Source organism: Muntiacus reevesi, chromosome 6, assembly GCF_963930625.1.
Source record: "Muntiacus reevesi chromosome 6, mMunRee1.1, whole genome shotgun sequence".
Taxonomy (NCBI): domain Eukaryota; kingdom Metazoa; phylum Chordata; class Mammalia; order Artiodactyla; family Cervidae; genus Muntiacus; species Muntiacus reevesi.
This window is the reverse complement of record NC_089254.1, coordinates 5,058,023-5,196,327: the sequence shown is the minus strand read 5'-3', so window position 1 is coordinate 5,196,327 and position 138,305 is coordinate 5,058,023. Positions and strand designations below refer to the sequence as shown.

At 45.4% G+C, this 138,305-nt stretch overlaps 2 protein-coding genes and 1 long non-coding RNA gene across 5 annotated transcripts; 1 reads left to right on the top strand and 2 right to left on the bottom strand.

Moving 5' to 3' along the window:
- Window positions 1–29,418: 29,418 nt before the first annotated feature.
- Window positions 29,419–34,393, bottom strand: FIGNL1 (fidgetin like 1). 3 transcript variants are annotated; one of them, XM_065938879.1, is made up of 3 exons: window positions 34,346–34,393; window positions 32,389–32,483; window positions 29,419–31,751 (listed from the first exon to the last, which is right to left on the bottom strand). In XM_065938879.1, the coding sequence occupies exon 3, from the start codon at window positions 31,739–31,741 to the stop codon at window positions 29,711–29,713; it is 2,031 nt and encodes a 676-aa protein (XP_065794951.1). In that variant the 5' UTR covers window positions 31,742–31,751; window positions 32,389–32,483; window positions 34,346–34,393; the 3' UTR covers window positions 29,419–29,710. The 3 variants fall into 3 exon arrangements, with proteins under 3 accessions (XP_065794951.1, XP_065794950.1, XP_065794952.1); XM_065938878.1 differs by having other exon boundaries at window positions 34,235–34,371; XM_065938880.1 differs by lacking the exons at window positions 32,389–32,483; window positions 34,346–34,393 and adding an exon at window positions 34,235–34,339.
- A 3,590-nt stretch (window positions 34,394–37,983) lies between these two features.
- LOC136170667 (uncharacterized) lies at window positions 37,984–39,230 on the top strand. Its single transcript, XR_010663662.1, has 3 exons — window positions 37,984–38,004; window positions 38,547–38,742; window positions 39,192–39,230. It is a non-coding gene; the product is annotated as an uncharacterized lncRNA (long non-coding RNA).
- A 5,491-nt stretch (window positions 39,231–44,721) lies between these two features.
- Window positions 44,722–134,101, bottom strand: DDC (dopa decarboxylase). Its single transcript, XM_065939068.1, has 15 exons — window positions 133,964–134,101; window positions 114,528–114,755; window positions 112,436–112,549; window positions 109,609–109,728; window positions 101,767–101,901; window positions 98,721–98,864; window positions 88,825–88,891; window positions 82,258–82,352; window positions 77,336–77,403; window positions 61,219–61,295; window positions 56,016–56,035; window positions 53,869–53,967; window positions 51,244–51,345; window positions 47,673–47,880; window positions 44,722–45,275 (listed from the first exon to the last, which is right to left on the bottom strand). Exons 2-15 carry the CDS (start codon window positions 114,726–114,728, stop codon window positions 45,262–45,264), a joined length of 1,464 nt encoding a protein of 487 aa, XP_065795140.1. The 5' UTR covers window positions 114,729–114,755; window positions 133,964–134,101; the 3' UTR covers window positions 44,722–45,261.
- Between the last annotated feature and the right edge of the window lie 4,204 nt (window positions 134,102–138,305).

The following is a 138,305-nucleotide window of genomic DNA, read 5'->3' as shown; positions in this document are numbered from 1 at the left end:
TTTATGTTTTTGATGCTTGCATTCAGTTCACAGTCTCTAGTTTTAAACAGTATTTACATCTATTATTTTTTATAGCTGAGTAGTATGTACCACATGGACTTGAGCTTGGGCAAACTTGGGGAGATGGTGAGGGCCGGGGAAGCCGGGTGTGCTGCAGTCCACTCTGCAAAGAGTCAGACATGACTTGGGGACTGAACAACACCACATCTTCTTTATCCATTCCTGTGAACTTTTAGATTGTTTCCATGTCTTGGCCATTGCGAATAGTGCTGCAGTGAATACTAGGGTGCGTGTATCTTTTCAAAGGATGATTTTCTTCAGATATATGCCCAGGAGTGGGGTTGCTGAATGATATTGTAGATCTATATTTAGTTTTTAAAGGAACTTCCATATTGCTCATCAAAAAGAGGAAAATAATGCCATTTGCAGCTACATGGATGGACCTGGAGATTATCATACTAAGGGAAGTAAGTCAGACAGAGAAAGACAAATATATCATTCACATGTGGACTCTATTAAAAATGATACATGCATGTGTGTATGCTCAGTCTTAAGCAACTCTTTGAAACCTCATGGACTGTAGCCTGCCAGGTTCCTCTGTGCATGGGATTCTCCAGGAAAGAATCCTGGAGTAGTTTGCCATTTCCTTATCCAGGGATATTCTTAACCCAGGGATGAAACGCATGTCTCCCATGTTTCTTTGCATTGGCGGGTAGGTTGTTTACCGCAGAGCTACCTGGGAAGCCTGAAAAGTGATAACAGATGAACTTATTTACAAAACAGACTCGCAGATCTCAAAATTAAATTTATGGTTCAGTTGCTTAGCCGTGTCTGACTCTTTGCAACCCCATGGACTGCAGCACGCCAGGCCTCCCTATCCCATCGCCAACTCCAAGAGTTTACTCAAACTCATGTCCATTGAGTTGGTGATGCCATCCAACCATCTCATCCTTTGTTGTCCCCTTCTCCCACCTTCAATCTTTCCCAGCATCAGGGCCTTTTCCAATGAGTTAGTTCTTTGCATCAGGTGGTCAAAGTATTGGGGTTTCAGTTTCAGCATCAGTCCTTCCAGCGAATATTTAGGACCAGTCTCCTTTAGGATGAACTGGTTGGATCTCCTTGCAGTCCAAGGGACTCTCTAGAATCTTCTCCAACACAACTGTTCAAAAGCATCAATTCTTCGATGCTCAGCTTTACTTATGGTCCAACTCTCACATCCACACATGACTACTGGAGAAACCATAGCCTTGACTAGCCGGACCTGTATGGTTACCGAAGGGGAAGCATGGGGAGAGGTGATAAGTTAGGAGACTGGGATTAACATAGACATACTACCACATGTAAAACAGATCAGCAGAGGTTCACTGTGCAGCACAGGGAGCTCTGCCCAGCACTTCAGTAACCCACGTGGGAGAGGAGCCCAGGGCAGCGTGGGTCCCCGCGTGCACACAGGCAGGCTGCTCTGGAGCACGCCCGGGACTGGCACGGCAGTGCATGTCAGCTGTAGCAAAAAAGTTAAGTGATGCAGTTTCAGAAAAAAGCAGTTACATCTGGATCTTCTCCAGTGTGGCCATGTATTTTTCTTATGCAGGCCATCTAGACCCAGGAATAATGTACTCTTGTCCTTGTACAGTGATGTTTCTGCTAAACCTCTGTAATGAAGGGCGTCATTTGAAAGGGAGGACCAAGTGAGCTTGCCGATCCAGAAACGCTTTGTTCCATCCGCTGGCTGAGAACTGTCCTGGAGCAAGGGTAGGAAGAATGAGCATGATGAGGCGAGGTGTGCTGAAAGAAGCCAAGGCACAAGCAGAGAAGAGGGGCTTTGTTCTATTCAGGAATCTCAGAATACAGAGAGCCTAGCCTGACCAACTTTGCCTTCTTCAAGGCTTCCTTCAGGCTCAACACCAGCATTCTTTCTGACTTGCTAGCCCCACCATGTTTCTTGCTCTGAACTGATAGAAAGCCTTTGGGAAGAGAGGCTTCAGAAAGTAGAAACCTCATAATAAGTTCTAACGGAGAACTTGATGAAGGGGAGAGCAAACTGGGGAGGTGGCTGAAATGGCAGCAGTTTCATATTCTTTCATGCCTCCTAAGCCTCTGAATGTGCTCTGTAATTTGTAGTGCTAATAAGTATGACCACTTCACATGTAAGAGCAAAGTACATAGGACAGCCACCCTGTGTTAAATGTTGATTTTCTAAGGGAGACTTGGAGATAAAGGTTACTTGCAATTTAGGTTTCCTTCAGAGAGACATTTTAAAAGTTTTGGTCACATGGCAGAAATGATAGGTAGAGAGTTTGCCTTTGGGGTTATATTTCTTAAGTCTGTCTGATTCAATGCATATTGTAATTTGTGCCTGTGAGAAAGTTAGAGAATGTCTGATTTGCATTAGGAGAGTGAAGGTTACTCAAAAAATCCAGTCATTGGAGAATTTGTTTCCAGTCAAAGGAAACTGTGTCACATACATGATGAGGCCCTATTAGGACAATGGTAGCAATCATTCATTTAATAAATAGGCACTCATTGATCACCTTGGCGAAGGAAATGGCAACCCACTCCAGTATTCTTCCCTGTAGAATCCCATGGCCTGAGAAGCCTGGTGGGCTACAGTCCATGGGGTTGCAGAGAGTTGGACATGACTGAGTGTCTGTCACTTCACTTCACTGATCACCTGCTTTGTGTCCACCAGCAGTCTAGACTGGATAGTACAAGGTAGATAAGATTTAGGCTTTTGAGTATGGTCACAGAAAGACCACAGTGTGTGCTGAGAAACTGGACTTAGTCCAGAGAGGCTGCGAGGATAACCAGAATTGAATTGAGACTGGAAAAGTAGAAAGACAGCTGGGTGGGACTGCAAGTTGTTCTCGTGTACTGCACTGAGGGGTTTGCGCTTGATGAGTTACAGTCAGGTGGAAAGCAGGAAATGACGTAGTCATGTCTGTTGCATTGATCCCGTGTTAGAGGATGCTGTGCCACTGGTTACTTCAAGTTAATATAGGCTTCTGGTTCAAGGGGAAATTAGGTTGGATTTGAACTGATGAGCTAATATTTTGATTTGGGCCATTCTTGCACATGTATTTCAGTCCTAACTCAATGTCGTAGTGGTATCTCAGACTTTTAGGAAGTTATTTAATAAATGCTTAAGAAACAACCAACTACCTTTCTGAACATAGAGGGAAAAGGCTACTTAAAATGCTTCAGTGGTCCTTGTAAGATCTAATGAGAAATACAGAGCAGAGGACAGATTTGTGAAGGTTGTAGGTGATCAGAAGACAAAAGTGACAGATGGAAGTAGAGGTGCCATCACTTGGGGACTTCTGTCACTTGGTAGTAGAGGTGGAGATGACATCATATCATTAGTTTCGTGAGCTTAAAAAATACAAAAATCCTTAGCGAGGGTTGATGGCCAACTAATACATGAAATAGGACATGAGATACTAGTAGTACGGGAGAGAAGAGGCTGTAAACAAAGATAACTTAGACCAATTCACCTAGGTGTGCTGTTGAAATCTGTCCTTCTATCTCAGCATATGACTTCTATTTTATAGAAAAAACAGTGCCATCAGGTGGGAACTTCTTCATCTTAACTGATGACAGCTCCATTCTTGTGTATGCATCCATTCCCTTTCTCCTCCTCGCCTGTTTGGAAAAAGGGTTTTCCTTCCTGAGGTCGGTCCTTCCTACCCCACTCCTCCCCGTGCTTGGAGCCCAGACCCCCTGGTACTCTTCCCACCTTCTGATTCCCCTCTCCTCTGACCTCATCCCCAGTGGCTTTCAAACACACTCCTGCTTTGATCTCTTCCTCTTGACCCTCCTGCCTCTAGTCATTTTCATATCATTCTCTTCCACATCCCAGCCAAACCCTTGAGTTGTTTTTACTTTCTTATATGCTGATTGGCTATTTGTATATCTTCTTTGGAGAAATGTCTATTCAGATCCTTTGCTATTTTTTAATTGGTTTATTTGTCTTTTAACTGTTGAGTTGTAAGAGTTTTTTATATTCTGGATGTTAGACCCTTGTTAGATACATGATTTGCAAATATTTTCTCCCATTCACTGGGTTGTCTTCTCACTTTGTAAATAATGTGTTTTAACACACAAATTTTAATTTTGATTGAGTTCAGTTTACCTGTTATCTTGCTGCTTTTTGTGTCAATCACTGCCTAATTCAAGGGCACACAGATTTTCACCTGTTTTCTTCTTAAAGTTTGATTGCTTTAGCTCTTCTATTTGTCTTTTAATCTATCTTGAGTTAAATTTTTGTGTATAGTGTGAGGTTGGTATCTAAATTCATTCTCTTCCATGTGGATAATTTCTAGATAATAATATCAATTGCTGGATGTTTAGTAAATCTACAGTGTAAAATGAAACTCTCTGGGAAATGAAATGTGGCAGTTATTACATGCCACTTTGAGTCTGAAGTCGTTTGCTGTCAGAGCAAAAGCTCCGATATTCACAGGCGTTCTCAGTCATTTTCTCTTGTGTGGGGCAGCATTTGTTTATCCAAGAACAAATATATAAATGGCAAACTGAGCACTAATATTGCCTAATAGCATTTGTTAGAGCTCAAGTTATATGATTTAGAATGCCATCATGAAGTTCAGATCTGAACTTCGTCCATTTGAAGTTCACACTTTCAAAGTAACAAGCCGAGTGCTCTGTGTAGTCATATGGCTGGTCAGTACCAAGGCCAAGGTGTCAGGCTGAGTCCTGCCCCCACATTCTTTCTGTGATTGTTATGTAACTGTGAGTCTAAGGTGTTATCTTAGGTAGTCTCAAGAAGTAAAAGAAACAGATGGTTTTTCACTAGGTGGCTGTGAAATTATAGTTTGGTAAGAAATCTCTTATCTGACACTGTTATAACAGATGTTTGGGTGATTAATTAAGAAAGTCAATTTTTATAAGTACTCTTATGGAATGGTGCATGCTGTCCTTAACATATGTGTATATTTGTTCCACGTTGATGTGGCTCGAAACTCTTTTCTCTGAAAATCTGTCTGTGAATTCGATTTTGTTGTTGTTGTTGTTGTACTTTAAGTTGAATGAGAACCCCAAGGCATTTGCAGAGAATCTGGTATAGAATCCTTCAAGATTTGTATGATCCTCCTTCCCACAGCACTACCTGGTTCATGGTCATCTCATACATTTAATATAATTCAGCAAAAATTGTCTTATCAGTTTCTCAGTATCAGGTCTTTGCAAAGCATCTGCTGTAGTTTTCATGAAAACAGTTATCACTGTGTACTTATATTTTGTTGGTTTATACAATGTTTAATAAAATTATGTAATTTTGGTTATAAGTATAAGTGGCCTTACCAAGTTTGGGAATCACCGTACCTGATACTTGATAACTAAACAGCTCAGTTAGTACCGAAGTCATAAGTAGACAGCAATTTGCTGTCTGTATGCCTGTGTGCCTTCCACGGGCATCAGAATGTCATAAAGGGAAACAGGGCATAATGATTCTGTGAACAATGCTTGGAAGTTGGTTTTGAAAGATTTTGAACATCTGTTCAGTTGAATACTCAACATCCATATAAAATGTCAATACCAATTTATATGTATTATGAAAAGACATTGAAGCTATATGTAAAAGGAGAAAAATAGCTTAGAAAAGATCTATTAAGATTCTTTGTGTGTGTGTGTGTGTCTGTGCACATGTGTGTGAACATAGAAAAAGGTCAAGGGTTTCATTCAAGGAGGATCCTACAATACTTACCTCCTCCCATGGACACAGGAAATCAGTAGCTACTCATGGAATAGTTTCCTCCTCTGAGCAACTCCTGCACATCTGGCAAACAACCCACATCAAAGTGGATAGGAGAGGCTGAGACATGGTCTCACCATCCAGCCCACTCCCATCATGGTGACCCACAATTGGAAGGAAGCTACCATCCCCAGCTGCTCCCTGAGAAATGAAGGGTCTGAACCCTAAACATGGCACCCCTCCTTTAAAGACTTGCACCTGGGAGATGAGCCCCCAAACATCTACCTTTGAAAGTCAGTGGAACTGGCATCTGCAAGACCCACCAGGCTCATGATGTGAGAAACAGCTTTTGAAGGGCAGCATGAACTTGGTCATCCTCCTGGGGCCTGGCCCAGGGACAGCGGCTGAAATGGGCCCAGACTTTCTGTGAAAGAGGCTTGTTTATCTTAAAGCATCAGCCTGAGGGGCCGGCCTCTCATTTAACACTCTCTGGGGGCTTGGAGGCTGGCAGGAGCCGTCTTGGCCCTCTCTGCCTCATTCCAGCTGGGCAGTATCTCCTAGAAAGGAACTCGGGTGCTTGTCTGGTGCCCCGATGTTTGCAGTTGCTGCCCAGAGACAGCTCTAGGTCACCTGGCTTTGGTGGCCGGTGAGGCTTGCACCTGTAGGTCCCCAGTGTTCACTGCAGTCTTACTTGGAATAGTCAAGACATGGAAGCAGGCTTAGTACCCATCGATAGATGAGTAGATAAAGAAACCATGATGCACACACACCACACACACACACACACACAGGGGAACATTATTCAGCCATGAAAAGGAACTAAATCTGGACTCCCCTGGTAGTACTGAAAAGGAAGAGTTAAAATTTGACATGACCTCCTGCTCGTTCTGCCTGTGTAACTCAGCTTGTTCCTTGCAAAGTCTGGATCGGGTAGGTCACGCAGTCTCAGAAAGTGGGGATTTAAGATAAGAAGAACTGGAGCTTATCTCACCACCCTTGTCCTGCTCTTTGCAATTCCCCAGCCCCTGTAAACCTGCTTAATCATGCCTTTCCATATAAAGGTCAGGCATTCACCTCCCCATCTTGACTGCTGTTCCCATGCACACGAAACTGCTTCGTTTAAACCAGCCTATTAGCAGCTAGTGTTACCCACTACAGTCTGTCTATGAAAACTCTGTAACCCCTCTGTTTGGGGCTCAGAGCTTAGAGTGTTAACTGCTCTGGGCCCGCTGGCGTAGTAAACGTGAGTTCTCCAGCTCTCCCAGTGTGGTGCTTGGTTTCTCGAGTACTGGCTTCTACAACAGTACAGTGGCTCAGAATCTGCTTGCCAATTCAGGGGGCACAGATTTGATCCCTGGTCCGGGCAGATTCAACATGCCACAGAGCAGATAAGCCTCTGGGCCACAGCTACTGTGCCTGTGCTCTAGAGTCCATTGCCCTCAACAAGAGAAACCAGCACAGTGAGAAGTCTGCAAACCGCAACACAGAGTAGCCCCTGCTCGCCACAACTAGAGAAAGCCCGCATGCAGCACTGCAGATGCGGCACAACCAAGAATAATAAATCAAAATATTTTCAAAAAAGAAAAATCTTGCCATTTGTGGCAACGTGGATGGACCTTGAGGGCATTAATGCTGCGTGACATCAGTTAGAGAAAGATGATCACGATCTCACTTTTATGTAAAATCTATAAAACAAAACAAAAATTAACTCAAAGGTACTGAGAACAGATTGGTGGTTGCCAGAGCAGGGGGTGGGGAATGGACGAAATGGGCGAAGGGGTCAACTGGTACAGACTTATAGTTAATCAGTTAAATAAGTCATGGGGATGTGATGTATAGCATGGTGACTATAGTTAATAATACTGTACTGTATATTTGAAAGTTTCAGAGAGTAAATCTTAAAATTTATCATAGCAAGAAAAGGAAATTTGTAACTGTGTGATGGATGTTACCTCATCCATCCTCACAATGAAAATATTTGGGAAAAAAATACCAGAAAATTTCAAAACACAAAATTTGAATTTGCTGCGACAAATAGTTGGCAACTCTTTACATAGTATTTTCAATGATCTATATAACATTTATATTTTATTAGGTATTATATAATCTAGAGATGATTTAAAGTGTATATAAATACTGTGCCATTTTATTGTAGAGACTAGGACATACCTAGATTTTGGTGTCTTTGGGGGTCCTGAAAACAGGCCCCCATGGATGCTGAGGGATGGCTTTATTTATAGGTTGAAATTGTCACAGTGCTTGCTTGGCTGCGTGACTTGTGGTTTTGTTCTGTTGTCTCTGAAAAACAACTCAGTATCTTATTAGAAACAGCAAAGTACCAGTTTGGGGCTGGTGCTGTGGTTACTTTGTGAAAGTTGTCACCTCCCATTTTTTCTCAGCTCATATAGTTCTCTGCTGTCCTTATAAAAATTTTCTTAACACTTACCAATCCTGTCCTTTACAACAGGCCAACATCAAGGGCTTGGCTGAGTAAAGCTTGACACATTCATTCAGTGGAAGACAATGCAACCCTGCAGACTCTGTGGGAATGGAGAGGTCCACTTATAGTGTGCTGTTAAGTTGCAATGCTAACTGTGTCTGCAGCATAATTCTAACTACATAAAAATTTATTATACTGTGTGTGTCATGGAGAGAATGTCCGAAACACTCTGGGTTGTGGAATTGTGTGTTCTGTTTCCCTTCTCATTCTGTACTTTTCCACTTTTCTTCAGTGAGCATATAATAATTAAATGTGTTATATTTATTAAATGTTTCCAAAAATTAAGATTGCTCTAATGGGAAGAAGTAAGAGAATCTATGACAGGAATTCCAGTTGGGAATTTATCACTGGGACTCATGAAGAAAACTTTTATTCTAGTCTCAAGATGATACTTTCAAAGATAAATTTTTTGAGTTGGAATTGTTTCTTTTAAAAAGACATTAAGTACTGTGTATCCAAATACTAATCAGAAAGTTTCAATTAATACTTGAAGAAAAAAATACAGAAAAAAGGGGGGGGAAAGGAAGGGAAAATGGAAGGGAAAAATACAGAAAAAAAATGTTTTAATATGTATTGAGCATGCTTCTGATTATCCTTATGAAAAATAAAACAGAAAACAATAAGGAGAGATAAGAAAAATAAATATTCTTAAATCCTAGTACCTAGAATTTTGTATTCTTGAGTTTTATGCTTGAAAGAGCCAATCTCAGTTGTTTAGTTTTTTGACCCTGAACCTATACATACTTTTACAGTTTCCTTAGAAAACGTGTTGGGCTTTTTTCCCATGCAAAATTCAGCTTTATCTGTCTAATATGTTTTCTTCTGTTTCAAGCTGATAACTAAACTTGGAGAAGCTCATTTATCTTAAGCAGATAACACTTTATCAAATCTAATTAGGAAATTTGTTTCTTTGTTTTAAAAAATGTCATATTTTCTCTAGGACAGGATAAGTGTGTACTAAGTTTTATGTAAATTAGCAAATTTAAAACAATACAGGAAATACTTTACTGAATTTCCCATTTCTTTGGGTAAATATCTATGAGTTGATTCATGAACTTGGGTAGAATTTTGGGAGAGTCTGAAGCTGCCAGTGTTTGTTCTCACTTCACTAAGAAAGGTCCCCTTCTTAATCTGTCTGTTGTGTTGGCTTCAAGAAAGACAAGCTTTGCCAACTACTTAATCACATTGCTCAATAAGCTAAGAGTCACCGAATTGGAAGGTATTGCAGCCTTTTGCATTGGGCTCATCACCACTGCCTTTTTGTCTGGTAGTGATGAAAGGCAGGTCTGTCTGTCCAGCTCACTAACCTATTTTTTGCTGAATGAAACTACCTTGATCAAAGAGAATTTCTGATCGGTTCAGCAGTGAGCAGTGGTAATGTTTGGCACACAAAACCTGCACAATAGATCGTGGAATGGAGTTGAAAGAGTCAAAAAGAGCCTTTGAAATTAACTATACAGTGGGATTAAGTCTTTCCAAAATAGTAAAATGGCTTAGGAAAAACATTTGTTTTCATTTCTGTGTACAATTGTAGACTGGATATTGTGTGCATTTTCCATTCTAATTTAGGCCAGTTGAGAAGAATAAATAATGAACTACTGACACATTTATTTTGCATCTACTAAGCTTATCCATTAAAATAGATTTATCTGCATCATTTCCCTTAAATTGCAATCATGCCCTAGTTTTGTGGCAATTTTCTATATTTTGTGAAATTATGTCTCCAGAAGCTTATCATATATTCCAGGTTGCAGTGTCCCACAGAGTCAGAAGCACATGTATGCCCATGCTATTTGTTCCAAATGTGAGGGTCCGACATTGTCTACACCCCAAACTCTGAAAAAATAGAAGTTATCCACTTCTGCAGTCACTGATGTAGTCATGCATGTATGTTGCTTGCTCAAAGATTCCTTTGTAAAATGAGTTTCTGAACAATTCAGTTCCTTAAAATGCAGATGAAATCTGTATTTGTCTCACAGCTACTTTTAAAAGCAATTTTGATAGTCTTGCTCAATTTGGAGTTGGATGAATGACTATTTGCTACAGATTCTGATTCTGAGAGGTTTACTTGTAATGCAATCTGATGTATGTGCAAAACTTCCACCTTGGTCTTTAAGGATTTATTTTCTGTTTGGCCATCATCTTTTCAGTGTCATTTTCCATATGAAATAGAATAATGTTTTCTGAAAGGAATTTATATTAGGGGCTTTCCATTCTCACCCCTTGCCACTTCCTTACTTACTAACAAACTTAATGGCTCCTCTAATCTGAAAAAATAAAGCCACGTTCAATACCTTAAAAATACTATTTGAGATTTTAAAAATTAGAAAAAGAATACATTGTTGCTGTCAGATATGGAAACTGCCTGCCTCCTCCAATTCCCATTCCAGAGAGGTAAGCAGTCTTAATTGTCATTGACTGACCTTCAGGACCTTTTTTGCATCCCTTTACTTACCCAGAGACACATGAATTATCACGCAACTGGCTCCTTTCAGCAGAGCGTGGTGCTCTCGCCTCATCAGTGTATATACAGATCTACTCGATTCTTAAAAATCACTGCTAAAACCCCTTGGAATGGACTTAACCATTCTCCACTGATGGATTTGGGGTTATTTTCTCATACATTAGAGTGCTTCCATGAGCTCATTTTCATAGTATGGAGGCCTGGAAGTGGAGTCATTTGGGGGCAGATGTGATCAAACTGCCTTCCAGAAAGGCTAGACTTATATATATTCTCCCCCAGAAAAGTTTGCAATGACCTCTTCTCCAAATCTTTACCAGAACTTGACAATATGGATCTTTTCCAATTTTGCTGGTGCTTTCATCATTTTTAATTGTCAATTTTTGATGCTTTTGGCTCCATGTATAAAGGCTCATGAATGGTGTCAGAGGTAGGAAGATTTTTATCAACAAACAGTATTTTTTCTCATGGAGTTTGTCACTTTTGAGCCCGACTCCCCTCTGGTTGGGATTAAGGGGCTGCTTCCATTGGTGTCTGCATGCTGCTTCTGCATCTCTCTCCAAACCTTTATTGCCAGAGTTCCTGTTTCATTTCTAAAAGTATCATTGAACTTTGCCTTTTTACCTAACCTGTGAGGCTTTGTGTATTAATCAAGGAATTCTTCACATGCACTGTGAACCTGAAGTGTTTAGTCTTTTTTTCTGGCATCTTATTTTAAATTTTCTATCCTTTTTTCCTCCCTTATTCCTTTTTAAAGTCTTTTTCTTTTTTCTTTGGATTGATCAGGTTTTCCTTGCTTTATTTTTTTTCTCTGAGGCTTGGAGATTTTATATCTCATTTCTGACCTATGTCCTTTATCTATATTACTAACATTTTCACTTACATTTTAGACAGATATATTTAAAGTACATAAATATATATGTACAACCATACACATGTATTTATTAGTTTTGTTTTTAACCTTGATTTAAATGGAATATGCATATATTTAAAATGCATGTTAATCATATATTACATAGTCAGATGTTTAATCAATGCTGATTAACAATTTGTCATTTATTCTAAAGGAGTGACAATGTGAAACATAACATCAATATTCAAAGGGTAACCTACCCCAAGTACTAAACAGAACATGACAACGTGATACAATAATTTAAAATGCAATATTAAATATACACTACTTTGTGAGTTCCAAACTTCAGTATCAACCATTTTAGAGACGCCTTTTAAATCATTTATTATTTATTTACTTTGGCTTCTCCAGTTGTGGTGAGCAAGAGCCGCTCTCTGAGTGGGGTGCTTAAGCGTCCTCGTTCAGTTGTGGCGAGCAGGCGCTGCTCTCTGGGTGTGGTGCATGAGCATCCTCGTTGCAGAGCACTCAGTGTTTGCAGCGTGCAGGCTTAGTTGCCTAGAGGCATGTGGAATCTACCTGTACCAGAGACTGCACCCATGTCCTCTGCATTGTTAGCTGAATCCTTAACTCCTGGACCAGCAGGGAAGTCCTAGAGACACTTCTGAATTAAAATTTATGTCCGTAAAGGCACTGTTATTTTTAAGCATTTCTATTTTTATATAATGTCTTTGTTTCTTTTATATTAAGTATTTCTAAATTACTTACAGATAAAATTTTTCCTCTGACAGTAATCTCTATCCTATAATTTACACCACTTGATTTTGGATAACAGAAGGAGCCTGGGCTGCAGCAAAATGCCTGCCGATGAAGCCTGAGAGAGTTTAAAGGTCACTGTCAAATGTGGAGCAACACTGAGGTGACACGATGAGAAGCTGTTTGCACAGAAGCCAGCACTGGATGAAGTTCACCAGTTCCCAAAGCCGTATTCTTAACGATAGCTTTAATGGTTTTTAATGGTAGGAAACAGAAATTGTTTCCTACATCAAAAGGCTGACTACATATATAGAACACAGAGCTTTAAAAGAATTGCTTACAGTGGTTACGAGTATGGGGCTGACGACACAGCATCTGGACCGACCCTGTCCAGCATGGCAGCCCGCTACTCACATGCGACTGTGGAATAAATATTCATCAGATTTCAGTGGGGCCAGTGGCTGAGCTTCTGATTCGATTTATTATTATTATTTTTTGCACTATGTTAATCTTTTTTTCTTCTATTGAAGTACAGTGGATTTATTAGGCTGGTATAAAATTAATTGTGGTTTTAGACCATGAATTTTAAATCATTGTAACTAGGCTTAAACACATCCTTATTAATCAAAATAGGAACCATTATAATCAACACATTTTTGCCAATGAGAAATAAGTTTATTTCTGTTGCATAAAAATCCATGCTTCAGGATTCAACAAACTCTTGGAAAGCATTTCCTGCCGCTTGCTGGAAGTGTTTTCCCTGCAAAAAAAAATCGTTGAGATGCTTGAAGAAGTGGTAGTTGGTTGGTGAAAAGTCAGGTGAATAATGGCAGATGACCCAAAACTTTGTAGCCCAATTCGTTCGATTTTTTAAACATTGGTTGTATAACCTACAGTCAGGTGTCGTCGTGGAAAAGAATTGGGCCCATTCTGTTGACCAGTGTCAGCTGTAGGCATTGCAGTTTTCAGTGCATCTCATTGATTTGCTAAGCATAATTCTCAGATGTAATAGTTTCAACAAGATTCAGAAAGCTGCAGTGAATCAGATGGGCGGCAGACCACCAAACAGTGACCATGACTTTTTTGGTGCAAGTTTGGCTTTGAGAAATGGTTTGGAGCTTCTCGTCCAACCACTGAGCTGGTCATCACTGGTTTTCATATAAAATTCACTTTTTGTCACACATCACAATCAGATCAAGAAATAGTTCATTGTTGTTGTGTAGAATAAGTTAAGATGACACTTCAAAATGATGATTTTTAAAAATTTTCGGTCAGCTCATGACGCACCCACTTGTCAAGCTTTATCACCTTTCCAATTTGCTTCAGATGACAAATGACTGTAGAATGGTTGACATTGAGTTCTTTGGCAACTTCTCATGCAGTTATAAGAGGATAAGCTTTCATGATGGCTCTCACTTGGTCATTGTCAACTTCCGATGGCAGGCCGCTCTGCTCCTCATCTTCAAGGCTCCCATCTCCTTTGCATAACTTCTGGAACCACCACTGCCCTGTACATTCATGAGCAGTTCCTGGGTCAGATGTGTTGCTGATGCTGCGAGTTGTCTCCACTACTTACGACCCATTTTGAACTCAAATGAAAAAATGGCTCAAATTTGCTTTTTTTCTAATATCATTTCTACAGTCTAATATAAAATAACAGCAGGTAATAAGTCAGTAGGAAAAAAATGAAGTGTAAAATGCACATTAAAATGATATATAACATAACCATATTTAAGAACGTATTCCAAAATCAAGTAGCCAAGTTCAACAATGTAAAACTGCAATTACTTTAACACCAACAAAATGCAATGTTGTGTTAGCTTCAGATGTACAGTATAGTGACTGTTTTATATATATATAGATATATATATAATTTTCTTGAAACACCAATACTTCAACATATACAGATATGTGTATATAACTGAATGTATATATAAAGTATATATTATTTTCTAGAGTTTATTTGCTTTTAGATTATTACAAAATATTGAGTACTGTTCTCTCTGCTATACAGTAGGTCCTTGTCATTTATCTATTTTACTTATAGTAGTGCATTAAAGTCAATCCCAGAAGCCAAATTTATCCCTCATCCTTCTTTCTCTTTGGTAACCGTAAGCTTTTCTAAGTCTCTGATTCTGTTTCTCTTTTGTAAATAAGTTAATTTGTGTCATCAGCTTAGATTCCACATATAAGTGGTATTATATTTTTCTGACTTCTTTGGGTACATCCATATTGCTGCAAATGGCATTACTCCTCTCTTTTATGGCTAAGCGATAGTCCAAGTCTACTGTATATATATACCATATCTTTCTTATCCCTCCATCAGCGGACATTCAGGTTGTTTCCATGTCCTCGCTATTGTGACGAGTGCTGCAGTGAACACTGGTGTGCATGAGTGTGTTCAAGTTAAGTTTTTATTTTTTTCTGGATATATGCTCAGAAGTGGGATTGCTGGATATATTAGCTATATTTTAAATTTTTTAAAAGAACCTTAATACTGTTCTCCACAGTGGCTGCATCAATTTACATTCCCAGCAGTGTAGGAGGGCTCCTTTTCCTCCACTCTCTCTAGCATTGTTTATTGGTAGACTTTAAAAAAAAAATCTAATTGGAGGCTAATTACTTTACAATATTGTGGTGGTTTTTTACCATATATTCACATGAATCAGCCATGGGTGTATATGTGTTCCCCATCCTGAACCTCCCTCCCACCTCCCTCCCCATCCCATCCCTCAGGGTCATCCCAGTGCACCAGCCCTGAGAATCCTGTCTCATGCATTGCACCTGGACTATTTCCATATGATAATATACATGTTTCAATGCTATTCTCTCAAATCATCCCACCCTCACCTTCTCCCACAGAGTCCAAAAGTCTGTTCTTTACATCTCTGTCTATTTTCCTGTCTCATATACAGGGTTATCATTACCATCTTTCTAAATTCCATATATTATTTTGGTGTTTTTCTTTCTGACTTACTTCTCTCTGTATAATAGCCTCCAGTTTCATCCACTTCATTAGAACTGATTCAAATGCATTCTTTTTAATAGCTGAGTAATATTCCATTGTGTATATGTACCACAGCTTTCTGATCCATTTGTCTGCCAATGGACATCTAGGTTGCTTCCATGTCCCGGCTATTATAAACAGTGCTACAATGAACATTGGGGTAAACGTGTCTCTTTCAATTCTGGTTTCCTCAGTGTGTATGCCCAAGAGTGGGATTGCTGGGTCATATGGCAGTTCTATTTCCAGGTTTTTGAGGAATCTTCACACTGTTCTCCATAGTGGCTGTACTTTTGCATTCCCACCAACAGTGTAAGAGGGTTTCTTTTTCTCTGCACCCTCTCTAGCATTTATTGTTTGTAGTCTTTTTGATAGCAGTCATTCTGACCAGCATGAGATGGTACCTCACTGTGGTTTTGATTTGCATTTCTCTGATAATGAGTGATGTTGAGCATCTTTTCATGTGTTTGTTAGCCATCTGTATGTTTTCTTTGGAGAAATGTCTGTTTAGTCCTTTGGCCCATTTTTTGATTGGGTCATTTATTTTTCTGGAATTGAGCTTCAGGAGTTGTTTGTATATTTTTGAGATTAATTCTTTGTCAGTTGCTTCATTTGCTATATTTTCTTCTATTCTGAAGGCTGTCTTTTCACCTTGCTTATAGTTTCCTTCACTGTGAAAAAGCTTTTAAGTTTAGTTAGGTCCCATTTGTTTATTCTTACTTTTATTTCCATTACTCTGGGAGGTGGGTCACAGAGGACCTAGCTATGATTTACATCAGAGAGTGTTTTGCCTATGTTTTCCTCTAGGAGTTTCATAGTTTCTGGTCTTACATTTACATATTTAATCCATTTTGAATCTATTTTTGTGTGTGGTGTTAGGAAGTGTTCTAGTTTCATTCTTTTACAAGTGGTTGACCAGTTTTCCCAGCACCACTTGGTAAAGAGATTGTCTTTTTTCCATTGTATATCCTTGCCTCCTTTGTCAAAGATAAGGTGTCCATAGGTTCGTGGATTCATCTCTGGGCTTTCTATTTGCTTCCATTGATCTATATTTCTGTCTTTGTGCCAGTACCATATTCTCTTGATGACTGTGGCTTTGTAGTAGAGTCTGAAGTCAGGCAGGGTGATTCCTCCAGTTCCATTCTTCTTTTTCAAGATTGCTTTGGCTATTCGAGGTTTTTTGTATTTCCATACAAATTGTGAAATTATTTGTTCTAATTCTCTGAAAAATACCATTGGTAGCTTGATTGCTTTGGGTAGTATACTCATTTTCACTATATTGATTCTTCTGATTCATGAACATGGTATATTTCTCCATCTATTTGTGTCATCTTTGATTTCTTTCATCAGTGTTTTATAGTTTTCTTTGTATAGGTCTTTTGTTTCTTTAGATAGATTTATTCCTAAGTATTTTATTCTTTTCGTTGCAATGGTGAATGGAATTGTTTCCTTAATTTCTCTTTCTATTTTCTCATTGTTAGTGTATAGGAATGTAAGGGATTTCTGTGTATTAATTTTATATCCTGCAACTTTACTATATTCTTTGATTAGCTCTAGTAATTTTCTGGTGGTGTCTTTAGGATTTTCTATGTAGAGGATCATGTCATCTGCAAACAGTGTGAGCCTTTATTTCAAAGTCTATTTTATCTGATATAAGTATTGCTACTCCTGCTTTCTTTTGGTCTCCATTTGCATGAAATATCTTTTTCCAGTCCTTCACTTTCAGTCTGTATGTGTCCCTAGGTTTGAGGTGGGTCTCTTGCAGACAGCATATATAGGGTTCTTGTTTTTGTATCCCTTCAGCCAGTCTTTTCTCCTTCAACCCATTTACATTTAAGGTGAGGTAATTAGTAAGTATGATCCCATTGCCATTTACTTTGTTGTTTTGGGTTCAAGTTTACACACGTTTTCTGTGTTTCCTGTCTAAACAAAATCCTTTAGCCTTTGTTGAAGAGCTGGTTTGGTGGTGCTAAATTCTCTGAGTTTTTGCTTGTCTGTAAAGCTTTTGATTTCTCCTTCATATTTGAATGAGATCCTTGCTGGGTATTGTAATCTGGGTTGTAGATTTTTCTCTTTCATCATTTTGAGTATGCCCTGCCATTCCCTTCTGGCCTGAAGAGTTTCTATTGGAAGATCAGTTGTTATCCTTATGGGAATCCCATTGTGTGTTATTTGTTGTTTTCGTCCCTTGCTGCTTTTAAAATTTGTTCTTTGTGTTTGATCTTCGTTAATTTGATTAATATGTGTCTTGAGATGTTTCACTTTGGGTTTATCCTGTTTGGGACTCTGGGTTTCTAGGACTTGGGTGGCTATTTCCTTCCTAATATTAGAGAAGTTTTCAACTATTGTCTCCTCAAGTATTTTCTCATGATCTTTCTTTTTGTCTTCTTCTTCTGGGACTCCTATGATTTGAATGTCAGGGTGTTTAACATTGCCCCAGAGGTCTCTGAGGTTGTCCTCATTTTTAAAAATTATTTTTTCTTTTTTCCTCTCTGCTTCATTTATTTCCACCATTCTATCTTCCACTTCACCTATCCTATCTTCTGCCTCAGTTATTCTACTGTTGGTTCCCTCCAGAGTGCTTTTGATCTCAGCTATTGCATTATTCATTATTGATTGACTCTTTTTTATTTCTTCTAGGTCCTTGTTAAACTTTTCTTGCATCCTCTCAATCCTTGTCTCCAGACTATTTATCTGTAACTCCATTTTGTTTTCAAGATTTTGGATCATTTTTACTATCATTTTTCTGAATTCTTTTTCAGGTAGACTCCCTATCTCCTCCTCTTTTGTTTGGTTAGGTGGGCTTTTATCATTCCTTTACCTGCTGAATATTTCTCTGCCTTTTCATCTTGTTTAGATTGCTGTGTTTGGGGTGGCCTTCTGTATGCTGGAAGTTTGTGGTCCCTCTTTATTGTGGAGGTTCCTCCCTGTGGGTGGAGTTGGACGAGTGGCTTGTCAAGGTTTCCTGATTAGGGAAGCTTGCGTTGGTGTTCTGGTGGGTAGAGCTGGATCTCTTCTCTCTGGAGTGCAATGAAATGCCCAGTAGTGAGTTTTGAGGTGTCTGTGGGTTTGCTGTGACTTTTGGCTGCCTGTATTTTAATGCTCAGGGCTATGTTCCTGCATTGCTGGAGAAGTTGCATCGTATGTCTTGCTCTGAAACTTGTTGGCTCTAGGGTGGAACTTGGTTCAGTGTAGGTACAGAAGCTTTTGGATGAGCTTTTGTCGATTAATGTTACCTGGAGTCAGGAGTTTTCTGGTGTTCTCAAGTTTTGGATTTAAGCCTCCTGCCTCTGGCTTTCAGTCTTATTCTTACAGTAGCCTCAAGACTTCTCCATCCATACAGCACCAATGATAAAACCTCTAGGTTAATGGTGAAAAGATTCTTCACAGTTAGGGACACCCAAAGAGGTTCACAGAGTTACATGGAGAAGAGAAGAGGGAGGAGGGAGATAGAGGTGACCAGGAGGAGAAGAGGAGGAATCAAAAGGGGAGAGAGCAATCTAGCCAGTAATCAATTCCCTATGTGCTCTCCACAGTCTGGAACACTCAGAGAGGTTCACAGAGTTACATAGAGAAGAGGAGAGGGAGGAAGGAGATATAGGTGACCAGGAGGAGAGGAGGGGGAGTCAAAAGAAGAAAGAGCAATCTAGCCAGTGATCAGTTCCCTAAGTGTTCTCCACAGCCTGGAACACCCAAAGAGATTCACAAGGTTAAGTAGAGAAGAGAAGGGGGAGGGAGGAGATAGAGGTGACCTGGGAGAGAAAAAGCAGAGTCAAAAAAGGAGAGAGCAATCAAGCCAGTAACCACACTCCTAAGTAAAAATGGGTACTGAAGATTGGATTCTTAAAGGTACAAAATTGATAACAAATACCAAAAAGCAAAGATTAAAAATCTAGAGTAGAGGTTAGACTCTCAAAAATACAATATTTAAAAAAATCACAAAAATTATAAAAATATATATATACTAAATTTGCTTTAATAATAGGGTCTTTTTTTTTTGCAAGATACTAGTAGGTTTTAAAATGAAAATTAAAGGAGTAAAAGAACTTAAAAATAAAACTTTTTAAAATAAAAAATGATAACAGTAAAATATATCTAGGAATTTCTCTGGAGCTGTTGAGGGCAGTGTGGGGTCAGTTCAGTTTCTTTTTTCTTTTTTAATTTTTTATTTTTTATTTTTCAGTGGGTTTTGTCATACATTGACATGAATCAGCTATAGAGTTACACGTATTCTCCATCCCGGTCCCCCATCCCACCTCCCTCTCCACCCGATTCCTCTGGGTCTTCCCAGCCCACCAGGCCCGAGCACTTGACTCATGCATCCCACCTGGGCTGGTGGTCTGTTTCATCACAGATAATATACATGCTGTTCTTTCGAAACATCCCACCCTCACCTTCTCCCCCAGGGTTCAAAAGTCTGTTCTGTACTTCTGCGTCTCTTCTTCTGCCCTGCATATAGGGCCATCGTTACCATCTTTCTAAATTCCGTATATATGTGTTAGTATACTGTACTGGTCTTTATCTTTCTGGTTTACTTCACTCTGTATAATGGGCTCCAGTTTCATCCATCTCATTAGAACTGATTCAAATAAATTCTTTTTAACGGCTGAGTAATATTCCATGGTGTATATGTACCACAGCTTCCTTATCCATTCATCTGCTGATGGGCATCTAGGTTGCTTCCATCTCCTGGCTATTATAAACAGTGCTGCGATGAACATTGGGGTGCACGTGTCTCTTTCAGATCTGGATTCCTCGGTGTGTATGCCCAGAAGTGGTATTGCTGGGTCATATGGCAGTTCTATTTCCAGTTTTTAAAGAAATCCCCACACTGTTTTCCATAGTGGCTGTACTAGTTTGCATTCCCACCAACAGTGTAAGAGGGTTCCCTTTTCTCCACACCCTCTCCAGCATTTATTGCTTGTAGACTTTTGGATAGCAGCCATCCTGACTGGCGTGTAATGGTACCTCATTGTGGTTTTGATTTGCATTTCTCTGATAATAAGTGATGTTGAGCATCTTTTCATGTGTTTGTTAGCCATCTGTATGTCTTCTTTGGAGAAATGGCTGTTTAGTTCTTTGGCCCATTTTTTGTTTGGGTCATTTATTTTTCTGGAATTGAGCTTCAGGAGTTGCTTGTATATTTTTGAGATTAATCCTTTGTCTGTTTCCTCATTTGCTATTATTTTCTCCCAATCTGAGGGCTGTCTTTTCACCTTATTTATAGTTTCCTTTGTTGTGCAAAAGCTTTTAATTTTCATTAGGTCCCATTTGTTTATTTTTGCTTTTATTTCCAATATTCTGGGAGGTGGGTCATAGAAGATGTTGCTGTGATTTATGTCGGAGAGTATTTTGCCTATGTTCTCTTCTAGGAGTTTTATAGTTTCTGGTCTTACATTTAGATCTTTAATCCATTTTGAGTTTATTTTTGTGTATGGTGTTAGAAAGTGTTCTAGTTTCATTCTTTTACAAGTGGTTGACCAGTTTTCCCAGCACCACTTGTTAAAGAGATTGTCTTTTTTCCATTGTATATCCTTGCCTCCTTTGTCAAAGATAAGGTGTCCATAGGTTCGTGGATTTATCTCTGGGCTTTCTATTCTGTTCCATTGATTTATATTTCTCTCTTTGTGCCAGTACCATACTGTCTTGATGACTGTGGCTTTGTAGTAGAGTCTGAAGTCAGGCAGGGTGATTCCTCCAGTTCCATTCTTCTTTCTCAAGATTACTTTGGCTATTCGAGGTTTTTTGTATTTCCATACAAATTGTGAAATTATTTGTTCTAGTTCTGTGAAAAGTACCGTTGGTAACTTGATAGGGATTGCATTGAATCTATAGATTGCTTTGGGTAGAATAGCCATTTTGACAATATTGATTCTTCCAATCCATGAACACGGTATGTTTCTCCATCTGTTTGTGTCCTCTTTGATTTCTTTCATCAATGTTTTATAGTTTTCTGTGTATAGGTCTTTTGTTTCTTTAGGTAGATATACTCCTAAGTATTTTATTCTTTTTGTTGCAATGGTGAATGGTATTGTTTCCTTAATTTCTCTTTCTGTTTTTTCATTGTTAGTATATAGGAATGCAAGGGATTTCTGTGTGTTAATTTTATATCCTGCAACTTTACTATATTCATTGATTAGCTCTAGTAATTTTCTGGAAGAGTCTTTAGGGTTTTCTATGTAGAGGATCATGTCATCTGCAAACAGCGAGAGTTTCACTTCTTCTTTTCCTATCTGGATTCCTTTTACGTCTTTTTCTGCTCTGATTGCTGTGGCCAAAACTTCCAACACTATGTTGAATAGTAGTGGTGAGAGTGGGCATCCTTGTCTTGTTCCTGATTTCAGAGGAAATGCTTTCAATTTTTCACCATTGAGGGTGATGCTTGCTGTGGATTTGTCATATATAGCTTTTATTATGTTGAGGTATGTTTCTTCTATTCCTGCTTTCTGGAGAGTTTTAATCATAAATGAGTGCTGAATTTTGTCAAAGGCTTTCTCTGCATCTATTGAGATAATCACATGGTTTTTATCTTCCAATTTGTTAATGTGGTGTATTACATTGATTGATTTGCAGATATTAAAGAATCCTTGCATTCCTGGGATAAAGCCCACTTGGTCATGGTGTATGATTTTTTTAATATGTTGTTGGATTCTGTTTGCTAGAATTTTGTTAAGGAGTTTTGCATCTATGTTCATCAGTGATATTGGCCTGTAGTTTTCTTTTTTTGTGGCATCTTTGTCTGGTTTTGGAATTAGGGTGATGGTGGCCTCATAGAATGAGTTTGGAAGTTTACCTTCATCTGCAATTTTCTGGAAGAGTTTGAGTAAGATAGGTGTTAGCTCTTCTCTAAATTTTTGGTAGAATTCAGCTGTGAAGCCATCTGGTCCTGGGCTTTTATTTGCTGGAAGATTTTTGATTACAGTTTCGATTTCCTTGCTAGCTATGGTTCTGTTAACATCTTCTATTTCTTCCCGGTTCAGTTTTGGAAAGTTATACTTTTCTAAGAATTTGTCCATTTCATCCAAGTTGTCCATTTTATTCGCATAGAGCTGCTGGTAGTAGTCTCTTATGATCCTTTGGATTTCAGTGTTGTCTGTTGTGATCTCACCCTTTTCATTTCTTATTTTGCTAATTTGGTTCTTCTCTCTTTGTTTCTTAATGAGTCTTTCTAATGGTTTGTCAATTTTGTTTATTTTTTCAAAAAACCAGCTTTTAGCTTTGTTGATTTTTGCTATGGTCTCTTTAGTTTCTTTTGCATTTATTTCTGCCCTAATTTTTAAGATTTCTTTCCTTCTGCTAACCCTGGGGTTCTTCATTTCTTCCTTCTCTAATTGCTTTAGGTGTAGAGTTAGGTTATTTATTTGGCTTTTTTCTTGTTTCTTGATGTAAGCCTGTAATGCTATGAACCTTCCCCTTAGCACTGCTTTTACAGTGTCCCATAGGTTTTGGGTTGTTGTGTTTTCATTTTCATTCGTTTCTATACATATTTTGATTTCTTTTTTGATTTCTTCTATGATTTGTTGGTTATTCAGAAGCGTGTTATTTAGCCTCCATATGTTGGAATTTTTAACAATTTTTTTCCTGTAATTGAGATCTAATCTTACTGCACTGTGGTCAGAAAAGATGACTGGAATGATTTCAATTTTTTTGAATTTTCCAAGACTAGATTTATGGCCCAGGATGTGATCTATTCTGGAGAAGGTTCCGTGTGCACTTGAGAAAAAGGTGAAGTTGATTGTTTTGGGGTGAAATGTCCTATAGGTATCAATTAGGTCTAGCTGGTCCATTGTATCATTTAAGGTTTGTGTTTCCTTATTGATTTTCTGTTTAGTTGATCTATCCATAGTTGTGAGTGGGGTATTAAAGTCTCCCACTATTATTGTGTTACTATTAATTTCCTCTTTCATACTCGTTAGCGTTTGCCGTACATATTGCGGTGCTCCTATGTTGGGTGCATATATATTTATAATTGTTATATCTTCTTCTTGGATTGATCCTTTGATCATTATGTAGTGTCCTTCTTTGTCTCTTTTCACATCCTTTATTTGAAAGTCTATTTTATCTGATATGAGTATTGCGACTCCTGGTTTCTTTTGGTCTCCGTTTGCGTGAAATATTTTTTTCCAGCCCTTCACTTTTAGTCTGTATGTGTCTCTGGTTTTGAGGTTGGTCTCTTGTAGACAGCATATATAGGGGTCTTGTTTTTGTATCCATTCAGCCAATCTTTGTCTTTCGGTTGGGGCATTCAACCCATTTACATTTAAGGTAATTATTGATAGATGTGGACCCGTTGCCATTTACTTTGTTGTTTTGGGTTCACGTTTATACAACCTTTCTGCATTTCCTGTTTAGAGAAGATCCTTTAGCCTTTGTTGAAGAGCTGGTTTGGTGGTGCTGAATTCTCTCAGCTTTTGCTTGTCTGTAAAGCTTTTGAATTCTCCTTCGTATCTGAATGAGAATCTTGCTGGGTACAGTAATCTAGGTTGTAGGTTATTCTCTTTCATTACTTTCAGTATGTCCTGCCATTTCAGTTCAGTTTCAGATAGTTCCTTGTTCCAGCTTATACTTCTTCTCAAGGTCTGTAGGCCCCTTCCAATGTAGTCAATGCTAACTTTAGGGTTTTAATCTGTTGCACCTGTCACTTCCAAAGCGGTTCCCTCTTGTTTGTTTATTTTGGCTTCCTCTGTTTGCAAGTTTCTTCAGGGTCTAATTTCCACCCTGACACAAGGGGGTGAAGGTGGTCACTTATTTAGGTTCACTTGTTCAGTTGTGCTGCGGGGAGGGAAGAACACTGTAAGTAAATATCACTGGCGTGTGTGGGGAGTGCGCGCAATGTCTGGGCTACACTGGATTTGCCCCAGCTCACACCAAATTCCAGGTTGCTCTGCAGGGGAACTGACTAAAGCGGGCCCTGGGTTTCGTGCACTTCCCAGGTCTAAGCCGCTCAGGTTCAGGTTCATGGGTACTCCACAAAGGCACAGACTCGGTTGGGCCTGTGTTTTGTGCCCTTCCCAGGTCTGAGCACCTCTGGCGACCAGGTGCTTGATGAGCGCACTGTCCCAGGTGGGCGTTGCATCTTATCACTTCCCTGGTCCCAGCCGGTCAGTTTCCTGGGTGTGCAGTGGGAGCGCCGTCTCATATGTGCCCTGTGTCTCCTCTGGGGAGCTGATCTCTGACTGCAGCCCTCCTGGTGGATATCAACCGTCCAGGATCCCAGGAAGACTTTCTTAGCAACTGGGAGTCTGCTCACAGTTTGGTGGAGGATGCCATCTCTGGGGCCGAGATTGCCCCTTGCCTTCCGGCTCTGGCTGTCGCCTGCCTGCCTCCCTGCCTCCAGCGGGGGATGGGCTGGTCTGCTGCAGGCTAGCTCTTCTCTGGTATTCGCTCAGTCGTTTGTTCTGTGAGTGGGCCCAGCAGTGCCTTACATTACAGCTTTTCACGGGGAAAGTTCTCTCTCTCGCTTTTCCCCCTCTCTGGCTGTCCCACGGTTTCTGTTGCTATCCCACATTAGCTCCCTCAGATTTTCCTCAGGGCATTTAGGCCAGGTCCTTACCCTAAGCAATGCAACCCATGCCTCCCTGTTCAGCCCCCGCTTGCTGGTGGCAGACACGAGCATCTGTCTGGGCTACTTCTCCGCTGGGAGTTGCTGTTAGGCACATAATCTGTAGATTTTATTTTATTCCTCCCAGTTATGTTGCCGTCTGAGACTCCAAAACTCCCCACAGACCCGCCAGTGAGAGGGTTTCCTGGTGTTTGGAAACTTCTCCTTCACGACTCCCTCCCTGGGACAGGTCTCTGTCCCTAACTCTTTTGTCTCTCTTTTATCTTTTATATTTTGTCCTACCACCTTTCGAAGAGAATGGACTGCCTGCTATTTTTATGCTCTTTTAAAAGCTTTATTTCTCCAACTTTTAATTTTTGCCCTTGAGATATATCTTTTATTATAATTTGGGTATTAAATCTCTTGTCCTAATTTTTTGTTGTATCTTTTAAGATCTTTAAGCATTTCACCATATTTCTTACTATCTATGTCCCTTTCCATTCAACATAACAACACTATAACATTGGATTTCTGTAGAAAATTTGAGCTAGGGAGTCACTTGGCAGTTGTTTCTACGTTATACTAGAAGCATTCTTTCTCTCAGCTTTTTGTGATTTGCAGTATGTTTCTGAGGCATTTGGGTAGGAAGTTTCCTGAAACTTAGACTTGAAATTTCTTTGTATCTCTACATTATGAATATTCTCTTGATTGAATATGGTAATGTTGGGTTGAATTCTTTGCTTCCAAGTGTTTTGTGTGTCACTGTCCTGATCCATTATTTTTGAGAAGTAAACATTGCCTGTATTTTTTAATATCATTGAAAGATACATTTCCTTTGTAGAAATACACACATTTTGCCAACAGATATAACTCACTTGTATATCAATGCTTAAAAATATTGGTAGGTAGAATATCTGCATTTTTAGTATCAGGGATTTTTAAATGTTTTTCTTATTCATCTGATTATGGTTGCTTGATGTGTATTCTTTGGGAAATTCTATTCCAACTTACTGTCTTTTCCATCCTTTTGAAATTCTAATTCATTTTCTCACTTCCAAAATACTTATCCAGTCTACCTCCATGTCAATCTGTTGATAAGGTGGAGTACTTGTAAAGGGCATGGACTTGAACCAGAGGGACATGTTGTTAGACTCTGAGTCTGTCATTGACTGGTTGGGACTATAGCCCCCCAACGGTTCAGTCTTGGTTGTGAAATGAGAGTAGTCTATACCTATCTTGTTGGAGAATGAGAATCCTGTGGTATAATACAGGCTTACAAAGCCCGATTGCTCAATAATTGTGTTTCCTCCTCTTTCTGGCTTGATTCTGCCTTCATTGCTTTGACAGATCATTTTCTTTTCAACTGTTTCATGTGGTTGTTCATTCTAGCTTATTCTTAATTCTACCTTAATCGAGTTTGGTATTGCACAAAACCAGATATATGGATCAATGGAACAGAATAGAGAGCCCAGAAATAAACCCACACACCTATGGTCAATTAATCTGTGTCAAAGGAGACAAGAATATACAATGGACAAAAGAAAAGCCTCTTCAGCAAGTGGTGCTGGGAAGGTTGGACAGTCACATATAAATCAATGAAGTGAGAACACACTCTCACATCATACACAGAAATAAAATGGCTTTAAGACAAATGTAAGACATGACACCATAAAACTAGAAGAGAACATAGGCAAACATTCTCTAACATAAATCTTGTCAGTGTTTTCTTAGTTCAGTCTCCCAAATAGAAATAAAAATAAATAGGACCCAAGCAAACTTAGAAGCTTTTGCATAGCAGAGGAAACCATAAAAGAAAAGGACAACCTATAAAATGGGAGAAAATATGTGCAAATGAATCAATCAACAAGGAATTAAATTTCAAAATATACAAACAGTTTATACAGCTCAATTAAAAAAAAAAAACCTTGGAAGATCTAAATAAGCATTTCTCTAAAGACATACAGATTGCTGACAGGCACATGAAAAATGCTCACCATCACTAATTATTAGAGAAATGCAAATGAAAACTAAAATAAGGCATCACCTCACACTGAACAGAATGTCCATCATCAAAAAGTCTACCAATAGGGGCAGTCCTAAGATGGCAGAGGAGTAGGACAGGGAGACCACTTTCTCCCCCACAAATTAATTGAAAGATCATTTGAATGCTGAGCAAATACCACAAAACAACCTGAATGCTGGTGGAGGACACCAGGCACCCAGAGAGGCAGTTTTATTTATATTTACTTTACAATATTGTATTGGTTTTGCCATACATTGACATGAATCCACCATGGGTCTTTTTGAATGAATGGATGCAAAAGAATGCTAACAAAAGCTGCATATCTGTTCAGCTGGTACAGGTAAACAGGCACCTTGATTCAGTGCATGTGGGAATTTTACACAGGGTGTCACTGTTTCAGAGGGCAATTTATAATAGAGCACATGCCAGAAGCCTGAAAAATCCTTAATCCAAGAATTTTACTCAAGAAATGTATACAATTTTTAAAAGATCACTAAAGCATTTAATGGGCGGCAGCTGCAACGGTACACAAGCGCGGCTGAGAGGAGCTACCCCGCATCAGAGGTAAGGAAAAGCCGTGAAGAGAGACCCCACGTCCAAGGTAAGAGAAACCCAAGTAAGATGGTAGGTGTTGCGAGAGGGCATCAGAGGGCAGACACACTAAAACCACAATCACAGAAAACTAGCCAATCTGATCACAGGACCACAGCCTTGTCTAACTCAATGAAACTAGGCCATGCCGTGTGGGGCCACCCAGGACGGACGGGTCTGACAGAATGTGGGCCACTGGAGAAGGGAATGGCAAACCACTTCAGTATTCTTGCCTTGAGAACCTCATGAACAGTATGAAAAGGCAAAAAGACAGGATACTGAAAGATGAACTCCCCAGCTCGGTAGGTGCCCAATATGCTACTGGAGATCAGTGGAGAAATAACTCCAGAAAGAACGAAGGGATGGAGCCAAAGCAAAAACAACAACCAGTTGTGAATGGGACTGGTGATGGAAGCAGGGTTCAATGCTGTAAAGAGCAATATTGCATAGGAACCTGGTATGTTAGGTCGATGAATCAAGGCAAACTGGAAGTGGTCAAACAGGAGATGACAAGAGTGAACATCAACATTCTAAGAATCAGCGAGCTAAGATGGACTGGAGTGGGTGAATTTAACTCAGATGACCATTATATATACTACTTTGGGCAGGAATCCCTTAGAAGAAATGGAGTAGCCATCATAGTCAACAGAAGATTCCGAAATACAGTACTTGGATGCAATCTCAAAAATGACAGAATGATCTGTTCGTTTCCAAGGCAAACCATCCAATATCACAGTAATCCAAGTCTATGCCCTGACCAGTAAAGCTGACAAAGCTGAACAGTTCTATGAAGACCTACAAGACCTTCTAGAACTAACATCCCCAAAAATGTTCTTTTCTTTATAGTGGACTGGAATGCAAAAGTAGGAAGTCAAGAAACACCTGGAGTAACAGGCAAATTTTGGCCTAGATCTGATAGACAGACTGCCTGATGAACTATGGATGGAGGTTCATGACATTGTACATGAGACAGCAATCAAGACCATCCCCAAGAAAAAGAAATGCAAAAAAAGCAAAATAGCTGTCTGAGGAGGCCTTACAAATAGCTGTGAAAAGAAGGGAAGTGAAAAGCAAAGGAAAAAAGGAAAGATATACCCATTTGAATGCAGAGTTCCAAAGAATAGCAAGGAGAGATAAGAAAGCCTTCCTCAGGGATCAATGCAAAGAAATAGAGGAAAACAGTAGAATGGGAAAGACTAAAGATCTCTTCCTGTTTACAATAAACAAAGGTGAACCTAATGACCTGATTTAAAAGTCCTCCAACAGAGGGCTAACTAAATTATACACCACCCATACAACAGGATCCCAGACACTAAGGGAAGATGTCATAGATGTCAATGTGGAAGATGATGACTCATATACTTTAAAGAAAAAAGCAAACTACAAATAAGAACACAGAGCAGAACCCTGCTCCTATATAAAACATCTGGAAGAAGCAACACAAATGTTAACAGTATGTTCCTCAAAATGGCAAGATAACAGTGATTTTTATTTTCTTTTGTTCACCTCTATTTTGTAATGTTTCTATGCAGAATATGTATTATTTAGAAAATGAAATAGTGTATCTGAAAAACTTAAAAACATTTTTGAATGAGACCAACCCTACAGGCTATAAAGTAGTATCAAATAAAATATTAATTGTAAATATCACCTACCCCCTGGAAAAACCCATTCTTCCCCTTTCTCTTCTGTGGATGCCTCTGATACTACATTCACCTATTTCTGAACATGTTCAGTCTTGATAAAGGAAGGAAACCATTAAGAGGTTATAAGCCACACAAACTAAAAACTGGCATTTTTACTATAGCTTTGGTTGAGATCACTAAACAACAGCAAACAACACTCAGTTTCTAATATAAACCACTATACTAGCCAACACTAAGCATGATGTGATCCGCACAAGAAACTTTCTTCAATAAAACATGCATGTAAGTCAGATACATCCTCATGCACAAATCACAATTTTTTTAAAGTTTCTGTTTGAGCTTACTATTCATCACAACATACATCCTGAAAAGACCTCTTAGCAACAAAACAAAAAAAGTGCATTCCTATCTTGTATGTATAGGCTTAAATATCAGGAAACAACTGGAATGAAAATTGAGCTTATATTAATATAGTCTAAGTCAATCAATTGTAAAAGTTAACATACTGTTATTCTATTTTATTTTGAGGTACAGATTCAGAATATACATTTCACAAGCAATTCATTAATTTCCTTGCTATAATAAAAAGTGGAAAGACAAGACTACAAAGATGCCATCCTAAGTGTCCCATTTATCTTCCACAACCAAAAGTCCTATTCCAGTTTTCATAAAGCTCTAAATCTTCCGGAGACACACTAGGTCGCACAGTTTTGAAAGCATTTTCAAAGTCACTGTAAGTTATTGGGCGAACTTGATCAGGCGTTATGGTGGCAATGTCAGCAGCCTGCAAACTGCGAATAGGACCCAGAGATGCCTCCCGGCACAGCTGAGTCATGTCTGCCCCGGAGAACCCGTCAGAATGCTGCATCACCAGCGCGAGCTCCTCCTCACTGAGGCAGCACTGCTCCTTGGACATCAGATTAACTACTATCTGTTTCCTGGCTGAAGCTTCTGGGAGGGGAATATACAGCCTTTTCACCAGCCTTCTCCGGGCAGCCTCGTCAATTTCTTGTGGCCGGTTGGTCGCTCCCACCACTAGAATACGGTCTTCAGAAGATGTGGCTGCCCCATCTAACTGAACTAGAAATTCAGTTTTTATCCTTCTAGAAGATTCATGCTCACCATCTCCACGTTGAGATAACAGGGAATCAATCTCATCAATAAATATCACAGCTGGTTGCTGACATCTTGCTACTGCAAACAATGCACGGACCATTTTCTCCCCCTCACCCACCCACTTGGAAGTCAAGGAGGAAGCAGAGATACTGAAAAACGTTGCCCCAGCCTGACTAGCAATGCACTTGCCAATCAGAGTCTTACCAGTGCCAGGAGGACCAAAGAGCAGAATGCCTTTAGGGGGTCCTCGAAGGCCAGTGAAGATGTCTGGCCGCAACATGGGCCACACAACGATCTCCTTTATCGTGGCCTTGGCAAATTCCACACCTGCAATATCGTCCCAATTTACTGGAGGTCCCTGATCCATAATCTCATTCATAATAAGTTCAATCATTCTGGGCTCCAAGTTCTTCAGACGTTCGTCCATGGGATGTGCTGGGTCTGCAGCACCTGCACCCTGAGGCTTATACTGCATCCCCCCACCCGGATCTCCCCCATCTTGCTTAGGTACAGGAGGAACAAACTTTCCAAATATCCCTCGAGATCTACCAGCCCCCAGAGACTTTTTCACTCCGCCATATGAAGACCCTGATGCACGCTGGGGCTGGTGGTACTTTTTCTGCTGATCTACCCATAACTGTTCCTTTGCAGTTTTAAAGGCAGGCAGGCTGCTCTCCCCTCTTTGGCCGTTATCTTCTGTTTTACTACAAGCCTTATTCAGTGCTGGGGTGGAAAGTGCATCGATGGTGCCGGCACCATAAAAAGCTTTTCTGTCCCGTGCATTTTCACAGAAGGAAGGAAAACAAGGCTGATTAGATGAGAGCACATTTGGTCCTATGTTGCCTTTGAGAAAGCTGTTATTTTCCTTTTTGACATTCCCAAACAATGGTTTGGCATGGAACTTTGCAGGGGCCGACTCACCAAAAGGCGCTGAGGCTACAGGACACGTCTTAGTGGTGTCAGTGACTAGAGGCGACTGGGCACTCTGAGGGCACTTCAAAGGACCACCCTCCGGAAACTCTTGAGTCCTGTCAGCACCATGGGCTGAGTCAGTCAACAGGTCACTCTCTCCAGAACCACCACAAATGCTAAATGCAGGAAGGTCGGAGACAGTGGCCTCTTTGTGGATGACCAATGATGCATCAGCAGGTGCCAACAGAGAGTCTTTGGATTTCTTGCCAGCACGCATCATCTCCTGCACATTGCTCAGTTTGAACACATTATTTATTGACAATCCAGACTTCCATCTGTCACTGTCAGTTTGCTGAGATCTTGCAAGAGTTAAAATGCTTTCTGCATAGTTATTCAAGCCAGTTTCAACATTGTCAGAATCGATAACTGCAGAATATTTCTCTGCGTATTTCCTGAACAGTGTAGCAGCACAGACCTGGGAGATATCAGAGTTTGCCCATGCATACTGAATGCGGAGTATCTGTGCCCGGTAGGCATCTGCCTTCTGTCCTGGTGTACATGTGCCAGATGTAAGTGCAAAGTAATTCTTCTGCCAGTCACTTAGGTGCACAGACCTGGAGCTGGAGGCCTGCATTTTAGAGGCTCTACAACAAAGGTGAAAAAAATTCAGTTTAGACGGAAGCAAAGACATAACACTTTAAACATACTTTTAAAATCTTTGCCCATCTTAAGGAAGGCACACTGGACTTTTTATTTATAAAGTAAATTTATAAGGAAAGGCTGTTTATAGTGGAAACATCCACTTAATCATAGCTTTCAAACACCAAAGATATAAAAGATTAAAGAGTTAATAATGCTCTGTTATGGCATCACCAACTCAATGGACATGAGTTTTGAGTAAACTCCAGGAGTTGGTGATGGACAAGGAGGCCTGATGTGCTGCGATTCATGGGGTCACAGAGTCGGACACGACTGAGCAACTGAACTGAACTGAACTGATGGCTTAAACTGTTTTAGTTATATAACAATTTTCCCTGTGAATAGGAAAAACATTCACCAGGTTTAGAGGGTGGTGTTAGTGACCAAAGGTGTCTGGGCATTCTGAGGGCACTTCAAAGGACCACCCTCTGGAAAGTCTTGGGTCCTGTCAGGGCCCTGGGCCTAGTCAGTTAATAGGTCACTCTCCCCAGAACCACCACAAACATTAAATGCAGGAAGATCAAAGATAGTGGCGGCAACATGGAAAACAATGGAACTAGAGACAAGTAAAGCAAAACAAACCAAGTCAAGCAGAAGGGTATAAATCTGGTCTCTAAGGACAATCAGAGGAACAATGTCATGTTGGCTTTTTCCTATTGCTGGGCCTTCAGTTTTATCTGTAAAATGAGAGAAATCATTGTGAGAATCAAGTCAAATAATGAATATGAAAATACCTGAAAATTACTATTAGCCTCTTTAATGCACAAATGCAGATACTGAGGCTGAGAGTTCAGAAACTTAAGCTGAGGTCACACAGCCAGTGAGCAATGGTGCCAGAATTTACACATGAGCAGTTTCACTGCAGTTCATATGCACTTTACCATGAACAAAATGCCCTTCACAGTGCCACCAAAGGTCACAGATAACAAACACACAATTATTTGTTAACAAATATTTGTTAACACAAATTATTTTGTTAACACACACAAATTATTTGTTAATCAAATAATTATTGATAACAAACGCACAATTATCACATACTAAACGTTTAACAAACGCACAATTATCACATACTAAACGTTTCCAAGAATTTGAAACAGGTAGATGAGCACTTAAAACAGGATGCCCCAGAATCTCTCACAATTTCCCAGTTTCACAGGATGCTTTAAAAAGTGAAGCTGTTGTGATGAAACATGAGAACGAGTGGGTAGTAAAGTGCTTTATTTTAGATCTTTTTCCCCTCATGTTAGTCTTATATGCCGCCTTACATTAAATTAAAATTATTTTTACGGAACTGTCGATGAATGTATAGATGAATGTTGGTGGATGTGTAGAATTTACCTGACTATCCACAAGAAAAATGTGTAAGAAAATGTTGAAGCTCCCTAAGGGTACTGCAGTAAAGTAAAAACCAAGAACTTTATGTATTTTAAATTTTACCTTTGAAATTACCTGTAACTATAGCTTAATAATCAGCAGGTTATTTTGGTGCAAGAGCCATGCTTAATATAGCTTTCTCCCATGAACCCTAACAAAGAATCAGTCATATTGCAAGTAGCTGTTCATAAACCTCTGTAATATTTTTGAAAAAAATAAACACTCAGAGAGATCCTAATTTGCTTACAGCTATAAAGTCAAAACTAAAACTGACATCTCGTGACAATTTATCCCTCTTTCCACTATTCCATTTTACCCTATTTTAATCCCATTAATCAATACCAGAAATGAGAAATTGCAAGAGAGGTGACTTGGAAGTCACTTACAACCCACTTTCTTGTTACCATGAACATCCTATTCCTCTCCCACAGCGTCATACCATCCTATCGTCTGCAATCCTGGGATTCTTCCAAAGGCTCAGCGTTCTAATCACTGCCCCCAATACCCTGCTCTTTCCTTTCCATCCTTTCCGATTTCTTTAACATTCACCTCTCAAGTCTTCCTTTTTCCTTTCAACACAATCATTCACCCAAGGACTACGGACACACAAACCAAAGATGGCTTGGCCAGCGCCCCTCAGCTGCACAGCCTGGCCCGGGGCACCACTTCCTAGATCTCTACAACGGTTACTCGGCAGTGATGTATGAGCTGCAGTCCCATCTTCTGGGGTTTTCCCTGCGTGTTGTAGGACGCGGCGTTGGTGCAGACAGTAGGTGTTTCCCACCTCATCGACCCTCCCCCTGCACCGGAGGAGCGCCCCTAGGGACAGGTTACCGCGCTGACCCGGCTGCGGAGGGCGGAGCCTGCGGCGCTCACAGGGAGGGACCGCCCACTGCCCGCTGGCCCTGACCTCAGGTGCAGGCCCACCCTTCTGGCTCCAAGCCTCGCCCCGCCTCTCCCCGCGGAGCCTCCGGAGAGCGCCGCACGCCCGGCCCCCGGGACACCGCCTCCCCAGAGGCCGGCTCCGGACCCGCCGCTGCCGGAGCCTTACCAGCCGCGACACCACACTCCCGGGTTGGCCTGCTCGCACGTGAAGCCACTCGCTCTTCAGCCTTCCCGGCCCCGCGCCCCACCGCGGCCTTAGCCTCCCAAGCCCGCCGACCTGAGGCTTCCGAAAAGCGCGCGGGCTTGTGCGCCTGCGTACTGCTACCGGTTCAGCCCCCAACGTGCGTGCGTGCATCCCGGCGTGCGTGTGTCTGTGAGACCTTAGCGCGGGCGGGGAAGCGCTGTAGGCTTCCGGGGGCGGGGTCTGAGCTTCCAGCCCCGCCCCCACCCCGCCCCCGTGTCTCGGTCTCCAAGCTCTGGCCGGCTCTCCTGGTGAGTTGGTTTGGTTGTTTTCTCTTGGGAAGGGGCCTCCCTCTCACACACTTTTAGACTCAATCTGGGAGTTAGAATCCACATCTCAGATCCCCCCGTCACTCAGCCAGCGTCTCTTTTTGTTCCTTGAGCCCTGGAGGACTTGCTCCTGGAAGACTGGGAAGCATGCCCTTCTTCCCAAGGAGTGTCCTGGCGCAGGAAAAGGAATGGAATACCCCTCACAGCCACCTCTGCGTATTAGGTTGGTGCAAAAGTAATTATGGTTTCAGACCTTGAATTTTAAATCATTATAACTAGGTTCAAACATATCGTGATTAATCAAAATAGGAACCATTACAGTCAACACGTTCTTGCCAACAAGAAATAAGTTTGTTTATTCCCGTAGCATAAAAATCTATACTTCGGGTTTCAACAGACTCTTGGAAAGCATTTCTGTGTCTTGCTGCTTGTGGAAGCATTGCCCCTGCAAAAAGTTGTTGAGATGCTTGAAGAAGTGGTATTTGGTCTGGGAGAAGTCAGGTGAATATGGTTGATGAGGCAAAACTTCATAGACCAACTTGTTTAACTTTTGAAGTGTTGGTTGTGGTAGGGCATTGTTGTGGTGAAGAATTGGGGCCTTTCTGTTGACCAATGCTGGCTGCAGTTTTGTAGTTTTGGGTGTATCTCACTGATTCGCTGAGCATATTTCTCGGAGATGTGATATTTTCGCTGGGATTCAAGAAGCTGTAGTGGATCAGATGGTCAGCAGACCACAAAACAGTGACCATGACCCCTTTTTTGGTGCAAGTTTGGCTTTTGGAAGTGCTATGGAGCTTTTTCTAGTTCCAACCACTGAACTGGTTGTCCTTATAAAGTCCAGTTTTCATCGCACATCACAATCTGATTGAGAAATGGTCCATTGTTTGTTGAATAGACTAAGAGAAGATGACATTTCAAAACGACGATTTTTTTTTTTTATTTGCGGTCAGCTCATGAGGTACCCACTTACCAAACTTTTCCACCTTTCCAACTTGCTTCAGATGCCAAATGACCATAGGATGGTCAACATTGAGTTCTTGGGCACCTCCTCATATAGTTGTACGAAGATCAACTTTGATGATGCTCGCAGTTTGTCATTGTCAGCCTCTGATCAGCTTTTATGGTGGCTCTCAGTTGGTCATTGTCAACTTCTGACGGCATGCCACTACGTTCCTCATCTTCAAGGCTCTCGTCTCCTTTGCAAAACTTCTTGAACCACCACTGCATTGTACATTTGTTAGCAGTTCCTGGACCAAATGCATTGTCGATGTTGCAAGTTGTCTCTGCTGCTTTATGGACCATTTTGAACTCAAGAAAATCACTCGAATTTGTTTTTTGTCTAGCATCATTTCCATAGTCTAAAATACATATAAAGTAAACAGCAAGTAATAATTCATTTGCCAAAAACATGAAGCAAGAAATGAGCATTAAAATGATATATAACATAACCACATTTAAGAATGTATTCCAGTATCAAATGGCAAAGTTCAACGAAGCAAAAATTACACTTTTGCACCAGCTTAATAGTTCATGCCATGAGTCGCCTGGGAAGTGTGGAGTCTGATGACGTGACCTGAGGGGGTCACAAAGGACCATCTTCCCACCTTCTCATCCTGCCATCATCCTACCCGGGTTTATCACCTCAGTGTCCCAAGGGCATGCCTATAACCCAGGAACCTGCTCACGTATTCTGGTTTAAAGCAAGAAGGGGCCAGACTGGGGAAGAACCTGCCCTCCTGAGTATTTCTCTCAGAGAGAAAAGAGAAGACACTCCTTGGAAAGCCACAGTGACGCCTCCTCTCCTGCCTCCCTGGTCCTGTGGGTACTGCTTCCCCAGAAAGTGAGCGCCTGGCACCAGGGATGGAGAAAATGACTGTCCAGTTCTTGGAGCAACTAACAGCACATGACATTGAAATGCAAGACCTAAAGAAGTGTGAGATGGAACACTTCTTTTAGGACATTTCTTTAAAAATTTTTTAAAGTGGGCATAAAATAAAAGGGCATGATTGGACAATACCTTTTAAAAATAAACAAGGGAAAAGGGTAGCTCACAATTCATCTCTTGGATTAGGTAGTAACAAAAGGACTTTTTATCCTAATTCTTCATAATATACTAAATAATTTACTAATTATTATAATTACCCAGAATGAAATGAAAATGAAAAATGTTACCTCAAGACCAGTTTACCAGCTTTGTATACTAGCTGTTTTTCTCTTGTATATTTAGAAATCATATCAATACTATGTATTTGGATAATAGCAATTTTCAGTGATTTTCATCACCAGAGTTTTACTGATAGCATTTTGTAGAATTTATATTATATAAACCACCATCTTAGCCTCCTAAGAGTATTGTTCATGTGCGTGAGTATGTGCTAAGTCACTTCAGTTGTATCTGATCTTTGCAACATTATGGATTGTAGCCTGCCAGGCTCCTCTGTCTATGGGATTTCCGAGGCAAGAATACTGGAGTGGATTGCCATGCCCTCCTCCAGGGGATCTTCCAGGCCCAGGATTGAACTTGCGTTTCTTGCATCTCCTGCATTGGCAGGTGAGTTCTTTACCACTGGTGCCACCTGGGAAGCCCATTGTTCACATATTAAAATTTCGCCAAGTGACACTAGCATCGCCACTTTACTTTTGCACATTTGACAGAAAAGCATTTCCCAATCCAGCAGTTTTTTCTTCCTGCATAGTTGGCAAAACTCTAACTCAATTCCATGCCCTGTCTGAATTTCAACCTCCCCCTTATCTATAAAACAAGAATAAGCATCTCTAACCCAAGATACTATTGTAAGAGCTATGGTTAATAGGAGCTCTAATACTTAAATTATCAAAGCAGAAGCTGTCATGTTGCAGACATTCAGCAATTGTGATGCTGTGTTATATTTAATGCTACTACTAGTGTTATTAATGATATTTGGGGGATTCAAGCCCTAATCTATAGCAAGACCTTTTCTGTTACAAATGGGGTATTTTAGAATACCATCCTAATACTTTAGCATAATTTATAAGAATGTAGTGCTTGAGCTAGGCAGGTCTTCCACTTTCCTTCTGAGACCATATGCTATTTTTTGTTGTTGTTGTTGTTGTTTGCTGCTTAGTAAAAAATTTTAGACCCAGAAGGGAAGAAGTTTTCTCTTACAGCGAACAGAATGCAAGTTCTTGGTGCGAGGGATTCTGGGAGCTGGCCTCTCATTTCCATATTCATGAATATTATAAACATGATCTCCAACAAATGCCAATGCACACTTCAGTAATCTCATTTGTTTTTAAGCAGAGGGAAAATATGGCCTCAAATAATGTGCATCTTCGTCTGCCAGAAGAGTCACTTTAATGTTAAAAGTGGTGTGTTTGTAGGTCCAGGGAAATGGATGCGGTGGAAGGGATATGGAAGCAAATGGAACAAGAGTCAATTCCTTTTGGGTGAGATTCCTGATTGTGGCTGGACCCTGACCAATTTCCCACCTTTCACCTCCTTAACTCGGCATTAAGGAAGAAGGCAGAGGGAAAATCAGGGATGGAGGGGATGGGTCCCTGCCCCTGTCAGAGGAGTAAAGGCTGTGTGGACCTGGGGTGAATGAGATGTGCAATTTCAGTAACAGGTTTGCCCTAGCTCACTGGATGAACCGGGAAGGCTCTGACAGGCTCCCTGGCATCAGCATCATGAATGGAGCTGGTGAGTAGGGAGATGGGCCGCCCCTGAAATGAGTAGACAGAGCAGGAAAGGAATGACCCACTTCTATTGTTTTTCTCCTGAATCTACTGCCAACATGAGTTCATACCTCTGGCACTTCCAGTTTAATACCATATGTTGTGAGTTGAATTGTATCCCCCCCACCCCAAAAAAAACATACATCCAGTATCTGTGAATGTCACCTTATTTGGAAATAAGGTCTTTGCAGATGCAATTGAGTTAACCTGAGGTCATACAGGATTGAGATCCAATGTAACCGATGCTTCTATAGAGAAGAAGAGAGACAGAGAGACGACAACCACCTGAAGATGGGGCAGAAGTAGGAGGTGTGAAGCCGCAAGCCTGAGAACACCTGGACTGCCAGGGGCTGGGATGGACAAGGAAGGATCCTCCCCGGAGGCTTTGGAGGGAGCATGGCCTGGCTGACCTCTCCACCTCTGGATCCTGGCCTCCAGAACTCCGAGAGAGTAAATTTCTTCTCTTTTAAGCAGCCCTAGGAAGCTAACACACGGTATTCCTATGCCAGAGGGGCTGGTGCTAAGTGGTGGAGGCAGAGTTCAGATCCTGGCTCCAGTACTCATGATCTACCTCCAAGGACTGTGGGGGTAAATGGAGCTGACCTCTGAAGGGCGTCGAGGCCAGAGCTGACCCCCAGAGCACAGTGCCCAAGTGCTAGGCGTGGTTATGGGCAAGTCCTTTGCTGGACGTGGGTTGCACAGATTAGAGCTTCTCACAGAAAAAATAACCCATGCTGTTGGTGGTGTTTCTACTTTGTAATTTAGCCGGATTCTCTTATTTTCATAGACTGTTGGAATCTGAGACACAGAAGGGAGATTAAAGGCCATGTACTGTAGTTTTCAGTCTCTTGGAGGTGTTTCCCCGACCTTTTCTCAGCTGTTGATTTTCCTGTCTCCAGCCAGCACCCACCGAGGTGGAGAATTTACTGCCCTGTGACAGATCATATTCTATTTGCTGGTAAGTCGACTTTTCACATTGAAAATAACTCTCCCTCTGTGTCTCTTGCTCTTTGAGGCACAAAGACTCTTCATGTCAGAGTGAGGGTAACATTTGAAGACAGTTACCAAGTAAGGCCTCTCTGTGTCTTTCCCAATAAAATACTCTTCCATTTTAACACTCCTCATGTGACTTGGCTCCTCTCTAATGCCTGGGGATGTCGCTGAAACTTGTCCTCTATTCAACCGTGCTGAATAGAAATGTGGAGACAGAGTTTTGGGTGAAGCAGAAAAGAATAGCTTAATTGTTTTGCCAGGCAGAGGGGGCCATGGGAGGCTAATGCCCTTAAAATTACGTGTCCTGCCCTGGACGGGGTGGTGAGGAGTTGCATAGTGTTCAAGCACAGGGCATGAGCCACGTGTGGACGTTCTTCTGGTGGGCTGGTGGGCTGGTGGTGAGGTGGTTAGGGGCCAGCGTCATCAGCCTTCTGGCTCCCTCTGGTCCGGGTTCCATGTGCTTCTGAGCAGCACACAGTTAATTCTCTCACCTGCTGGGGGTCTCAGCCTCTGCAGAAGAGCTCAAAGGACATGACTCAGAGTATTAGCTATAGTCCTTGAGGAGGAACCGAAGTCCTTGACTTTGTTTATTGGCTAACCTATTATCATTTTGTCTTGCTTGACTGTTTTCCTTTCTATATGTTCTCACTTCTCTGAATAAATTTATTCTTAGACTAAAGTTTTTCTACAGACAAAAGGCCGGCCGAAGACGTGTGTGGGGGTCTACTCTGGGAAGGCCTCATAGCGTCCTGCTCGGTTACAGAGATATCACCATCTCTTACCAATGGCAGGGTCTGGATTTGACTTCAACATTCTGGACATTTTTGGAGTCTTCTGTATATGGAATGTGTATGTATAGTCTTCTGCATATGTCATGGGTCTTCTCTATATGAACCCATTGCTCTTCTTCTTCCTCCTTTCTTCTTTCCTCAACCATGCATTTTGCATCTCTACCTGTGGAATCACACTCAACTTTCTCCAAAATGATAGTTCCAAATTTATCCAATTCATACAAGCATCTTACTCTCACAAACTTTCTTATTTTTTCTACTACTTATGACAAGTGTAGGTGATGGCAGGTGACACATGAATACTGAAGAAATAAGGATCGATTTCAAACACAGTTTAAAAAAAAGCAAAACATGTTCTTATATATTTGGAGATTTCCATGATTGATAAAAGCAATGAAACAATCCTTAGATCAGAAAGCCATTAGGCAAGCTCCATTCCTTTCCTCAAATGCAGGCCTTCTGAATAAAAGACCAGCAGTGTTTGTTGCTAACCTGGACTCTCAGGTTAAGGGGCATAGGTGTGAAGTCAATGGATGGTTGGAACCTGCTTCTTCTGGGGTCTTCCTCCTTCTGTTTCCCTTGGGATAATCAGCCAAGAGAAAGCAAACTCTCCTTTGTTTTCAATTTATTATTTTTTAATTTAATTTTTATCTTCTATTGAAGCAACTCACTCCGGCATTCATGCTTAGAAAATTCCATGGACAGAGGAGCCTGACAAGCTACTGTCCAAAGGGCCGCGAAGAGTCAGAGGCAACAGCACGAGCACACAGCCAGTTGATTTACAACGTTGTGTTAGTTCCAGATAACAACAAAGTGATTCTGATGTATATATTCTTTTCCAGGTTCTTTTCCCATATAGATTATTACGGTCCTCTGTTTTAACGGGCTTCCCAAATGTCACAGTGCTAAAGAATCTACCTGCAATGCGGGAGACCTGGGTTTGATCCCTGGTTTGGGAAGGTCCCATGGAGAAACGAATGGCTTCCCACTCTAGTGTTCTTGCCTGGAGAATTCCATGGACAGAGCAGCCTGGTGGGCTACAGTCCATGGGGTCGCAAAGAGTCAGACACAAATGAGCTACTGAGCACACACACACAGGCTGTATAATAGGCCTTATGTTTGTCTCTTTTATAAATGGTAGTGTGTATATTTTAATCCCAAACTCCCAGTTTATCCCTCTCCCTTCCTTTCCCATTTGTTAACCATAAGTTTGTTTTCTGTGTCTGAATCTGTTTCTGTTTGTAAATAAGTTCATCTGTATCATCTTTTTGAATTCCACATGTAAGTGATATCCTATGACACCTGTCTTTCTCTTTCTGACTTACTTCACTTAGTATGATCACTTTTAGGTCCATTTATGTTGTTGCAAATGTCATTATTTCATTCTTTTATACAGCTAAATAATATTCTTGCTTCTTTTTTTAAAATCTTGGCTTTTCTACAAATTCCTCCTGCATCAGGCATGGAGTCAGCACGAATGAGATTCTCTGTTGTCAGGAAATTTGGTTGCTTTCTGCATTTTAGGGAGGAGGTATATTATTCCAGAAGGTATCTTAGGTCTGATAGAATAAGAGTTATGTGTTAGGTCTACATTTCTGCATTTTAGGGAGGAGGTATATGATTCCAGAAGGTATTTTACGTCTGATATAATAAGAGTTATGTATTAGGTCTACGTTTCTGCATTTTAGGGAGTAGGTATATGATTCCAGAAGGTATCTTAGATCTGATATAATAAGAGTTATGTATTAGGTCTACGTCCCTGGCTCCTGACAGTGCTCCTAAATCCTCTGGATTCCGTGGGTGACAGGAATCTCTTTTGTTCTAGGGAGGCTCCTCTTGGCAGGTGCATAGACAGAGTAAAGATGGAGGGGGTCACCATAGTGAGAGGGTGGGAACATTCAGCACCACCCCATCCCCACCTCCAGTGGGGGAGGGGGACCGGAGACTTGGGTTAATCACAATGGCCAGTGATTTAATCCACCAGTGATGTCCTGGAATCTCCATGAAAACCCCTAATCAATAGGGTTTGGAGCACTTTCAGATTGGTGATGGCATCACTGACTCGATGGGCATGAGTTTGAGTAAACTCAGGGAGTCAGAGATGGACAGGGAAGCCTGGCGTGCTGCAGTCCGTGGGGTCGCAAGGAGTCGGACACGACTGAGCAGCTGAACTGACTAGCTGACTGAGCACATCAGGCTGCTTGGAGAGCCAAGCCCTTGAGGGAGTGGGGGTGGGGGTGGAAGCCCCCTATGTCTCTCTTCTATCTGGTTGTTCCTGAGTTGTATCCTTCATGTTAAACTTGTGGATGCAAATAAAGTAACTTCCTGAGTTCTGTAAACTGTTCTGGCCAACAGTGAATCTTGACATGAGAGTGATGGGAACCCCAATATATAGCAGGTCAGGCAGGAGGACAGGGGGCCCAGGGCTGGTAGTGAGGTGAGGGTGTTTGCGGGACTGAGCCCTTAACATGTGGGGTTGGATGCTAACTCCAGGCAGGGGCTGTCAGACAGGTGGAAAACACTCCATGTTTTTGGTGCCAGGAGGAAAACACTTTCTTCATTTGTGGTCAGCAGTGTCATAAGAAAAAACAGATTTCTTGGCATCAAGATGTTAGGTGTGTCCAGATGGATCTGGGATTTTCCCAGCGCTAACTGGAGGTGCCTGTTGTCGGGAGATGCTGGCTGGTCCCAGGGCCAGCGGTGATCTGTGCACTGCATCCTGACACTGGGTTGGTTGTGAAGATGCTGCACAGATGGGTTAGGCTGCACAGTGCAGACCTTCAGAAACTTCCCCACACTGGGCTGTTTGGGGATTGTCTGGCTAGGGTCAGGGTCCAGGACTCTACCCTGGGAGGCGAAGATGGGCTCTTCCCAGAAGGGACTGAAAGCTCCTCACTGCCAGTTATCCTGAGAAATGGCTTATTTGGGGAAGAGACAGCTCACTTGGAACTGAATGGCTAAGAGTGTGAGTGGTCTGTGTTCCAGACCTCATGCAGAAAAGTCACTGGACCACTTTCTCATCTGTAAAACAGGAATAATAGTGGATAACTTTAAGTAATAAATAAGTTAATATTAAAATATTTGCAACATAGAGAACATGCCATGAGGATGTGTATTAAATAAACTGGGAGGAAGTGTGTCCTTCTGTCCTTAGGCTGGGTAATTTGGGGTTTGATCACTGAGCTATGGAGATGCCTAGAGAGGTCAGGTGGGGGGAACTGCCACGAGTTAGCTAGAAATGAGCCAGAAGTGGGCAAGCTGCAGTCTGTCATGGGTCTACACTCCAGCTGAGATCTGAGATTCCCCGATACAGAGATCCCCGGTCAGTGGGGACCTCTTCCTTCATCCACCAGCTTCCTGCTCCCTCTCTGTCGATGTCACCCAGCAGCATCTCTGCTGTCACCTGCTGCCCTGCCTCCTGCCTCAAACACAAATCTGATTCATCTTTCCAGAGCGCATTTGTGGATCGGCTGGGTGGAACTGCTCCCAAAGGCTGAGGGCTGCGGCTGCATGGGTGACTCAGGCCCCGCGTAGGGGGCGCTGCAGCAATCTTAACTCCAGAGCACACTCAGGGGCAGAAAACCTCACTGTACAAGGCAGGCACCTCGGCCTCCACACTGTGATCTGAGCGCAGATCACCACCCTCTGCAGCTCCTAATGTGGTGGCAACAGTGGGTCCCAGTGGCCCATCCCCATGCTGTGATGGAGGCCAGGTCTGTCTACTGATGGGCAGAGAAGAAATGACCTGACCAAATGAGATAGGGACCACATGGCATCTGACGTACTTCCAGATTTCAAAAAAACAGAGAATTCAATTACATGCATGTAGATCACAGACATCTTTAAAATTCAGATAGCCCTAATAATAATTCAAAGTCCCATTCTGAGAGTGTTTTTGACAATTCTATAGCCTCCAAAGAATAAAAACTAGTCTTGGAATTAAAATATATGTGTTTCTAAGAACAAAAATAGTTTCAAATAAAGATCAGTTATTTGGACAAAAACTGCATCTTCCTGATACTTGTGTATAAAGAGAATCTTCAGGTGTCTATTGGTCATGATACCACAGGGCAGGTGGACTAATCAGATGAGGAGACCAAGGCCCCAGAAGTCTTTCTCCCCACACCAGCAGAATTTCATCTCTGGCTGTGTCTTGATTCTAAACTTACTGATATTTCTTTAGAAGTTGAACTCATTTCCAAATAAAACTCACATGTTGCTCTTACATCTAGAAGTGACTGACACATACTGCATGCCTATGTGCTCAGTTCCTGTAGTCACGCCCGACTCTTTGAGACCCTGTGGACTGTAGCCTGCCAGGCTCCTCTGTCCATGGGATTCTCCAGGCAAGAATACTGGAGTGGGTTGCCATGCCCTCCTCCAGGGGATCTTTCCGACCCAGGGGATCAAACCTGCGTCTCCTGCATCTCCTGCATTGGCAGGCAGGTTCTTTACCACCAACACCACCAGGGAAGCCCATCAGATATATACTAGGCACTCCCTAAATGCTTGTTGACGAAATGAATGTCGTTTAAAAATACCCAGGAATGTCATATCTTTAGCTGTTTTGAAAGGATAAGTCCACGTTATACCAATCGATTTTCTATGGTATAGAACAGGATGCTCACCAGACACAATACTCATAACACTTCACATTGTTTATTGAGCATTAAGCCACATGACAGAACAATTTAAATACCACAGGAATAAATCCCATAATCATAGATAGCCCTGGACGATATTTCAATAAGGCTTTACCCCCACTGACAACTTCAAAGGCATAGAAACATATGATTTTTTAATCAACAGAAGTCACAGCCAAATAATGAATAAAAGCTATATTCACTGAGATTAACTTGTAGCAAATAATATTTCTTCATTGATGAGTGGCTGAAAAGGTACAATCATGGGATTCTTTCTGGGTAACTCTGGGGAAAGATTGAAGGTGGGAGGAATAGGGGATGACAGAGGATGAGATGGTTGGATGGCATCACCAGCTTGATGGACATGAGTTTGAGTAAACTCTGGGAGCTGGTGATGGACAGTGAAGCCTGGCATGCTGCAGTCCATGGGGTCACAAAGAGCCCTGAACTGAACTGGAGAAGAAGCACGTGCCACATACAGGCTGGGTTCTGAGGAGCTGGGTTGATACATAGTTTCCTCTCATTCCAGTCTTCAGATAATTTCAATTTTTGATCTCTACAGGGGAAAAAAAAGAACAGGAACATATGGCTATATTTTAAAAATGTGAAAGTCAGAATTTTGTATACTCCTCGGAACACAGAGAAGGAATATACTTTTCCATCTGTGAAATAGAAAAGAGTTTAAACTGGAAGAAATGAGCTTTTATTGCCAATCTGGCTTCTCTATGATTGTTGTTGTTTTGTTGCAAAGTTATGTCTGACTCTTTTGCAACCCCGTGAACTGTAGCCCACCAGGTTTCTCTGTCCATTGGATTTCCCAGGCAAGAATACTGGAGTGGGTTGCCATTTCCTTCTCCAAGGGATCTTCCCAACCCAGAGATGGAACCCATGTCTCCTGTGTCTCCCGCACTGACAGGCAGATTTTTTTACCACTGAGTCACCTGGGAAGCCCCTTCTCTATGATACATGTTATTAATGTCAACTAGAATCTTGGCCCCATTTCCTACCTTATGTAAAATAGGGATAGTTCCTTCTTTCCTACAGAACTGTGATCATTGCATTTGTTGTAATTTACATAAGCACAAGGGGCTTCCTCCGTGACTCAGTGGTAAAGAATCTGCCTGCCAATGCAGGAGACAGGGGGTTGATCCTTGGGTTGGGAAGATCCCCTGGAGGAGGGCATGGGAACCCACTCCAGCATTCTTGCCTGGAGAATCCCCATGGACAGAGGAGCCTGGCCGCTACAGTCCATGAGGTCACAAACAGACACGACTGAAATGACGTAGCACGCACACATGCATAATTACTCCAGAGTAATTGTTACTTCTATCAGAGACCTGCCTCTGTTTCAGATGAGTTTTCTGAGCTACAGTCTCCTGTGTTGTTCCAGGCATAGGGGAGTAAGACATGATAAGATACACAAACATAGAGTCGCAGAAATGTTCCTCTAGAGTGTTTGCCTGTGTGGTTTTGTTTTGAATTTATCTTACTCCCCCCACATACACACACACCCCCATCACACACAGAGATGCTTATTGTGGAGCAGTGGAATGATCTGGAATTATAGGCCTCTTCCCATCACCTTCCCAAGATGCTCAAGTCTAACTGGGGTGTTGCTCCCTGAAGGGTGATCCCTCAGCTTATGAGCAGCAGACCTTTAGGAAAGGGGTTTGCCAAGCCAGGAAAAGGACCTGATATTTCAGGACACACCCTGAAAGAGGCGTGTCTCTGACCTCATGGCCCAGAAGCCTGGATGGACCTCTCACGTAAATTCAATGCAATATTTAACTTCCGATTTTTTGAGGACTACACAGCAGTCCCCAACCTTTTCAGCACTGGGGGCTGGTTTTGTCAAGGATGATTTTTCCATGAACCATTTGTGGGGGGATGGTTTCAGAATGATTCAACTGTGTTTCATTTATTGTCCACCTTATTTGTATAATTATTAGCTCCACCTCAGATCATCAGGCATTAGATCCTAGAGGTTGAGGACCACTGCACTATAGTATTAATATCTCAGGTACTCATAGTTAAAATTAAGAGCCCAGAAGATCAAGTTGTATGCACTCAGAAAACTAATTCCGTCACACATTTAGGTTCTGCATCCCCCGTGGGTGATGACAGATGGGCACAAAGCAGAAAAAGAAAGAAAGAAAAGTTGGAATGAGGATGCAATGGCTGGAGTATGAACAACCATTTTGGGCCATGAGACAGGTGTTCTATGTTGATGCTAAAAATAGCAGGGAAGCAAGAAGGAAGGATCCTGGGATCCTGATGATTCTTAAAGCCCCACTGTTGCCCCTTGATTGCCTTTATTTAAACTCTTTCTAGAGAGATATAAATGTCTTGTTTAATATAAAAAAGAAAGAAAAGCTGAAGCTCCTACCACCCACCTCCCCCAAGTGGGGCAAAAGGAAGAAGAAAGAAATCAAGGTGGTGGAAAATCAATGGAATGACATTCATAAAATAACCTAATGCGAAGGCTCTGAAGACCCTTGCAGTTCAACAGACATCATTCCAACTTGTTGTCAATGCTGTGTTTGTGAGATGCTTTTCTTACAAGTCACCTGCCCACTGTCTTCAGGGTTTCTATAACTGATGCACAATAGTTTAATATTTTCTTTCTCTAAATCAACATGAACGTGGTCCTTCCTGACAGCAAATCAGCCGTCATGTCAAATTCCTTTTTGAGTGTTTTCACTCATTTTCATTTATCTACCATTTGCCAGCTTATAAGTTGCTATAAGAGTAAGCTGGGGGTAACACTGGAGAAAGCTGAGGGGGTATTACAGAGATGTATGACTGATAGTGTCAAATAAAAGAGTGCAAAGTAGAAATCTATGGAAGTTTCTAAAGACTCCCTATGTGGTATGTTCCTGCTTCTCCGGACCAGACAGGGCTGGCTCTCTCCCTCTTTTAGGGTGGAGGGACTTCTCCCCACAGGGTGGCTTACCTGCCGTTCCCTCCCCCGGTGCTCTTAACACCTTGGCCGCCATCTCCTGGATGTGCTCCCAGGCCTCCTGCACGTGGGCCAACTCCACCGTGCGTGAGCAGATGGCAAATCGCAGCACGAACTGGTCTCTCAGGGAGCAAGGAACCAAGTGGATTCTTTTGGCACTGTTTATGCTTTCCAGAAGAGCTTCGTTCAGTTGGTTGGAACCCTGCAGGTTGAGAAAGGCAGCACTCAGATCTTTGGAGGCTCAGACATGTATCATGACGCGAGGTAGGTGCTGGGTGATGCAGCCCCTGGTCAGCGGGAGAACCGCCTCACCACAGGCCTTTCATTTGCAGTCATAAAAAATTCAACTAAGTAATGGTTACGTGGGCCTGAACGAGGGTTGCCTCCCTTGTACAACAATTTGCTCATGTTCCAGTGTGCTGTCGAAAGATGAACCTTGTGTGACCCAGGTTTACAAAGAAAAAATGAAGGTTCTGAGATGTGTTACCTCTAAGTTGATGAGCTTAAACAGCAGAACTGTTTAATGGCACCAGTGAATGGAAACATACAGGAGAAATCTCACAATACAGTAAGTCTCCTGCATAGGAGCCTTGAAGTTGTGAAATTTCAAAGGTGAGAGTGCGTTCACACGTGCAGTCACGTCAGCGTGTCCGGCGGGTCGTGTGCCTGCATCCTCTGCAAGCGTGCTCTTGGGTCATTTACTGCACAGTCGTGGGTAGAGTGCAGCGGGTGAGTGAAGTGAAAGCCGCTCACTCGTGTCCGACTCTCTGCGACCCCGTGGACTCTACAGCCCAGGGAATTCTCCAGGCCAGAGTACTGGAGTGGGTAGCCGTTCCCTTCTCCAGGGGATCAGAGTGCAGTAGGGAGGTATCTTTATTTCGTGCCCAGGAAGTCTGGAAGCGAGCATAAAAGCAGTGATGCTATGCCTGGTCCTACTGTGCTATTCGAGGTACTGTACTATACGATCAAAAATGCTTCTCTATTTTTGTTTATTTTTTAATGTAATATTTGTGTGAAAAGTATTACAAACCTATTATAGTACTCTATACCGATTGTGTTAGTTGGGTACCTAGGCTAATTTCACTAAACCTGCAAACAGACTAAACTTAACTAATGCCTCCTTGGAATGGAACGCCTTCCTATGTAGGCAATTGCTGTGTAGAAAATGGAGCGTAATAGGCAGCTTCTGGCTAGACTCTTGGAAAACTGTCCTCGAACTGTGGACCAGAGGCCCATCAGTAGCCCTCCTCTGGAGGGGCGCAGCCCGCCAGCCTTGGATGGGAAGGCCGGGGGCCCCACACCGAGAGGCCCAGGTGGAGGGCATGCGTCACACAGACTGCTCAGGCCGGTTACCCTTCTCGTCCTCGCCCGCCTCTGTCTTGGTTCTGTCCTCAGGCAGGGACTCCACCCCCACACGCCTCATGCTTGATGCAGAAGGGCCTGGACGCGGGGCCAGTGTCCTGGGTCGCATGACCCACAGTAGACTGTACTGTTCTCACTCCGTCTTGAGAGCAGGGAGGACAGAGGGAAGAGAGATGAGCTGGTCGGCCGGAGGCAGGACCCGGGCCTCACGTCTGTGCAGAGTCTGCAGGTCGCCGACTGGCGTGAGGCTCTGACCAGTGGCCCATGGACAGTGTATGGGCCCAAGGCCACCTAGAAACTGCTGCTGCATCAGATCCAGTTAGAGCAGGTTCTGCTCCAGGATGAGGGTGAGGAGGTGGAAATGATGGTTTGAAAGGATGGAACTTCACCAGGAAGACTTAATGGAAGAGCAAATGCCTGAAAGTGCCATAGGCAGGAAATAAAAGCAAAGCCACTCAGGAAAGCTTTGCTCACCGTTTTCAAATGGATCAGACAAGATATGTTTTCTACTAAACAGAGGCAAAGACAGAAAACAGCCTGAGGTGTAACAACGGTAGCAACAGCAGACTTGACCTCCAGAGCAGACGGCAACAGGGCAAAGGAGAACATAACAAGATAGCAGATACGGAGGCAGGAAACGAGTGATAATGCCTGGACAACTTGCCTCCTCAAGGAGAAGCTGGATTCACGGAATAGAAGTAACAAGTTTCATAGAAGAAACGTTTTGCTTTCTGAGAAGCTCCTGGGCACCCAGGGCAGGAAGGGACATGCGGGTAGCTTTGCCCAAGTAAATGGGGAGGAGAAAATAAAAGTCTTGATTTTGACAACGTGATGCTCATTGAAAGAAGCCGGTCACAGAAGGTAGCAGAGTGATGGTCCCATTAACATGAATGTCTGGAGCAGACAGGTCCACACAGACAGAAAGGAGATCCGTGGCCCCAGGGATGGGGCTGGGGCTTCCTTGAGGGAGAAAGAAGATATTCTCAAGCTAGATTGTGGGGATAGCCATGCAACCCCGGGGACAGGCTAGACATCACTGAAATGTATAGTTTATATGGACAGAGTGTATGGTATGTGGATTACATCTCAATAAAATTGCTAAAATTTAAAAAAATTAAAATCCATCAAGAAAATTGGTGGTAAAAACAAAAACAACTGCTTGATGGCAAGAACATCACATCTATTGGCCGCCAACACCAGCACAGACTGAATCGCGCCCACTGCTCACCCTGTGGGGCCCTGCTCCTGGCGCCAAAGCTGACCACTGCCCTCCCATGCTCAGGTGTCTGTGATGCTCTGCCCTCTGCGCTCAGGTGTCTGTGATGCTCTGCCCTCCTATGCTGGTGTCTGTGTGAGCCTCGCATCTCCCTGCCAGGTCTTGTGTCACAACTCTACTCTCTTGCCTCCAGGTTTTTATGCGTGGTTCTCACCAGCCCTGAAAGCCTGTGCATTCAGTGTGAGGAGGCAAGGGTAAGACCAGGGCCACGTTTGGATGGGCAGCACCTTGACAATCAGTGATTCCGTCGTGCCTTCTGCTGCCTCCCTTTGTGGACTTGGACACGGAGGCCTGTGGATAGGATTGGCTCTGCAAATGGAAAGCTAGCCAGAGAGTGGTCAGGGCGTTAGGGCTAAGCTACTGGCTTCCTCCACATGAGGCTGGTTGATAAGGGCCTGTGTGAGCAGTGCCCTTTGGGTTTGTGGAAAACATGGTTGTGATTCTCAGCAAAGGTGGCTGACACCCTCAGACAGCAGAACGACAGAGCCCACGGGAGCCACACCCCTCGAACCCCTGTTGCACCAGCAGCTGGGGGCATATGGGGTGCAAGTCAGCAGGTCCCGAGTGAGCGGAGCCTGGCTCCTCACAGGCTCCGGGTGATGCTGTGCCGGTCCAGTGACCATTCTTGGGCCCATGAGCCCGTGCATGGGTCAGTCCTCCAAGGATTCCAATGCTAGAGCTGGATCGATGGGGAAAATGGCCAGCATCCTCCCACCAGGTACACACGGGCAGGGGGTCCGAGTACCAGGGAGAAGGGCGGGAGTTGTGGGTCAGCGTGGGGAGGTGGGAGCAGCAGACTGGAAAACTGGTGGGGAGCCACGCAAGGCCTCTGGGGAGCTCAGTCGATGTATGGATGGATGTAATGAATGACAGCTTCCTCTCTTCCCAGTCAAGAAAACGCAGACAATGAAGTCGACTTAGGCATACCTTTAGCCGGAAACAGACCAGCCCCAGAGTGACTTCTGCACAGATTTCAAAGCGGGTGTCCTGGCGCACCAGTGCCTCAAACGCATGGGACAGCTGGACGTGCTGGAAAGGGAAGGGACATTTGTCTGAGTCTCTTGTCACGACTTGATTCACAACTTCACCGCCTAGAGAACAGTATCAGACCATGCGTCTGTAACTCATTAGCATGCCTTAGCCATTTTCTTCTAACACTGATGTCACCCATGCCCCGCTGTCCCCACAGAGGGTGAGAAACCCGTTACCAGGAGAAAGGGCCACCATCTTCAGAAAAACACCTCTTGTCATCTGCTGAGAAGACCGTGTTCATCACAACCAATCTTTTAGAATTTTAGGCTAAATGCTGTCAGGAGGGATTTAAACTTTTCAGAAGAGAGGTGGTGCTAGTGGTAAAGAACACGCCTACCAATGCAGGAGACGTAAGAGACGTGGGTTTGATCCCTGGGAGGGAAGATCCCTGGAGGCGGGCATGGCAACCCACGCCAGTGTTCGTGCCTGGAGAATCCCCGTGGACAGAGGGGCCTGGCGGGCTGCAGTCCATGGGGCTGCAGAATCGGTCAGAGCTGAGCACGAGCACACTCACGCTGAAGAGAGATGTGGGCGCCAGCTGGGGAGCCGTGCGCTTCGCCACCCTGTCGTGGTGCTGGCCCGCGATGTAGGGGCCTGCCCAGTCACTCAGTTGAGTCCGACTCTGTGACCCAGGGACCGTAGCCCGCCAGGCTCCTCTGTCCATGGGATTCTCCAGACGAGAGCACTGGAGTGCTGGAGTGGGTTGCCATTTCCTCCTCCAAGGGATCTTCCTGACTCAGGGGACCAACCTGCATCTCTTGCATCTCCTGCATTGACAGCTGCATTCTTTATTATTAGCGCCCCCTGGGAAGCCCAATTACACCATAATCATGCCCATTCTGCAGACCAGGAGACTGAGGTTGCCTCTATCGCAGTTGCCCAGCACCAGAGCTCCCGCTCTGCGGCTGTTTGTTATCCCACAGCATCTGCCGCCACAGTGAGACCCTCATCAGCCCCAGGCTGCCTCCTCTGTCTGATCCAGCCCATACTAAACATGGAGGTGTTTACAGAGACCAAGAGCTGATTCACACAGTATGTGATCTGAGAACCAGCTCGCCCAGGTCTCAGTGCCCACGGAGCTCATCTGGAACCCCGGCATCCAGTGTGGGGCTCACTGACGGGTGTCCAGGGGGCATCTGAGCAGAGGTTGCATTGCTCCAAGTGTTGGGACAGAAACGTCATTTATTTTTTTTTTAAATATAATTGCTTTACAATGTTGTGTTCGTTTCTGCTATAAAACAAAGTGAATCAGCCATATGTATAAATGTACCCTCTCCCTCTGGAGTCCCCTCCCTCCCCACCCTGCACCCCACCCCCCGGGTCAGCACAGAGCCCTGAGCTGACCTCCCTGCATTGTACGGCGGCTTCCCCTCGCTGTCTGTTCACACGTGGTGCTGCATACACATCAGCCCTGATCTCCCAGTTCGTCCCACCCTCCCCTCTCCCCACTGTCCACTTGACTGTTCTGTCTGTATCTCTATTCCCGCCCTGCAAATAGGTTCCTCTGTACCATTTTTCTAGATTCCATATGTATGAGAAACACCACGGTTTAAATGAGGGGTCCCCAGGCAGTGATGAACCTGGTGCCACTAGAGGGCTCCAGAGGCTGCTGGCAGGGGGTCCTCTCACGCTGGATCCTGGGGAGATGGACACCTGCTGGGGTGTATCTGGCTCCTAAGAGGGCAGGGTCGGTCCCTCTCAGGGAATCACGAAGTGCGTTTCAGGAAGCAGCAACATGATCACCACCAGCTTCCCGGAGCTTCCAGCTGGAATCACCCTCGTGAGATTCACTACTTGTGCTTCCCCAGAGCAGCTGAATCCTCGTTCAGCTTTTGAGCACAGGCTCCCCACGGGGAGAACTCATGGGCCCGCTTACATGTCCTTTCCCAGCTCTCTGCCCACAGAGATGCTCCAGACCCCTTAGAGCCCCCCAGCAGCCTCGTAAGCTGGATGGATGCCGGTGAATGTGGCGCCCTGGGGCCCCGAGCCACCGCCTGCTGCCACGTGCTCCGTCACAGGGAAGGGCCCGGACCATCGCCCTGCCCGCAGCTGCCCAGCACTGCCACCAAAGTGAGACTGCAGGGCTGCCCCGCACCCGGGCCGTCTGAGGGCCTCTGTCCGCCAGGGTGGGGCCACAGCTGAGGACGCCAGGACGGGAGGCCTGGCTGGAAATTGGCAGGCCGTCCACAGCCAGCTAAGTGAGCGGGTCTCCTCTGGCCTGTTTCCTCAGCTCTTAGAAAAAAAAAAAAGCAGGGCACACATACTGCTATTGGAGAAGGCAATGGCAGCCCACTCCAGTACTCTTGCCTGGAGAATCCCATGGACAGAGGAGCCTGGCGGGCTGCAGCCCCTGGGGTCACAGAGAGTCGGACCCGACTGAGCCGCTTTCACTCATACACCCTGCTCTGCACTGCGCTTACTCGCTCAGTTCCTTGTGCCCTGCTTGACAACATCGTACTTCATTTCTCAGGTCTAAGACCTCGCTAATGCCACCTGGATAAATAATGACAGCAGACTCACCTTGCGGATATAGGCCTGCAGTCCCTTGACTCCATACATCCTGAAAACAAACCACATCTTCAAAGAGCGGAACCTCCGGCCCAGCGGCAGCTGCCAGTGCTGAAACCAGACACAAGACAGCAGCTCGTGAGGACTGTCCAAGGGCCAGCTTCCTTTTTGACTCAAGGACTGACTTGTTTCTCCTGAAGCCAGTTAGCTCCCTGGAGACCAACCCTTCTGGCTGCCACAAGGGCAAAGCTGACAGCAGGGGCGTGAGCAGTGCAGCCAGAAGCTCTCTTTACAAAGCTCCGAGGCGCTTATGGAGTGCGTGCAGGGACCAGACCAGTGTTGGGTTCAGATGCCATTGTGAGCAGCCAGGGGGTGGTATGGCCCTGCCCCTTGGGCTTACAACCCAGGAGGGGTGGGAGGGGAATGTTCACTGATTTCTCTGCCTACAGGAAACAAGCAGGGGGCAGCAGATACCCACACCCTCTGCTGCACATGCCCCGTGACACCCATTCTCGAGAGCAACATGCATTTTCTTCCTGCCCCGCAGGCCACCACGGAGCAACCTGCCAGATGCCGTCACCAGGAAACACACTCATCAGTACGCGGGACATCGCGTGGGCCTTCCTGAGTTTTCCTGCATTTGCCAGCTGCCCGGCTGTGACACTCTCCAGTGGTTGTCAAGGTGCCAAAGCGAGCAGGAGTGGACACAGAGGGGAGACGGTGCAGGGACGTTTGGGAAGATCAAGATGAAAGCATCCTGATTTTACACGGTCACTTCCTATTGGAGCTTCTGAAGGAGATGGGGGGCACAGGGGGTGTGTCTCCATCTTTGTTCTCTGCTGGCTGCCCACAGAGCTCAGAGGCGAACTTCCTGCTGGGTGTGGGGCAATGCCACTCAGGGTTGGGGTGCAGGGTGGCTGCGCAAGGGGCCCAGCAGGCTTGGGGGCACTGCTGCTCTAGGGAATGCACCCCTGGCCATGGCACCCTGCTTCTGAACTGCAATGAAACCACCAGGGTTCTGCAGAAGCTTCTCGAGCTGCAGAGAGAAACACGGGCCCAAGATTGAGGTTCAGAAGCACCCAGCACAGTGTCACTGCTGTGGCGCTGTGTGGGTGCGCAGGCCACCTCACTTTATCTTCCTAACCACGCTGGGAACAGGGGTTAGTAGCTCTGTTTTACCAGGGAGAAAGCAGGCATCTAGGGGCCAGTGATGCACAAGGCAAGAGAGCCCCAGTCGTGCCCACTGACACCCACTGTCCTCTATGTAGCTGGGCATTTGCAAGCTGTTGAGGAGTCTTAGTAAAAATTAACCTCACGTGCCTTTTTGGAAAATCTACTGTCACCTCACTAAGTAACTAACTAACCAGACAATAACTAACTTACTAACTAGCACAGTGGTCCCTTGCTTACAGGAGGCTGCACTCCAAAATTATTCCTCCCAGGCAGCCTCCGAGAAACTAAAATGTGAATGAAATCTAACACTGGAAAGAATAGCAAGGGAAAATTACTTTCTAAGGCATGAGGGTAAACATGCACGCAGTTTAATTGTGTTCATTCCAGTGTCACCCTCAAGTGCTGTCACTACCTCTCTGGGGCCTGAGGCAGGACTGGGCCAGTTTCCCCGGAAGCAGAGCCTGTGCGCCGTCTTTTCCCCCAGCCCTGACCAGACGTGAGGGCGGAGAGGAGAGGGCTGCTCCCGTTAGCCACCTTACTCCCAGTTTCGCTCAGAGCAGCGGCCAGAGCAGCACCGTGCTCCTGCCTGGGGACGGAGGCTGGACGCTAGTGCTGCCATCTGCTCACGTCTTATGTCCTCTGACCCTTGTCCTCCCACTGCCCTGGGAACGGCGGCTCCTGGCACGCAACCTGAGCTGGAGCAGAGGGGCCACGTGATCCGGGGAGAGTTCTCTGCCTCACAGTGGAATACGGGCACGGGCGGCGTCATTCCATCCAAGCCTCAGACCTGCTGTCAGTGCTCAGCGCATCTGCCCACTGCCTGGCCAGATTGCTAGGTAGGACCCAGCTGGAGGTGTCCTCTGGGGGACCCTAGTTCCAATAGGACCAGGAGGCAGCAGGAGTGACAGCCCGTGATGGCCCCCACACGGCACTCACAGGTTAGATTACCTCGGGCCTGGACTTGGGAAGATAAATCTCCCACTTACCCTGTAGTCAGTGATAAGCCCTGCAAAGGAGAAAGAAAGAAAAAAGGAACCGTTAGACACACTGGTCGATTACCTGCCTCATTCTTTTCCATCATCTCTTGAATCAGACCAAAGACCCCTGAGGGCAGGGGCTGGCTGTTCATTGATATGATCCCCAAGGCATCAGATTCAAGGGGGCTTCCAGAGAGCAAAGCACAAGAGGAAATGCTGAATTAGGAGTGGATTCCCACTCATTTCACTTTCTGCACTTACACAAGCAGGGAAATCTGAGATTTCTTCTGTGCCCTGGGGTAAATTGGCATTCAAATTCTGTGAAGTCTTCATCATCCATTCATTCTTGTGTGGGAAGGTGAATTTGTGATATAGAAGTGATCTGAATGTAAAGAAGTCAAACTTTTGATGGGACTTTATCTCCGTGTTCTCATTTCTTAGTCCGGATTCTGGAGCTGAGTAAATACCCAGTGAGTGTCTTCCGAGTCGGCTTTATTATCTGGGACTCAAAGGTCTTCACAGGGGTTATGAGCAAGGCCTGGTTCGCATTTAGGTCTCCTCTTGTGCCAAAAGCAGTAAAGTCAAAGCTGGTGTATAGGGAAGAGCACTGGATGAAGAGTCTCGCAGACGGGAGTCTCTATGTGGGAATCTTGGGCACAGAATCAGGTGGGAATTAGAAAGCTGTGAGTTGGAATCTGACCCTCCAGTGTCGTCCCGGCTGTCCACCTGCCACAATCCTCCACCCATCCTGGTAAAATGTGCTTGGCCCACTGGGCGCACGGGTCTGCCTTGCATTGACCAGAAAATCTAAAATCGCAGCTTGTTGGGACTCCCCAACTGACAGCTGTAGAGACCAGATCGACTAGGATCATACCAGTTAGGATCATCATACGGTTATAGTAACAGGGGAACATGCAGGGCCGTTTTGCAGGGCTCAACCTCCTCATTTCATCTGGGACCCCAAGTGGAAGCCACAAGTCACGCAGCCTAAGTCAACTCCCAAATGATGCCTTTCTTCTCTTTATGCCCCTTGGAACAGACTCATTAACACCAACAGCAGTCATCAGAGGTAACAGCATCCGTGAGTGTACTTGGCAGGTAAGAAACACCCAGTAAGAAGGTGATGTTGTCAAGGAGGATGAATGAAACACCTCCGAGTTCAGGTGACTGCCCCATTCTGATAGTCACTAGTCAGTCACACTGAATTACAATTCAGAAAACTAAAACGACTGTGCAGTCACACCAGCCACATTGCCAGTGCTCAAAAGCCACCCTGGCTAGTGTCTGCCACACAGGACAACACAGAATTACAGGACACATCCTTCATTGCAGGAAATTCTAGTGCATTGTGCGATAGAAGCTTCAAAGAAGAGGAGTCAGATGCAGAAGCCTCTATAGCTGAACGACGTGGTTAAAGATGGAGTCTGTGTCTCAAAGAACCTGCTTCCCCGAGGATTGGCTGAAGACCTGGTCCAGTTAGGTGCTGGCCTGTACAAGTGTCTCCTGTTAACATAAAGAATGCTAAGGCCCTTTCCAGCAGCAAGTCCCGATGATGATGGTGTTACTTACACTGTGGACTACTTGCTACATCCTACATCCCTCAGTTCAGTTCAGTCGCTCAGTCATGTCCAACTCTTTGCAACCCCATGGACTGCAGCATGCCAGGCTTCCCTGTTCATCACCAACTCCCAGAGTTTACTCAAACTCATGTCCCTCTAGTTGGTGATGCCGTCCAACCATCTCATCCTCTGTTGTCCCCTTCTCCTCCCACCTTCAATCCCTCCCAGCATCAGGGTCTTTTCTAATGAGTCTGTTTTTTGCATCAGGTGGCCAAAGTATTGGAGTTTCAGCATCAGTCCCTCCAATGAATATTCAGGACTGATTTCCTTTAGGATGGACTGGTTGGAACTCCTTGCAGTCCAAGGGACTCTCGAGAGTCTTCTCCAACACCACAGTTCAAGAGCATCAATTCTTTGGCACTCAGCTTTCTTTATGGTCCCACTCTCACATCCATACACGACCACTGGAAAAACCATAGCCTTGACTAGACGGACCTTTGTTGGCAAAGTAATGTCTCTGCTTTTTAATATACTGTCTAGATTGGTCATAACTTTTCTTCCAAGGAGCAAGCATCTTTTAATTTCATGGCTGCAGTCACCATCTGCAGTGATTTTAGAGCCCCCCCAAAATAAAGTCTGTCACCATTTCCATTGTTTCCCCAACTATTTGCCATGAAGTGATGGGACTGCATGCCATGATCTTAGTTTTCTGAATGTTGAGTTTTAAGCCAACTTTTTCACTTTCCTCTTTCACTTTCATCAAGAGGCTCTTTAGTTCTTTGCTTTCTGCCATAAGGGTGGTGTCATCTGCATATCTGAGGTTATTGGTATTTCTCCCAGAAATCTTGATTCCTGCTTGTGCTTCATCCAGCCCAGCATTTGTCATGATGTACTCTGCATATAAGTTAAATAAGCAGGGTGACAATATACAGCCTTGACGTACTGGTTTCCTAATTAGGAACCAGTCTGTTGTTCCATGTCCAGTTCTAACTGTTGCCTTTTGACCTGCATATAGAGTTCTCAACCGGCAGGTCAGGTGGTCTGGTATTCCCATCTCTTTCAAAATTTTCCACAGTTTGTTGTGATCCACACAGTCAAAGGCTTTGGCATAGTCAGTAAAGCAGAAATAGATGCTTTTCTGGAACTTTCTTGCTTTTTCAATGATCCAACAGTTGTTGGGAATTTCCTCTCTGGTTCCTCTGCCTTTTCTAAATCCAGCTTGAACATCTAGAAGTTCATGGTTCATGTACTGTGGAAGCCTGGCTTGGAGAATTTTGAGCATTACTTTACTAGCATGTGAGATGAGTGCAATTGTGCGGTAGTTTGAGCATTCTTTGGCATTGCCTTTCCTAGTATGTCTTTAAACTACGTAAGACATAACTGGGGTGAGCAGCTTCTAAATCTGCATATAGTAAAAACAATAAAACCAAACTGCATATAAGAAGACTGGTGAGAAACACAGCCATATATTAACGGGATCAACACCTGGGTGGAGGGTTAAATTCAGGGTTATGTTTCTGGCCTACCTGTTTTCTATCGTCTGGATATACAGTTTTTATAATGAAAGAATTCATTGGAAAAGTCTATATACCAGGTATAACTACCATTTTCCTATTATCTGTTTTGTGACAGAAATTTCTGTCATCAAAGTAAAAACCCCCATGTTTTCGGTCACTCCCTGGCACAAGTCCAGTGGAACAGCATCTACGGAAGTGAAACGCAGACGGGAACATGTGGGGGCCACGGTCACCCCCAGTGCTGCTGCCAGGGCCTGATCGGCCAGAGGAGCCGCAGGGCGAGTCCCCCGCTCCGGGGTCTTCGCTTCCAGTGATGGACAAGTGACCAGTGAAGGAGCCGTGGGGAGAGGCGAGCGGCAGGGGCCTGGCTCACAGGGAGAGGTCTGGGAGGACCCCTGCCCCGTGAGACATTTGCCCCAGACCCCAGTGGCGGGGGAGGAAGCCCCCAGGCCCACAGGAGGGACGCGGCCACAGCCTCGGGGGCTGCCGTGCGAGGTGAAGAGCAGGGCCACATGCGCAATTCTGAGCGGTCTCGTTTTTGCAGTTAAGTGATGAAGAGATTTGTTTTTTGAGTAGAAAGACTCTTAAAGAAACACCATAAACATATTTCACTTAAAATTACAGAAGGCTTAGCAGGAGAGTGATATACTATATCAGATAAAATAAACCCTTACATCCACTAGCCATAGAAGATTAAAGCTGATTTTGGGTGGTTTACCTGCTAGACACAAAACAGGTCATTGCTTTCGTTGATTCATACTTTTTTAGGGAAAAAAATACAAATAACTAAGATTGTTCATTTCTAACAGCCATAGCTGTTTTTTCAGTCAGAAACTGCCTTTCCTTAAACATGGAATAAAATTACTTTAAAGAAATTCCTAGAGTAATAAACTTTACTCAGTCGCCTTTGGCTTAAATGCTTTCTGTGGCTTGTAGGACTTTGGTTTCCTGACCAGGGATTGAACCCAGGGCTCTGGCAGTGAAAGCACTGGGTCCTCACCACTGGACCACCAGGGGATTCCTGAGAATCCCTTCATTGTTGAAGAGCCACATTTTGCAAGGTGTCATGACTACTGAGGTTTTCATTATTCAAACATGAAATCCACCTTTAAATAGAAGAGCTTTGACAGTTGGTTCATAATTCCTCATGGCTTCATGCCAATGCCATTACAGAAACTAGAGTTTATTTTTCAGAGCAGTTTTAGGTTCTGAGCAAACCTGATCAGAGGGTGAGAGCTGGCATCAGATGTGCTCCATGAGATAGTGGGGCATGTTAGGAAGGTGGATGCAGGTCTGATCTTCCCATGGAGACAGACAGCTGGGGTCTGGGCAGGAGGGAACAGGCTGCGCCCTGACTTGCGTCCCTGCTGCTCCATGCTCCTGCCACTGTCACCAAAACTGCCTCAATTTCCAACCCATCCATCCCTCCTGTCCATGTGGAGGGTGGGGTCGAGTGACCCCTGATGTCCCTCCCATCACCCATGTCCTCTGTCATCTGAGGAAACTTGAGGAGAAGGGGCACGATTTCCCAAGACTCGGCCTGTCCTTCCTTCCCTGGGGCTCACAATGGTCAGCATGGCACCAGCTGGGGACTATGCGGGTTTGGGGGATGAGAGAGCCCCCTCCCACCTGCAGGCCGAGTCTTGTGGGGACAGACAAGCAAGTATTAATAAATAACCTCCCCAGAATATGTACGACTATAAACAGGCACAGAGGCACAGGGCGTCTGTGCAGGTAGCCTCATGCATTTTATCTTATCTGGATCTCAAGCAATCCTAATTTTTCTTAACTGAGAGACTTAATGTTTAGAGCTCACATTCGTGAGTCGACCCTGCCCTAACCTCTCCCATCTCCTCCTCTCTGGTCCCTGGCCCACCACCTTCCTTTCCTTTCCTCCCCTGGTGCTATCAGCCTGCTGTTCAGTCACTAAGTTCTTTGACTCTGCGATTTCACAGACTGCAGCACGCCAGGCTTCCCCGTCCTCCACCACCCCCCAGAGTTGGCTCAAACTCGTGTCCAGTCGTCCTGGCCCTGCCCCGGGCCCCCAGGACTGTGGCTGCGACGCTCCACCTTGGCTCCCGGACAGTGGGTGCAGCCGTGATGGGAACAGTCTGGGGGGAGCTGGGCGCAGCTTACCCGAGTCCTGGTGGCTGTGCCGCAGGTAGACCGGGTCCAGCCTGAAGGCTCCGGTCAGGTCTGTCCTCTTTCTCACCCTGGTTTGAGACAATAAACAGAGGACATAATGAGGAGGCATCTCAGGTGTGTCTGCAGGGTCCTCTCCTCCTGCTGCTCCTGCCCAGCTCAGCTGGGGCTACTGCTCCCTGAAGCCCTTCCTAACACCCCCGCACAGCACACGCATGCCCCTTCCCTAGCCTGCAGCCCAACATTAACCTCCAGAGCCCTGGGCCCCTGCAGTGGGGGAGGCATGGTATAATAAAAAACTAAGAAAAAAAATAAATAAATAAAAATAAAAAACTAAGTATTTGGCCTTTGTCCCTGGTTCCAGCACCCAGCTCCTGAAACCTTCGGGACAAAGGCTGGATGGGATGAAGCCTGGGCAATTGGCTGGCTTCAGGGTCCAGGCTGGCTGCCAGGAAACTAAGTCTTGATTGAAGGGGCAGAAGTGTGAATCCTGCCCCCTGATCTCCGAGAAAGGACTTGAGCTAGATCATCACCAACTGCCAGCGATTTAATCAGTCATACCTGTACGAGGAAGCTTCTTTAAACCCCTAGACAATGGGGCGCAGAGAGCTTTGGGGCAGCTGAGCCACATGGGCAGGCTGGGAGGGACCCACGCCAGGCAGGTAAGGGTCTCTGTGCCCCCCAGTCCCACCCCTGCCACGTCCTAGCATCTCTTCCACTAGCCATTCATTCGGGTCCTTATAATACACCAGTCAATATAAATGAGTTGTTATAGCCAACTGTCAGACCTGGAGGAGCAGTGGGAGGAGCTGTAGGAACCCCCAACTTTACAGCCGAGGTGGATGCAACTGCGGGTCTTTGGGACCCGGGCCGTGAGACTGTCTTGCAGGGGCTGTGCTTACACCGGTGTCAGAGCCGCACGAGGTTCGGAGACATCCCACTGGTTCTGGAGAGCAGGGGGACGGGGGCTGGAAAAGGAGCCCAGCAGGTTGGAGTTGGTCCCTCTCTGTCCTCCCAGGCCTGGCACAGTCCTGGCCCTTGACGGGCATCCCAGGCAGGTGTAGGATGAACAGGGACTGTCAGGCAGGAGGCACTGCCTGCACCACCCCAGACCAGCCCTTCATGCCTCTGGGCACCTCAAAGCAATTGTGTGCAAATGCAATCCTGGAGGCAAACTAGAGAAAGAGCCAAGTCTGACGGCACTGAGGCTGGAAGCGAATGAGAGTCCCTGAAAGGTGAAACCCAGAGGGCATGAAGTAGGAAGCCAGGATGCAGCTCACAGAGGAGGATCAGGGAGAAAGGGGCTCGAGCTGATTTGAAGTGACTGCTTCAAAGGCTTAGAAGACAGTGAATTCCAGTAGTGTGAGCTTGTGCGCCATGTTGCATCCTGCAACATCCTGAGACCAAAGTCTTTGTCCGCTTCCCAGAAGCAGCAGAGGAGGCTGGGAAGGGCAGGAAAGGAAACTGGAGACATGAAATTGACAGCCAGGGTATAGGATCTGAGATTATGGAGATGAGAATTTCTTCCACCCAGATAGAATCATGTTTATTTTTTCAGCTGTACCTTTTATCATCATCCACTATCCTGCTCCCTCAATTTTCATGAAGTTGAAAATGGTTGCAATTTATCTTTTTCCGCGAGACCATGTTTTTAAAAAGTGTCTTTTGCAGAGTGAAGAAAAAGAAACCTAAAACAAAAAACTGCAGTGAGCAGTCATAAGCTGTTTGGGGCTGACCTGGAGGAGAACCCGAAGCAGGGGCTATGTGTGTGTAGTGTGTACACGGACCAGGCTGCATCCCTGGCTTTGGGGGACCGTTTCCTCCAGCCTCTCCATGCTGGGGAAGGTCATGCTGAGCCATAGGGAGACAGGAGAGAAAGGGGGTAGAAACAGCATCGCTCTCAGCAGACCTCTGCCCTCTGTATGTAAAGTCACACTGTCCTCTCCACTGACACTGGCAATGATTTTGTAGCTGCTTTTTTTTAATTAAAAATACTATATGCAATGTTAAAGTGATGCAGAAAGACATAAATAATAATACATCCACCTCATCACGTGTGAAACAAAAGTCGCCCACAGGTTAGGTCTCCCCTACACGTCCCGCCCCTCGCCGCCCACCCCTCGGGAGGCCATGAGGCAGCATGGGGGTTTATCACGCCATTGGGTTCTGCAGAATTTTCTGTGCAAATCACTAAGTAACCTAAGGTATTGTTTCACACATTTCTAAGTGAAACACAATGTAAACATGAGTTGTTTAAACATAAACGGTGCCTTTCTCTGTGTAATTTTTAGAATTTGCTTTTTCTCTTAAAACTCTACCTGTGAGCTTCTGACCTGGTCATCCACAAGGTGCTTGCTCGCTTGTCCACTTTTACCAGCTCCCCGCAGGGTGCTGTAGCAGTGGACCCCAATCTGTGCCTGCTCTTACTGTGCTCCACGTGCCCTTGGACGAAGGACACCGTGTGGGTGCTCCTGGTGCGTCAGGGGCAAGCTGGGGACACCGGCCTAGTCGTGGGCCAGCAGGAAAGGCGCGGTACCCACAACCTCGTGGGGCAGAGCCAAGTGCTCCCAAAGGCCCGGCAGCCCACGCGCTCCTGATGATCCGCATCCCGGCCGACATCTAGCCAGGGAGACGATTTCCCACCATTGGCAGTGCTTCCTACGCCTTAACCTGCATTTCTAATCACTAACAAAGCTGAGTAACTTTGCCTCTATGAAGAGGCCACTCCCATTTCCTCTTTGGTGAGGACACGTTTGTTCATTTATTTATTAGGCTGTGTGCCTCTGTGTGGTAGACAGGATCGTAAAAATACGGTAAATATTAGGAATGCGGATCCAAAGGGTTCTCTGTGGGCTCGCTCTGACCTCTGCTGGCTGTGTCCCTCCAACGAGTGTGACTCAGTCATTGTGGGATGGGGCGTGGTCCTCACCAGCCTTGTCTTCACGCTTCTCTTGGCTGTCCTGGGCCTCTGCACTATTAGGCTCCACTTTCTTGAGTCCCACAGAAATAGCCAGCCAGAATACTTACTAGAATTGCCCTGAGACCTGGCATTGAGTCCGCATCTCCATTTAGTTAGGTCTCCTGGAATGACTTACAAAAAACTGTCTTTTTCTTCATAAAAATCTACACAGATTGCAACCTATTTATTCACAGTAACTTTTCTTCTTATTATAAAAATATTTTCTAAAAATTTTGACAGCAAACAGTAAAATTCTGTAAAACAATTATCCTTCAATAAAAAATAATTTTAAAAAAGACATAGAAAAAATTTTACACATGCTGTTTATCATCCATGTAAATAAATGTAACCTTGAAAGTGTGGTGTATCTAGAAATCTTGCTGTGCTCTCTCGTTATTACCTTCTTAGAAGATTCTGTTTTCACTGACAGACACTCACACCATCTGAGGAGCGTGAGTTCTGTGGCTTGCATGGTAATCCTTGCACCATCACCTCTGTTGTGTCCAACTGTGCAGGTTAGGAATGCACAGAGCAGCCAAGGGTAGGCATTATGGCAGTTGTGATTTTCTTTCTTTAAAGGCACTGCTTCTAATATTTTACCACCAAGAATATGTTTGCTGTAGCTTTTTTCGTAGATTTTCTTTTTTTATTGGATTAAGAAAGTTCTCTTCAGTTCCTCTTTTCTAAGAGCTTTTGTTCTGTGTGTTTTCGAAATTTTATCTACTGCTTTTTCCATATTTAATGTGACGATAACTTTTTTCCTCTTTTACTGTTAAACATGATCAACGACATTTAAAAATCTGATATTTTTAAACCACCTTGGGATATCCAGAATGAACACATTTTGGTTATGATATATCAGCTTTTGTTTTCCTTTAAACATCATTGAGTTTTGTTTGCCAAAAATTGACTTAGAATTTCCATATGTGATTTTATGAGCTTGTCCTGCAGCTTTTCTTTCTCAGCTTCTCATGTTTTTTTCAGAGACTTTCCGATGTAGACCATTTTAAAGTCTTTATTGAATTTGTTACAATAATGCCTCTGTTTTATGTTTTGGTTTTTTGGTATGCAGATCTTAGGTCCCCAACCAGGAATCAAATCTGCACCCCCCACATGGGAAGGCGAAGTCTTCTACTATGATTGATAAAGGCTTGAGAAAGAACTCAAGAAAAGAAGAAGAGATGGAGAAATTGGAAAACATGAAATAAATGAAATGGGATCACTGAATGTGAAATAGAAAGAGTGAAACAAGCTAGACAAAAGATCATCAAATAGTCCAGTTGTTTTAAAACATGGCTGCTCATTAGAAACATATCTGGAGTTTTGGAGAAAATTTTAAAATCCAGATGCATAGCAGAATTATCTTGGAATTTTTTGAAAAATACAAATGCCCAGGTATTGCTTTTTTTTCTTGGAAGGCTGTCTTAGCCACTGAGCCACCAGGGAAACCCTTTCATCTGGTTTTGGAAACAAAGTGACACTAACTTCAAGATAAGTCTGTGAATTACATTTATAATTAGACCTGTAGATGCCTTGACAGTTTGGTGGCACTTGCTGTTAGAAGAATCTGAACGTTTCTGTGGTATAAACTGTACCTACTGACACACTTTCCTTAGGGCTGTGAGATGTTTCGGATTTCCTATTATTCTGATAGCAGGTTTTTTTGTAGTTGTTGCATGCGCACATTTGCAGGCAATTCTGGCATGCTGTTGCTCACAGTACTCCCTGTTGTTTAAAACCCTGCTGTGCCCGTGGTGTGTCCTTCTTGTGTTTCCAGTACGGCTGGCTGCGCCCTCTCCTCTATCCTGGCCCCTCTTTCTGCAGATCACCTATTTTATGAGGCAGGTTGAGGACCAGCACATGGCCGTCGGCCTCGGCTCCTGCTGCCTCATTTCCTGTTTCATGAGCGCCTCTTCCCCTTCAGTACTTCCCTCCCTCCAATTTGGGGGTGTTTACTCTGCTGCCGTCTTCTGCTTCCTTTGGGCTCTCATTCGTTACTTCTTGGCTCTTGTCTTTTCTGTTTAAGTCTGTTCTCCAAGCCCTGCTTCACTGTGGGCCACGAGTTCTGTTGCATCTTCATATTCATGCAGGTCTTGGGATTTCCAACGACCTGTTTCCCTTTGTCCATTGGCCCGTGGCTCCAATGGTCTGTGGGGGTCTGCTCTTCAAAAGGTAGGTACCAGCTTCGCTTTTCCTTGTGAAGTTTCATGATACTCTAATGAGGAAGATTTTCTTTAAACAAACAAATGGGTGTGTGCATGTGTGTGTGCAGACACGCACACTCACACACACACATGAACAGAAGCACCCTTTATAGGTATCAAAGTCGCTCCACGTTGGGCGGGCCTGACGGTGAGGAAGACCTGTCCCTGCCACCAGACACATTCCTGAGGGAGGATCCTGAGGAGGAGGGGCAGGAGTCCTGTTTTATGCCAAAAATATGGCTTCTTACTTTTTTTAAAAAAAATCTACACCACCTTCTGTGTAGGGCTCCCTGAATGAGGGCTCATGTTAGTGCTTCATGCCAATAATGCAATCATGGATCCGAGATGCCAAAAGCACCAAGACCACGATGCAAAGAAACCAAGGGGATTCATGGAAAACTGTGCTATCCTGCACAGCTTCTAGAATCAGACTTCCCATAACCAGAGTGATTAAAAATCTTCCCAAGTAACTGAACTTTTAAAAAAATCCACTATGACAGGAGTAAACAAAAGCTATAAAACTAAGAAAATTGATTTTATTTGGAAAAAAAATCAAGCTTATTTTTAAAGGCAGAGTATAACATGCCCTTGGTGGAATTTGAGACTTTCTTTGGAGAAAATCTGCTTTTAAGAGACATTAAGGTCAGAGCACAGTGGTCCATATTTACATAGAAAAGATTCAAAATGCCCAAATGAACAATAAAAAGCTTATGAACAGAATAATGAAATCATTATAAAACGTATTTCCTATGCTTGTAATGAGGGCAAGTTTAGAAACTTCAATTATCTTGTCCATTTCAATATTTAGAAAATCCAACAAGTTTGCCTTAAATTACAGACTAACCGTTGGTAAAATTTCAATAAACCAAAAAGAGATGCTTCTGATTTTGAGGAATACAAAAAAGCCAGAGCAACTTAAAAAAATCCATTTGTATTTTATGTGTTGTGTTAGCCAAATCTTTAAACATATCTATAAAAAAAAAAAAAGAAATTCAAGAGCTTCGCTGGTGGGGTGGCAGTGAAGAATCCTTCTGCCAATGCAGGAGACTTGGGTTTAATCCCTGGGTCAAGAAGATCCCCTGGAGGAGGATATGGCAACCCACTCCAGGATTCTTGCCTGGAGAACCCCATGGACAGAGGAGGCTGGCGGGCTACAGTCCATGGGGTCACAAAGAGTCAGATATGACTCAGCAGCCAAACAACAACATAAAATCTGTACAACTTAAAGCTGTCTGTTTGCTCATTTTCATCTCTGAGGTGTTGAAGGATACTTGGTCTTTCCTGAAACCCAGTTCCCACGAGCATCCTTATTGTCTGTGTCCTACTGTGTCAGGACAGCTCATTTTTACTGCAATACCTCTTAGAATAGCAAAATAGATTCACGTGATTCCCTGGATATACAGCTCAGGGCAAAAAGCCTCTGAATAGACTCTTAGAGCCGCTCACTGTCAACAGGCTGCAAGATGTGCTCACATTGTCTGCAAACACTCAGGGTCCCCAGTTCGGGACCTGCTCGGGGATTTGCCACTCAGGTGGGGGAAGGGGCAGCTGCCCTGAAACAGGAGAGAGATGCTGTGGTCCATCCGCTCTCCTTTACCTCTAGGCTGTACATGCCGGGGCTAAAGTCCAGAACTGTTTCCAGAATACAGAGAGAAAGTGGAATCAGAGTCAGCTTGAACAAAAGTGGGCATAGAACCTAGGCTCTATTTTGACTTTCACCCCAAAAATGCTCTTTTCCATACCCAGTTGAAACAATTCCAATGTATTCACTGTGTATCCTTTTGTTTGTGTTCGTAAAATGTGCATTGTTTTGCGTGCCTGTAATCAGTTGCATCCTGGGAGATACATAATTCTTGTCTCTGACTCTTTTTACTCAGATATAGTTTTTAAAACTTTACACCTATTGTATCAAACATGTGGGTCTAGCATGGATGGTTATCTGCCATTAGTGATCCCATGCATGCCCCAGAACCCCAGTACCCTCAGCTAAGAAACCAGGATAATTCCTGTGCCAGTAAGGCTGCAATAGGATTACATGAGGTGACATATGAAAAAGAACAGGGCACCTAATAGCAGATAATATCTTGAATATAAAATTTGTACTCAAGCATCTTTATTGCCATAAAGGAAAGAATTGGACACCCCTGGATGAGGGTTTAGGTATGCCCCCTCTGCTGCCAGTGAGGGAAGGGGAATTCTCCCCAGACAGCCCAAGAACTTAGGTTTACATGCCATTTTTTGATAGAATTCAGTGCTGCAATTTAAGTTGGCACATCATTTCTTCAAGCTAGAAGTTTCTGGAAAGCATCACTTGTGTATGCATGCTCCGGAAGCCTGGTGCCCATAGGAGCACAGGGCCAGGCTGTGTGTGGGGCCACTGGATTGTGCCAGGTGGGAAGGACACCCCAGCAACGGAGACCCACGGAAATGACTCTTTAAAGGCTCTCAGTAATTGATGAAACTTTGAAAAGTTGCAAGGATATGGAAAAACACCAACTTTAAAATGTAAACAGCTTATTTTAAACAAATTCAAAATCCATGTGGCCCACAGGAAACCATCTCCGTTGTGCACATGCCTGTCTCGGGGCCTTTGCACTGACTACCTCTCCCCCTGGCCCTCAGGATGCTCACTGCCTGGACCCTCCTCATGTGCCCACTTTCAGATACCATGTCACCAAACATAGACAGGCATGGAGAACAGACCATATGAAAACCCAGGGAGAAGACGGCCATCTACACACCGAGGAGAGAGGTCTCAGGGGGAACCAGCCCTTCTCACACCTTGACCTTGGACTTCCAGCCTCCAGAATTAGATTTCTATTGTTTAAACTGCCCAGTGTATGGTTGTTTGTTATGGCAGACCTAGAAAGGCAATGTAATCACAGGGCCAAAAATAGTAGATGTTAGTAATTACTATGTTAAAACACAAATCCTTCCAGATCAAATTCCATCAATCAATGTTCATATTATCATTATGATATCGTGGGATGAACCCCTGTGTTTAGGAGAGACCTGATTCTCCCGGATGGATGATATCACCTCAAAACCTGTAACGATCATTCTGTTCAGGACCCTACCAACTCAGGAGAGAGGAGGCATATCCTCTATTATAATTTAAATCTTTACTCATTTGTTTATTTAGCCTTTCATACTAGCTGGTAGGAAGCTCCTTAAGTATTGATCCCCACCCTTCAAATTCCCCATTTCCGAAGGATAACTAATTGCCCTTCTCTGTGGCAACTTATCAAATACTGTGGACTACTCCTGTGTCTTGTGGCTCATGTTCAGGTTTCTCCTACAGATTCCTGGCCCGCAGCTCTGCCTTCCCTTCTCTAACTGACTGAGCCTCCTCCCCTTTGCCATTGCCCCTCTGTGGGCTGGTGTCTGAACCGGACACAGGAAGAACCCTTCGGAGACACAGTTACTCCCAGCCCCAGGCTCTGGCTGCATCTTCACCCAGCGTCCATGGCAGCCTCGGCCATCACACCAGGCTCCAAGAGAAGCCCCTGATGAAGCACGTCTTCTCTTATCCTTAACTCGCTCCCTGGCTTTCTGGACACAGGGGTGAAATGCTGCTTTCGTCGTATTCACCCTTATCCCATCTCAACATCCGGGTCATACACGAGTGGTCCCTGACAGATTCCGTCTCAACATCCGGGTCATATACGAGTGGTCCCTGACAGATCCCGTCTCAACATCCAGGTCATATACGAGTGGTCCCTGACAGATCCCGTCTCAACATCCGGGTCATACACGAGTGGTCCCTGACAGATCCCGTCTCAACATCCGGGTCACACATCATTGGCCCTGACCGCTGCAGTCTCCGCATCTGGAAGACGGGGCCGCGATGTCAGTGTCCGCCTTGCAGGGCGACCTGCGGGGCCAGTGACTTCGGCTAATTAGTGTGTTGATGGAGCTGCATCTACCGGGACTCACTGAGCATCCATTTCTGACATTATTTTACCCAGGAAACGAGTAAAACACCACGGCTTATCACGAGACCATCTGGAGTCATCTCATTCCTTCCCCCATCAGCCATCAGCTGATCTGTCCAGGCTGATTTTGTGGCTTTTCTCAGTCAAAGGGCTCACTGGCCACTGAAGACCCCTTAGCTGCTAGTTAACCTGCTCTGAGGCCAGCCCTTCCCCCAGAACAGAGGCCTTTGGGATACACATGGGGACTCACATTGACTCCATGCCAGTTGGGTACTCTGGAGCCACAATCCATCCACCAACTCCTTCAGATAGCATGTGTGTGTGTGTGTGTGTGTGTGTGTGTGTTAGTGGCTCAGTAGTATCCGACCCCTGGACTGTAGCACACCAGGCTCCTCTGTCCATGGAATTCTCTAGACAAGAATACTGGAGTTGGCCATTTTTACCTAGGGGTGTGATTGCCGGTTTGATTGCTCTCTCTCCTTTTGACACTCCCTTTTATCCCCAGGTCACATCTATCTCCTGCCTCCCTCTTCTCTTCTCTACTTGACTCTGTGAATCTCTCTGGGTGTTCAATTCCAGAAAAGTAAACGACCCAATCAAAAAATGGGCCAAAGAACTAAACAGACATTTCTCCAAAGAAGACATACAGATGGCTAACAAACACATGAAAAGATGCTCAACATCACTCATTATCAGAGAAATGCAAATCAAAACCACAATGAGGTACCATCTCATGCTGGTCAGAATGGCTGCTATCTATCCAAAAGCCTACAAGCAATAAATGCTGGAGAGGGTGTGGAGAAAAGGGAACCCTCTTACACTGTTGGTGGGAATGCAAACTAGTGCAGTCACTATGGAGAACAGCGTGGAGATTCCTTAGAAAACTGGAAATAGAACTGACATATGACCCAGAAATCCCACTGCTGGGCATACACACCGAGGAAACCAGAATTGAAAGAGACACATGTACCCCAAAGTTCATCACAGCACTGTTACAATTAGCTAGGACATGGAAGCAACCTAGATATCTTTCAGCAGACGAATGGATAAGAAAGCTGTGGTATATATACACAATGGAATATTACTCAGCTATTAAAAAGAATTCATTTGAATCAGTTCTAATGAGGTGGATGAAACCAGAACCTATCATACAGAGTGAAGTAAGTCAGAAAGAAAAACACCAATACAGTATATTAATGCATCTATATGGAATTTAGAAAGATGGTAACGATAACTCTATATGTGAGATAGCAAAAGGGACACAGATGTAAAGAACAGTCTTTTGGACTCTGTGGGAGAAGGCAAGGGTGGGATGATTTGAGAGAATAGCATTGAAACATGTATATTATCATATGTGAAACAAATCACCAGCCCAGGTTGGATGCATGAGACAGGGTGCTCAGGTGCACTGGGATGACCCAGAGGGATGGGATGGGGAGGGAGGTGGGAGGGGGGTTCAGGATGGGGGACACATGTACACCCATGGCTGATTCTTGTCAACATATGGCAAAAATCATTACAATACTGTAAAGTAATTAGCCTCCAATTAAAATTAATTAATTAATTAAAAAATACTGGAGTCGGTAGCCATTCTCTTCTCTAGGGGATCTTCCTGACCCAGGGATTGAACCCAGATCTGCTGCAGTGCAGGCAGATTCTTTACTGTCTGAGCTGCCAGGGAAGCCCCTGGACAGTGTTTGCACCTGATCAAATACCCCAGCAGAAAAGAATTTCATCTCAACCCAATTTAAAGTTAGAGAAAGGGGAGTTTTGACATGCTATACAAACTATCCCCAAAGTGTTCTCCTTTAGGTAAAATAGGCAAACACAACCACAAGAATACTAACATTCATAAAAGCTATAGCTTTTAAAAGTTCTTATTAGCATTTCTGACAAACTTTAGCCCAAATACAAATGGGTTTTAAAATCATGTATCAGAGTTTGGGGCTAAGACTGACAAAAAAGGAAATTTGATTTAAACAGACCTAAAAGTGGCTCAGTGGTAAAGAATTTGCCTGCCAATGCAAGAGAGGCAGTTTCAATTCCCAGACTGGGAAGATCCCGTGGAGAAGGAAACAGCAATGCACTCCAGTATTCTTGCCTTAGAAATCCCATGAACAGAGGAGCCTGGCGGGCTACAGTCCATGGGCTCTCAAAGAGTCAGACATGACTTAGTGACTAAACAATGAAAAGCACTGAGTGCAGCTTATCTTTAATTTTTTTCCCCACTTGGTTATTTTTTTTTTTCCTTTATTTTCTTATTTTATTTTTTTTTTCCAGTGGGTTTTGTCATACATTGATATGAATCAGCCATAGAGTTACACGCATTCCCCATCCTGGTCCCCCATCCCACCTCCCTCTCTACCCGATTCCCCTGGGTCTTCCCAGCCCACCAGGCCCGAGCACTTGACTCATGCCTCCCACCTGGGCTGGTGGTCTGTTTCACCACAGATAATATACATGCTGTTCTTTCAAAACATCCCACCCTCACCTTCTCCCACAGAGTTCAAAAGTCTCTGTTCTGTACTTCTGCATCTCTTCTTCTGCCCTGCATATAGGGCCATCGTTACCATCTTTCTAAATTCCGTATATATGTGCTAGTATATTGTAATGTTCTTTATCTTTCTGGCTTACTTCACTCTGTATAATGGGCTCCAGTTTCATTCATCTCATTAGAACTGATTCAAATGAATTCTTTTTGACGGCTGAGTAATATTCCATGGTGTATATGTACCACAGCTTCCTTATCCATTCATCTGCTGATGGGCATCTAGGTTGCTTCCATGTCCTGGCTATTATAAACAGTGCTGTGATGAACATTGGGGTGCACGTGTCTCTTTCAGATCTGGATTTCTCAGTGTGTATGCCCAGAAGTGGTATTGCTGGGTCATATGGCAGTTCTATTTCCAGTTTTTTAAGAAATCCCCACACTGTTTTCCATAGTGGCTGTACTAGTTTGCATTCCCACCAACAGTGTAAGAGGGTTCCCTTTTCTCCACACCCTCTCCAGCATTTATTGCTTGTAGACTTTTGGATAGCAGTCATCCTGACTGGCGTGTAATGGTACCTCATTGTGGTTTTGATTTGCATTTCTCTGATAATGAGTGATGTGGAGCATCTTTTCATGTGTTTGTTAGCCATCTGTATGTCTTCTTTGGAGAAATGTCTGTTTAGTTCTTTGGCCCATTTTTTGATTGGGTCATTTATTTTTCCAGAATTGAGTTTCAGGAGTTGCTTGTATATTTTTGAGATTAATCCTTTGTCTGTTTCCTCATTTGCTATTATTTTCTCCCAATCTGAGGGCTGTCTTTTCACCTTACTTATAGTTTCCTTTGTTGTGCAAAAGCTTTTAATTTTCATTAAGTCCCATTTGTTTATTTTTGCTTTTATTTCCAATATTCTGGGAGGTGGGTCATAGAAGATCTTGCTGTGATTTATGTCGGAGAGTGTTTTGCCTATGTTCTCTTCTAGGAGTTTTATAGTTTCTGGTCTTACATTTAGATCTTTAATCCATTTTGAGTTTATTTTTGTGTATGGTGTTAGAAAGTGTTCTAGTTTCATTCTTTTACAAGTGGTTGACCAGTTTTCCCAGCACCACTTGTTAAAGAGATTGTCTTTTTTCCATTGTATATCCTTGCCTCCTTTGTCAAAGATAAGGTGTCCATAGGTTCGTGGATTTATCTCTGGGCTTTCTATTCTGTTCCATTGATTTATATTTCTGTCTTTGTGCCAGTACCATACTGTCTTGATGACTGTGGCTTTGTAGTAGAGTCTGAAGTCAGGCAGGGTGATTCCTCCAGTTCCATTCTTCTTTCTCAAGATTACTTTGGCTATTCGAGGTTTTTTGTATTTCCATACAAATTGTGAAATTATTTGTTCTAGTTCTGTGAAAAGTACCGTTGGTAACTTGATAGGGATTGCATTGAATCTATAGATTGCTTTGGGTAGAATAGCCATTTTGACAATATTGATTCTTCCAATCCATGAACACGGTATGTTTCTCCATCTGTTTGTGTCCTCTTTGATTGCTTTCATCAATGTTTTATAGTTTTCTATGTACAGGTCTTTTGTTTCTTTAGGTATATATACTCCTAAGTATTTTATTCTTTTTGTTGCAATGGTGAATGGTATTGTTTCCTTAATTTCTCTTTCTGTTTTTTCATTGTTAGTATATAGGAATGCAAGGGATTTCTGTGTGTTAATTTTATATCCTGCAACTTTACTATATTCATTGATTAGCTCTAGTAATTTTCTGGAAGAGTCTTTAGGGTTTTCTATGTAGAGGATCATGTCATCTGCAAACAGCGAGAGTTTCACTTCTTCTTTTCCTATCTGGATTCCTTTTACATCTTTTTCTGCTCTGATTGCTGTGGCCAAAACTTCCAACACTATGTTGAATAGTAGTGGTGAGAGTGGGCATCCTTGTCTTGTTCCTGATTTCAGAGGAAATGCTTTCAATTTTTCACCATTGAGGGTGATGCTTGCTGTGGGTTTGTCATATATAGCTTTTATTATGTTGAGGTATGTTCCTTCTATTCCTGCTTTCTGGAGAGTTTTAATCATAAATGAGTGTTGAATTTTGTCAAAGGCTTTCTCTGCATCTATTGAGATAATCATATGGTTTTTATCTTCCAATTTGTTAATATGGTGTATTACGTTGATTGATTTGCGGATATTAAAGAATGCTTGCATTCCAAGAGACCCACCTCAAAATCAGAGACACATACAGACTAAAAGTGAAGGACTGGAAAAAAATATTTCATGCAAACGGAGAGCAAAAGAAAGCAGGAGTCGCAATACTCATATCAGATAAAATAGACTTTCAAATAAAGGATGTGAAAAGAGACAAAGAAGGACACTACATAATGATCAAAGGATCAATCCAAGAAGAAGATATAACAATTATAAATATATATGAACCCAACATAGGCGCACCACAATATGTATGGCAAACGCTAACGAGTATGAAAGAGGAAATTAATAGTAACACAATAATAGTGGGAGACTTTAATACCCCACTCACAACTATGGATAGATCAACTAAACAGAAAATCAATAAGGAAACACAAACCTTAAATGATACAATGGACCAGCTAGACCTAATTGATATCTATAGGACATTTCACCCCAAAACAATCAACTTCACCTTTTTCTCAAGTGCACACGGAACCTTCTCCAGAATAGATCACATCCTGGGCCATAAATCTAGTCTTGGAAAATTCAAAAAAATTGAAATCATTCCAGTCATCTTTTCTGACCACGGTGCAGTAAGATTAGATCTCAATTACAGGGAAAAAATTGTTAAAAATTCCAACATATGGAGGCTAAATAACACACTTCTGAATAACCAACAAATCATAGAAGAAATCGAAAAAGAAATCAAAATATGTATAGAAATAAATGAAAATGAAAACACAACAACCCAAAACCTATGGGACACTGTAAAAGCAGTGCTAAGGGGAAGGTTCATAGCATTACAGGCTTACATCAAGAAACAAGAAAAAAGCCAAATAAATAACCTAACTCTACACCTAAAGCAATTAGAGAAGGAAGAAATGAAGAACCCCAGGGTTAGCAGAAGGAAAGAAATCTTAAAAATTAGGGCAGAAATAAATGCAAAAGAAACTAAAGAGACCATAGCAAAAATCAACAAAGCTAAAAGCTGGTTTTTTGAAAAAATAAACAAAATTGACAAACCATTAGCAAGACTCATTAAGAAACAAAGAGAGAAGAACCAAATTAACAAAATAAGAAATGAAAAGGGTGAGATCACAACAGACAACACTGAAATCCAAAGGATCATAAGAGACTACTACCAGCAGCTCTATGCGAATAAAATGGACAACTTGGATGAAATGGACAAATTCTTAGAAAAGTATAACTTTCCAAAACTGAACCGGGAAGAAATAGAAGATCTTAACAGAACCATCACAAGCAAGGAAATCGAAACTGTAATCAAAAATCTTCCAGCAAACAAAAGCCCAGGACCAGATGGCTTCACAGCTGAATTCTACCAAAAATTTAGAGAAGAGCTAGCACCTATCTTACTCAAACTCTTCCAGAAAATTGCAGATGAAGGTAAACTTCCAAACTCATTGTATGAGGCCACCATCACCCTAACTCCACAACCAGACAAAGATGCCACAAAAAAAGAAAACTACAGGCTAATATCACTGATGAACATAGATGCAAAACTCCTTAACAAAATTTTAGCAAACAGAATCCAACAACATATTAAAAAAATCATACACCATGACCAAGTGGGCAGCTTATCTTTAGAAAGATAAGTTAAGGTGAGCTTGGGGAACTGACTTCAGTTGCTTTCCTCAGCTTTTTAAGGTGGAAATCCATTCCTTTAATTATGCAATAAACAATTTTGCACAAAATTCGTGCAAAACTACTAGATCTAAGGATTCTTTAACCAACTTTTTAACTCTCATAAACTAAGAAGCACTACTTTCTAGTGATCCCATTCTACTCCGGTCTTCATAATTTCTTTAAACATCATCAGTGCAGTGAAATGTCATCCCCTTTAATTTCTGAATTCTTTTTTCTTGCTCTAAATATAACCAGTGTGCTGACGGTATAGCTATTAAGAATTTCCAGGGAACTTCTTAGAAAATAGAACTACTTTTCTTTTTGCTTAGCAAATGCTTTTAAGCATTTAGACTTAGATTTATTAAACATTTAAGAATAAAAACACAAAAGCAAATGAAATACAAATATGTACTAAGGTTAATTTGTATTGTTTCATTGTTGTTGTTAACACTAGGTAAATTAGATCAGATATTTTCTCTGTTAAACTTCTCTTGTGCCAATATGTTTTAGATGACAGCATACGACAGGGTAAGATTTAGCAAGAACTCTACCCACTGTGCAGAAATGCAGGCAGGTAGTGTTTTATGTGCTTCCCCAGCAACATCACCTCACCTGCCAGGTGTCTTTCATACACACTTGTCTAAGAAGCAGGGTAATTGCAGGGCAATTGACATCTAATGAACAGGGAAACTCACCACATGGCAGAGCAGTCAAAATTCACCAAGAGCCACTTGTGGGGATTAAAGTTAAACGAATCTGCAAACTGCCAAGGAATAAAAACAACAAAAAGAAAACACTTCAGTCATTAATGCTTAGCTAAAAACAAGACCTCATGCATAGTAATTAACAGTTTGTATTCTCAAGTAAAAGCAGTCTGACCAGTCAGACAGAATGGGAATCAGGTGAAACTGTGGGGCTGGGGCTCCTGGGCACTTGGGCAGCTTCCCCACCTACCTGAGCCCATTTCATTCATTTCAAATCCTATCTCACGAGACATGAAGCTAATGTGTCTGATTCTGGGCTGAGGCACACAGGGAGGAAATGCACTTTGGAGCCAGAGGATCTGGGTTGGCACCTGGGCACCGCTGCTTCCCCGTGTGCCTGGCTGGGAGTCCTGCTTCATGGGAAAGTCATGAGGCAACAGCCGTGGACGCCTCAGCGCAGGTCCTGAGGGTGATGCAGAAACCGTCTGGTGCAAATCCTGTAACCGCTCTGTGGTTGTAGGGCCTGCCACACAGGTGGGGAGCCATGTGATGGAAAAAGTGGCTATGATCTTGAGCAGCTCTGGTTAAGTCCAGAGAACTGGTAAGAGAGCATCCATTGGGTGGGGCTTATAAAATGACATCACAGGCAGCCCTAAACCAGGCTCCCCTCATAGAGGGGAGAGGAGGGACTCACTGAGCTGGTAGGGATGTGCCTTGGGGCACCCTGCAGGGGGCACCCACAGAACCAGAGCGAGACTGTGGTCCCCTGGGCATAAAAGGTACCAGGCTGTCAGCTGAAAAAAAAGCACAACCTAAAAGCTGAGAGGTATACTTTATATTGACAGACTTTCCCAGGACTTCAAGCCCAGAAGACAGCATCTCAGGTCACTCCGAGGGACTGCCCTGAAGAGGGAAGGGGGACGCCAAGCTACATAGGGGTTTTAGCAACAAATACCATGTAGTTGGAACATCAGAAGATTACTGTCAATTAAAGAAAACCAAGGGCTTCCCTGGTGGTTTAGTGGTAAAGAATCTGCCTGTAATGCAGGAGCCGCAGGAGATGAGGGTTTGATCCCTGGGTCAAGAAGGCCCCCTGGAAGAGTGCATGGCAACCCACTCCAGTGTTCTTGCCTGGAGAATGCCATGGACAGAGGAACCTGACAGGCTACAGTCTATAGGGTTGCAAAGAGTCGAACACAAGTGAAGTGACTTATCACACAGGCCAAGGAAACCACATATGTCAAGTTAAGGAATTTAGGGCTTTTCTTTGTGTGGAAAGATGCATGAGTCTGGGCTCATTGAAATCATTACCTTGATGGGAATCTCAGCTACCTGGGGCCGGTGTGCTGGGCATTTCTATCCTGAGTCCCCACAAGGCTCACTTTCAGGGGCGGCTGTGAGGTGATGTCTGGATGGCTGCAACACCCTTTATTTCTGAAGTGGCAGCAGCATTTTTCTATGGGAATTTATGTGAGGGATTGGAATTAGACAATATCTAAGGCCTTCCTAAAAATATATGCAAAAATAAATGTGTTAATCCTAACTTGGTGTAGGGCTATCACATTTGGATCAAGGGATGCATTTCAGGGACCTTGGATAATATAAAACATGCAGAATTTCAAAAGCAGAATTTCCAAGACCGACCCTGACAAAGGTCATGGGACATTTCTATCATCCATGAGGATGCCCACCCCCAAGAAGCAACACAAACACTTTACAGTTCAGTGGGCTCTCCTGCTTTGACACTGGTGAATCCCAATTCATTTTTGAGGAAAGTCATAGTTCTACTTTTCCACATAAAATGAGATGTTATTCATATTTTATGTTGTATGCTTTCAATTTTGCATAGTCCAAAGTCACATAAAATTTATCCACACTTCACACTACTAGACTATTTGACAATCAGAATTTTAATTCACAGGTGCTATGGCAGAAAATTAGAGTGACTCAGCTTAGAAAATATCATAACTAATATACAGCAATCAGGATCAGCCCATTTTTCATTGAATTGGATGGTTCTTTTACCAATATGGATGTAATAGAGCAACAACTGTTCTTGTTTATCTAAATATTTTCTTCTTCGTTCTAAAGACACTATCCACATTCATTATACTCGAAACAGTGAGAGGGTCTCTGGACACCAGTGGTAACAACTGCCAACAACTGGCTCTAGGGTCACTCGTCAAGTTCAAGCGTCAACCTGTTTTCAAGTAGGACAAATGAGATTTCAGCCACCAAGACTGACTCGGGCAGTCTGTGTTTTCGCTGACTTGTCAGAGCACGTGCCTCTGGCTTGTCCTATGACTGAGTGACAGGACCTGAGTCCTGAGGTCATGTGCCTGCATCTATAATTGGAGCGGACTGATGACAGCGGCCGGCCGAGACCCCAGTTGGGAGGAATCTCCTAGGGGGAAACTTCAGAGTCTCCCTGAGGCTTTGGGACATCTCTCCTCCATCCTGACGAGGGAGGAGGAGGCAGGAGAACACCGGGGCCAGGAGGGGCCGGACGGCAGACACTGGATCTGCTGATGGCCACCTCACCCCTCCACCCACTCCAGGGCGCAGATTCATCTCCCTCCAGGTTCCAATAAAAAGCAAAGCTGAGAAAGAGGCAGGAAATGACAACAAGTTTCATTTGTTGATAATAAGAAACAAAAGGTGAAAGAAGGGCTTTGTTTGCTAGGAATTTTATTAGTTCCCTCCTGGGGGCTGATCTCTTTAAACCCTCTTTCATTACCCACAGGGATGTTTCTTCCTGCTGATGGAGAGGAAGGCGCTTATCAGCAGGGCTGGGCCGGGTAGACAGGATATTACAGTCCCTTATCTGCCAGCTGAGCGGCCAGCCCCCCCAGCCCAGGGACCATAGGAGGTTGGATGGCATTACTCATTGTTGGGTATGAAATCCTATCTGATACTGATAGGAACTCACTGCAGAGAGATGGGTGGAGTGCTGCCCCACCACTGTGGTGGTCTGACAATTAGACACCACCTCAGGAAAGTGAAACTTTGAGTTGTTGGCTCCTGGGGAAGAGAAGAGTGTAGTGGGAACAGATCGTGAAATTCTACACTAGACACTCAGAAAAGACCAGGCCTTGGGAGGGGCACATACATCCCGAGGGATGCTTTGCCCTTGGTCTCTTGAGGCCCCAGGGGAGGGAGACATTCCCAGTGATATGATCATCACACATAGGACCCCAACAACAAGTATTTACATGGTGGAAAGATTTCTTCATTTCCCAGCACCAAACACCCACCCAACTAACTATCAGCCATGAACTACAGGAGTCAGTGTGAGCACCCTGTTACCAGAATTTCTCCCGTACTTTCACCCCTTCCCAAGATTTCCAGAGGCCTCCATGTACCCTCGAGGATTGATCCAAGCACTTGCACACATTCAGAGATCAATAAGTAATTACTGAACGAATGAATGAGTGAATGGATGGATGTGATGGAGGCATAAACCAGAATGCATCTTCATTCATTAGTGACAAAAGGATTACTTATTTCAAAGATGAGAATTTTGTATTATATACCACTGATATCTACTTTTCTAGTATTATGGCGTTATAAGAATTCAAATCACTCATTAGAAAATTGATTGGCAGCAGACAACAGATCAGAGAGAGGCTTGGAGGGACAGTCTCTCCAGGTTGTAGTGAGTGGGAAATGAGAATAACTTGTACTGTGTGCATAGCTTGCTGTGTGTAGGTGCTGCTTCTCAGCTCTTTAAATATGATTAACGCTTCTGATTTTTATAATAACCCCTCAAAGGAGGTTTGATTATGAAATCCACTTTGTGAGGTGTGGCGAGGTTACTAGCCTGCCCAAGGGGACATGGCTGGTCCTGGCGCAAAGCCAGGATGCAAAACCAGCTGTTCCAGCCCAAGACAACACCCTTAATTCCTGCACCACTGAGGCCATGGTCTCAAGAAACCCCTGCCTCTGAGCATGAAGTCGTTACTGACAGCCTGCTGCTCTGGGCCCTTCGCTGCATGTACATCTGAGACCCTGGCAAGAAGGAGCCTTCTGCCCTGGGAGCTGCTGACGGTGAAAACCTGCTTGGGTCTGAAATAATTTATCAGGATCTGTCCCTAAGATAATCTTCGTGTGTTAAGTCTGCACCCTGGAGAAGCAGACCATCAGCTAACCATTTTGATCGCTGTTTCTCAAAAGAATCAGATGTTTTAGGAGGCATTACAGGCCATATATTCCAAGTTCCGAGCATGCATGGGACATTTAAATGTACTGATACATTTAAATGTATCTCTATGAACATGAACATGAACATGCTCGCTCCATCTCTATGAACGTGAACATCATGCTCAGTTGCATGATCAGAACACGACTGTGAGATTGACTTAGACTGAATGGAATGGTGGGTTGGTTTTTAAAAACTACCCATTGATCTGAAATGCATTAAGATTTTTATTTTCTTCCTAAATATTTCCCCATCATCTTATGAACTAAAAATCTACCCTATCATGGCAGCTCTGCCCATGATATCAGGTGCGCTGATATCAGAAGCTCAGATCTGTAGACTGAGAAATAGTACAAACATCAGGCGTGTCTTCTGTGAGAAGACAGGTTTTGGAACCAGGAAGGTTCTCACCCCCTGTCACAGGGAGGTGTAACTTCTAATCAGCACAGAAATGGGTATGGAAATCACTTGCTGAAACGAACCACAGTAGTGAAAAATAAAAGTATCACATCCTTATAAAGACAAATCACTGACCACCGTGTGCCTTTTAAAAATGATTTCCTGCCCATTGAGCTCAAGCAGACACTGAGTATCTTTAACTGACTCACTTTGCTATACAGCAGAATCTAACACGACAGTGTAAAGCAACTACCCCCCCAATAAAAATATTAATAAGTAAATAAATAAAAGTGATCTTGCTGAAGAGCACACTCACCTCCACGCCGTTCAGAAGATGCCGAAACTCAGGGCAGATGAAGGCACTGCCCGCGTAGGCGGCGTCCACATGCAGCCACAAGCCCTCCTCGTGACCTGAAGCCCAGAAACGACCTGTGAGTCCTGGAGGGTGTCCCCGAGCTGGAGTCAAGCACCTGTCCCATCCCGGCACCTTTTGAACATGGTCTGTGTTTGTTGGTCTGAGGCCTGCATCCCTGACAGGCGGTGATGCTGAGGCAGCAGCCCTTCACTGTTGCTGGCCCGACAGCGCCAGGCACGGGGACCAGTACGCAGCACACGCATGGAGGCGAGGGGAGCACCTGGACTTTCGGAGTAGACCCTCAGGCCCAGCAGAGCCCCATGAGACCAGCATTCCCCACCCTCATCCCGCTGTCCACACCCACTCCAGGTATGCACTCTGCCCTGCTCTCCCCGCCTCACTCGCTGCGAGCTTTCTTTCCAATTCTCTGGGCTCTGAAGCCCTTCCCACAAGCATCTCTTGAGGTTGGGACCACCCACAGTCCCCGCTGGTCTCTCTGCCCCCCTCCATCCCCACAGGAAGTTCAGGCACCTATTTTATGCTTCCTAATCTTCTCAGCTCCTTTCATGAGTGTGAATCTTGGGTTCCAGCCACACAAGAAGGGCCTCACAGGACAGGAACCTTCTAGCATTGAGTTGGGGGAGAGTCCTGTCTGAACGTGCTCCCTCGATTCGGGTGCATCTGGGTTCAAATCCCTCCCCCAGGTGCCAGCAGCCGTGTGGCCTTACTGCCATGCTGCATGCTCGCTCTGCTCTCAGTAAATGGAGATAAAACAGCACTCAGACCCTGAGGGATAAACCAGATGGCACTCACACTGTACCCATCATGACAGTAGGACAGACCTGGCGAGGAATGACGTGATCACTGTGATTATTCCCAGCCTCAGCACTGGGGGTGTCCCATAGCTGTGAAACACGCAAGCAGGAGAGGTGGTGGGTCTAGATCAAGGGGTGGGCTCCTTCCCTTACGGGGGCAGATGCAGCCCCAGGAGACCTGGATCAGCGCACCCTTGCAGGGGCTGGTCAGGACCCGCCAATGCATCCGTGCAGGTGAATAGATTCTCAGTTCACTTTTGCCTGCGTGATGCTGGTTCATCACACACAATGCTATGAGAGTGAGGAACACTTCTGAATTCTGCTGATAAAAGATGGAAGAGACATTTCAAAGCCGTGATTCAGTTTGATCTTCAGGATGGAAGGAACGAAAGCCCTCAGTTGGATTAAGCTCAAATGTGTCCTGGGACAATGATAATTAACACAGGGTCACACTGGGCGAGGCCTAAAATGCCTCACACAGACCAGCCTGCTCCTGGGTGCCCCAGAGCCCCCCATAAGGAGGCTGTGTGCCAGAAAGGGCACGAAGCCTTAGGAGAAATGGGGTCATGAAAGGGCACAAGGGCCAGCACCACTGCAGAACGTTGTCATCGGTCGTTGCTAAAGCTCAGCTCTACTGAGGGAGGGAGAAGCTTCAGAAACGCGTACAGGATGGACACAAAATCTCAGAGCAAGCTTGGGTCCTCCGTGGGGCTGTGGAGGCCGCTGTCAGAGAACTGCATTTTCTGTTAGAGGTACTTGGGTAGAGCCTGACAGATGCCAGGGTCTGTGTCCAGCTCAGGCAGACAAGGTAAGAAGGAATACAGCCGCGAAGGCGGGAGGAGGGGGATGGAGTTTGGGGACCCCTCAGCCCTCACCCCGTGAGAAAGATGCTTGTCGCACAGTGAAACCACAGCCCCTTCCCTTAGCTGGGCCTCGCCTGGGAAGACAGAGGAGAGATCTGACCCATACCCCAAGGAATGATGCCAGCCCCCAAGGCTGTGTCACTCCAGAGGATACAGGGGATCTCAGAGGGAGCAGTGGGTGGGGAAAGGCAGAGGGGCCTCTGGTGGGAAGGGGGTCCCCAGAAAGACGGCTGCAGAGAGAACTAGCTTCACCCCAAGGAGCTCTGGCCTTTACCCTTGACTCTGGGGAGTGGACGGCTGTGTCTGCTAGGACTCATCCCCCACACAGTGTAATAGCAGGGCTGACAACGAGGGCTTTGGGTCATTTCACATCAGTTCTGAGTCCTGGAGGACTGGGAACTAAAAGTATTCACTGGCTCTCCCGGAGGGGCCAGGAAATGTAGGCAGCCTACTGCCAGCCTGTGACAGCCCAGGGACACACCCTGACTGGTTGTGACATGTATTGCAGTTTTGCAAGATGTTACCATCAGAACAAACTGGGAAAAGTACACAGAGGTTGTCTATTATGTGACTCTGTTGTTCATTTGCTAAATCAAGTCTGATTCTTTGCGACCCCATGGACTGCAGCACACCAGGCTTCCCTGTCCACCACCAACTCCTGGAGTTTACTCAAACTCAAGTCCATTGAGTCAGTGATGCCATCCAGCCATCTCATCCTCTGTCGTCCCCTTCTCCACTTGCCTTCAATCTTTCCCAGCATCAGGGTCTTTTCCAACAAGTTGACTCTTCACATCAGGTGGCCAAAGTATTGGAGCTTCAACTTCAGCAACAGTCCTTCCAATGAATACTCAGGGTTGATTCCCTTTAGGATTGAATGATTTGATCTCCTTGTTGTCCAAGGAACTCTCAAGAGTCTTCTCCAGCACCACAGTTCAAAAGCATCAATTCTTCAGCACTCAGCCTTTTTTATGGTCCAGTTCTCACATCTACAGATGACTAGTGGTAAAAGCACAGCTTTGGCTAGATGGACCTTTGTTGGCAAAGTGATGTCTCTGCTTTTTAATATGTTGTCTAGGTTTATCATAGCTTTCCCTGCAAGGAGCAAGCATCTTTTAATTTCATGACTGCAGTCACTGTCCACAGTGATTTTGGAGCCCAAGAAAATAAAATCTGTCACTGTTTCCACTTTATCCCTTTCTCTATGTGATGAAATGATTGAACCAGATGCATGTGGCTCTATCATTATCTTAATAAATATTTCAATTGAAAAAGGAAAAGACTAAACATAAACTCCTGTAAAAGGAACTTCTGGATACCCTTGCTGAGTGGATTCCCAATGGGGTTCTCCTCTCTCCACGAGGAAAGGAAGAGCCAAGGCTACCACCGCCACATCCTGAGTCTTACATGTGATTGACTGACAGCACAACCTGCCTCCTAGCCTCTTCAAGTACTGAGAATATCTGTAGGAGTCAGGGGTTCCAGAGACCCCATGGCTGGAACACAGCAGTTGCACGCCCCAGGACCAGGCCCACCCAGCACCCAGATGAGGCAGCCTGGACAGAGAGCTTTCTGCTCCGGCCACAAGGGAGGAGGCAGCCTCTGTCCTTCTCGAGCCCCTGCTGCCTGCGTGTTTCCTTCCAAGGCTTCCATGGCCCCACGGACAGAAGCAGCAGCCCTCTGGAAGTGTCCGCTGCATCCTCACCAGCCATTCCATCTTGCCTGCCCTGGATCCCCTCCCCAACCCCCTTCCCAGGGACCTCCGTGTCAGCTTCCCACCTTCATACCTTCTGCCTGTCTGCCTTCAACTTTCTGCTTTCTGTTTCTTATCCTTTTCTCAACAAAATCTACCAGGAATTCCCACTGACCACTCCAAGATGACCAACTGAAAGAGTCTCACTGGCAAATTGTTTCAAAAGAAACTGAACAGAAAGTGTCTTTCCTGGGACTTCCCTGGTGATCCAGTGCCTAAGACTCTGTGCTCCCAATGCAGGGACTATCCCTGGTCAGGGAACCAGATTCCACATGCTGTAAATAGAGAGTTCACATGGGACTTCCCTGACCATCCAGTGGTTCAGAATCCACCTGCCAATGCAGGGAACATGGGTTCAACCCCTGGTCCAGGAAGATCCCACATGCTATGGACCAACTAAGCCCGGGGGCCACAGCTACTGAGCCCCAAGGCCCCTGGAGCCCGTGCTCTGAAACAAGAGCAACCCCCGCCAGGAGAACCACGTGCCCAGCAACTGAAGAGAGGCCCTGCCGGCTGCGGCTGGAGCAAGTCTGTGCACAGCAGTGAAGAACCAGCATGGCTCCAGTGAAAGAATCAAGTTTTAAAAAGAGTCTATATTCTGAGAACAAAGATCCCACATGCCTCAATGAGGACTGAAGATCCCATGTGATATAACTAAGACTTGGAGCAGCCAAACACATACATAAATAAGTAAATATTGTTTTTTTAAAAAGCACCTTTCCTAAAGCAGCAGTTGGGAGAAAACCAGGTTCTGATAAGCCTCTTGGTCAAATACTGGCCAAGATGACTAATCTCAATTATTTTAATGGTTTCGTCTGATCACACTACAGAACAAGGTTGACCTGGTCTTGCCCAAAGTTGAAGAATGCTAAATATTTGGTGACAAGCAAGAAAACGACACTCAGAGGAGGGCAAGCAGGTAAAAGGTGCTCATTCACTGTGAAGACACCACCCATGGTTAATAAGAGCCTTGCCAATAATAAATAGAATCGTCCAAATTGCCCTCATGCATAAGCCTGGGCAGTGAGTGGAGGGTAGTGGTGCTCACTGGATCCCTCGGTCCCCCGGGGAACAGCCTCTATGTTTGGCACCAACAGCCCCTCAATGATGCAGCTCTTCCCACAGCCCCAGGCCTGGGAGCCCCAGGACAGGAGAGCAGCCGGTGCTGCGGGGCAGGGTCCTGTGGGCTGTGCCCCCTGGGGCTCTCAGCCCTCTAATCTGATAGCCGTGGACTGCCATCAGCTGGCCAGGGGCCCGGATGTCCAGTTCCCAGCCTGACATCTGAATCCAGTGGCCCAGCGCCTTGGCCCAGGATCAGGGTGTGCAGCTCATGAAGCCACACCTATGGCCACAGCCAGCTTGTCCCTCCTCCCTGGCCCCCAACCCTGGCCTTGCGCCTCTGACTCCAGCCAGCGGGGGGACAGACATCTGCCATGGTCACGGCTGGGGACCCAGCGCCCGTGGGGACAGGCCAGGAGTGCCCGCAGCCACCTGGTGGGCCAGCCAACAGCTCCACATCTCCTGGATCCCGAGCGCTCCTCCCACCCTCCTGCCTCGCACCCTCTCTGTGTGTTAACTCAGTCACTCAGAATCCCATCTGTTCACAATGACAAGTGCTTCTGACTGCACTTTGCAGACGGGGGCAGAGCTCAGAACGGAAGCCACAGGGCTGGGCTGCAGCACTGCTGCTGTGATTGCGGCCGGCTCGGCGCACGCCACCCAGCCATCACTCAGGTGGGGGGAGATGGTCCACTCCTGCATCCCCTGAGTGTGGTCCACAGGTGGACCCAGGTGAGGAGAGTTGAGAAACCCCTGGAGTTCCACAAATGGGCAGTGAGCCAGGCCCCGCAGCCGGCTGGATGCCTGGCACAAGCCACAGCATGGCCAGGAAACATCTAGGCCCTCCAGCTGGCTCCTGCCACCTGCCTCCCCCCGCTCTGGGCAGCGGCTCTGCCTGCAGCTAAGGAGCTGGTTCTCCTGCCCAGAGGACAGAGAGGATGCTCATAAGCCGGGCCCTTGCCTGAGGAGAGGCCTTCCAGAAAGAGAAAGCCCTGCTGCCTTCCTAGAGCCTCAGATCCAAGCCACTTATTCCCGGCTCACCTTTGAATTCTTTGAATTCTGCTTAAGAAAACCTCAATGCTCCACTGAGGGAGGAGGGAAGTTAAGTAAACTGTTAGCCCCTCAGTCACGTCCTATTCTTTGTGACGCAATGGACTCCAGGCTCCTCTGTCCACAGGATTCTCTAGGCAAGATTACTGGAGTGGGTTGCCATTCCCTTCTCCAGGGAGGCTCCCAGTAAACACACAAAGCTCTCTTTCTTCTTGGGAGGAATCCAGTTTTTGGTGTTTTTTTTTTTTTTTTTGGTTTTTTTTTAATTGATTTGCTTAATTGTTTTAATTTGCTCACCTATATTCAGGAATTCCAAGAAGGCCAAAGAAAAGATGCTGGAAGGCTTACCCCAAGGACAGGAAACTCTCCTGCCATCCCACACACAACAGTTGGTTCTCTTCAATGGGACAACACAGCCTTTGCAATCTGATATCACTGTTGTATTTCACTTACTAACACTGTGTTGGTACAGCTAAGGTTAACTGTTGTCCAATTAGCCCAAGTTCTGAGTTTTTGGAGTTCACTGTAAACGTGAGAAGAGTCTGGCAGGCTATCCCATGGTAAGTTTCATGATGTTAATATTATATTATAATCTGGTATGTTACTATATAATTATATTACATTTATATAATATATTATCAATCAGTCAGTTCAGTCACTCAGTCATGTCTGACTCTGCAACCCCAGGGACTGCAGCATGCCAGGCTTCCTAGTCCATCACCAACTCCCAGAACTTGCTCAAACTCATATCCATTGAGTCAGTGATGCCATCCAACCATCTCATCCTCTGTTGTCCCCTTCTCCTTCTGCCCTCAATCTTTCCCAGCATCAGGGTCTTTTCCTATGAGTCAGTTATATATTATTATATTATTATATAGTGGTGTAATATAATATTAAGTTAATATTATGAAGGAGAGCCCAAAGAGACAGTTCACTAAAGTCTTTGGATATCAGGAAAATTTTTCCAAATAAAATTTAATCAGATACTTACAAATGGGCCCCACTTCTAAGAGGTTGTCAAAGGAGCAGCAGGACGTGGTCCCCAGTGTAGCCACCACCTGGAGGGTAAGAAGCAAATGTCCTTTGTTCAGTCCTATGTCATAGTCCCTGCTGTAACCTCCACACACAGCCACACCCCCAGGCCCAGCCCTGGAAATCCATGAAGCTCTTGAGACCAGGATCTGCATCTTATTTTTTCATGTTGCTAGGAACTCACACTTTGCTGGCACAGATTGGGTGCTGAAACATTCACTGCATGCAAACACCCTCCAAATGATCAAAAAGCATCTGATGTTTTCAAAACCAAAGAGCCTAATTGATCTATGGTGGCGGGTGCTGTCTAAATAATGAAATTTCTCTTTCCATGTGACAAGACTGACATTTCATTCAATCTGTGTGGCCTTTATGGAGCCTCCAGCAATTATCTGTGCCCCAAGAATAGAGACGGAAGGATCAGAAAAACAAAGCCTGTAAAATTGAGAACCAGGCTGGAGGCCTCCCTGGTTGCATTTCACCTATGCCCACCTGTGTTTGATCTGAAAGCCAAATGTGTCTCAGAGTCAAAGCGGTCTTCCAGGGAGGTGTGGGGCTCTGCCCGGGGATGGCTCAGCGGACATAGTCAGGGAAGGCCAAGAGTGTGGGAGGCTATCGCCGCTGCACGGATAGCTTGTGATACCCACAGGGAGAGGGGATGCCGTGCCGTGCAGGGCCACACAGGGATGCACCAGTGTTGAGCAGGAGGTGGAGGAAGGGCTGGGGAGAGGGGAAAGGGGGGGCACGAACTCCAGGTTCCAGCAGAAAGGAACAGGCGAGGCAGGCTTAGTGCTGACAATCGTGAGTTATTTCAGATCACTGCAATGGGCTATGGGCACAAGAGCTGCTCTGGTTGTCTGGCCCCTGGCTCTGGGGGATCAGGGCGGGAGAACAGTGGAGTGTGAGAGCCCCGCAGGGCGTGTGGCCAGGTCTGTGGGCTCTGAGAGTGCTGGTGTGCCTAGGAAAGCGGCACTTTCCTTTCAGGTGCCGAGGAGCTGGCTAGGCCGCCAGGGTCAGCAAGCTTCCTGAGACATCCAGTTACCAGCCACCAGAATGAAAAGGCAAGATGGATACACAGAGGTGGAAGCCAAGCAGGTGGGATACTGAGGCCAGATGGAGGCCCCGCTCTGCCTCCTGCGGGCGCCTGCTGGGTGTTTGCTTTCTCATTTACAACACAAATGCGCTGGACCAGGATATGCCCAGAGCCTAAGGTCTGAGAGTGTAGACCTTGCAGCTTTGCCCTTTCCCACGGCTTCTCAGACCCTGTCCTCCCACCGGTGTGCCCACCCCTCACACCCCTCCCCGCCCCCGTCCAAGCACCAGCCATTCTCCAGGCCTGCTTAATCCTGACCAGAAGAGTCACTGGGTGGGATCTGAGTCAGTGAGCCATTTTCCTCTGGAGTTTGCAATTCCTTCCAAAAATATAACCGAATACCAAAACGCTTTGTCTAAGGGCCCTGGTTTGGTAGGTAGAACATGAAACCTATAAAATGCTTTGTCTATGTCATAAAGCTTGTGTAGCTTAAAAAAAAAAAAACCACAGGATGATTCAACCGTCTTAATATCACTTGCAAATTATTTTCTCAAGTCTCTTAGGAATGACACTTCTGACATCCAGGAATTCCTTTCATTTCATCTCATTTTCCTCAGTTAAATCCTAATGGAAATAAATGCCATACCATCTGTTTTTAAAATGCAACCTGAATATCCGCTTGCTAAAATTATTTTCTATTAATGTGTATATGACAGTGAGTCTATAATAATTTCACCAAATATTAGTACTGTTTGACTCTTATGACGAGATTTGGTTAATATTACACCTTTTATTCTGAGACTTTTATGTTAGTATTGATATTTTCACTCTGCCGTGGAGCATTTTGTAAAATCAACAAAACGCTGCCCAGTCCTGGGAGTGGCCTCAGCTGAGAACATGTCTCAGCCAGGTCTGGGAGCTTTACAGACATTATATTCAGTCATCAGGACCCTCCTGATTTGGAAGTCTTTGGGACCCCCTACTTTACTGTTAGCTTAAGTGAGACACTCAGCGTGGGGTTTGAGGACAAGCAGACAGGACCAGACCGGGAAGAGAGTCCAGGTATTCTTAACTCCAGTTCTGCCATTAAAGAACCCAGCACACTGGGCCATGCCTGAGGCCCTTCCAACCAACCCCATCCCTGGGCAGCTCCCTCCACAGCATGTGGGCAACATGGGGTCCAGGCTCCTAGGAGGATGTGCCAGGCTGGGGGACGGCAGGGCCCGTGTGTTCCGTGTTTTGAGGGCTGTGAGGCAGCTTGTCCTCATTCTCAGAAGCTGCTTTAACCCCAGCACCTGCTCTGCTCCAGGCTCTGATTACGCGGCTCAGCTCAGAGATGCTAACCTGATTTCAGCTGCTCTGCAGAGACCTAATCACATTTGCAAAGGGGGAGGCGGGCTGGACGCCCCACCTCTGAGAGCCTGGAGCTGTCCTGCTACCCCACGCTGCCCGCCCCTCCTCATCGGCCAGTCTCACCACTGCCCGCAGGCTCTGCCCTCTGCCTTGGACCTGATCGTATCAGGTCAGGAAAGCAAACCACCCGGAGGAAGAAAGAGAAATGTATCACAAGACCCGGTGTGTTCCTGGAGGGCTCCCAGGTCAGATCTGCCCAATCTGCCCCCTACTTCCCATAGCAGGTCACACTTTGAAGGGGCTGTAGCTCCTCTGTGACCCATGAAGGAGGTGGGCAGGGCTCGTGGGCTCCAGGGGGCTAGCTTGCTTAGGAAAGGCTCACGTGCCTTTCAGATCTCCAGGACTGGCTAGACCTCCAGGGTCAGCAAGCTCCCTGAGACATCCAGGCATCAGGGTCTGCATCTCAGGATCAGACACAGAGCCACACATGTGAAGGATGATAACCACCAGGCATTCATTTCAGTGGGAACCGGCAAACATGTCAAAGCTCAAGCAACACTCCTGCCTGGTCCAGGCAGCCTCTCCTTCCAGCTTCACGGGCCCTTGGCTGCCCCTTCATGACAACGGCCAGCTGCATCTTCTCATGCATCCAGTGATCCTCTGCATCTCTGTGCCTTTGCAGTATTGTTTTCTTCCACAAGACAGGCTCGTGATGCATGTCCTCCAGGACAGGGGGGCTTATATGTTAACTCTCAGCAAAGACTTCACTGACACCCCCCTACTGAGCTCATCACACCCTCTACCCCTTGTCCATGTGCATATGTGTGCGTTAGTAGCTTCAGTCATGTCCAAGTCTTTGCAACCCCATGGATTGTAACCCTCCAGGCTCCTCTATCCATGCAGTTCTCCAGGCAAGCGTACTGGAGTGGGCTGCCATTCCTTTCTCCATGGGATCTTTCTGAACCAGGGATCAAACCAGGGGTCTCCTGCATTGCAGACAGATTCCTTACCATCTGAGCCAGCAGGGAAGCACTGTCCACATGCACAGTCCTCACCAAATGGCACAAAGATCAGTGGACATGTCTATCTGCCACCAGGAGCATTGCAAGAGGAAAGGGACCACGCCTACCCACAGATCCCCGGGGCTGGCAGAGGGAGGGCTCTAAGGAAGCAGGCATTTCATACAGGTCAGAATATGAGCTCTGATGAGCTGTGAATCCCTCTGCTCCAAATCACTGAACGTCTAATGCAGATTACACTGCACCCTGGTGCAGACTGTTCCCTTAATATCTCCACTCCAGCCAGTAGGGTGGTTGAGGGCTCTCCTTGATCTCAGTCCCACAGGCCCAGTATGTCATGGGTGTTCATTTGTCAAACAAGTGAGTGACTTAGTGAATTAGCATGGAATTGTCACTTATTCCATCATGATAGGCTTTGAAGTGCGATGAGTGTGAGTATCCGGCACTTGCTCCGAAGTCTGTGAACTTGTCACCTTTTGCTTGAGAGCCCACCATGAGGATAGTGAAATGTAATTGATGGAGGTGTAGATGCCTCTTAAATGATGCATATAAAATGCCCCAACAGAGGTCTTGGCCACCCTGAAGAGCACATGCTGCTGCTGCTGCTAAGTCGCTTCAGTCGTGTCTGACTCTGTGCGACCCCATAGACAGCAGCCCACCAGGCTCCCCTGTCCCTGGGATTCTCCAGGCAAGAACACTGGAGTGGGTTGCCATTTCCTTCTCCAGTGCATGAGAGTGAAAAGTGAAAGTGAAGCCACTCAGCCGTGTCTGACACTTAGCGACCCCATGGACTGCAGCCTACCAGGCTCCTCTGTCCATGGGAGTTTCCCGGCAAGAGCACTGTAGTGGGTTGCCACTGCCTTCTCCAGAAGAGCACATAGATGATGCTTATTTCAAAGTCTTCATCAACACAAAGACAGAGTAGCAGCCAAAATGAAACACTCTGCTGCTCTGAATTCCCACCACCACATTATGAGGGTATAAAGAAGAACGTTGTCTGCCACAACAGTAAGCAAACAAGGTTGTGGCCACCAAGCCATCAGCCACTGCCGCTGCCCCAGACTGTGCACCCTGAGTGGATTCAGGATGGAGAAAAGCCAGATACTGACCCTGGATGGTTAATGTGTATATCAAAGGAGTGATTTCCAAGAACCCAGACTCTGGCTTCTTCCCATATATAGAACAGTGCTAAATTCAAAACCAGATGTTTAAGTACAATTAGCATCAATTCTACACAATCTCTTCCAGAAAATAGCAGAGGAAGGAACTGCTTCTCAAGTCTTTTTATAAAGTCAGTATTACCCTAACATCAAAACAAGACTATAAAAAGGGAAAACTATAAACCAATATTACTCATGCACATAGAAGTAAAAGTCCTTAAATCTTAGTAATTAGAATCTAGCAATAGGAATTACATTATGAACAAATAAGATTTACTTCAGGAATGCAAGGCTGGTTTAATATTTGAAATCCACTGTAATCCACCTTGTTAACAGGCTTAATAAAACCACTCAACCACATCAATCAGTGTAGAAAAATAATTTGACAAAATTCAACACTAATTCATGATAAAAATTCTCAGAACTTCAGGAGTGGAGAAAACTTTCTCAATTTGATAATGAACATCTACAAAGTCTAAAGATAACATCATACTTAATGGTGAAAAACTCATTCATTCCACTTTAACATTGGAAACCAGATAAGAATTCCTACCTTCATCACTGCTAAACAAATAGTACTTGAAATTCTATCCAGTGCAAAAAGGCATGAAAAATAAATAAAAGGCAAACAGGTCAGAAGGGAAGAAATACAGTTGTACCTGTTTGCGTACGACATGGTTATCTAGACAGAAAAACCCATAAAATTCATTTTTTAAAAACCCTCCTAGAACTAACAATTGAGTTCAGCAGCATTACAGGATATAAGATCAGCATAAAAATTAACTGTATTTCTGTAAGCTACAATAAACACATGGACACCTAGATTAAACATACAACACCATTTATAACTGTTCAAAAAAAGTATTATGTAGGTATAAATCTAGCAAAGCAAGTATAGGCTTATATGATGAAAGAAATTAAAGAAGATTTAAATGAACAGAGAGACATATCATGTTTATGGCTTGACAACACAGTAAAGATTTTAATTAACATATAGGGCAAAAGGAAATTTTCAAAATATTTTTAACTCGATGAAAATGAAAATACGGCTTACCAAAATGTGTGAAATGCAGTGAAAATAATTAGTTTAGGGGGAACAAATGATAATAGTTTAGGGGGAATCCTATAGCATTAAATGAATACATACACTAGAAAAGAAAGAAAATTTTAAATCCGGAATGTAAGCTTCCACCGTAGGAAACTAGAAAACAAAGAGAAAATTAAATCCAAAGGGCCTAAAGGAAAAAAAATAATAAAAATTAGAATAGACCTTAATGAAATTAGAAACAGGAAATCAATAGTGAGAATCAACAAACCCAAATGCTGGTACTTTGACAAGATTGATAAAATTGATAAACATCTAATTAGGTTAACTAAGAAAAAAAAGAGGACACAAATTTCTAATATTAGAAATAAAAGGACCATCATTTCTGACCCCCTGGGTGGTAAAAAGATAATATTTAAATAATATTATGAATGAATAACTCTATGCCCACAAATTTGAAAACCTGAAAGAAATGGATCAATTCTTTGAAAGACATAATTTTAGAAAAACTTACATAAAGAAAAACAGATGGTCTCAACAGGTCTGTGCCACAGCTTGAATGTTTCTGTGCCCCTAGCATCTGCAAAACCACTGAAATCCAAGTGGTTGGTGTTAAGAGGCAGGGCCTTTGGGAGATCGTGAGGATGAGGCCCTTGAGAATGGGATTAGTGCTTCTATAAAAGGGCCCCACAGAGCTCCTGAGCCCCTTCCTCCGTATGAGGACACGGCAAGAAGTCAGCCGTCTGCACCCAGGAGAGGACCCTGAGGAACACCCACACTGGCACCCTGATCTCAGACTTCCCGCCTCCAGAACTGGGGGAAACTCAGGTTTGTTGTTCATAAGACACCTGGTCTGTGGTATTTTATTGTAGCAACCAGAACAGACTAAGATGACCTGTATCTATCAAAAAATACAATCAATAAATTAATAGCCCCCCAAAACAGACAGCAACCAGCCCAGGTGGGTTCACTCGTAAAATCTACCCAATGTTTAAGAAGGGCATTAAACTAGATACAGAAGACAAATTTGTGATTGCCAGGGGGAGAGGAGTGGTGAGGGTAGGGGACCAAGAGGCGCAAACTACTGTGGATAAGCTGGATAAGCAAGTATTGGGCTAGGACAGGGATGCATCGTGCTGCACAGGGAAATATGGCATCATATGACAGTAAACTTCAACAGTGCATAACCCGTAAAAATGCTGGGCCACTATGCTGTGTACCTGAAACTAACAAAATATTTCAGTTAAAAAGGATACAAATAAAAGTAGTTCTCTATACTCTCTTCCAGAAAACTGAGGAAAACAGCATGTTTCCTAACTCATTCTGTGAGGCCAGTCTTACCCAAATTCCAAAATCAGATAGACATGAAAAGAAAGAACCACAGACAAATATCTCTTTTGATCTATGTGAAAATTCTCAACAAAACACAGGCAAATTTAATTCAATAATATATACAAAATAACAACCAAGTGGGACTTAACTACAGATATGCAAGACTGATTCAGCACTGAAAACCAATTAACATAACCTATCATGTCAAAAGGCTAAAGAAGAAAAAAATCACATGATCATATCAATAGATAAACAAAAAATATTTGACAAAATCCAGCAAAATTTTAAAAATCCTAGCCAACAGGATAGAGCAGATGTTTTAATAGATGTTCTACCTCAACCTGATAAAGAACATCTATTAAAAACCTGACATCAGAGTTAATAGTGAGAAACTAGAGGTTTTCCTGACAAGAACAGAAACAAGGCAAGGGTATTTGCTTTCACCGTGCCTATTCAACATGAGGTTGGAAATTCTAGCTATTACAAAAAGACAAAAAAGGGGCTAAAGATACACAGATTGAGAGGAGGAAATGGAACTACCTTTGTTTGAAGATGACACAGTTATCTATATAGAAATCCACCCCCCAAATCAAAATCAAACCCAAAACCTCTGAAACTAATAAGCAATTATAACAAGACAGAGAATAAAGGGTAATACACAAAAGTCAGTTGCTTTCTCATACTCCAGCAATGAAAAATTTGAGTTTGAAATTAAGAACACATACCATGTACACTAACACCAAACTAGAGCGGCAAAGGAGAGAGAGAGGGAGAAATACTTAGATAAAAATCTAACAAAATATGGATAAGATCTATACGGTGGTGGTTTAGTTGCAAAGTCACACCTAACTCTTGCAAACCCATGGACTGTAGCCTGCCAGGCTCCTCTGTCCGTGGGATTCTCCAGGCAAGAATACTGGAGTGTGTTGCCATTTCCTTCTCCAGGAGAAGTTCCGGATCCAGGAATTGAACCTGGGTCTCCTGCATTGATTCTTTACCAATTGAGCTACAAGGGAAGCCTCAAGATATATATGAGGAAAACTAGAAAACTCTGATGAAAGAATTTATCAAAATAAATGGAAAAATATTCTATGTACATGGGTAGGAAGACTCAACATTGTCAAGATGTCAGTACTTCTTAATTTGATCTATAAATTCAATGCAGTCTCATTCAAATTCTAGCCAATTGTGTTATGGCTATTGACAAACCATACCCAAAGTTTATAGAGAGAAGCAAAAGAAGGCAGAATACACAACACAATATTGAAGGAGAAAAACAAGTCAGAGGACTGACCAACTTCAAGCCTTAGTAAAAGCTACAGTAATCAGGACAGTGTTGTACTAGGGAAAAATAAACAGATCAATGGATCAAAACAGAGAACCCAAAAACCGACATACACAAATATGGTCACCTGATCTTTGACAAAGGAGCAAAGGCAATTTAATGGGAAAAGAAGAGTCTTTTCAACAAATGGTGCTGGGACAAACATTCACATGCAAGGAATGGATTTGGATAGACTCACACCATCTACAAAAACCAGTTCGAAATGAACCATAGATATAAATGCAAAATGCAAAACTATAAAACTCCTAGAAGCTAACACAGGAGAAAATCTGGAACATATTGGGCTTACAGATGAATTTTTAGGTGTCACTGACATAGTCCATGAAAAAAATTAAAGAGATGAACTTCATTAAAAATAAAAACTTCTTCTTTGTGGATACTTACTAAGAATGAAACAACATGTCACCAACTTGGAGAAAACATTGGCAAAGCATACCTCTTGATAAAGGACCAGTTTCCAACAACAATCCAAAATATGAAAGAGATCTTCAAACTCAACAACCTGACACTTGTTGATGTTTCTAAAATTATTTGTTTATGCTCCTTATTCCCTTGGAAAATCCTTGAATCAAGATCAAATTGCGTATAAAATCATGCCTTCCGTCTACATGTTAGTTATTCAACAAATGGTGGTAAATCTGAATTGATCAAAACAATTTTTGGATAAAAAAGCTCATCTCAAAGAGTAACTCTTAAAAAGTAATGGAAGTTATAAACATGTGACACCTAGAGTCTGTTGAACCTAGCTTGCTCTGCAACTCAGAAGTACCCAAATACGGATGGATGCCTGGGGGCATGGAATCCGGGGTGCATAGCAGAATCTGGAAGCCGCTGGGAAGCGATTCCAGTATCTGGCATCGTCCCCAGAGAGGTTGGAGCAGGGCCTGGGCACCAGCATTCTTCTTAGCTCCCCAGGTGACTCCAAAGTGCAGCCAGATGACTCCACAGGGCTAGTGCCACAGTCACACCCGATAGCCCAGCGCAGACGTGAGATGACGCCATGAGCACATCGGGCAGGCCAGCGGCCAGGCTCCAGTTGTAACAGCCGCTGTTTCTCCCCCACTGGAAAACGCCCAGCCTTGTACAGCAAAACTAGGTGATGTTTGGATAGTTAGATATTTTCATTATATCCTATTTAAATGTATTTTACGTTAATCACTGCTGGCTTGCAGCACATCTCTCACAAACGATGCATCTTAGTATCTACTGAGGACACCCCTCTGGGTGGAAAGCGTATTTTATTTTTAATTCAGCTAACTCCGATGTCTGTCACGCATCTACCATGTCAAGGGTGCACCCTATGGTGTCATTTTTTAACAGGAAGTAGAAGCAAGATCTTTTGGTTTAGCAGTATGCCCCAGGCTGGGTACTCTGTGTTTCTGAGATTCACACAAGCAGAAGGGAAAATCACTGAAGTGTTGCTCCAGCCGCCCTGAAGGACAGACTCACTGACCAGAGTCCTGCCTGGCCCGTGACTACCGCGGCAGCCGGGAAATGATCCGGTCACCACAGGCCCAGCCCACTGCCCCAGCAGCGCCCAGACACTCCCGTGGGGCCGGGGGACTTACGAAGAAAGGAATCAGGCCGGCTGCCTTGTCTCTCTCCAGGGCCTCCTGCAGGGCAGAAGCTCGCATGGCAAACTTCTCATCGGAAGGGATGGCTTTTAATCTCACTCCACCAATCAAGCCGGCTCTTTCCACGGAGGAGTGTGCCTGCAAGAAAGGCCCAGGTTAGACTGAGCAGCCTCCAGCGCTTTTGCAGGGCCCCTGGGCACCCCCACTCCCTGCGCCACCTCCAGACCAGGAGGACTCTACTTCGCAGTTGAATGATTCCGACTCTTAGTGGGCAGAGTGCTGGGCTGTGCCTGCGGGCGAGGGTGTGCGCCTGCTCAGTTGGGTCCGACTTTGTGACCCCACAGACTGTAGCCCGCCAGGCTCTTCTGTCCATGGGATTTCTCAGGCAAGGATGCTGGAGTGGGTTGCCATTTCCTCTTCCAGGGGATCTTCCCAACCCAGGAATTGAACCCCCATCTCCTGTGTCTCCTGCACTGCAGGCAGATTCTTTATGTGCTGAGCCATCAGGGCAGTCTTATACGGAGATGTATTGAGGGCTTTTTCATCCCCTGGGTTGAATTCGACAGAAGCAGTGGATGCTCATTTGGAAGCACGGTTGGGAAAATGACACCTAGTAATGTCACCTGATGATATTACTCTAGAAGGTTCTTAGTAAGCTCCTAGTCCCATTCTTATCATCTGAGGCTCTAAAATTGCAGGCGAAATGTATGACGATGCTCAGATGTAGCTCTCCTTGTGGTTTGTGTCCTCTTTACCCTCAGACGAGGAGCAAGGTGATAGGGTTATATATTTACAACCAGCACCTTGACCCCGTGCTCCTGGGGGCTAATGCTCCTCTGAAATGTAGACTCCACTCAGGAGGAGCTGATGGGAGGTGACTATCCCAGAGGGCACATCCTTGCTCATTCCTTCCCTGTGTATCTGGCTTCCCTAACTCCTACAAGCTTCCCCAAAGAGCATCCCTGAATAAATGGTGAACCCCTAGAGCCCCACATCAGACCCTGCTCCTTGGAAACCTGAACTCAAAGCCACAGAATTGTGCCTTAGAGCCCATGGCTGTCCACTCAATGTAATGAACCCACCTGACTCCTGTCATCTAGGATAGTACTACCACACAGCCTCCTTGGGAGAGTCTAGAGGACACCATGGATCACTTCTCTAGGGTGAAATTCCATCATGAAAACCCTGCTGGTAAAGGCTACCACCTAACATTCATAGCAACTTATCTCAACATAGATACATAGAGACCTACACGTGCATTTTTAAGAGTTTTCTCATGTCTGTCTGGGAAGCAAGGGAGAAATAAACAGAAGTGAATCATTTTCTTCCTCTGTGGGCAGCTCTAGCACCTGGAGTTAGAGTACACACACAGAAACGATCCTCCTAACAAAGCATCAAAGCATGGACACTACACTGATTCCAAAGCTGGCACGCCTGAAATGCCCGCATTAAGAAATTCATTAAAAATACTACATCATTGATATAGAGAACAAACTTTTGGACATCAAGGGGGATAAAGTGGGAGACTGGCACTGAAATATACACATGACTGCGTATGAAATAGATAACCAATGAGAATATACTGTACAGTACAGGGGGAAAAAGAAGGTACAATCTATTTATAGGATGTATTTTAAGTTAACCTTAAAAATACATTCCAAAATACAACCTGAGCAGGCAAAAACGGTTTGATTCCACTTGCATGAGGTATCTAGAACAGTCAGCTTTATAGAGTCAGGAAGTATGTAGATGCCAGGGGCTGGGGTACAGAGGGGAGGGGAGGGGTCGTGGGGACTTAGTGTTTGATGGTCAGAGTTTCAGTTTAGGAAGGTGAAAAATCTGGGAGATGGATGATGGCGAGAGTTACACAACAGCGTGTATGCAGTTAGTGCCACTGAACTGCATAGTGTGTGTGCTAATCACTCCATCGGGTCCAACTCTTCGTGACCTGATGGGCTCTGGCCCGCCAGACTTCGCTGTCCATGGAATTCTCCAGGCAAGAACACTGGAGTGGGTAGCCATTCCCTTCTCTGGGGATCTTCCTGACCCAGGGATCGAACCTGGATCTCCCACATTGCATGCAGATTCTATACCATCTGAGCCTCCAGGGGAGCCTGAACTCTACAGTTAAATATGGTTAAAGTAGCATGTTTTATATTATGTGACTTTTGCCACAATAAAAAAGTTTTAAAAATACTATGTGGGCGAAGCTAAATCAGCTATTCCTTGTGGAACCAAGGCTCTGGTGGCACCATTTTGGTGCCCTCTTGACTCTTGGTTCACTCGTGGGGCTACTGCTCAACGCTTTCCTTCTGTTCTCTCTCACACAATTGCCTTTTGCTCTGGTTTTTAACCTTTTTCAAGAAAGCTGACCACTGGAATTGATCATGGACTAGATGCCCCCCCTGGCAGAGAACTCCAGACCTTACAAAGCACCGCCTCATCCCTCATCTTAGTGCAGTACTAGCTGGCAGAGCAGCAACAGCAGGTGGCAGGCCCTTTTGACCCTGTCTGATGGTTTGAAAAAGGCTTTGAGAACGGACGTGATTGGTCTGAGATCACAGAACGTAAAATCATAGGGCTGGGACGTGAATCCGGGTCTTTGAGCCCTGAGCCCCACATGCAGCTCCACTATGCCGCGCTGCAGGCAGCCAGATGACCTGAACACGAGCTGGGACTGGTGGGGTTGGGGTGATCTCACAGCATGCTTTTTCTCTTTTCAGCCTGATCTGCTAAGTTCCCACCTGCAGCCTACATCTTTTCTTTAGCACAGGTCTCTAGCTTAGTGACACCTGGAGGACTGCTCTTGAATCGGAAAGGATACTGCACGGCCTGTTGTTTTTCTTTTTTAATTTTTGGACACCCCCTGAGGCATATGGGTTGTTAGATCCCTGACCAGGGGCAGAACCCACACCCCTGCAACGGGAGACAGAGTCTTAACCTCTGGACCACCAGGAAGCCCTCGGTGTGGTTTTGACTTGACACGACACAAACCATTCCACCCCAGGAGGCTCAAGGAGGCTCTGGGCACCACACTCACCTGGTCAGACGCGTAGGCCACCAACTTCTCCATGACGGCAGCCTGTGTCAGCTCCGGGGAGGCAGCCTGCAGGCGTCGGGTCACTTTGGTCCGAGCAGCCAGCAGGGCCACCAGGGTAGCTTCACTGGCAGTTCCCTAAATCAGAGAAAAGGCCAACAGGACCTTCCAACTGCAGCCAGGGAGTCATCTCTAAATGTGAGAGATGTGACGTGGGATCTTCCTATTTTCTTAGAATCTGAAATTCTATAAATTAGCATCTGAAATTGTCAAGTCCCTTGTCCCATGCATGGGAAAAAGGCTGTACACCTGTGGCCAACACTTCAGCTCTTATTATCAATCCAGCATTGCTTTGCCTGTTTCATAAAACACCCACCAGTACTTACTGGCACTTCCTAGGCATCACTGCTGCCAGCCTTGGCAAACACGTTCCCATGGACACTTTCTAGTCTGGACAGCAGGTGCTGGTCCATTTCCCCCAGAGGAGGAAACGGGACCTGGGTCACAGCTCCCGGCACAGCTTCATCCACACAGCAACTTGGACAGACACATTTGTCTGTTTTTACAAAGGGGCCGCCTCTTCTTTGAGACCCAGAAATTGCCCTGGACGGTTTTCCCCAGTCACTAATGTTTCAGACTGAATTCCCCTCTCCCAGATTTCATGTAGGAGCCCTAACTCCCAGTTTCTCAGGATGTGACCACATATGGAGACAAAATCTTTGAAGGGATCACAAAGTCAAAATGAACCTTTTAGAGGGGCCCATGGTCCAGCCTGGCTGGTGTCCTCATAGAACGAGGAGCTAAGCACACGTGCCCGTGCACACGCACACACACACACACACACACACACACACACACACACACGTGCACAAAGGTGAGGCCAAGTGAGGATACAGGGAGAAGACGGTTGCCTGCAAGCTGAGGGCAGAGGCCTCGGGGATATCAGCCCTGCCGCCACCTTGACCTCAGATGTCCCAGCTCCGGACGATGAGACAGTCCTGTCTGCTGCCTAGGTTGTCTGGTCTCTGCTTCTTCCTTGTGGCAGGCTTATCAAGCTAACACAATGAATGTCAACAACTTATTTTGGCAAGGGAATCAAGGATGCAAAATTCTCTCCTTTGAAGGTGGGTAGCGGTGAAAGAGAACATAAATTCAGCACCCACTCCGTCAGCCCATCTAAGTTGCAAACTAAGCTCATTTTTAATTGTATCATCTTTGGTTGGGAAATCTATGTTCAGAAAGTTTAGGTAACTTGCCCCAAATTAACAGTAAGTGAGCAGTGTGGTTAGGAGCAAACCCACATCTGTCAGCAGGGACCACTCCCCTTGTGATCACAGATCCTTATGTAAATCCTGGAAGAGACCATAAGCTGAATAGTATCACCATTAGAAAGAAAAGTATAAAGGGTAGAGTTTTGTTGACTGTGAGAAAGAAATTTATAAAATAAAAACACTCATAGTTCTGTAGAGCTGTGCAGCTCTAATGCATAAATTCATATATACACATCTGTAATCTTAATTTCAAGGAAACACACTGGTCATAGCAAACACCCTCTTCCAACAACACAAGAGATTACTCTATGTGTGGACATTACCAGATGGTCAATACCAAAAGCTGATTATACTCTTTGCAGCCAAAGAAGGAGAAGCTCTATACAGTCAGCAAAAACAAGACCAGGGGTTGATTGTGGCTCAGATCATGAACTCCTATATTGCCAAATTCAGACTGAAATTGAAGCAAGTAGGGAAACCCACGGCCTCCTTCATACACACTGACATGGAAGCTCATTGAAAGGCATGGGCCCAGGGATGCGTGTCCTTGTCTTCCCCGACACTCCTGTGGGCATGCAGCTCCCTCTCAGCACCACCCTCTGTCTGAGGCCTGGAACTCCCACTACCCCCCAGCACCCATGCTGCTCTGAACCATATTCTAAGGAAAGGCTTCAATCACCACAGCAGTTCACAATGGGTTTTCCTTTAGGCGCTGTCCATGCCTTGAAAGAAAACCCCCTTCCTCAGGCAACAAAAAGCGATTCTTCAAAAATATGCCCAATAAAAAACTGTCAGCCAAGCATCCATAAGTGCAATGGCTCCAGGAGGCATGGCTTCATTGTAGGAAATCTGTTTCTTTCTTTAACCTTTGCTTCTGGTTGCTTTTTTCACTAAAAGGATACTGTGTATGCATAATGACCTGCCCCAAGGAACCCTGCCCTCCTTGAGTGTTAAAGCAAAGTGCCTTTGTTCAGACCCTGTCCACCTGTGGATGGGGGTGCTTAGTCGCTCACTTGTGTCCAGCTGTTTACGACCCCATGGACCGTGGCCCACAAGGCTCCTCTGTCCATGGGATTCTCCAGGCAAGAATACTAGAGTGGGTTGCCATTTCCTTCTCCAGGGGAATCTTCCCAACCCAGGGACCAAACCAGTGACTCCTGAATTGCCTGGCAGATTCTTTTACCACTGAACCATCTGGGAAGGAAGAAATTAATGCATCCCCTGCCTGAGGCTTGCCATTCTAGGAGGTAATTGCAAGATTGCTTTGTTTTGTTTTACTTTGCTTCCTCAACTCATCCCCCTTTCTGTTCTATAAAAGAACTTGGCATCCAGACCCCCAACAAGAAGGCTGAGGCATTACTCTTCCATCTTCTTGGCCAGCCAGCTTTACCAATACATATTCCTTGCCTCAACACCACATCTCTGTTAATTGGCCCGTAGTGCAACAAGCAGAGTGGTTTGGACGGGTAACAGCTTGGCGACAGGGGCAGCGGGACAAGAGGGTCTCTGGCCTCTGCTGGAAGCAGGTTTGGGCCGAGGAAGGGACGGGGTGCCTGCTCTTGCACAGAGAGCGGTAATGACACCTCCGTTTTCCTGCTGCAGATAAAGGTTGCCATGGTGAGGCTGCGGCAAGGGAGAAAGAACTGCGGTGAGCCTTGCCACTGGCTGCTGATGCCGGAGCAGGAACATCCTTTCATTTCCTTGGTTTTCAAGTGTCACCCCACACACAGCACGAAATTGGCTTTTCTTCCACAGGCGCTTTCAGACCCAATTAAGAGACTATTTCCATGGCCCTGTTTGTCCAGCTCAAAGGATGATTTGCCATTTGACGCAGACACCCATCACGGGGCCGACGCCTGGCAGCTGTGATTATGGCTCTGAGGGGCCAGCATCCCCCGCATCTGAGGGCCCCCCGGCTGTCACCAGGCTCAGGCACTCCAGGCCCTTGCAAATTAGAGACAATCAGCCTTGTCAGAGGGACGGGTGGGCTTCCTGCCTCAAACACAGACACGATCGACTGCTTTCCTTGAGCAAACTGGGTGGACAGGGCTCCAAGGCGGGGTGTATTGAGTCCTGGGCTGAGAGATGTCAGAAGTAGTCCCAAACAAATGCCTGGTCTGCTGCTGTTTCTGGAAAATGGAAATGTCTTTAAAGGAAAAGGTAATTTAAAGATGAAGCCCGTGGCAGCATGCCCATCTCTGGACACTCACGCCCCAGCCGAGGGCCAGGGACAGGCTAGTGGGACACCCTGGTCTCCAGCTCACACGAGCACCAGCTTCGCCTCAAATTAGCTCAAGCCCGGGGCCCCATGCCCTATGTTTCTGGGCCTTGGATTGTTGATAACCCAATCCTCATAAATATTTGGAGGTTGAGAAATGAACACAGAAAACAGAAGAAATAAAGCTAAAACACAGCCTAACTCAGAGTGGGTGTTCAATACAAAGTCGCTATTATTATGAAACACTCGCCTTGGATGATGAGGTATCTGTAAGATTTTTTAATACTATCAAACAAGAGAAATCAGCTGGGGCTACTGACAAGAATTAAACATGAAACTGTTTTAGTCATGATCTCCAGTGACCCAGAAAACCTCTTTTTTAAAATTTTTGTTTGTTTTTGATTTTTGGTGGAGCTGGAGCATTCATGGTGAATATGGACTCAACCAGGTGAGCCTCAGTAGAGAGCTGGGGATCCTCTTAGGAGACTGTTGGCCTTCATCCTACAGGGTATCCTTTGAAATATGATTTATGAGTAAAAGGTGTGATACTGTATATATTTGTATACATATTCTACTTAAATTGTGACACCATAGAAAGTCATGCAAACGGAAGGAGATCATACATGTCAAACATACAATACTTAATTTTAAAAAAAGAGAAAATCATGCAATAATAGTATTCTCAAAGACTAAACAATAGGAGGACTTCCCTGGTGGTCCACCTGCCATCAGGGGCCACGGGTTCAATCCCTGGTCTGGAAAGACTCCACATGCAGGACAATTGAGCCTGTTTGCCTCAGCTGCCAAGCCTGCTCCCTAGAGCCCAGGCTCCGCAACAAGAGAAGCCACCGCAATGAGCCTTCGCACCGCAACTAGAGAGGAGCCCCTGCTCGCCGCAGCCCGTGGGCAACAAGAAAGATCAGGCACGGCCAGAACTGCTTACAGATAAAGTAAATAAACGCTGGGAAAAGCCCACAACAAAGCGGTAAGTCAAACACCACACAGGAAATCTACCTGACGTGTTGTATTATCCCAATCTTGTTTGTATTGTGTATGTATGTATGTACACACACACACAGATTTTGAAATAACACTGGGAGGAAGCTGCTCCAAAGTGTTTCTGCATCTCTTCCATTTATCTAACGGATGTCTAGTTTTCATTAGTGGAAAGGAGATGATGCTTTTAAGTCGAATAGCAGAGCCAAAACTGACACTGAAGGTGATCAATCAACAGTATGAAAAATGGAGATAGCGATATAAAGAAAACCACGAGCAATTCCCCCAAAATACAGAGGAGAAAATGACCAAAAAAAAAAGAAAAAAGGGAAAATGCCAAATAAAAGTGGAAAATTATGAAAGAGTTACCCAAACTGTGGAAAGCTAAAGTTTCTCAAAAACAGAGTATAAGGGGCCCAGAGACAATGACTAAACTCTGATGGGAGGAGAACATCCCTGGGTGAGGGAAGAGCTGAGTCTCAGATTAACTGTGCTTCCCAGATGCTGGGACAGGGGGCCAAAATGAATAGCACAAACGGAAAAAGTGTATCTTGACAGAAACCGTGGAATCAGAAAGAAAAAGTAAGTCTACCACAAGGATCCATCTTGCCATGAAGTGTCAGATCACTTGCAGGGCTGGAATTCAGAGGAACAGAACTCACCACCAAGGTCCCCACATCAGCCTGCCTCTCTGTGGCCCTGCTCTTTGCTTGCAGTGAAGCCCCCGAGAGTTAGGGAGCTGAAAACCACCCGACCCCCAGCAAGGGGAGGTGCAGCTGAAGGGGCATGGACTGGGGCTGCGGGTAGCAGCCCCTTCCCCAGGCTGGAAGCGGCTCGGAGCTCAGACCTTTGTGTGTGGTTTTTCCCAGGTTGCCCCGGGCAGCATTACCTTGACCAACAGAAAACTGTGCAAGGTGGCCGAAACGTTTGCCACTGTGAGCAAAGTCACTGTTGCCGCCGTGTCTAAGTCCCGTTCACGGCACCGTATTAAAGCTTTGCTTACTCGGAGTGAAGGGTTCATTTCCATCAGCCACCACTCAGACGGGCTGCTGCAGGAGGGAACGTGCTATAAAGCAGAGAGTTGAGGCAGTAGGGGACGAGGGAGTGTGGTTGAGCTTGACCAGGCTGGGCAGGAGACAGATGGTTTTATGTAGCGTGACCCAGCAATTCTCTCATCAGTCCTGCTAATAAATGGTTTGGTGACACTCTCAACCATAATCCTGTCACAAGAGCATCTGTGACTGATTGTCCCATCCTGACCCTGAGCCAGGATATGCTTTATCTCCACACTGGCAGAAAACACAGGGCCCCAGTTGAGCTGACAGAAGGAGAATTCTCCTCTGGCTTTAGCAGGGCATGCAGCAGGTCCGTTCGTCCTGTTTTTCCCTAGCAGAATCTGCCAATATCATCACTGCAAACATTTTCACGACCATCCTAATCTTGGGAGCATTCCATAATCCCAACCTGCCGGAATGATGCACAGTCAACTTCATCATCAAAACTCTTGTCCTGGCCATCTCATTTTTATGAATATGAGCATCACAGCCAGGACTCCAATACAATCAGCCTATATCATATCTCTTATGAAAAAAATAAAACTGTCTGCCACTAACAGTAAATATGCCATGTCTCACTGCCCATCATCACATCAGCCATCCCATCGCAACCATCAGAAAGAGATCTAGTGAAAGAGTTACTTTGAGAGAATAAGCAGGCTATAGGCCACAGAAAAGTCAGCCCTGGGTCATGCCACAAGGCTTGTTTATCGAAGAGTATTTCAACTTCTCCGGATGAGACGACATGAATGCAGCATCAGGATGACCTGACATGCAGGTTAGAATGCTTATTCCTGGGCCCACCTAAGACTTGTTGACCCAAATCTGTGAGGGTAGAAGTGAGACTTCCCTTCCTCCGTGATGCTGACCCGCACTGGCTTTGTTTGGGAGAATAAAAGATGTCATGCTTTCATCCTGGAAGCTGAGACTCCCCACTGTATTTGGAAGAGGGACCCTGCTAGTGTGATTAAGTTAAGAACCTTCACAGGAGGGGAAGGGGGTTATTGTGGATTATCTGGATGGACTCTATCTAATCTCGTGGGTCCTGAAAAGTGAAGAGGCTTTCTCATTTGTGGTCAGAGGAGAGGTGACCTGAAAGAAGGGTCAGAGAAATGGGACACAGCCTCTTTGCAGACAGGCGAGGTGCCATGGCATAGGAATGTGGGGAACTCCTAGAAACTAGAAGAGGCAAGGACAGAGTCTTGCTTAGGACTTATAAGGGGTCAGCCCTGATTTTAACCATGAGAGCCTCAGGCTCCCACCAGAAAGAACTGTAAAATAATAGGGTTAGTCAGCAGATTAGCACACTAGCATTTAAAAACCTCGCTCAGTCGAGCAGTCTCGAGCCTGGAGACGGGGGCTTGCCCCCCATCTCCTCCGGCCATGCCAGCAGGTGACCTCACACTGAGGCATCTGGGCCTCAGTTCTCATCAGCCAAGTGGACACAAACACAGCTGCTGTGACTGATTCTCAGAACCTTTGAGAAGACGATATATGAAAAAGGAAATTCTTCTTTTCCCCAAAGTAGAGGGTATGTACCCTGTGAAGGAGGTGGGTTGATTGGTGTCCCTCTTCGCTTCTAGGAGAGAAAACAGCCAAGCACTCCTAGATTCCTTAGTGGCATTTGTGCCATAGATGCTCCGCCGTGCCTGTCATCTGTGTCCTGTCCCCTGACGCACCGTCCGGCACGTAGACACTCCCAAAGGGGTGTGTTAGATGAAGAATAAATTAAACCATCACATAGCAAAGGCAGATCTTTAGGTGAATGGCGGGCTCCTGTGGGTGCAGCTCTTTCTAGAAGGCGCTGTAGCACTGTGTCACAGCTGCCACTGCGGACGGCCCTGCGTGGTGGTCAGATTGTGGCTCTGTGGTCAGGTGGGTGTGGACTCAGACCCTAGCTCTAGAACTTGCCCACTGGGAATCGATGGGCAAGCTACCTGACTGCTCTGAGCCCTAGTTTCCTCGCCTGTGAAACGGGGGTTGAGAAATGGTCCCTAAGCAGAGTGCTGTTGTGAAAATTAAGTTTGGGCCTGGGAAGCACTCTGGTACGTGGGCAAGCAATGGGGACCCATACACGTCTCCACTGTTGTGTTTACGTCTATGCACCAGCCAAGCGACAGCTGCCATGCTGCCCACGTAAACAGCGGCCTGGGAGTGAGAGATGGCTGGGGAGCCAAACCAGACGCAGAGCTTTCCTAGGGCTCTGCTCTGCTCGTTCTCCAAAAGAAACATGAGGACCCAAGACGCTTGCGGGCCTCTTGCCCACCTGCATCCCAGAATCCGGACCCCACCCTCTCCACCTTACCTGGATCACCCCGCCCCCTTCTCCAGCTTCTCCAGCCAGAAATGCCTCGGGCAGCTGCAGCATCTTCCCCAGCCAGTCCATCATCACCGTCTCTAGCTCCGTGCAGGCCGGGCTGGCAGCCTGCGGGCAGGAGGAAAGGATGAATCACAGGAGGCTGCCCTCAGCTTCCTGCCAGCTTGGGATTCAGGGGTATGACAAGCATCTTCCTTACTGCCCTTGATCAATTTAGCAAGAGGTTTCGAACATTTTCAAAAGGCCCATCCCTGGATGGGACTCACTTTGAAGGTGGGCTTGCACACATGGTGGAGTTTCTGGAGAAGCAGCTGGACCCCTCTCCCCAGCAGCCCCAAGTCATCACCAAGGGCCACTGGCAGGGCTTGGTGCTGAGAGCTGGCACCCATAACCTTTTGCTTCCGTCTGGCCCCTGGAGAACCATGAAGGAGCCATGCTCCCTGGGGCCCAGGTTGGCTGCTGGAAGTCCATGTTCTCTACAGGGGGTTTGTAAGTCTCTACCTGCCTCACCCAAAGGTTCAGGTCCTAGCATCATTACCTCTGCCCTCCATGGCTTCTCCATCATAAATCTTTAGGGGCTGGTGCCAGAACAAGGGCCTAGATCTGACTGAATTTCAGGAGCAACAGCAGGCTTTATTCATTCACTGACCTCTAGATTAGAATTGCCTGATCCCAGGTCTATTCAAACATCTCCCAAAGTTTCAAACATGGTCTCCAGCCATGACTTGGGAGGAATGCAGGGCAGGAAGGCACTGACCTCCGCGATGACCTGCCCCACAGCCGCCCTGTGCCCAGGCCAGCTTCCTCATTCAGCCATCTGTTTGTTTACAGAAGGACCTAGTAAGGCTATCTGGTGGACCCCGGTCCACAATCACAGCGCGAGGAATGAGATGGGCTGAGTGGAGGGGGTGAAGCCCCGGGAACCCCCCAGTCTCTCATTTTGCCTTCCAAGCTCTGGGGATGGCTCTCCTGTGCTCGGGAGCGGGTGAGCTGGCCACAGGCCCCAGCTGCAGGTGGACCAGCCTCTCCAACCATCTGGATCTCACTGTGGTGCTCTGGGTGCCCTCACGCATGCCCCAGTTCCCCTCATACTGTGGGGCAGCACCACCCAGAGGGCCCCCCATCCCATCCTGGCCAAGCCCCTATCCAGGCATGGGAACCTGCCCCACTGCTCAGAGCCCAGGGCTCGGCCAGTGCCTCTTAGGGACAGTGAGGCAGCCTTCCAAGTCTCCAGGGCACCAGGCCATCCTCAGAGGAACAGACCCAAAGGGACGGGGGCTCTGGATTGGAGTCCGAGTGGAGTCTGCTGTCTTGTCTGATGTAAGGAACATGCTTTAGAAGACATGTTCTCTGAGGGTCCCCGAGGCCACATGGGCAGCACCCAGGCTGCTCTTCCAAAGAGAAATCCCTACAACTAAAGCAAGAACTGAGGGCTGACCCTCCAAGTCTGCCTCCAGGGTGCTGAGGCTCCCTTCCCCAGCAACCCTGGACCCCAGGCTAGAGAGGAGCAATGAGGGAGGGGGCCGGAGCTGGGGGTCAGGGGTGACGGGGGCGCTGCACCTCAGACATTCAGGAACTCACACCTTCTTAGTGCCTGAGGCCGTTATTCAGCACAAGTCAGGAGTTACGAGTCTGCTCAGCTACTTTGCACAAGCAAGCAGGCACCCTGGGCCCAGAAGGCCGAGAGCAGACCCTGGAGAGGGGCCCTCAAATATGGGCAGTACTGGGGTCCCTCACACGGTCAGCAGGCGGCCCTGGGGTCCCTCACACAGTCAGCAGGAGGCCCTACTTTGGAGCACTCTGCATAAGGGAAGCCAGGAATATTTCCTGTGGTGCTGGGCTGGGATCGCTCTAGGCCTTTTTATAAAATAGTGTTCATTGGAGCATAGTTGATTTAGAATGTGGTGTTAGTTTCTGGCGTACAGCAAGAGAATCAGTTACATGTATACCTATATGCCCTCTTCTTTAGATTTCATTCCCGTATGGGTCATTACGGAATATTGAAGTGTTCCCTGTGTTATGTAGCAGGTTCTTATTAGCTATCCACTTTATTATAGTGTATATATGTTAATCCCCAGCTCCTAATTTATTCCTCCCCCACCTCACCCCCTGGTAAACACAAGTTTGTTTTCTATGTTTGTGATTCTAGTTCTGTTTTGTAAATAAGATCATGTGTACCATTTTTAAGATTCCACCTATAAGCGATATTCTATGATATCATAAGATGATATGATGATGATATCATATGATGCCTGTCTTTGTCTGTCTGCCTTACTTCACTTAGTACGATAATCTCTAGGTCCATCCACGTTGCTGCATGGCATTACTGCCTTCTTTTTTACAGCTGAGTAATATTCCACTGTATATAAAGGTGTCCCGGGGTTGGTGTGGAGGCAGGGCTGATCCCTGCTCTTGGCAGCAGCACTTCTGTTGTGCTGGGCTCCTTCTTGGGACAGCATCCATGGCCAAGAACAGAGAGGGTGGGACCAGGGCAGTCATGTTTCTCAAACTGCAGATGGTCTAGAAACCCCTTGTTCTGCTTGGAATACGTACAGGTCCCCAGGCTCGGACTGCAGAAGCTCCAGGGCCTCTACTGGGGTTTGAATTGAAACCAAGCATCTGTAAACACACCGCTGTGCAGAGTTGGCTTTCGGATGTGGACAGACTCCCCCTCTGCTTCCCCGAGCTCCAGATTCCCACGCGAGGCCCCCTCTGCCCAGACCCACATCCCTCTCCTTCCCACCTGCTCACTGCCTGGGTCCTGGCCGCATGTCCCTTGTGGGAACCCCAGGACAGCCCCCCCACCAACACTCACCCAGGAGAAGCCGATGCAGCCGATGGCCCCACACAGCATGTCCGCGAGCATGGCCGGGTACGAGCTGGCCGTGGGGAAGTAGGCGAAGAAGTAGGGGCTGTGCCAGTGGGTCACCTGTGTGGGACAGGGGCAGTCACTAGGGGCCGGGGGCAGCCCTGCAGGCAGGGGCCAGCGCGCCCGGGTGTGCCACAGAGGGTCAAGTCTGTTCATAGAAAAACCTTCTTCTAACTTCTGGCCGGAAGTGTCAGCAAGGGCGCTGCCCCTGAGATCCCATCTCTTGGTGTCATGAGATTGCTTTTTCTAAAACTGCTCCAAAAAATAGTCTATATCCGAAAAGGGAAAAAATGGAGATCTGATTTTTGAGGTTTCCTCGGCCGCCTACTGCAGCTTCCACCCTCTACTGTCCAATCCATCCCCAGTTTATGGAGCAGAAACTTCTGGGCTTGGCAGTCTCATGGAAACCCCGGGAGACAGTGCCTGGAGGTGGGGTCTTTGGGAGGTAAGGGGTTGGGTGAGCTGGAAAGGGTGGACCCTCCGCATGGAAGAAAGGCCGGGATCAGAACCTCCCAGGATCCAAATCTGCGGAAACCTTGACCTTGGATGCCCAACCTTTGCCCCATGAGAAGAGGATGCATCTGTCCAAGCTGCCAGCGGTGGGATCTGCCGCTGCAGAGCGACTGGGACAGCCCTGGGTCTGACATTTAACTGCACTCCCGGGAGGGATTTCGTGCTGAGCGGCTTGTCACATTTGCACAACCTCTGGGCCGGTGAGAACCAGAATCCTGCCCTTTGCTCCAAGCGCAAATATCACAGGAACTCCTGGGAGGAGGAGAGCAGGGAGGCGCCCTGGGCTTAGGGGACCCATCAGGAACCCCATGGGTGGGGGCGCCTCACCCCAAGTGTCAGGGTCTGAAATTCCAGAACCTAGGCTCCTGACTAGAGCTGAGGGGGTGAGGCTGAGGGTCTGAGACCCCTCACCACACCAGTGAACATGCCTTTAGGTGAGTCCAAGGAAAATCTCACCATGCAAGCATGAAGCTGCAGTGGAGTTGCCTTTGAATTTGAGCTGTCTGCTTCCCTCCAAGTGACTCTTGGGAGACGACTGTCCTGGGTGCTCCCCACATCTGTCTGCAGCCCCGAGTGCACCCCACGGCCAGGCTCACGGACCACAGACAAAGAGGCCCACTTTGGTGGTCCACGCCGTGCAGTCTCAGCAGCACGCAGCCCACTCTCAGATAAAATAAAGGAAACTTTTTTTCCACACACTGCTCGCCCCTCTGCTGAAATTAACTTATTTGAAGCTAACCATCTGTCTCACGTCCCAGGGTCTCAGGGCAGGGGACTGACCTTATAACCGAGCAGGACCCTATGGGGCTTTCCCAGGAACAGACCCCTCCTCCCCCGTAGCCTCTGAACTGGCTCCTTTCTGCAGTACCCAGATAATAGTATCTGACATGAACTTCCTGAGTTGTTTTACAGATGATAAAACCCCCACCACATGAAAGAAGTTAACTACTTGATGACCATGAGCACATAGCTCGCAGCCTCTTGGCACCTGAGGATTGATCATGTGAACCCCTGTGATCCCACCCCGTGACCTCACCATCAACCAATAAGAGGAGAAGCTGATCACTACCCTGAGACTTTAAAAATGCTTTCCAGAAGAAACCCACCAGGAGTTCGGGTGTTTTGAATGTTAGCTGTCCTGGACTCCTTGCTGGATACCTGAGATAAATACTGCACTATCCTTCACCACAACCTGGTATCAGCTGGTTGGCTTTACTGGACAGGGGCCAGTGGACCCAGGCTGGCTCAGTAACAACCTAGGGGGCCAGAGAGAAATCATTGTCACCCCCTTTGGAGCCCACACGATCTGGATTACAGTCCTGATTCCATCACTTACTAGCTGTGTGACCTTAGGCAGATCACTCAGCCTCTCTGGGCTTCATTGGTCTCAGCTATAAAAGAGAAATAACAAAGTTTCTCCCCAAGAAAATGACTGTGAGGATTAGGTGCAATAATGCAAGTGAATTGCCTGACACCCAACAGGTACTAAACGAACGCCTGCCCTCCCCTGCTTATATAGGCTTACCCCTGGCATGATGATCTTCTCGACATCCTTAATGATGTCCTCAAATGTCTCTGGCTCCTGCGGGGCGGTGGTGGGGATCAGGCGGCGCAGGTAGCCTGGATCCACATCCGGAAACACCTGGCGCTTCTCGATGCCTTCCAGGTAGTCAGCCACGTAATCCACCATTTCCTTCCCCCTCCTGCGAAATTCACTTGCATTCATGGTGACCGCCCTCCTCAGACGCAAAAGCTGCACAGAGAGAAGTCAGTTGCAGATGTGACGATGCTTCACCTGTAGTGGAGCAGTCCAAGTCGACCACTGGGGCAGCCTGGGCGGGGAGCCAAACACCCCAGAGTCCACCCAGACTCTGAGTCAGGAACACTCTTCCATGTCCAGGTGGGGTAGCAGTGACCCTGGATTTGGAAACTGTCGCAAAGTACTTATTCTACTATTCACCAGCTAGTCAGCTAAAGACAATGCCACGTCTCCATCTCGTTTCTTTTTCTGTCTGTATCATGAAATGGACCAGGCACACATCTATTTCCAGGGTCCATCCCAACTTTAATAACAAGCCTTGGTTTCCAAATCGTGCCTTATTCTTCGTGGGCTGTGGGACAGAGACTCTCTGGGTCTCTCTTTATCTGAGAAAAGCAGATGACCATGCTGATCTTTCCGGAAGGTAGAAAGGCAGTCACGTGGCCTGTGGCCAGCATGAGCAGAGCCTGGATAGGATAACCCCATCAGCAAGTCTTGTTTCTATATCTTGACTCCATCACCAGAGGGACCCACACCTCGGCATACAACCCGCTCCTTTCCTCATCACATAATAACATCCAAGTGACCCTGGTCCTCTGTGGTGGTAACATTCCATAAAGAATCCATGAGCTCTGAATTAGCTCATGGGACCTTTCCCAGGGGAAATGTAAGGCAACATTTCTGGTCACATTGTCGCAAATCAATCAATGCATAATCTTTTTTCTGTGTCATCTTGTGTGATAGTTGCTCAGCTGTGTCCGACTCTTTGAGACCCCAAGGACTATAGCCCACCAGGCTACACTGTCCATGGAATTCTGCTGGCAAGAGTGGGCAGCCATTCCCTTCTCCAGGGGATCTTCCCAACCCAGGGATTGAACCGAGGTCTTCCACATTGCAGGCAGATTCTTTACCATCTGAGCCTCCAGGGAAGCCCCAAGAAAGCTGGAATTAGCTTTAATTTGTAACCAGGCCTATTGAATCCTACTACTGTTGTCCAGAGATACTAACATTTGCCATTTGAAATCAGGCATGTATGCATGCTAAGTCACTTCAGTTGTATTGGACTCTTTGCTACCCTATGGACTGTAGCCCACCAGGCTCCTCTGTCCATGGGATTCTCCTGGCAAGAATATTGCAGTGGATTGCCAATTTCTTCTCCAGGGGATCTTCCCCACCCAGGAATCAAACCCATGTCTTTATATCACCTGCATTGGCAGGCAGGTTCTTTACCACTAGCACCACCTGGAAAGCCCCATTACCTTTTAAATACACTTTATTTAATATACCTTGGCCCCATGAACTTTGAACTTCTGGCCAACGACTCTCTCATTCATGAATGTCACTTACCTAACACACGTATTTTCTCCCTAAGGCACATCACAGCCTTCTTGCATGTAGGGCCCCTGGAATGCACACCAGCACTATATTTGGGGGCCATTGTTTAATAGTCAGGTAACCGAGAATAACATGAAGATGCAGCAGTAAATAGGCCACTTGCTGAAGCAACTAGGCAGAGCGTTGCCTTATTAGATTCTGCTGGCAACAAGCACCTTGGACAACTTAAATTTTCTATCTTACTATGTATGTGTGTCCAAGAATGATCATGAAGGCACCATTGTGGTGATTAATAATACAAATGAATTGTTGAAAACAGTTGCACCTGCGCATAGAAAATCTATGAATAGTAAGCATGGACTACATTTTCCAAACTGGAAATGTGGGCCACACAAAGAAAGAAAAATATTCACCTCGAATCCTACCACTCAAAAATTCTGGCACACCCCCTTCCACATTGTTTCTTAGAAGAGACAATTGTATGCTAAGTCATGGATGCATTTCTTAATTCTAATAATTCAACGATTCATAAATCAAGATTAGTTTTCCTGTAGGAGTAAGTGTCGGGAGATGGTTCTACAAGCCCCTGTATCTAGCTGATGATCTTGAGATCATGTTCTCAGCACTTCCATTGTTTCCCATCATCTGTGCTGCTTTCCTTTTTTTTTTTTTTTTTTTGACAATTTTAATGTTAAACATATCAAGACAGGTTTTATTCAAGACTATTGCAATAGGAGAGGGAGACTGTCTCCCAAATGCAACAGGGGTCAGTGGGGATTTCCAAAGACAGGTAGAGTTAGGAAGCAGATGGTACTTTACTAAGAATAGTTTGGCTAGGTGTCCAGGTGGAGGAAGAAGAGCTGAAATGCATCCCAAGGGGAGAAGCTTTCTTGATAAACCAACTTAGCATGATTTTCTGCTACAGCTGGGGTCGGCTCCCTGAGGCGCAAACCTGCATTCAGTCCTGACTGAGTCTGGCTGAGGAGAGTGTCTCTGTAAAGGGGAATCAGTTTGATGATGCCTCCCCTCTCCTGGCCTTCTCTCCAAGGTTCTCTTTCAGATTTTCTCCGTGAGTAGTATAGAAGGCACCCATGGAAGATTCCAGGCCTCATCAAGGTTAGTGACTGGGTCAAACCTCTACATCCAAATGACTGTCTGGGGATAGATTTTTCAGAGAGTGAACACGTGAGTGACAGTGACTGGGTAAGATACAGGATTCGATTCTAAATTACAGCAACAGCAAAGGCTAAAATAATAGCATGAGGAACACCAAACTGATTCTTTGACTTTCCATTGCACCTTTGTGTTTCATAAGCTGCAGGTCAAGGGAGCTTATCCAAAATACCGTGGCCAGAACTTCCAAAGGCTCTTGGTGTAAAACCATGAAGCCTTCCTTATATGGACACTTTCAGGTTCATAATTCCTTGGGCCTGAAGGCTTCTAAATTTATTTTTCACTTGGAACAACTCTGATTATGCCCGATGTCACACATAGAGTAAAACTAGGTTATACTTCAAATTGGCGTATTTTAAATTGATTCGATTCAAGTTTAACCAAAATTGCATCAAACAGCTGATCTTTTCGCTAGCTTGTTTTCTTTCACGAAGTAATTATGAGTACATTTCCCAGGTTGGTAAAGACTTTTCTGTTGCTTGATTTCTCCCAATTGCATAGTGTTCCACAGGGTAAACGTGCTGTGTTCACAACGTACGTCACTATCGTTGAATATCTACCTCATCTCTGGTTATCACCTCCATTAGTGGGGACAGTTGGTGTAACCTAATGGCCAACCCTGCGTGATCAAGAACCAGAAGAGTCTGCACAGCATGACATAGAGGCCACTGTGGTTTCCTCGTGCTGCTCAACTGAGAGCAAACACCACAGTAAAGCTCTATCTCAAATAATGTTTATGGTAATTAGACAAGTACATGGGAACAGCTAAGGAAAAGAGGCACCAAATAAGCGTTCAATACATGTTGTTAGAGTTTTTATAAAAGCCCTGGAATACACAGACTCAATCTTTGTTTTTTCACTTTGGTTTGTGTCAGAATTTCCTTAAGGAAAGCACTTATTCTATAATTTCTTTAGATCGAACTATTATAGAGATACATATTCTGTGTGCATGCTCAGCCACTCTGTCTTGTCCGACTCTCTGCCCCGTGGACTGTAGCCCGCCAGGTTCCTCAGTCCATGGGATTGCCCAGACAAGAATCCTGGAGTGAGTTGCCATTTCCTCCTCCAGGAGATCTTCCCAACCCAGGGGTTGAACCCAAGACTCCTCTATGTCTTCTGTGTCCACTGGCAAGTGGATTCTTTACCGCTGGGCCACCTGGTTAGCGTTATATGGCCAGACTTGTCCCCAGAAAATATTTTTGCCAAATTATTCACTCACAGGGACTGTATAAAAACTCTAGATTTGCCACACAATATTAAACACTGGGCTTTAGATACATTTCAAGCCTCACCAGTCAGGCAAAGTTTCATGATTTCATTTTACTTTGATTTATGAAGACAAGTAGTTTTCTCACACGACTTTGGATAGTGGTGTGAGATTTCTTTTCTTGGGTTTCCTTTTTAATGAACTGCTTGTTCATTACATTTTTTTCTACTAGGATGTTAGATGTTTTCTTATTTAATTGCAAGAGCACTAATATAATAAATACTTGCTCCCTATAATAAATACTTGTAACCTATATGTGATATATTTTGCAGACATTTCCCTCATTTTTATTTGATCTAGTTTTGCTTTTAATTTTAATGTAGTCAGATCTCAGGATCTGTTTCTTTGTGATTTGTTCCTTGTTCAAGACTATTAAAAAAATAAAAGGCTTCTTAGAGAAAATATTCGCACAACCTCTATTTGCCCTCGAGGCTCCAGGGATCCTCTGAGGCTTCAGAAGGACATGTAGGTTCCTGGAGTATCAGTCCCTCTCTTCTAATGGGAATACAAGAGTATGGATGGCCAAACGGGAGGTCTTGGGGAAAAAATAAACTGACAGACACACCAACTTGCCCTTCCAAAGAAATATTCCCAGTCAAATTGTAAGATAAGATCTGATTATTATCTTCTAATCATTCTGTCCTCTATTTGCCAATTCTTTCCCACGAAGACTTTTCCAGAAGACTTTTAGTACAAACTCACAGAGAATCTTGTGTTCATTTTGGAGCTATTTGCTATCTCATGCCCTCAAGCTGGGCAAATATTGGCTGGAAGATGTAGACGATGATAAAGGTTATGACTGAGGCCTTTCCGGGCCTTGAAATAGTGGCTGTTGACATGATCTGATCGCAGCTGCAGGCCTGTGGTGCGCCCCACCTGCTCAAGGCCGCACAAGCCCCTCTGCAGGCCCTCAGGCCTCCTGACTGACCCGAAGGCCATTTGTTTTTGTATTGCATCATTTCACCGACACCCCTTGCTAACTGCGGGCTTCTCTAAGCAGAGTTCTCAACTCTTTATTTTGGTTTCTCAGGACCAATCAGACCCTGCACCACAGTAAGTACCGTGACTGTTTTCTGAATGAGGAACGAAAAAATGAATGAATGGAAAATCTTTTTGTCCTCTGAACATGTTGTCTCTGACATATTAGATCCTACTCTCTACCTTTAAGACAACCATAAACCAGCTCATCATGTACCTGCCACAAAAACAGGAGACATTTTGCCCTTTCCCCGGGGAATCCTGACCCTTCTCCCAGACCCCTGTGTACAGTTCATGCTGAGGCTTTAACCTGCAGGTTCAGAACTGACCTGGTTTCCCCAGCCTTGCACCCAGAAGTTCATCTTGGATTTGAGCTACCTTCTGCTCTGGCCCTAGCAGTCCTTGCAGTCCTAGTTGAAAATATTCCCCTTCCTGGACCCCTGGAATCCTACCTTTGCCACAGGTGTTTGGAGAGAACTGGGTGCAGACTCCAGCCAATTCTTCCCTGGTGGGAGTTGAGTGGGCCCTGTGCAGAGCTTATGTGGTGACTGCACAGCCAGCCCTGAACACATAGGCCCAGCCACGCCCGCTGCACAGGGATCTAAGTACCCCCAGGCCTCCAGGCAGAGGACAGGAACCAAGGTGCTTTGCACCTATCCATGGTCCTGCCTGTGAATTCAGACACACCTTGGTCTTGGTTTCAAACCCTGGGACAGTGGACTCTTCAATGAACCTTTCCTGGTTTTCCTTCTCTATCAGTGTAAAAAGAAAAGTGTTTACCTTTTTTTTTTAAAACACTATTCCAGGGAAAACAAGCCATAATTTATGTTTCAAAAAACACTTCTCCCTCTGGAACTGTGAGGCCTTGTCTCTTTTTTAAAACCTCAAGCACATGAGTAGTAGGCGCAAAACTAAATTGGCTCATCTCCCCCTAAATTGACTGGCTTTTGGATGATCATCTTCTCTATGGGCACAAAGAGAATAAACAAACCTGACAGGAGAAAGGCTTCTAGCCAAGGCTGTCAGGAAGCCTCTAGCAATGAGACCTATCTAACAATAAGGATGGCGATCTGTTAACCTGTTGGGAAAAAAAAAATCCTCTAGCATCTTTTGTACCACTTAACATTCTAGTTAACAGCGAGATATTTAGGGGTCTTAAGGCCAGGCGGTGGGTGCAGACTGTGTCCTGGAGCTGGGACTCAGGTCATTAGTGCAAAGACACAACTTTGTTAGGCTTACCCGGATGGAGCTGGTACCATGGAGGAGATGGCCAGCGTCACTCTGCCCTTCAACCTCCCACCAGCACCCCTCATTGGCAAAATGCTACCAGGATCCAGGTGTCCTTGTAATGGGGGAAACACAGCCTGTGAGGGCCCCAGGGGGGCAGGGAGATACAGGAATAGAGACCCAAAAAGGCAGTCCTAACTTGCTGCATCTTTATTACATCTGTGCCACTGTTCCTCATCTTCTAGGAGGAAGAGGTGTTGAGGGTCTTCCCAGGTATGAATGCAGAGCTGAGGCAGAGCCCATGAATCCACCAAGCACTCTGTCCGCTCTAAACACTCTTTAACACTTTCTCCCACTCATACAATTACTTTACCGAAGCTGAGGTGTTCTTGGGGAAGTAGGGACTCTCTCATTGGTTTAAAAATGGTCAACATTACAATCCATGCATGCTGGAGATGATGTGGAAAAAAGGGAATCCTCCTACACTATTAGTGGGAATGTGATTGGTACAGACACTCTGGAGAACAGTATGGAGGTTCCTTAATAAAACTAAAGATAGAGCTGCCATACGAGCCTTCAATCCCACTCCTGGGCAAATATCTGGTTTCAAAAAGATACATGAGCCCCAATGTTCATTGCAGCAGTATTTACAACAGCCAAGATATGGAAGCAGCCTAAATGTCCATTGTCAGATGAACGGATAAAGATGTGGTGCATACATAGAATGGAATAGTGAAAGTGAAGTCGTGTCTGACTCTTTGTGACCCCACGGACTGTAGCCTACCAGGATCCTCCACCCATGGGATTTTCCAGGCAAGAGTACTGGAGTGGGTTGCCACTTCCTTTTCCAGGGGATCTTCCCAACTCAGGGATCGAACCTGGGTCTCCCACATTGTAGGCAGACGCTTTACTGTCTGAGCCACCAGAATGGAAACTTGAAAAACCAACTTTTCCCTGAGCTTCTGGGAATGAGTTCCTGGATGCTCCCTAGAGGCCAGGAGGAGGCAGCCTCCCAGGGCATCTCCCTGCTCCTGGCTGTGTCCCTGACGCAGGGTAACTAGGGGGACAAGGTGCTTGCCGCATTTGGCTGCAGGTGTGCCTCTGGCCAGGCCGCTGGACCTCCAAGCCTCCACCTTCAGTCTGTAAAACGCACAGCACTAAGCATCACGTAGGATTCTAAGTAGGGTACACAATCGCTCCTGTGGCCCATGCCATGGCAACATCGCCGGGAGTTTGCTGTCAGAGGCGAAAGCCCACAGACGCCTGAGTGATGGGCAGTGGGCTCTCCCCCGTCAGGGCTGGACAGCCAGGGGCACCTCCTCTCTAGCCAGCTGGATTAGAGAGGTTCCCTGCTGCACTTAGTAAAGCCAGAGTCTTCCACTCTGCCAGCCCTAGACCGTGCTCCTCTTCCCAGCAGTCATGAGAAGTAGAGAGAACAGGGGTTAAGGTCAGAGCAACAAACGTGAGTCCTGGCTCTGCTGCAAGCGGCCGGGCAGCTGCCGGCTGGCTCCATGACCTCTGGAGTCTTGGTTTAGCCCCTTATAATCAGGCAGCAAGACGCTGCAGGCACAGGACACTCATGGAAATCTCGGACTCAGAATGCTGGCTGGGTCTGGCACTTATGCACCCTTATGTTAGGAAAGAAGCAGGTCAGATCATCACGGGGTCAGACAGAGTGCTAGGGAAGCAGGAGAGAAATGGAGGGTGAGGAGAACGCATGCCCACCCTGGGTATAGATCAAACTTAGAGGGGAAAGCTTCGCTCCTCTGACATGAGAATCTCGCATCTGTTTCTGATTCAGTCCCTGCTTAATGAACAATCCCCATCTTAGTATTTTCCTGGCCAGCAACTGTTTATGAGAAGGAGCCATAAAGAAATTTACAGCATGATTTTCAATCTCACTCTCATGGGAAGATACTGCTTCCATTCACACTCCTGCAGACGGATTGGGATGGAATAGAAAGCTGGCTGAAACATTCACAGTTTAAGCAATTTTAAAAGCAGAGACTTATCAGTGACATTTAACCAGTTAATAGTATTCTAATTTCTCCCTGAGCTCAGACCATTCAAACAGCTGTTGTCAGGACATGTGTGCCATTTAGTAGCCTCTTACCATTTATTTTCCCCGTAAGCCCAAGACACTGCGTGTAATTACATTAATATCATGCACATATGTACCTTATCAATACCGGTCACTTTCAAATTGTCGTGGGTTGTCAGCTGTTGTGAACAGCACTGCTGAGGGGAAAGCAGCCGTGAGCTACCCACCATGGGGCCAAGCACTTCTCCCTTGTTGTATTTGTCCCTCAAAGACACTCATTCCCAATGGGATTCAAAGGTGTGAGTTTTACAGTTCTTTGGTACGTTGCCAAATTTCTTTCCCAAAAAACTAGAATAAAAAAAAGTCACCCATCAGACTTGGTAGGTGTAACATGCCATCCCTGCTAGTTTTTATCATTCATTCAGTTTCAGATTAAGATTTTTCACTCCTGTTTCCTCTTCTAAGACATTCACATAAGAACCATCAGTCATTTAATCTGAACTTTCCTCCTCTGTTTCCATTTTAATTTAGTGTCAGACTAGACCTTCTCCCCCTTAGCTTTTTTCCTCATTTTTTTCTCAATCCTTCACCCTGTCCCCTTCTTTTATTCCCCTGGAGTCACATTAATGATTGAGAAAAGGTCACAACCTTCTGCCTTTTTTATAGACTTGAGACAATGTTCTAGCTGGTTGCTTCTTTTCATAACAGGCAGGACGCCTGTGACTATGACACATATTGACTTCCCAGCTAGAATAAACACCCGCCACCTGCCACTGTGCATATAGGCAGTGTCTCTGGCACAGTCTTTATGAAGTCCCCACTTTTTTTCACAAGCTGGGTCAGGAGTAAATATTGACTTTCTAAATTCACTGTGAACACTTACTCCTTGGGCACGGTTGCAGGTCTGTTGCCCACGTCGCTCAGAAGCTTGCAACTGAGGCTCCCCCCAAGTCGAATCCTGGGAACACTTGCCACTTGGTGGCTACATCCTATGTCCCAAGAAAACAAAGGAATCCGTGTTGCCTGACCTTCTGCTGAGCTCATTGGATGCCGTACATCATTCACGCTCTCAGCACCCTGGCCAGTGTTAACACTGCCATTTTGCTGAGGTTCTGAGGGGCGGATGCTCTTTCCGAGGCCACAGAGCCAGTAAGAGGAACCGTTGTGCTGGCGTTTCTGACCCTGAAGCCAGCCTCCTCTTGACCCCGGTGGCCGGACAGCCACACACACACCTGGGCTGTCTGCCACCTACGTTCTCACATGGCCTGAGGAGTCAGAGCGCCCATCCCGAGGGGCTCCCACCTGGGCCAGAAGAAGACGCTCCAGGTCAGGGCACTGGGCCCCAACCTGGGCTGGTCCCAACATAAACAGAAATAGGCAGAGGCTGAACGACCTGGCAGAAGCACTTCTCCCCCAGCTCCTCCAAACCCTGACAAATGCCAAATGGTGACTGTCCATGGCTGGGGGTAGCCCTTCACCTCTACCCTAAATCTCCACAGCAGCTTTGCAAAGCAGCAAAATTATCCCCACTCTCGAGATGAGGAGATGGGCTCAGGGAAGCAGGTGGCTGGACTAAGCCCCTCAGCTCATCAGTTTCCCACGTGGTCTGTGAGCGCAGAAGACCATCCAATTCCCTTTGGCCTGGGGTCCCCCACACCCCCACTTACAGGGACCCTAGCTGCATGCAGAGCACAGGGGGATTTTAACCTTCCCTCGGAGGCTGTGTGCCAGTCGCTGCCCTCCTACACCCCAAGCATCCTCCTCCAGAAATGCCGAAGAGATCTGAGAAACTAAGGACAGCTTTTCTAAAATATGGAGGGAGTCAGTCTCTCCCCAGACTTGCCACCAGGCTCAGATGAAGAGTTAACAGGGTAAAACCTTCAGAATAAACATCATGAAGAGGGAAAGTGCATAAATAAACTGCCCAGCTATTTATTTGAATTCGTGGAGGTTTAAGGAAATGGCAACCCACTCCTGTTCTTGCCTGGAGAAGCCCTTAGACAGAGGAGTCTGGTGAACTACAGTCAATGTGTTTGCAAAGAGCTGGACACAACTGAGAGGCTAACACTTTCACAAAGGGATTTTGTTTTATTTTCATCATTGTAAGCAAACTGCCAGCCCACCTGTCATGGACCTCGGGGAGACAGAGAGGTTGCTGTGAATCTCACAAATTTTTTCAAGAAACACCCAGATTCTCCTCATCTTGCCTATGTCTTAACCACTCCAGGGTGACCATTGTCCTGGCTGCTTTTTATGTGGCAACAGTCCCCTCTGTTTTTGGTTCTGTCTCAGAAGAAAAACACTGCTATTTAAATGAGAAATCAACTGTAAAGACCCCAACTCTTGGAGCCTGTGAGAGAAATAGGATGAAGGGGAAAACCCAAGTCGCCTGCTTGAATTTCCCTTGAAAGCGGGAGAAAATAACATACCCTGAGCAGATGGTTCCCCCACCAGCTTTAGAATCCCCCCATTTCGCACCTGCAGTTTACTTACTTGATTATTAGTAATACAGATCACATTAATGACTACCTGCTGTGTCCTTAGCCCTTTGCAAACATCAAACCCAGTTGATTTTTACAAGCATTGTGCAGTAGGATGCCCTTCACAGCAGAGGACAAGAGGGGTCCATATTCTCTCCCTGGCCTCCATCTCCTGGCCTCTGTGTGCTTCAGATGCACCACGAACCAGCCTGAGAAATAATTTCTACTTGCTCTGTTCTGTTGCTATTATGGCTCAGAGATCATGGGCTAAAAATTATCAGAAGTTTCTGATTCTCTATCTCACCTGTTGCTTAGACATGCCACACACGAAAAGAGGGAGCTTAGATTGGCACCATCTTCTCAAAAAGTTCTGGTAGCCTGCCACACCTGCACACAGCTGAGGCACCCCTCCCAGCTGGCCAGAGGAGATCCACCCAGCTGCAATCCCCAAGATCCCCAAACTTCAGGTGCCCCGGCACCAGGAACTGGCTTCCCCTCTGAGTCTGGTCCCCCAGGCTATGAGGACAAACAGCGGTACTCACAGGCAGCCCGAGGTGCTTGCTCTCTGTCTCTCCCTCTCTCCCTCTCTCTCTCCTCCTTGGTGACAGTTAAAAGGCACAGAGGATGCAATTGCCATTTATGTAGACAGAGTGTCCGCCTCCCCAAAGCCAATCAGAGCAGCCCGCTCTGATTATTTACTCCACAGCATCTCCCCCCACCCCCCGCCCTCCTCTCCCCACCCTCCACAGGACGTGAGGGTCCCGCAGAGCAGAGCAGGGACCAGGGATGGCGGAGACTGCAGAGCCTGGGAGAGGGGAGGGCAAGAAGACAAGGCAAGGGGCTCAGGGTCCCAGGGCCCTTACGGGACCCGGACCGGGGCCAGTTCTCCTGGTCTCTCCAGGCAACCTCTGATCAGCAGAAGGCTCCTGGCTCTTCCAAGGGGTAAAGGAAGGCCGGCCTGGGCAAGGCGAGTGAGAGGACTTGCCCTGGGTCAGTGCGGTACCTGCTTGGGGCCACCGGGACCCGCTGTGCTGTGCAGGGGACTGCCCTGGCCACAGCAGGCTGCAAGTGCCCAGCCCAGGAGCCCAGATGGAGAAACAGAAGAGGCAGGCAACGATTTGAATCCTGTTCTTTTACCCCTGAAGTTGACCAGCGTTCACATTAGGGATTTCTTCAAACTTGGGCTTCCCATCTCACCCACCTCACTGTGCAGGCTGACCCAGGCCTCATGGAGCAGGGCTCCTTCCTCAGTTAAGGCGGGCTTAGGTTCCAAGGGCCTGGGCCACCTGGGCCAGAGCCCACCTAGGCTTGAGACCAGAGCCCACCTTGGCCGGAGCCCACGTAGGCCAGCAGGGCACCAGCGTCCCCTGCTCCCGCCATCCACTCTCTCACGGCACACACGCTCAGGCACACACATGCACACGTATACTACACAGGGCATACATACAAACGCCATACACACAGGTACACACATACACAACCATGCACATACACACACCATCACAAACATAAACACATATGGCGTGTGCTGCAGCCAGGAGGTGGGACCTCCGCACAGACCACAGGCAGCCATTCCCCCCTGGCGTTAAAGACACAGCATCAGCTCAAAGGGGCATCTGCCTTGCTGGGTCCCCTGCAGGCTGGGGCCAAGGCGGTGGGCGGGGTCAAGGCTGGGGCGTGGCCAAGGCTGGGGCGGGGCTTGTGGGCGGGCCTGTGGGCGGGGCCTGCAGGGACCTGGCCCGTCTGGGCCCAGCTTCCTCCTCCCTCCCTGCGCGCAGCTCCGAGTGCAGGCATCAGACCTCAGGGTGCTGTGCCCACTGAGCTCTGAACCCCCTCGCCAGGAGCCACAGAGGATCTGGTCTCCCGGCCCCGCTCTGCACGATTAGAGGCCGGGAAGGCAGGGGGAAAGCTGGACGGGTTGGCCGGAAAGCTTGGCTCCAGCGGGATCTGCACGCGCTGCCCGCTGAGCCGGGAGCCTGGCCCGGCGCAGACTCTTGTGAATCCTGTGTCGCTGAGTGCACGGATCCCGGTGTGATGACCGGCCTCTGCGAGAGGGCGCCCTGAGACCAGAGTGAAGCCTTTCGTTTCACAGTGACTGCAATGATACTATATTTAGCATTTAAAAGGTTTCTTGTATGGGCGTTCCCCCACACACACGGAATCACTCGGTCCCTCACAACTCCCATAAGAAGGTAAATATGCTCATCACCCCCAGTTTATAGATAAGGAAATGGAGGCCTGGAGAGGCTCCGAAATGTGTCCAGGGTCACACAGCTAGCACACGTGACCCAGCAGGGCGTCCCTCACCAGGCAGGCCGGGCACTGCCAAATGAGCCTGCCGTGTGGCCGCCCAGGGGTGGACGCAGACGGTGCGCGAAGAAGCCGAGGGAAAGCCACAGTGGCCAGCTCTGACCAGAAAGAAGCCAAGCCTGTGAAGGGAACCGCCCAGAAGGGAGCCCAAGCATGGGGGCCTGGCTGTTCTTGGAGGGGATTTCCAGGCACTGAAGTCGTTGAGGCTGAGAAATGTCATTCCTCAGGTTTATATGCTCCACCAACTGTTGCTTGGAGATTAGATTGTAGGGAAGAGAATAAATAGATTTGAGTTGATTTGGAAGGTAGAAACAAGAATTTTTGACTCAGTGGACATCAGTTTGAGCTAACCCCAGGAGATGGTGAAGGGCAGGGAAGCCTGGCGTTCTGCAGTCCATGGGGTCACAAAGAGTTGGACACAACTGAGCAACTGAACAACAGCAAGAAGAAACAAGAAGATGTGAAGTGGCCTGGAGATGCAGTGCAGGCTTGAGACATCAAGCCCCAGGTCTGAGCTTGGACCTGCTTCTCTCCCTGCTGGTAAACTGGGCGGCTTCTTCCCCGTCCCAGGGACAGTGATAAGCTCTGACTCAGAGAGGAATAGGACACCAGGAATGGCCGTAACAATATCTTACAAAAGGTGTGCAAGATTTGTATGAAGAGACACAAAAGCTCATGGGAGGACACTCAAGAAGACCTAAATAAATGGAAATAAATGACCACTCACCAGTAAGAACACTCCATATTGTAAATATTTCCATTTTACTCAAATTGATTAACAAATTCAATAGCACTTTAATCAAAATCCCACCCAGATATTTGACTCTAAAATATGAATGGAAAAGCATAAGTCTGAGAATGACCAGCATGTTCTTGAGAAAAGAATATTACATTCCTGCTCTACTAGTATCAAGCAGATGAACCTGCAGAACTGTAACAGTTTTGATATAAGGATAACAGCTAAGCTAGCAGAATAGAGAGCCCAGGAAAAAACGCCACAAAAATTTTAGAAAATAAACTTGTGGAATTGCAAATCAATAGAGGAAGATTAAACTATTAAATGGTTCTAGAACAACTGGTTGGCTGCTTGGAAAAAAATGAAATTGAATCTGTTTCTCACTCTATATACAAAAATAAATTCCAGTAGATTAAATTCTTAACTGTGAAGGCAAACTTCTTAGGACAATAGAGAAAAATAGACATATCTTTATGAATGTAGAGGAAGAAGATTTCTTAAGTGGTTTGCTCAATCAATTAACCATAAAATCCTGATAAATTTGATTACATTACTGTTAAAAATATCTGTTCTTCAAATTACGTAAATTAGGAAGACAACCTGTAGAGTGGAGGAAAGGATTTGAAATGCATATCACTAATGAAAGGTTTAGAAATATGCATTTAGAAAGAACTTTTCAGTGAAAGAACACAATTCAGTAGAAACACAAGCATTTATCAGAAATGGAAACAAATGTCTCATAATGTGAAAAAGTGATTTTTCTTGTTCATAATCCAAGAAAATAGCTGTTTATTGCCAACATATGTAATTGCAATTGATTTTGTGCTTGATGTTTTTTCTGGCCACCTAACTATATTCTCAGAATTTTCAATAATTTGTCTGTTAATTCAGGTGGATTTCAATGTAATCATCTGTGAATCGTGAAAATGTTGTTCTTTCTAGTTCTTTTACATATTTATTTTTCTTGTCTCATTGCACTGTCTAGGACTGTACTGTCCCGCATCAGAGATATGAACCATATATCTGGCTACTGAGCTCTTGAAGTGCAGTCAGTGCTCCTGCGGAAATGAATGCTTCTGTTAATGTTATTTCATAATTGAAATTTAAATCTAAAAACTGAAGCAATGTGGAAATTTTCCCCACTACACAATTTGAAGGGCTATGTTTCACTTTGTTGTTTTACGTAAACTATTCTACTCTAGTGCACACATATTTTTAATTTTGCTAATGTGATTGCTAGAAAACTTAACTTTTAAAATTCTGTGTGTGCCTGTCACTGTTCTAGGGCCTTTGAAGCAGTATTAATAGAGGCAGTGGTGGTGAACATCTCATCCCACTGACTTTAAAAGGACCACTTCTAAAATTTCACTATTCACAGCCAGTTTTTATCGGATAGTATTTTTTAAAAAAAAATTTTGGCCACGTTGCATGCAAGGATCTTGTTCCACACCCAGGGATTGAAGCTGTTCCCCTGCATTGGAAATGTGGTGTCTTAACCACTGGACCGCCAGGGAAGTCCCTGGATATTCTTTATTAGACAATTTCTTCTATTCCTATTTTAAAAATAAATAGATGTTTAATCTTATCAAAATATTTTCTGCACCAAAAATAAAAAATTTTATGGTTTTCCTCCTCTGAATTGTTAAGTGATGAGTCACATTAATAAATTTTCTAATGTTCAAATATTTTTTTATTCTTGGGATAAAACTGTGGTGCACTAACATTTTGTATAGAATTTTTTTTCGAGTTTTAGTATCAGATTCTATGGTGTCACAGACTGATCTGAAGGTAATTTCTTCTTTTTTGATTCTCTGAAACAGTCATATAATTTTGAAATTTGGAATTTTGCAGTCGCTCATGCGAAGAGTTGACTCATTGGAAAAGACCCTGATGCTGGGAGGGATTGGGGGCAGGAGGAGAAGGGGTCGACAGAGGATGAGATGGCTGGATGGCATCACTGACTCGATGGACATGAGTTTGAGTGAACTCCAGGAGTTGGTGATGGACAGGGAGGCCTGGAGTGCTGCGATTCATGGGGTTGCAAAGAGTCGGACACGACTGAGTGACTGAACTGAACTGAACTGAAAAGAGTGTAAAAAATCATACATAAAATCATTTGACCCTCCCCTTCATTTCTGAGGAAATATTTTTAATGTCAGCTTATTTTTATTATAGGACTCTTCAGGACTTCTACTTCTCCTTGAACCCAATTTGATATTATTTCATCAGTTTTTTAGATTTAATGACAAGAACTTTTTTATGATACAGTCATTAGCTTTTTAGTTTGTTGGATCTATAATTATATCCCTTTTTATTACTATATTATTTATCTATTCCTGTCTCTTTTTGTCTTTAGCTAATATTACCAAAACTGTGTCTATTGTACTAGTTTTTTTTTTTTTTTTTAAAAACAACCCTTGGGCTTTGTTGATCCTCTTTCATTTACATTTATTTTCTTTTTCACTGATTTATCTTCTTTGTCTTTATTATTGCCTACATGCAGTGATCTTTATCCTGTTGTTCTTTTACTAACATCTTTATTTGAGGGATTACCTCATTATTTTTTTGGCCTTTTTACTTTCTAATATAAGCATTTAAAACTATTTGTTTTCTTCTGTGTGCTGCTTTCAATACATAGCTCACGTTTTAAAATTAGTATATTTCCTTATCACTTATTTCCAAGCATTATTTAATTTCTGTTAAATTTTAAATTTGATTCATGAGTTAAATGGTAGCTTCCCTAAAATTTTCAGACATGCACAGCAATTTTTACTTATTTTTTTCTTCAGCTGTAATTTAGTTAACTGAATTGAACTGTGATTGGAAAGTGGCTGGTATTTTAGCAATTCTCTGATCGACTCTGAAACTTGCCTTACAGCCTGCTATGAATACATCCTGAATTTTTGTAAACATTTCATGTACTCTTGAGAAGAAAGTGTGTTTTCTATTATCAGGTGGAAGGTTATTCTAATCATTGGGTAAACAGTACATCCAATAAACCAAGACTGTTACTTGTTGACATATTTTAAATCTTTACTAATGTTCTTGTTAGCTTGTTCTATCGTTCAGCTCACTGTCATTGCTGAAGATGTATTAAAATCTGTTATGGTGGTGAATTTGCTGATTTTTCCTCATGGTTGTGCCAAAATTTGCTTTATATATTTAAGGCTTTTCCATTAGGTCTACATGTGTTTAGAACTATATTACTTCTTGGTGGACTGAACCTTTTATCATTTTATAAAGTCACGTTACTTAATAGATTACTTGTTAATGACCTTGCTGTAAAGTGAACCACCCCTGTTCTTCCTCAGTCATCGGAGGCTGGGGTGCAGTGAAACTCAGGGTTCCACGCCAGTCAGGATGGCTGCTATCCAAAAGTCTACAAGCAATAAATGCTGGAGAGAGTGTGGAGAAAAGGGAACCCTCTTACACTGTTGGTGGGAATGCAAACTAGTACAGCCACCATGGAGAACAGTGTGGAGATTTCTTAAAAAACTGGAAATAGAACTGCCATATGACCCAGCAATACCACTTCTGGGCATACACACCGAGGAAACCAGATCTGAAAGAGACATGTGTATCCCAATGTTCATCACAGTACTGTTTATAATAGCCAGGACATGGAAGCAGCCTAGATGCCCATCAGCAGATGAATGGATAAGGAAGCTGTGGTACATATACACCACGGAATATTACTCAGCCGTTAAAAAGAATTCATTTGAATCAGTTCTAATGAGATGGATGAAACTGGAGCCCATTATACAGAGTGAAATAAGCCAGAAAGATAAAGAACATTACAGCATACTAACACATATATATGGAATTTAGAAAGATGGTAACAATAACCCTATATGCAAAACAGAAAAAGAGACACAGAAGTACAGAACAGACTTTTGAACTCTGTGGGAGAAGGTGAGGGTGGGATGTTTCGAGAGAACAGCATGTATATTATCTATAGTGAAACAGATCACCAGCCCAGGTGGGATGCATGAGACAAGTACTTGGGCCTGGTGCACTGGGAAGACCCAGAGGAATCGGGTGGAGAGGGAGGTGGGAGGGGGGATCGGGATGGAGAATACGTGTAACTCTATGGCTGATTCATGTCAATGTATGACAAAACCCACTGAAATGTTGTGAAGTAATTAGCCTCCAACTAATAAAAAAATTTAAAAAAAAATAAAAAAAAATAAAAAAGAAACTCAGGGTTCCGCCTCTTTAAGCATCATTTAGTAATTTTTAAAAGTCTGGAAGTTATGACTTAAATTTTAAGCAGCACCAGCATTTTCCTGGTTTCAGAATGTCATCAATCCACTCTGAGTGAAGTTCTCTGGTGCATGTCTGTCCCAAGCCTTCATACAGGTGAGCCCAAAGGGCAGGGGTGAACTCCTTCAGACCTGTCATCTGGCCCCATCACAGGGGATCACTAGGCTGACAGACAGCCCCCTGAGGTCCTCGGAAGATGGCCATCAGGACCTCTCCTAAGGGGACCGCAAGGACTGGGAGCACTCGGCCCCCTAGGCCAGGCACGGGGAAACTTCCCAAGAAGACCATGCCCATGTGCCCGCACCCGCTTTGAGCCCGGAGCCTCCCACTGCTTGTTCAGCCCTGCACTTTCCTCCCCCCAGCTGTGCCCTGAATTTCCCCCTCCCACTTTTTCCATCTCCCCACAACCCCCTCAACAGCCCCGCACCTCCCGTCCAATCTCTCCAGACCCTGCTCCTTGATCTCCAAGCAGCTCCTGCTAACTCTTCCTGGGGTGCCCACTGCAAGCCCCAGGCTCGGCAGGTGCTTTAAAGAGGCACCATCTCCCAGAGGAGCAGGACAGAAAGCTTCAGATGGCTCAGGAAGGTCCCAGTCTGTGGCCGTGAGTTCCGAGGTCTTGGGCCACATCTCTCACCTCCTTGGCCTCAGTTTTCTTCCTTGTGAAATGAGGATGCGACTGGGGACCAAGTATGTGAATCTCAGCACATAACGAACACCCAGAAGTTCTTATTTTAACTCCAGCCGGATGGAGAAGCAAAGGTTTCTCCTCCAGAATTGTATCTTCCGATGGGATTACAGTGAGCCTGCTAGGTTGGCAGGGAAGATCTTTCAGTTCTCTCAAATCCCACTGCACAGGTAGATTCTGAATTTACCTCTGAGGAGACTACACCACATGCCATGAAGGGACAGTCTTGCAGAGTCACAGTTGTGAGAAATGTACAAACATCTCTAACAAGAGTTAACGTTTACTCAGCATCTCCGATATGCTGAGTATTTTCCATACATTATGAGAGTCAGCACTCCCCAAAACCTGACAAGGTAGGTACAGTTAAAATCCCCATTTCAGACAGGAAGAAACGGGGCTTGGAGCCCCAAACCCCATGAGTGGTGTGCCATAGAGAGCAGAGGAGTCCACATGTGTCCCGTGCTCGCTGTCAGCAGCCACCCAGAGATGGTACCCCGCGCCTGCCTCATCACACGGGTGGGTGCAGGCACCTGTGAGCCCCAGCACCATCAGCTCAGCACCCCCAGGCTCAGGCGGCAGGCTGCCCCTGTGAGCTCCAGCTCCCCAAGCCAGTTGAGCTTCACGCCAAAGCCCAGTACTGGGCTGCAGACTAAAGCCACAGGGCTTGCCATCTGCAAGTTGTAATCAAGTCAGAAAGCAGGACTTACTTGCTGGGAATTCTGGCTCTGCTGGGTCTCCACTCCTGTCTGAGATTTGACAGCTTTGGGGGTTGGGAAGAATATGTGGGAGCAGCTGGGGAGTTGGGCTGAAGCCCTGCACTCTTCTCACTGCTTCAGATCCACGAGTCCTTGCCTTTTCAGCGTCATATGCTGGTTAAACATTAATTTCTAATGGTGATAAAGGTCAAGGAAATCTTGAGAAATCTCTGGGGAAACAGGGAAACGATTCTTCACTCAGAATGTGCACACATTTATTTCTGTTTCCTTTTAGTACTTTATACTTTTAGATATTTGCCTTTAGAACTTTCCTCCATCTGACATTTATTTTAGGGTAAGCCATAGGGTAAAGTTCTGATTTTTTTTTTCCTCCATAGAGTAAGCTAATCCTTCTAACATGATTTTTGAAAAATATTTCTGTTTCTTGAGCTTGTTGTTTTGGTCCCGTGGAATTGTTCTTTCATTTCTGTGCCAGGGCTACAGTGTGTAAACTTTGCCTCTTTCCTTTTAAAAATATTTTTTTTATTTTTAATTTTTTTAATTGAAGTATAGCTGATTTACCATGTTGGGTTAATTTCAGGCATACATACAAATGCATCACTTTGTAATGCATTTGGGGTTTTGGAAGGCAAGAAATCCTTTATCATTTTTCTTAAAAAAGAATCCTTGCTGCTTTCATATATATTTCTTTCAAGAGGAACTTTAAAATCGTTTGTTCCTATATTCAAATATCCTGCTGAGGTCTGGGTTGCAAGCACACTGGTGGAGGTAAATTGTGAGGATCTGACCTTTGGGCAGGGAGTTTTCCCTTCTATAGCCCCGTCATCCAACTCCAGGGATGTTCTTGTCTTAGTCTGGGTTCCTCCAAAGCTGCCCTAAGACACAGACTAGAGTGCAGGTTGTTTATTCTGTTAGTTGTTATTTTGTTAAGCAGTACCGGCCACATTTCCAAGCCACTTACCCCTGTGGTGGCCGGGTGGGCAGGCCCCACGCAGCAGGACTCAGGGAGGGAGGACAGAGCGCCCGCCTGTCCAGGCTGGTGAGCCCCCGGCTCAGCCCTCACTCAGGCGCAGCAAGCTCTGGTGCTGAGACAGCCTCGGGCAGAGTCACCGGACCCGTCAGCTGTGTGCCCAAAAGTGATGAGTCATGGACAGCCTCTGCCAAGGCTCCTTAACTAAGTCCTGTGTCCACGGGTCAATGCTGGAGGCTCACTGATGCTGGAGTGGAAATTCTAGGTACTGTTATTGTACCACGTGACCTGGAAAGCTTGGCGTTAAAGAATCCCTTCCAGTGTTGTTATGTGTAGACCTCACTGGGGAGGGGTTTCTGGGTAGATCTTCTAGGTAGACACAGTAAAGCGGCCCCCAATCCATGATCTTCAGAAGACTTTTCCTCTCCCAGTGAGATTCATGCCTTGGTTACACTGAGCAACTCTCTACAGGGTCAAAACCATGCCATCTGGTCTGAAGACACCTGTGCATGAGTGCTAAGCTGCTCCAGTCATGTCCAACTCTTTGTGACCCTATGGAATATAGCCTACCATGATCCTCTGTCCATGGGGTGGATTCTTCAGGAAAGAATACTGGAGTGGGTTGCCATGCACTCCACCAGGGAATTTCCCGGCCCAGAGATCAAACTGGTGTCTCTTATGTCTCTTGTGTTGGCAGGTGGGTTCTTTACCACTAGTATCACCTGGGAAGCCCTGGAGACATGTGTAGGAACCTCAATATCCTTGCTTGGTGGAGACCAGCAAGCGGGCCCTGGAGCCTCCAGTGAAGCGGGGGGTGGAAGGTCAAGGGGTCACACTGATGATGACTATGACCCCAACTCTGACCCCACCCCAACCCTATCACCCTAAAGACTTCAACCTAAACCCTAACTCTAACCCCAACCCCAAACAAACCTAACCCCTAACCCTTAACCCCTAAGCCCTAGCCCTAATCCTAGCCCGAACCCTGAGACTGAATCTGCGGAGGAGAAATGTCCAAGGAAACAAATTTTCTTGGAAAAGCCACTTTTCTTAGGAGTTTTTGGCAATGTCAGCTTCATATTTTCTGCTGGGTGGAAGTTTTAAATTTAATGAAGTCCAGCTTGCTTTCTACCTCTGTGGATTGTGCCTTTGGTATTATAGCCAAAATGCCACCCCCAAATCCTCTATTCATCTAGGTTGTCTCTCATGTCATATTCTGGGAGTTCTGTAGTTTTGCATCCTACATCCAGGTCTGTGCCCCATTTGGAGTTAGTTTTTGTGGAGGTGCGATGTCTGTGTCTGGGTTTATCTTTTGCGCGTCGGGGGCAGTTGTTTTAGCTCCGTCTGTTGGAAGGACTGCCTCTGCTCTGCTGTGTTGCCTTTGGTCTCGTGTCCGAGATGAGTTGATGCTCTTCGTGCGAGTCTGTTTCCAGGCTCTCTGTTCTGTTCCATTGACCCACTTCTCTCTGCTTCTAGCAAGTCCACACGCCCTTGGTGACTGCAGTTTCAGAGGGAGTCTGAGGTTGGGTGTGTCAGTCCTGCAAACTGGTTCTTCTCCAATTCAGTGTTTTTCATTTCACTGGGATTGACCTATCGTTGGATCATGAAACCAGTTTGGAGATTTCATGACCAGCATTTTAAAAAAGGAGAGCAAGTAGAACAGAACAGAATAGGAAAGAGGGGGCTTTGCACCTAACAAGGGAAAGGGTGCTTTCTGAAATTTCTGTTTCAGTTATGTATGTGTGTGTGTATGCACATTGGCCACTAGATGACAGCGTTTCTTACCACAGGTTATGATCAAAGACGACAGATGTCACTGCGGGTAATTCTCTCTCTAGAGAAATAAAGGAGGCTGGGGTTTGTAAAATCTGCAAGTGAGGATTCAAGAGTAACCACAAAAGCTGGAGGAGGCAGCCTTTAATGGCAAGCAGCTATTCCAGTACTTACAGTTCATTTCATTTAAAAAGTGGTGCTCATATGTTCCTTAGCTATTTGTAGTTTTCTTCTGGGGATTTGGGGCTTCTATCTCCTCCATCATTTCAAGCTCAGAAGGGAGCAGGCCTCAGCCTGGGAGGGGTCAGGCCTCAGCAGGACCTGAGGACAGTGGGGGAGCCCCGGGTGGGGCCAGTTGGCTCGACTGAGTGCAGACAGAGCTATACGCTGCTCAGCTACTCAAACTAATCATAATTAGGCTAATACTTTCCATTAGGTTTCACACATTCCTTTTTCTTTTGGCTGCACTGCCATGGCTTGCAAGATCTTACAGGATCTGAGTTCCCTGACTAGAACTCGAACCCTGGGCCCCAGGAGGGAAAGTAGCACATTCTAAGCACTGGACCACTAGAATTCCCTATCGCATTGGCTTTTTCACCTCATTTGGTGGGGGGGCGGGGGTGCAGATGTAGTGCTAGTGGCCCAACTGCAAAGGAGGACGGGGTTAAAGGCCAGAAGAGGCTCCTGCTGGGTGATCAGGCAGGGGGAGAGAGGACGGTTCCGTCCTTCAGGAGGCCTTGATTTTGCCCAGCTACCTGGCCACAGACCCCCGGGGATTCTGTACAATATCATGCAGGTTGCTGCCAGCCTCTGTGGGTGACCCAGTGTGATGAGAGTGGCGAGGAGGCACGAGAGGATCCCTGGTCGGAGAGTTCAGAGGCCAAGGGCCAGCCCCGATTGTGCTGCAGCTGGCTGTGTACCCCTGGTCGGGCCGGAGTGCGGGGGTGGGGAGGGGGCACCATGGGGGTTGTACGGCCTCCACCATATGGGGCCTGTCAGCGGGCAGAGAGAGTCTGGAGGTGCCTGAGTCTTGCCAGGGACTGAGTCCCCAGTGGCCTTCCAGTTATGCCGGCCGTGTGCTCACTGGGTGTTCTCCAGGACAGCTTCAGGCATTTTTGGGTTTAATTCTAAGCCTTTCCCATCACATTCTACCAAGATCACTATCTTAGGAGCTGAAAGCTCTGGTGGCTTGGGAGGGATGAAAACACAGTGGGTACCTGGACCCTAAAATCCCGAAGCTCATCGTAAGTTGGGGATGGTCTCACCCCCCTGTGCTGGCCGAATGCTTTTATCGCCAAGTCAGAGATTTTAATTCTGTAGCTTTGAGAGGGGCCTGAGGATGTGGAACACACAAGCCTGGCTCCTGGGGCAGCTTCTAGAATTCTCCTTCCCGTGGGAGCTGCACTGAATCTTGGTGAGCTGGTACAGAGGCATGGGTCTGTCTCCTACCCAGCCTTCTGAGTCAGGACCCCTGGGAGTAAGACCAGGATTATACTTGCCTTGCATCATCTTGAAGGTGTCCATTCTGAAGAGGAAGTGTCAGAATCGCAGGTTTGGTACATCTGTGCAGCCCACCCTTAAAGCATGGTT

Bases quoted from the DNA above. Each gene is read 5' to 3' on its own strand.
- FIGNL1 (XM_065938879.1), bottom strand. From the start codon at position 31,741: ATGCAGGCCTCCAGCTCCAGGTCTGTGCACCTAAGTGACTGGCAGAAG.
- DDC (XM_065939068.1), bottom strand. From the start codon at position 114,728: ATGAATGCAAGTGAATTTCGCAGGAGGGGGAAGGAAATGGTGGATTAC. The intron at 98,865-101,766 runs GTGAGTGTGGTG...CCTTTCTTGCAG, and splicing joins TGGCCTACGCGTCTGACCAG to GCACACTCCTCCGTGGAAAG. The intron at 77,404-82,257 runs GTGAGTGTGCTC...ATTCCTTGGCAG, and splicing joins ATCTTCTGAACGGCGTGGAG to TTTGCAGATTCGTTTAACTT.